Below are 144179 nucleotides of genomic sequence, written 5' to 3' on the forward strand. Positions count from 1 at the left end.
TTAATATTTTTTTCCTCATGGGTTGCAAACTTGCTTTAGACCAGTGATCCCTTAATTCCTTTCATTATCTCCCTTTTGGAATAGGAATGTCTATCTTGTGCCTGTTCCATCACTTATTTTGGCAAAAGATAACTTGTTTCCTAGTTTCAGAGGCCTGTGCATAAAGAGCAATTTTGCCCAAGGATGGACAATACCCAGAGTCTCATGCATATCTCATTTAGATGATGAGACTGGGAAATTTTTGAGTGGATATTTAAATAAAATTTTGGACCTAGAGTTTGTAGTGGAGAATGGGTTAAGATTTTGGGGGATATTGGATAGTGTGAATATACTTTGCACATGGGAAAGACATGAATTTTGAGGAGCCAGAGGGTGGACAGTTGTGGGAAGAATTGTGTTCCCCCTACCCCCAAAACTATGTTCTAATACTAGCGTCCAGTACCTGTGAATGTGACCATATTTGGAAATAGGATTTTGAATAAGAAATCAAGTTGAAATTCGATTTGGAGTTGTCCCTAATCACATGTCTGCTGTCCTTAAAAGAAGAAGAAATGTACACACAGAGAAATATACAGGAATGATAATGTGAAGGACACAGGGAAAACACCACGTAATAACAGAGGTAGAGGTTGGAGTGATACATCTATAAACTAAGGAACCCCAAAGATTGCCAGCAACCAACAGAAGCTAGGAGAAGGGAATAGAACATTTCCTCCCTCAGAGACTCCACAAGGACTAACCTTGCCCATGACTTGATTTCAGACTTCTAGCCTCACAAATGGTGAAAAATAAATTTCTCTTGTTTTAAAATACTTGGTTTGTAGTATTTTGTTATGATACATCTGGGAAAGTAATGCAAATGTCAAATTATACTGCTTACAGAAAGATCAAGAAAGTTAAGGAGGGGAAGTGACTATCTGGTTTAGCATGCAGGTAATTGATAGGAGAGTACATTAACTGAAGAGTATAACATTTAATACCTAAAAATTTCATTTTGAGTAAAGGAAAGAAAATATTTAATTTACATGTGTCGTTAAAGTAGCTCATCTAGGAAAGTAATAGGAGGTAAAAGTGGTAATTATAAGGGAATGTGGTCAAGAAAGGCTCTTTCAATGTAGATTCTTAGATATGTTTCATTACTAAAGAAAAAGGGAAAAAAGAATGAGATGTTGAAGAGTGGGAAAAAGAGGAATGACTGAAAGAAAAAGTAGCACAAATCAAAGAACGGGTTTTAGGATGGGAAAACCCACTGTAATTGAGACAAAAACAATGAAAAGATGGCTAAAATGCACAGAAATGTCAAAATTCTTGGCTGATGATTTTTAATTTTGCAGATACATTGGAGACAACATCACTTGCTGAGTATGAGAAGGAAGGTGTAGAAGAAAGAGATTTGAAGACATGATGGGAATATTGGAAATAAGAAGTGATTTCAACTCCACATGGAAAGAGTGTCTGGTGAAGTATAAGAATTTTTAAGGAGGACCTGTCAGCATAATTAAGTGGAGATACATTGATTGATTGATTGCCAGCAATGCTCAGTAGCTTGATTGTAGGACCTCAAAACTCAAAGGGTGAATTGACTGAATAAAATTGCAAAACTAAACTGATGAAATAACAAAGGAAAGAAGTATAATACAAGGGTCAAAGGGCTAGACTATGATGATCTGAAATCGGCAAGGAAGAAAAAAGTATCTCAACATTGTAGGAAACAATGAACATACTAACACTAAAACTGTGAGAGAACTGTCAAGTAGAAGATTGCTGTCAGAGACAGAAATCTGGAATTTTGACAAGCTCTTCTTCCCCAAAATAACTCCTCCACTGGCCGGCAACACAACCTGAAATTTTACCCTATTATGCTTATCTTTGGGAGGCCTGTTATAATACAAATTCAAGTATGAAATATACCACACTAAGTGCCCTGGAAAGAGAAAAAAATAATCAACACATGGCAAGTATCCATTCTCTTTATAATAGTTAACAAATAACTAAGGCATATTGCCAGTAGGTATTCTAAGCAAAATATGGGGAGTAAATAAGGTTTAGAAGAAATATAATTTTCTAAATATAATACTTCATAATGAAATAGACAAACTTATTGGTCATTAGGAATAAATAGCAAGCAATAGTTAGCATTAAGGATAAATAGTAAGCATACAAATGATCATAATTTGTATTATACTTATGTAGTTATCTAAAACCTGTTAACATCTTCTATCAAGTTGTATATCGTGCTTGACTCCTACATCCTCATACATTTGCATAAGTGCATGCTCATACCCAATGCCAAGTTTTAAATGCCAGAATGTAGGATACTACTCTAACAGTCATTTTCTGATGTTCTACCATTTCTTTTGCCCTCTCTGCTCCTTCCCTCAGTACTCTAAGGCTAAGATTTTGGATATCTTATAGTAAGAGAAAAAGCGTGAAGAATAATCAGGAAATCAACTGAATAGGTTCAGATAAGAGCAGGATTCAGAACCTAGGCTACAACAAGCAGATATTCCACCAAATTATCTTAGTCAGAAAATCTCATCTTCAGGTATGATCTCCTCAACCTTCTCATTCTCTAAGGCGTACACTTTTGCTAAGTCTTTCTTTTTGAAATCTCATTCCATTTTCACACACAATTTTTTTTAATTGGATACTGGGGATGACTATACTTTTACTTTTTATTTATTTAAAATATTTTCAAAATTTTATTTTTTATTAACAAATAATAATTTTACATATTCATGGGGTACATATTTTGCTATGTACCTATTTTGATACGTACAATGTATAGTGATCAGATAAGGGTAATTAGCATGTCCATCTCAAACATTTACAAGAGAAGTTGGCACAATCCAGAATCCATTGGGCACCACATTCTCTTACACAGTTAAACACTCCCATTTTTCTCTGTACCTTCCTATTTCTGTTTCTGTACCTACCTTAATGTGAAAAAATACTGCTAGACTCTAGGCTTCATGAGAATAGAATTCATATATAACTGCTTCATTGCTATGCTCCCAGTACCTGGCATAGCACCTGGAAAGAAGTATACTAATACATAGCTAAGAAATGATAGACAATGAATTATCACTGATCCCTCTTGGGGTCAAGGAAGATTCTCCATAGGTAAGGCAGACTGAGAAGGAAAGCCATGCCCTGAATCCCTCCCTTCCTCTGAAAGGAATAAATTTTTAAACTTCTTTCATTAAATCTATTTCTAATTCCATCATTATCCTTTTTTTTCTTGTAATATCCCCTTTACTTTGTACAAACCCAATGAAGGCAAAACTGAAAAATTAAAATCTTAGTTGTAAGTATTATAAGGAAAGCAACAGTAAAATGAGTGTATTTCTACACAACTAAGTAATTTTTCAACTTTAAAAATCTGATCAAAACATGCTTAATTACCAAATCACCACATAACCTATTTTGTAATCTTGAGTAAGCAGGTGTGTCATAGAGATATATTTTTTAATGTGTTTTTAATTGCATTGGGAAAGGAAGAGGCTTTCATTTGTAACTCAAGTAATTTCTAGATGATGAATTAGAACAATGAAGTAATCTTTCAAAAGAAAATGGTTAAACAACTGGAATTAGTAAGCAGAAAGTGCTAATCTTATTGACTTTGCCTGTGATTTATCACATATTTTCACAGGCCTCTCAGAAGAAAAGGGAAATAACATTTGATAATTATCACAGTCAGCATGCATTTATTTTGAAGCAGGATTGTGTCGAGGCTGTGATAATAACTATCAGGTTGCTTAAAATTATTTTTATACACTAGACACTTAGTCATAATAACTGTAAGAAGGAAAACCCTATTCATCACTAGGCACCTTAAGTCCAGTTGTCCAATCATCACAGCAGGTTCTTTGAAGAGTATATTTTAAACTAGAAAACTAAAGAATGCAGAAAGGCCAGGTACAGTGGCTCATGCCTGTAATCCCAGCATTTTTGGAGGTCCAGCCCTTTGGGAGGCTGAGCTGGGAAGATTCCTTAAGGCCAGGAGTTGGAGACCAGGCTAAGCAATATAGCGAGACCATGTCACAACAACAACAACAAAAAATTTAAATTAGCTGGGTGTGGTGGCACTGGTGGCACATGCCTGTAGTCCTAGATACCTAGCTACTCAGGAAGCTGAGGAGGGGAAGGATCGCTTGAGCCAGGAGTTGAAGGCTGCAGTGAGCCTTGAATACACCACTGCATTCCAGCCTGGGTGACAGAACTAGGAAAAAAAAAAAAAGAAAAGAAAAGAAAAGAAAAAAGCAGAAAATGTACAAATCACAAGTTACCTTCTCTTGTTAAACTTGTTGATCAAATCCCTTTCACCTAAACATGTTTAGATGTAATACACAATGAAAACTAGAGGGAAGGGGGTTTCCTCTGGCCTGCTGTTGTTGAGGGAAGCCTGTAGAAACTATCCTGTAATTATACTGTAAGTGAGATTTCTTTAAAAACTCATTTTTAAATGACAAGAGAGAGGTTCAAACAGTTTAAGTATATTCAGTAGGTTGCTAAATGTATGTTTAACCCTAAATTTATACACAAGCACCCAGGATGCTAAAAAAGGAGTTTCGACTCTGCAACCTCTTGATAAATTTCCTGAGATTGGTCAAAGGACAGACTATGTCCTTCCAGCTTGCACTCTACCGAGCACTTTAGCTACTTATTCTCAAGCAAAGTTCAGAAATCAGGTCCTGCCCGTCTTCTGGGAAAACCCAGGTATTTATTCAGTTACGGTATTCTCATCAGTGTATCCTCATGGTCAAGCCCTGAAAACTAAGGCACCATATGTTCAGAATCCTGTAACCAAGAGCGTGTATTCACAGTGCTTATTGGATACGTTCAACCCAGGGAAATGTAGAGATCTGTCTCGTTGTCGTGTTTCAAGAAAATGTACTCCTTGGGATTGGCGATTTACCCTCAGTGTGCTATGACATTCCAACCTGAGCAGAATCCTCCAGGAGAATCCGGAGTCTCCAACTGCCTGCTGGGAACGGGGTCAAAGGGACGGATTTCTAGTGATAGAGATACAGGAAGAGGGAAAATGGGTGGATATGGAAAGTGGGAGCGAGATGAAAAGGGATCTGAGATGAGAGAATATGAACACCAGAGCAGAAAGTTGAATGAAATTCAAAACTCAGGGACACCTAAAAACGTTTGCGGCTGACTGTGCCCACAGCCTGCAGCAGTCTACACTCATGCACACTCTCCGAAAAATCAGCAGGATCTTGCCCTTGCCTCATGGGTGAATGGTTAATTTGTGCAGGAAGGAACAGCCCTCAATATGTGTTTGAGAACAGGGACCTCAGCAAAATATCCTGAAGTTAAAAGAAGGCAAAACAATCTTGGAAAGATTTTGATTACAGCTGAGGGAGTGCAGCCCTCCCCTGCGCGGGTCAGCTTGCCAAGCTCCAGCTGCTTGTAGCGAATGAATGAAATGCAAAGGGCGGGATGGAGGGAGGGAGTGCAATCACAGCCAGCGAAGGGGATAGTCAGCTCCGCGGACCCCACAACGTCACCGAAGCGTGGGACTCCATGAGAGTATAAAGCGCGCCTGCAGCTCAGGATGCTCAGTTCTCCCGTCTGTGCCGGGCAGCTGGCGCCCTCGCTAGTTGTGGTGTGACGCGATAACCCTTAATCTCGGGAGGATCTCATCCTTTCTGCCTGCCAGAGCCGCAAGTTCCTTTGAGAAAGTGCGACTCTTGCCCCCTAGCACCTACTGCATCCTCTAACCAGCAGGGATTGCAGTATCTTTCAGCTTCCAGTCTTATCTGAACATCCCGGCACCAAAGTGACCAGGAGGCAGAGAAGAACTTCAGAGGAGTCTTGTCTTGAGCTGCTCGTGGGTGAGTGGGAAGGTCCGTGACTGCAGATCCGTGGCGATGGCCACTCTCCCAGCAGCAGAAACCTGGATAGACGGGGGTGGAGGCGTGGGTGCAGACGCGGTGAACCTGACTGCCTCGCTAGCTGCCGGGGCTGCCACGGGGACAGTTGAGACTGGGTGGCTGCAACTGCTGGACCAAACTGGCAACCTCTCCTCCTCCCCCTCCGCGCTGGGACTGCCTGTGGCTTCCCCCGCGCCCTCCCAGCCCCGGGCCAACCTCACCAACCAGTTCGTGCAGCCGTCCTGGCGCATCGCGCTCTGGTCCCTGGCGTATGGTGTGGTGGTGGCAGTGGCAGTTTTTGGAAATCTCATCGTCATCTGGATCATCCTGGCCCACAAGCGCATGAGGACTGTCACCAACTACTTCCTTGTGAACCTGGCTTTCTCCGACGCCTCCATGGCCGCCTTCAACACGTTGGTCAATTTCATCTACGCGCTTCATAGCGAGTGGTACTTTGGCGCCAACTACTGCCGCTTCCAGAACTTCTTTCCTATCACAGCTGTCTTCGCCAGCATCTACTCCATGACCGCCATTGCGGTGGACAGGTGAGGAGAGGACAGACAGAGAGGAAAGAGGGAGAAGGGAAAGAAAAGAGTTGGGTGGTGGGATAAGATTACAAAGGAAATGGTAACGTAACGGGGTCTACAAAAGTAAAGAGACTAAGAATTTTTGCTGAAAGGAGGTCACTAACCCATTTGTAGCCCTCGAGTGACTGAACAAGTTTCTGCTTCCGTGGCTTCCGACACTCAAGCCCTAAATCATTGAGCCTTACTAAGGATATCTAGAGGGACTGAAGAAGGTGAATGAGGGAGAGGTTAAAATGCCATTCCAAGTAGAGCAAACTTAGCCCGAAAACTTTAAGTACCAGCAAACTTTCTCAAATGACTTTTGAACAAAATTTATGTCATCTGTAAAGTGCACTTTTTGGCCTTCCTTCTCTCTGTCAGTCACTATTCTGGGCAGAGAAATGGTAAATGAGTCGCCTCTCCATCCTTCCTACTTCTGTCTGTTCCTCATCCTCATCCTTCCCTTTTCCCTAGTCTTGCCCCAAGGCCAGCACTGGTTTGGTCTCCCAATCACCGAGAACTAGCAAAGGCCACACACACTCCCCAAAATCTACTGTAAACTAGCATTTTCCACCACATCTCAGATTAGATTTGATTTCCAGTAATCTGCACAGGCTATGAACTGAGTAAACCCTGTGTCTGCAAGTGTGTAACCAAATTTTTAAAAACTGTGTGCACTTGCCTTCTCATATTGAACATTATGAAGTATAGGTATTTGTGGAAACACAATGGTGAATCCCTACCTGTTACTGAAGGCTAGCTGCACATTAATTCAACTATGTGGTGAAAATGAACCACAGCAGTTGATTTCAGTCTCAGCTTTGTGAAAGGCAATTGCATGGAGGATACATGAGGGTGATCTCACTTTAACTTGAAGTCTCAATGCTCTTATTCATGCAAAGATTATTTTCAAACATTAACAAACCTATATCAAAATAAAATGGAGATAGATATTAATTCTTATGACATTTCAGCTGCCATTATAATTTAAAAAATAAGAAAAAAAAACAGGTTATCTCCATAAGTTCATCTAAGTTCATCCTCTGTGTTTACTATTTTGAAATACTGAGGACTGAGGTATTAGTAACATATATCTCTAGAAAATATTTTCTTGTGCCAGGCCCAAAGGATTAAATTGAAGGAGTAGAGGTTAGTAGCCACTAACTAGAATAAACACAAAATCACACGTTTTAAAAAGCCTCTAAAATTGTCAATCTTCCCTTTCTCGTTTATCTCTGATTATCCACACATATGCACCCCTTCATTTCTAGTATGTATAGGAGTGCAAAGAATGAAAAAAAATCAGACTCCAGTTGGGAAATAAGTGAAATTGCCTCTAATCTTATTACACCAAAATAGAAATAAGTGTTCCTTTTGTTTGAGCAGCTTCCTTGCTTGTTTTGCTTTGTTTGTTTGTTTGTTTTCTTTTTATTTCTTATAGTATTTTTTGATGTTTTGATTGGGGGAGAGGTATTAGCATATAATGTTATAAAATTCTTACAATCTTCTTGGAAGGTTAATGATGCAATATAAACTTTGAAGAAAATGTAAGTGCATGTGAAATCTGTATTTCAATTGTGAAGGGGAAAAAAAAGGTTATATTTTTCTCTTTCCAATTTCTTCCTGCCAACATTTATGGGATGGTCTTGGAGTTATTTTAAATAATCATTTAGTGCTATCTTATTACAGTCATTGGTTTGAATTAATGAATACTGTTAATCTTTACTATTTCTTTATGTAAAACATTAATCATTAAAACTTAAATTTAGAGTATACAATATGCTATAAAATCTGAAGCATACTCAGTTCTTGTACTGAAAATCTCTTTTAAAACTATTATTTAAAAGAACATTCTTATTTGAGCAGTTGACAAAAAATACAGAAATAGAGAAAAGCTGGTTTAAAATAGTTTTTAAAATCAAAAAGTATACAAAATATAACAATTATTAAAACTCTCAATAGTTTGCCAGTCCAATAGTTTACCAATCTTTCTGTATTGGTGTCTTATCAAACATGAACTGTAAAAACTGACCCTGTGCTGTTCTCAGTCATTTTATAGGTTAAAGAAAACCCTTCTGAGGTTGACACCTGAATGACGTGATATTTTCAATCATTTTATAGGATATATTTTATAAGTTAAAGAAAACCTTTCTGAGGTTGACACTGAATCATGCTGCCTTCTTCATGGACTTACTGCCTCATTTAGCTTAGAATATACTGAACAATATATATTTCCCAATTTAGACTACAATTGAAGTGTGAAAACTTCAATTAATTAATTTTGAGTGTTTTCTATCCCCACTTAATATAAACTGAATTATATCAACCTACCCTAAATGGAAAATATATTCAGTTCACTTTGTTCCTCTGCCTAAAATCAAAAGACCCATGATCCTGAAAATAATTGCAACTTTGACTTGGGCACTTATGGCTTTTGTTCAGCTGTAGCAAAATGGTTGCAGCCTCTTATTGCTCTGAGAGATATTAGACCTGAAAAGAATGACAGATATTCCCTCAGTGAACACCCGTACCTTACAAATGGAGAACCTTAAGCTAATGGTCACACAATTGTTATAATAAAAGGCATTGAGTTTTCCTTGAAGCGTTCAGCACTCATTTTGTACTGGAAAAATTACTTACTTTCTGTTTTCACGATTTAAATAATATTAGTAAGTTTACTAGATTTGAGTGTGAGATCACCAGTTCTGGTCTTATTCTGAAGCACATTAACTTCTGATTTGCTACAAAGTCCTGCAAAACTGTTTCCTAATTAGCCAGCAATTCATCTTCCAGTTATACACATTTCCTTCTTTCCTGGAAGTCTACTTTACCACTACCAGTATCTGTCTCCTCACCCCTATACCTCCAACACACACACACACACACACACACACACACACACACATACACTTACAAGATGAAATTATTTGTCAGTGAAGAGTTGATTTTCTCTCCACCATCCTTCCCCAATTTGCCATTTTGAAAAATAACATTAAAATATAACACTTGCCTCAAAGATGATAAGCTTGTCCAAGATTATGCGGTAGAGCCAAGATTCAAATCACTGCACTTTGCTCCAGGGCCAGTGATTCTCTTCACCTCTACACTATTATGACACCTAACAAGTTGTGATGACTGCAGGGTTTGATTAGACAAAGTCATTATCGTTAATCAAATCAGAATTTAGTACTTGTTTAAACTGTATACCTTACCTGTATATATAACATAACTTACAAATATATATATATATATATCCTATGTTTTACTTGAGAAAGTAGAAGCTAGAAAATCATTAATAGAACAGTTATTACAATACAAATATTGTGATTTCTATTCATTTATGGCATATAGTACTTGATGTATGGTCATATTAGAAAATAGTTACATACTTTCTTTCATTTTCTAAGCACATGCTTTGAGATTAGATTAGAAGTTATAGGAAGTTTTATTATAACATATAGAAATGAAAATTTCAACACATATGATCCAGTATTTTTCTGAGTATTTAATTAAGTATTTTTTTTTTAAATCACATACACTGTTTCTTGTAAACCTTAAGGGAATATGTTAGTCTGTTCTCACGTTGCTATAAAGATATACCTGAGACTGGGTAATTTATAAAGAAAAGAGGTTTAATTGGCCGACAGCTATACAGGAAGCATAGTGGCTTCTGCTTCTGGGGAGGCCTCAGGAAACTTACAATCATGGCAGAAGACAAAGCAGGAGCAGTAGTCGTACATGGCAGGCAGGAACAGGACCAAGAGTGAGAGGGGGAATGTGCCACACACATTTGTACAACCAGATCCCACAAGAACTCTATCAGGAGACAGCGCCAAGAGGATGGTGCTTTACCATTCATGAAGGATCCAACCCATGATCCAATCACCTCCCTCCAGGCCCCACTTCCAACATTGGGGATTACAACTGGACATGAGATTTGAGTGGGGACACAGATCTAAACCATATCAAGGAGTAATTACTGTTTTATCTAATTGTTCAAAAGCTTTAAGAAAGATAGCAAAAAAGATGTTATTGAAATCCAATGGCATACCTTACATGAATAATTATTAAAAGGAGTGTTCACCGGGAGGCAGAGCTTGCAGCAAGCCGAGATGGCGCCACTGCATTCCAGCCTGGGCGACAGAGCGAGGCTCCGTCTAAAAAACAAACAAACCAAAAAAGGAGTGTTCAAGAAAACTGCGTAAGAATAGTAATGGCCAAGTAGATACAAATTGGCCTTCTATGCTACCCCTTGTTGTTTTTAATTTATTTGGTAATCTTCTATCTCACTTTTTCATAAACCTAATTTATGCAAAGTACTCAAAGATCCCCTAGGAAGAGCTTTTGAAATTTATTCTGAACAAATACAAATATACAGTCATGAGAAGTACTGCGGCCTTAATCTAGTAACAGGTTATCTAAATGTATTGTGGTAAATTTTGCATCATTATCAACATTATTGATATAAACTCTTTGCTAAATCTTTAAAAAATAATTTTTCAGTCTTTAATTTGAGTTCCCAGTGCAATATCCTTCCTCTGCACCCTAGGAAAAGTCACTGTCCATGCAGTTAATACTCTTTATTAGTGTTATAGTTATACTTGACTCACTATCACTAGTTATCTCAAATGATGAACTTTTTAACTTAAGATCAATTGTTACATATTTTTGAATTATTTATAAAATATTAACTATAACTATAGTAAAATTAACTTTCAGGAAACTTATCATAACTGTTTGACTTTTTCTAAAATTTGTAATTCTCATTCAAGAATTTTAAAATATCCCATTTGCATCCACTAAAATTACTGCTCTAGTGAGTTGTCAAAGTTAAGTTAAAATTATAATGCCAAATCTTATAAAATTGTGAGCAAATAGTGAAAGCAATAAATATATATTAATTGAATGGGTAATAAGATTATCACAGAATCATATGTAATCAGAGGTCGTTCTTTTGTAACTAGCTGAACTCCGGCTGATATCAAGGTTACATTAACCACAACAGAAAAGTGTATGTCAAACAAAAATTTACAGCATATTTAACAGGCATAAACATCCTTAATATGTAACATATTCTTATTTATTAAGGTAAAAGTACATCCCCAGAGTAAAAATAACAAAAGACCTAAACAAAATCCACTTAAAAAAAAAAAAGGCTAACAAGCATGAAACTATCATTTGCTTATATCCCATATTTTCATTTCCTTATGTGCTATTTGCTCTTCAAGCCACTCAAATCTCATTACTTTTCCCAACACTATTCAAAGAGCCACTCTGAGAAATCCAGTGGACATTTCAGTCCTTGACTTCTTTGACCCATGAGCAATATTCCTCACAGGTGGCTACTGCATGGAAGTCTCACTCTTGGCTTCCAACTTTTCTGATATCCTTCCTCCTCAGCCTCTCTTCTATGGCTATATTTCTGAATCTCTGCCTGTACATAATGATTAAATGCAGAAGTTCCTTTATGCTAAATTCTGGGCCTGTTTTTCTTCTTCTTTACTTCCTGTTTCCCCAAGCAATCTCATTCAGAATCATTTTATTTTCCACTGTGATTGAAGAGCTCCCATTTTTTTTTCTGTCTAATTGATTTTCTTCTGGATTACAGACACATAAGAATCTATACAATGAACAGACAAATATAAATGAATAAAAAATTAAGATTGGAGAAAAAATACATAAATATAAAATAAGACCAGGTTGTTATATATATGAAGTCATGCCAGAGTAAATTCGTAAAGTAGACATTCTGGTCAAACAGTCTTGATTTCTTATAAAAGTTAAACTTCAGATATGTCTCTGAGTCTCTTGATAATTATACAAAAAAAGGAAATAAAATTTTTAATATGCTTTATATTGTCTGTAAAGACAGTACATATACATTCCTTAAGTGCTAAAGAATTTCTGATACTTGAGTTTCAAGGAATTATTTGTATGAGTGAAAAGAAAACAATATCCTCAAGCACACTGTCATAAATGCAAAAGCAGGTTTCCTGTGGATTTTTATTTAGCATTCCACCGAATTGGCCAAAGGCATGGTACTGAAGCAGAACTCAGTGAATGACATTTTCAGGTACTAAACATGTATCTGAGCAAAGTTTCCAGATGGTCTGGTTTGATACAAGGATAAAACTGCAAGAAAGGATAAAGCATATTTTCTACTGAAGTATTTTTTTTCTCATTTGAAATTTGGATATAGCTTGGGAAGCAGATAACTTAAAGTTGTAATATATGGCAAAAGCTCTTGGAATCAATTTTATCTCAGTCCCCAGTCACTGATCCTGATTCATCCTCCTTCCCAGTCTCATACTTAAACATATTTTTTCTTATTCATTGTAAAAGCCACACATTCACAGTGAAAAAACAAAAATATATAAGTATTAGAAAGTTAAATTTAACTCTTACTCATATTTATCCTACCCCCTAAATATCACCAACTTATGACCGTCACATTCACATTGCAATGCTTACCCCGGCTTTTTATTATATATACTTTCTTTCTCTCTCTATGCACTCATGTATAGTACATTATATATATGCATATATATATATACACATACACATACAGATATATTTTCTGTAATTATTAAAACAATATAACATTATTTTGTCATATAAATTAACACGCTGTTATTAAACATTTATTTGACAAATTATAGATCTTAGATATACTTTGGCATCAGGATGTAGAGATTTGTTTTATTCTATAAAATTTAGTTCCATTTTTTAATAGATAAGTCATGTATTTGGCTTAAAACTCAAAGAAGCAAATAATTCACAAATATAAAATTCCATTGGTAACACTTCTTTGATGTGTGGTCATGTATACTCAATAACCTCCTTGACATTTCTACTTGGATGTCTGAAAGGCCCTTTAAATTCCACAAAACCCATCATCTTACCTCCAGATATTTTCCTCTTTCAGTGTTTCAATAAAAAGGGCAAGCATTCATCCAGTTCAAATAACTCACAAATCTATTACATTTTTTCTGCCTTTACTCCCACTTCCCTACTCCAAGCCATCCTCATATCTTTTCTGGTCTACTAAAATAGCCTAATTGGTCTCCCCACATCCAGGCTTAACCTACCCTAATGTGTTCATATGGCAACACAGAATTAGGTTTTCAAAACATACATGAGAAAATATTTTCCACACGCCTATTTAGAATCCTACAATGTTTCCATTGCACTTATGAGAAAATAATATTCTTAATCCAGTACAATTTCATTAGAAAATTCAACTGGCCTAAATCTCTGTTTCAACCACTCAGATCCTCTTTCAAGTTCGTAAATGTATGATCTTATCTTTTTGCCATAAAAGCTTTGAATACACAGTTTTCCTTCTCCTTCAAATTCTCTTCTTCCAATTCCGCATTAGCTAAACGTACTCCTCTTTTAGATAACTGTTCAAATGTCACTTTTACAGAGACCCCTTCCATGATCCTCCCAATATAAATTAGCTGATTCCTTATAGATTCTCATAGCACATGACAATCATAACATTTTCATATTTATATTTATTTATGAAATATAAATTTTATGTTTCTTTTTAAAACTATTTGATTGATAATTTGCTCCAAGAGACTTGTAAGTACCATAAAGACAGGCCCAATGTTCTTAGTCCCCTTTGCATTCTTATGCCTGTCATACTGGTTTGAACATAGTAAGGATGCACTCTGGATTGGTTAATAAAAGAATTATAAAAGTAAACAAATGAATGAAAAGGCAATGAAATACCACTTTTTATGTAAGCAAAATGATAAGAGATTGGTAAGCATGCAATGAAATGGGCATTTTTACACATATTTTTATGAAATTGCAATTTTAACAGTTTAAAATTATCAATTACTATTTTATATAGTTTATCCTAACATTTGGGTATAAATTGGTAAAAATCCCTTAGGAGGGTAATTGTCAATTCATACATCCTTTGAGTCATTTGTTCTACTCAGGATTTCATTTTTAGGAAATAATAATAGATTTTTAATAAAAACTCATATTTAAAGATAGTTTTCAAACCAAAATGCCAAGAACTGAAAACAACTAAAATTCCCAAGAAAATGATCTAACAAATACAGAGCATCCAAAAATGAAATTTTATGTAGAAATAAAAAATTACATATTTGAATATAACCACAATTCTCCCAAATCTCTGTGCCCTTGTGTATAAATATGGTAACATTAACATGAATATTTAAATTTCTTTGATTCATAACTTTTACTTATAAACCATTTCTTGCTATAGTGTCCTAATTATTTCAGAGTCCCTAGTGAGGATAGTCAGGCAGAGGATAATGATAAGAGTTTATCAGTAGTCTTCTTTAGCACTTGATATGGTTTGGCTCTGTTTCCCCACCCAAATCTCATTTTGAATTGTAACCCCCATAATCCCCATGTGTCAAGAGAGGAACGAGGTATGAGGTGATTGGATTATGGGGCTGGTTTCTCCCATGCTGTTTTTATGATAGTGAGTGAGTTTTCATACGATCTAATGATTTAATAAAACAGTTTTCCCTGCTCTTGCTTGCTCTGTCTCACCTGCAACCATGTAAGATGTGCCTGTTTTCTCTTCCGCTGTGACTAAGTTTCCTGAGGTCTCCCCGGCCATGCAGAACTGTGAGTCAATTAAACCTTCTTTGTTTATAAATTACCCAGTCTCAGGTAGTATCTTTGTAGCCTTGTGTAAACAAACTAGTACAGCACTTTTACAGCAATGTCAACACTTCCATAAAGAGTATGACCATTTCACTGGAATAGGAAACCATCTCCTTTTCCATATTGCTGTTTTTAACACATTGCTTCCAAATCTGCAAGATTCACAGGTTACAAACTTTGCCCTCAGCATGACATTTTTGTGAAGCTTGTTTTATTCCAGATAGAATGTAGAAAAATATCTCATCCCTACATTTTGCTAAATGTATTACCAATTTCCTTTTTTTTTTTTTTTTTTTTTTTGAGACAGAGTCTCGCTGTGTTGCCCAGGCTGGAGTGCAGTGGCGCGATCTCGGCTCACTGCAAGCTCCGCCTCCCGGATCCACGCCCTTCTACTGCCTCAGCCTCCCAAGTAGCTGGGACTACAGGCGCCCGCTACCACACCTGGTTAATTTTTTTTTTTTTTAATTTTGTAGTAGAGACAGGGTTTCACCGTGTTAGCGGGGATGGTCTCGATCTCCTGACCTCATGATCCGCCCGCCTCGGCCTCCCAAAGTGCTGGGATTACAGGCATGAGCCACTACGCCCGGCCATGTATTAGCAATTTCTTAATACCCAAAGTTCCTTCATCTTCTACTTGCAATTCTCTCTTCATAGGGTTCAGTTCTAAATCAAATGTCCAACATGAGAAATTATGCATACACGTTCTTCCCTATGCCTCATCACTCTGAGCATAAATCATTTTTATTAAGGTTTCCTTATTGATATATTAAATAAATACTGTAGAATAGACAACTGGGGTTTGCAGCTCCACCACTTCATTAGACATAGTCAGATTCTTAATCTAATTCTAGACTCAGCAGGATTTTTAACACGTGAGAAATTTTTAGACCATGGATTTAACAGTCCGATATAATTTTATATATGCCATAAGGTGGATATGGATTGAATTTTCTCTGAATGTTGAGACTTTCGGTAACTTTATTTTCTTGTATAGTTTTCTTTTTTTAATCATCTACAACGAAATGCTGTTCTTTTTACACAAAACAAAATAACGTCAAATAATTATTAAAGTTCTGAGATGAGTGGTGGTGTGGTTGTACAATAGTGTAAATGTACTTATTGTCATTGAACTGTACACTTAAAATGGTTAAAATGGCAAACTTTATGTTATATATATTTTACCACAATAAATTTTAAAAACAATATTAATTAAAATGAACACCTTTAAAATATGATGACTCTGAGATACATGCAAAACAATTTGGACTCCAAAATAGGACAAATTGATTAAACTTTGTTTAAATACTTTTGAGGTAAATGTTTTACAGCAACATTTTAAAAACACATTTGATGTCTGACATAAATTGTAAAGACAGTTCTGGCAAGAGAGTCCTGGTAACATCATAATATGTTGCAAGCAGTAAAATAATATTCCCCAAAATTGTATAAGGAGACATCACCTGTTTGGAGTAATAGAAGCCTGCCTGGGAGGCTACGGGGATAAATTAGCACAGTGTTTGTAGTGTTTAGTGTGCTATGTGATGCAGGATTTTAATATTTGCTTAAGTTCACTATTTTGAGCTTGTATTATCATCTATAAGATGTTTTTCCTTCACACCTATCCAAGTATCAAGACTGTTTAAAATTAACTGTTATGCACTCCTATAAGTAAGGGAAAATATGTCTATAATTATATCACTAAGCAACAGTGGGCCCAGTTGTGTTCTAGAGCCTGTTTAAACCAGCTAGAAGGAACCAGTTGTGCACATTTCTTCCCAACTGGAATACAAAGTAGTATTCGATGATACTACTTTGATAGCTTGAAGTCGTGGGAGAAGTATTTACACCACAGAAATCTGGAAACACTACAATCAGGAGTTGTGTTTTTTGTTGTTTATCCAGGAGTACCTGCGGTTAAAAACATTTACAGCATGTGACTCACTGTTTGTGTATTCACTCATTCAACAGATATTTCTCAAGTACCTTGTAAGTACTAGATGTTGTATAGGTATGGGGCACACTGAAATAAACAAAGTAGATATGGCTCATAATTCCATGAAATTGTATATAATACTTAATACCTCTAGTTTAAAACCCTTGTCTGTAATCCAGAATTTTTAATACAACAACCTACTCAACATCTCCATCTGAGTGTCTGAGGGTCATCTCAGATTTACACATCCAAAACAGAGTTCCTGATGTTCCTCTAAAATTTACTCCTACTGCCGTCTTCTGAGGTCAAAATATGAGCCTCAGGTCAAAACTCCAGGAAACATCCTTGGCTCATCTCATCTTTCATACATATCCAATCCATCATCAAATCTAGTCATGTCTACTTTCAAATTATATGTTGAATCTAATCACTTAAGACTCCTACTGCTGCCATCTTAGTCAAAGCCAATATCATTTTTCACCTAAATTACTACAATACTCACCTAACTGGTTTTCTTACCCCTACTCCTGTTCCCCTTTAGTTTGTTCTCAATGCAACAGCCAGAGTGAACCTATTAGCAATGGACTTATAATATATCTCCTCTAAAAATCATTCAATAGCTCCTTAGCTCTCTCAGGGTAGAAACTGAAGTCCTTACACTGACTTACAAGAATTTAGACTAGCCGGTCCTTTGTTACTCTGTAATCTTTTCTATTACTACCACTTCCCCACTGTGCTCCACCATCACCATTCTCCATCATTTTATCAGCATACTAGGCAAGTTTCCACCTCAAGACCTTGCACTCTGTAGGAAATATTCTTCCTCCAAACAGCTATGTTGTTCATTACCTATATTGCTTCTGGACCCTGACTATCATATAAAATTGCTTTATTTTTATAACATGTGTCACCTCCTAAAATGCTATGTAATTGGACTACTGTAATACTTTTGCCTCTCTCCCCTATAGTGTTAGAAGTTCCATGAAAACAAGGCTTGACTTGTGTATCAACTAAATGAATGAATAATAAGTAGAGTGCATTATAACTATGAGAACACACAACAAGGGAGAGTGTATTTATTGTGTTAGAACAGAAAAACAGAGGTTGTAAAAGTGTTTTTGTTTATTTTTAATTTTTAATTTTATGGGTACATAATTATACATATTTATGGGGGTACATGAGATTTTTTATACAGTCATACAATGTGCAATGATCAAGTCAGGGTAATTGGGGTATTCATTACCTCAATTTCTTTGTCATTTATTTGGTTAGGAACATCTCAATTCCAATCTTTTATTTTATTTTAAAATATGCAATAGATTGTTGCTAACTATAGTCACACTGTTATGTTTTTCAGCTTCTAGTAACCATCATTTGACCAGATGAGTTCATTATTAAAAATGTTTAGTTCTCACTTATAAGTAAGAACACATGAAATTTGTCTTTTCTGTGCCTGGCTTATTTCACTTAACATAAAGTCCATCAGTTCCAGAAGTGTTTTTAATGTTCTTTATTTTACAAAAAAAAAAAAGAAAAGAAAGGAAAGAAAATATCCTCTGATACATTGTCAGTGTTGCTAATATTAAATTTTAAAAATCATATAAATACTCTACATAATCTCATGGATAATGATCACCTTCAAATTAAGGTGAACCATCAATGGAGAAAAAGATTTGAGACTTTTCAAATGAGCATAAATAGCAATTTTGAGGAAATCAAACAAAAGATGCTAGGCACTTATGAAATTGAATATTTATAATGTATAAGTACTATTAATCCAAATCCCAGGTGTATAAATGAATTAAATTTTTAAAAGTGTGTATTGACTTTTATACCTTCAAAATAAATGCATATGTAAAAGTTTTTTTTCCAATAGCTAACTACATGATATAAAATACATTCAAATTTCTTTAATTACTAATTGTGATTTCATTAGCTTAAAATGCTTTATTTGTTAAAATTGTAAGTTAAATATATCTTCCACAAAGGTTTACACAATCTAGTTTCATATTGAAGACAGCAGTATTTCAGAATCAAACAATAGTAGTATAATTCAATATTATCTTTTAAAATAACAGAATGTAATATCTTTCCTACATAGGAAGTTACTGGCAATCCCCGTTCACCATTCACAGAGCAATTGCTGATGAAACCTTGAAAGAGCAGGAGTGAAACAGGACTCCTTTGAAACAAAAAGATAACTAGCTTTAAAATTTTAGTTCACAAATAGAATACTTATACTAAAGATAGAATAAATACTTATTTGTATTAAAAGTTATCAAGTTTAAACATATACTTCTCACTGCACACAAATTTGAGCTACCAACGTTTAGTTAAATAACACAAGTGCCGGCCGGGCACAGTGGCTCACACCTATAATCCCAGAACTTTGGGAGGCCGAAGTGGGTGGATCACAAGGTCCAGGAGACCAAGACCATTTTGGCTAACATGGTGAAACCTTGTCTCTACTAAAAATACAAAAGTTAGCCGGGCATGGTGGCAGGCGCCTGTAGTCTCAGCTACTTGGGAGGCTGAGGCAGGAGAATGGCGTGAACCCAGGAGGCGAGCTTGCAGTGAGCTGAGATCGTGCCACTGCACTCCAGTCTGGGTGGCAGAGCAAGACTCCATCTCAAAATAAATAAATAACACAAGTGCCCCCAACAACATAGCTCACATTTCAGTTACCATGTCATATTAACTCACACATTAACTGTGAGTGTTTGCATAAAAGACAAACTTAACTGCTAGCTTTTCAGTCTATGAACCACTCTACAAATAACAGATTAACATCATAATCAGTGAGCAATCACATTCCTTCTTTCAAAATCTGTCACCGATTGGTTACTGATCTGTTCATTCAGTTCATGCACAAACAGAAAAGCACATAGTTGTATTGCCCAAGTGCTTTCCAGTGATAAACTCACATGCCATTTTTAAAAATGACTCATCAAGGCCCGGAGCAGTGGCTCACTGCTGTAATCCCAGTGCTTTAGGAGGCAGAAATGGGAGGATCACTTGAGACCAGGGGTGTAAGGTTACAGTGAACTATGACTGCACCACTGCATGCCAGTCTGGGTGACCGAGCAAGAACCTGTCTCAATAATAATAATCATCATAGCTAAAGAAAGAGGGACTGGTCAGCAAGATGAAAGTAGAGTGAAGAAATTAAAAGAATTGACAAGTGATAATGCTGAAAGTAAAATTTGAATCCAATGTAAATGCAGTTATGGAAGAATAACTGATGGAGGGAATGTTGATACTTTCACCCTTCAGATTCTAGATTTGCAGACTGAGGGAATTATGCAAGGTGAACTTATCAACCTAAAAGAAGAAACTGGTAGTAACAAACGGGTGAAGCTGTCATAGAGGAAGTGGCATCAGCAAAAATCTTCACATAAAAAAAAAAAAACTCTTCAAGATAGTTCACCACTTTGAAAGTGCAAAGGATAAAATGTTGGAAGATAATTCAAATTTAGAAAAAAGGAGAATGCTTTGCCAAAGCATAGAAATGATGCTTGCTCTGCATAATTTTATATGGCAAGAAGGCGGCAAATTCTGTTCAAACTATTTGTGATACATTTTTTTTACAGAGAAATGAAACATTTTCTCATTTTTTCTAATGTTTTAAAATTATATTCTACAAAAATGTTTTTCTGTTTTTCATTTCTCTGTGTATTTATAACTAAGAGTAAGGGAGTTTTTGATATTTTAACAAAAATTTTAAAGATTACAGGAAAATTATATTTTTTCCCAGTAATTATTTAGATCACTTTGCACGGTCTCAGTTTATATGATCATTTTTATTTCCAAGTACCATTTTGCAAAGCAAAGACTACCTATAGGTAAAAAAAAATCACAGCCTAATTGCCTAAGTTTGGTAATCAATAGATACTCTTTTCTCAGACTTCCACACCATTTAGCTCATTGATATAGATCATTCTATTTACCAAACATTGTAACTTACTGAAAATACCTCTGTCAGAGATATAATTATATAGGTTTCTAAATAGAGTAAAAAAGAAAACAAGGGAGAAAGAAAACAGCTACTAGAAAAGGTAACCTAGAGAGTGTGGATGGCTAAATAATGAAAACTATTAACACAAAATTTCAAAAAATAAGCATGGGATCATCTAAGTGGATTCTGAAATAATTTGTGATAACTCAATACCCATTCCTGACAGAATTCTTGGCGAACTACAATATACGGTATTTCTTAAGATAATAAACAATATTTATCTCCAGATATAATATGTGAGAACTATATGAAGTATAGTTCTCTCTCACAGAGAGAGAGAGAGAGAGACAGACATATCTATATCCTGTGGACTTTGAGCAATGCAGGATTTAGGGGCATTGAGCCCTGCACAGTAAAATAAATTGTATATAATTTTGAGCCCCATGACACTTTACCATTTACTTCACTGGAAGCCTTACCAATAATATAAACAGTCAACACATATTGTATTCTTATGATAAAGCAAGCTAGAGAAAAGAACATATTATTAAGAAAATCATAAGGAAGAGAAAATACATGATTCATTAAGTGAAAGTGGGTCATCATACAGGTCTTTATTTTCATCATCTTGTTGAAAAGGCTAAGGAGGAGGAAGAAAGGGGATTGATCTTGCTGTCTGAGAGGTAGCAAAGGGAGAAGTGGAGGAGGTGGAAGGAGAGGCAGGAGAGACAGACATACTCAGTGTAATTTTACTGAAAACAATCCATGTATAAGTGGACCTGTGCAGTTCAAACTCATGTTGTTCAAAGGTCAAACATACTAGAAAATAGAAAACACATACTGAAAAGATTAAATGGTAAAAGTATACCAGTTATTTTTAGTTTCACTGTAATTCCAGTAAAACCATAGTAGAAGTTTCATAGAACTTAAATTATTGTCTAAAAGTTTTCTGATTATAAGCTACTGAGATTAACCAAGAAATGTTTACTACTAATAAAAAATAATAATGAAGAAAATTGTCCAATGAGATAGGAAAATACTATAAAATTATAATAAATGAAAACATTTGGAATTTGAAAAAGAATCCACAGTCAGATTGATTGTTGATATCAATAATTATATGTAAATATGTAAGAAGTTCAAATCTAGGATTATGTCTTCCTGTGAATTGATCCCTTTCATCATTATCAAATGTCCCTGTCTATGTTTAATAATACATGCCTTAAAGTCTAATTTTTATGGTATTTATATAGCAAATCTTTTCTTCTGGTTAGTGTTTACATGTTAAACACCTTTTTACATAAACATCTTAATACCAAGTTCATTACACATGAACTTCTTTGATATATTATAATCAAAAGCAAGGTTGGCTGCTTGCTATGTATAAAGCTGGTAAACAAGGGTGAAGTGCAGCAGAAGGAAAGTGACCTTAATCTAGAGTCATCCATAGGGAAATGTCCAGGGCTAGTGCCTTAAAGAAATCATTTCAAACTTTAGGTTGGGGAGAGGGGCTGAAAAAGGGAACTTGGAATGGGAAGCATGTGGGAGTTGTGCTGGGTACAAAGTCTGTGTGTCTTATTCCGGTGGCTATCTTGAATTGCAGTCCACCTGGAACACAGGCTGGCATTATCTCAACAATGGCTGGGTTATTGACTAACTATCATGAAGTAATCTTCAGAATTTTGCAACTGGGTCTCCATGCTTGGTGTGTCTCAAGATTAGCCCCTGGAACTCCCAAGTAAGCACACAGATAAGTGTGCATGGTGTAAGCTTCACAAGCATACAGTTAGATAAATGTGCATGATATAAGCTTCCCAAGCATACAGTTAGATAAGTGTGCATGGTGTAAGCTTCCCAAGCATACAGTTAAATAAATGTGCATGGTGTAAGGAAGTGTATGGTGGGAAAGGGAGGGACGTAGAGTTTTAAAAAGTACACTTCAAGGCTATATTTTAAGACTAAGGAGGGAAAAATAGGTTTCTGAAATTTGCCTCAAGTCTTGAGACTAGGAGGAAAGGAAAAAAAAAATTTAATGTGTTTTGAACCTAAACTGCTTGGTTACAGTATGAGATAATTACAAAGAAAGTACCACAAACAAACAAGAAAAGTATAATTTCCCAAAATATGAGATTTGGAATTTAGCTAATTATTGGAAATAAAGTTAGAATCCTACTTTTAACTGAGCACTAATATAAATATCTCATAGAATAAACTGTAGTGATAAAAATCATAAAAAACAAAAATATTATCATTAAACTCTTCATTTTACCTAGGAAAAAAATCTCTAAACATAAGAGCATCAGAATTCAGGGAAAAACATTGATTAATCAGACTATTTAAACTATATAACCAAAGCATTATATTAAGCATAATTAGATGATAAAGCAAATCTTTAAGTATTTATGATTAAATGAAATACGCAATTAATATTTTAACTTATAATTAGTTCTCATGAATCAATATGAAAATATCAATAGAAATATGCAAAAGATGACAATTTTAGAAAAATAAAATGGTCACATAGACAAAACATTTTTACAATAATTAAAGAAATGCACATTTACCTAAAAATAGGCAACCATATTTTATGGTAATGCAACGATGACGAAAGTCAGAGAAGTGAGTATTCTAATTCTCTGCTGGAGGAAATAGAAATCAGAACAACCATTTGAGAAATTATTTGGCAATTAGTTCACTGAAATTACTCATTCTTTTTGACACAGCAGCTTCACCTCTGTGTCAAATAAAATAAAAATAAAGATGTTTGCCCATAAAAAATAAAGATGCAAAGAAATATTTTATTGTTTGCAAATTTTTAACAATACAGTTTCAAAATACACTTCTATGTACATGTTTTAGAATATATACATTAATCAGTGATATAAAATAATGTTTTCAGGATGTTGATATGCAAAAAGACATACAGTAAAATGTTAACTTAAAAAGTTGTAGAGATTACAGATAAAAAATATAGTGATATAATGATATGCATAATATTTGCATATGCAAAAGAAAATAGTGGAAGGAAATGAAAAATGAACCAGGATGTTTAGCAATGCTGTCCTTTAGTGGCAGTATTATGGAGAACTTGTGTTTTCTTATGTATATTTTTCTGTATTTCAAAAGTATACATTTAATAATGAGAAGGAAAATGTAACTTGTTTGTAAAGCAGGATGAGAGTAATCCACTGTTGCATTTTGTACAATGACCTGAATGTTCACATGATTTCTTATTAATATGTTATTCTATTGGTGATTTGCTCATAGAAGCCTGGTCAATAGCTCTCCCTTAGCAGTAACCTGGCCCCTCAGAACTCACACTGAGGCTCACTACATGTATTCATTTCTGTTAGTCACTGGAGTTATATAATATACCATATCTAATGACACAGTATTTTCTATTTATTTGCTATCTGGATATGGCTCTACTAATTGGATTTGTTAATGTTTAAGGAAAAACACTTTGGCAACACATGTACACATAACATTTCAAAATAAATAGAATTGTTGCCATTATCTGATGGTGATGAAACTCTCCTCTTAATTACAGCAAGTTGGTTAATCATGTTGTTCAAATCTTCTTTATCTTTACTAAGTTTCATTATTATTGTTATTTTTCTTTCCTGTTTTACTGGCTACTGAGAGTGGTATGTTATAGTGCAACTATGATTGTGGATTACTTCTCATCTTAATTCTGTCAAGTTTGCACTGTACATCTTGAAGCAACGTTAATTAAAATCTAGCATTGTTATGTCTTCCTGTGAATTGATCCCTTTTATCATTATCAAATGTCCTTCTTTATATTTAATAATACATGCCTTGAAGTCTAATCTTTATGATATTTATATAGCAAATCTTCTCTTCTGATTAGCGTTTATGTGGTAAACCTTTTTACATAAACATTTTAATATCAAGAACGTCTAATATAAGAAATCACAAATTTGATTTCATGGTAATGAATCATGTAAATTCCAATCACGTAATTTTATTTTTACATTCATACACAGTAAAATTTATTTTGATTGATGTACAGATTTAAGATTTTTTATTATTATTATATACTTTAAGCTCTAGGGTACATGTGCACAACTTACAGGTTTGTTACATACATATACATGTGCCATGTTGGTGTGCTGCACCCATTAACTCATCATTTACATTAGGTATATCTCCTAATGCTATCCCTCCCTCCTCCCCGCTCCCCACAATAGGCCCCGATGTGTGATGCTCCCCTTCCTGTGTCCAAGTGATCTTATTGTTCAATTCTCACCTATGAGTGAGAACATGCAGTGTTTGGTTTTCTGTTCTTGTGATAATTTGCTGAGAATGATGGTTTCCAGCTGAATCCATGTTGCTACAAAGGACACGAACTCATCCTTTTTTATGGCTGCATAGTATTCCATGGTGTATATGTGCCACATTTTCTTAATCCAGTCTGTCACTGATGGACATTTGGGTTGATTCCAAGTCTTTGCTATTGTGAATAGTGCTGCAATAAACATATGTGTGCATGTGTCTTTATAGCAGCATGATTTATAATCCTTTGGTTATATACCCAGTAATGGGATGGCTGGGTCAAATGGTATTTCTAGTTCTAGATCCTTGAGGAATTGCCACACTGTTTTCCACAATGGTTGAACTAGTTTACAGTCCCACCAACAGTGCAAAAGTCTTCCTATTTCTCCACATCCTCTCCAGCACCTGTTGTTTCCTGATTTTTTAATGATTGCCATTCTAACTGGTGTGAGATGGTATCTTATTCTGGTTTTGATTTGCATTTCTCTGATGGCGAGTGATGATGAACATTTTTTCATGTGTCTGTTGGCTGTATGAATGTCTTCTTTTGAGAAATGTCTGTTCATATCCTTTATCCACTTTTTGATGGGGTTGTTTGTTTTTTCTTGTAAATTTGTTTGAGTTCTTTGTAGGTTCTGGATATTAGCCCTTTGTCAGATGAGTAGACTGCAAAAGTTTTCTCCCATTCTGTAGGTTGTCTGTTCACTCTGATGGTAGTTTCTTTTGCTGTGCAGAAGCTCTTTAGTTTAATTAGACCCCATTGGTCAATTTTGGCTTTTGTTACCATTGCTTTTGGTGTTTTAGACATGAAGTCCTTGCCCATGCCTATGTCCTGAATGGTATTGCCTAGGTTTTCTTCTAGGGTTTTTATGGTTTTAAGTCTAACATTTAAGACTCTAATGCATCTTGAATTAATTTTTGTATAAGGTGTAAGGAAGGGATCCAGTTTCAGCTTTCTACTTATGGCTAGCCAGTTTTCCCAGCACCATTTGTTAAATAGGGAATCCTTTCCCCATTTCTTGTTTTTGTAAGGTTTGTCAAAGATCAGATGGCTGTAGATGTGTGGCATTATTTCTGAGGGCTCTGTTCTGTTCCATTGGTCTATATCTCTGTTTTGGTACCAGTACCATGCTGTTTTGGTTACTGTAGCCTTGTAGTATAGTTTGAAGTCAGGTAGCGCGATGCCTCCAGCTTTGTTCTTTTGGCTTAGGATTGTCTTGGCAATGCAGGGTCTTTTTTGGTTCCATATGAACTTAAAGTAGTTTTTTCTAATTATGTGAAGAAAGTCATTGGTAGCTTAATGGGGATGGCGTTGAATCTATAAATTACCTTGGGCAGTATGGCCATTTTCACAATATTGATTCTTCCTATCCATGAGAATGGTATGTTCTTCCATTTGTTTGTGTCCTCTTTTTTTCACTGAGCAGTGGTTTGTAGTTCTCCTTGAAGAAGTCCTTTACATCCCTTGTAAGTTGGATTCCTAGGTATTTTATTCTCTTTGAAGCTATTGTGAATGGGAGTTCATTCATGATTTGGCTCTCTGTTTGTCTGTTATTGGTGTATAAGAATGCTTGTGATTTTTGCACATTGATTTTGTATCCTGAGACTTTGCTGAAGTTGCTTATCAGCTTAAGGAGATTTTGGGCTGAGACAATGGGGTTTTCTTTTTTTTTTTTTTTTTTTTTTGACAATGGGGTTTTCTAAATACACAATCATGTCATCTGCAAACAGGGACAATTTGACTTCTTCTTTTCCTAACTGAATACCCTTGATTTCTTTCTCCTGCCTGATTGCCCTAGCCAGAACTTCCAACACTATGTTGAATAGGAGTGGTGAGAGAGGGCATCCCTGTCTTGTGCCAGTTTTCAAAGGGAATGCTTCCAGTTTTTGCCCATTCAGTATAATATTGCCTGTGGGTTTGTTATAAATATCTCTTATTATTTTGAGGTACATTCCATCAATACCGAATTTATTGAGAGTTTTTAGCATGAAGGGCTGTTGAATTTTGTCAAAGGCCTTTTCTGCATCTATTGAGATAATCATGTGGTTTTTGTCTTTGTTTCTGTTTATATGCTGGATTACGTTTATTGATTTGCATATGTTGAACCAGCCTTGCATCCCAGGGATGAAGCCCACTTGATCATGGTGGATAACTTTTTGATGTGCTACTGGATTTGGTTTGCCAGTATTTTATTGAGGATTTTTGCATCGATGTTCATCAGGGATATTGGTCTAAAATTCTCTTTTTTTATTGTATCTCTGCCAGGCTTTGGTATCAGGATGATGTTGGCCTCGTAAAATGAGTTAGGGAGGATTCCCTCTTTTTCTATTGATTGGAATAATTTCAGAAGGAATGGTACCAGCTCCTCCTTGTACCTCTGGTAGAATTCGGCTGTGAATCCATCTAGTCCTGGACTTTTTTTGGTTGGTAGGCTATTAATTATTGCCTCAATTTCAGAGCCTGCTGTTAGTCTATTCAGGGATTCAACTTCTTCCTGGTTTAGTCTTGGGAGAGTGTAAGTGTCCAGGAAGATTTAAGATTTTTAATGCATGGGTAGTTCATATAACAACCATCACAGCCAGGACACAGAACAATTTCGTCACAAAAAAGGAAAGCCTTTATGCTCTTCTTTGTATTCACAGCTTCATTCTGACCTAAAACCTGGGAATTACTGATCTATCTGCTATCACTGCAGGCTGATCTTTTTGGGAAAGTGTTATATTAATATAATTATTCAACATGTAACCTTTGTGACTGGCTACTTTCACTGACCACAACATCTCTCAGATTATCCAAGTTAATTCATGTATCAAGAGTTTGTTTCTTTCTATCCCTGAGGGTATTCCATTGTATGGCTGCCCCACAGTTTGTTTACAAATGACATTTGGGTTGTTTCTAGTTTTGTGCAATGAATAGAGTTGCTGTATGTGTTCATGTATGGGTTTTTTGTGTGAACAGAAGTTTTCATTTCTCTAGGGTAAGAATATAGGAGTGAGATTGCTGGATTGTATAGAAAACATATATTTAACTTTATAAGAAATTATACTACCATTTTGTATTCATACCAGCAGTGTGTGAGAGTTGCGCTTGTTCCAAATTCTAACCGTCAATTGATACTGTCAAAGTTTCTAATTTATTTACTTTTTAGTTGACGTTATAAAATTGTATCTACCTATCGTGTGCGACATAATTTTTTAGTTGACATTATAAAATTGTATGTACCTATCGTGTGCGACATAATTCTATATACCCTGTGGAATGGTTAAATATAGCTGTAGAATGGTTAAATATAGCTAATAGACAAATGCATTACCTCACATAGTTGTTATTTTTGTAGTTTCTCTTCAGAATAAATACATCTTTGATTGTTTAAAACGTTGAGACTTATTTTATAGGCTAGAGATGCCTATCCTGGAGAATGTTGTATATTCCCTTGATTAGAATATGTATTTTGGTGCTATTAGGTTGAGTGTTCTATAAATTACAGGGCTAATAAGTGAATAATGTTCACATCTCCTACACTCTTGCTGATTTTCTAATTGTTCTATTATTAAAAGTGGCTTATTGACGTGTATAACTATTCTTGTTGAATTGTCTATTTCCCTTTTGTTCTAGTTTTGCTTCATGCATAGTGATGTATATTGAAGGTCTCTTGTTAGAGGCATATATGTTTGTGTCTGTATATCTTTCTAATGAGTTCCTAGTTTGTCTCTAGTAACTTTTTGTCTTAAAGTCTATTTTGTCTGATATTAACATAGCCACTTCATTTCTTGTATTTTTACTCATTTACTCTCATTTAATGTTTGCATGGTGTGTTTTACATTCAACATACTTGTGTATTTGGAGTTTAATTTATGTCTTCATATGGATTTGAGAAACCATTTGATGTTGCTTTCTTTCTGCCTGAAGAACATCCTTTTTAGTGTGTAGTACAGACAGGTTTAATCATAACAAATTTTCTCATTTATTTGTCTTGGAATTCTTTATTTCAACTTGTTATCGAAAGACATTTTGACAATTTTCTCTTTTATACTTTTAATATTCCATCTCATTGCCTTTTTCTTTTGGCTTTCATTGTTTTCAATGAAAAGCCATCTGTTAATTTCATTATGGCTCCCTTGCAAGCAATTAATTACTTTTCTCTTGTCAGTTGCAAGGATGTTTTGTTTTGTGTTGTTTACTTTTTGTTTCACTTTCAACACTGCAATTGTGATGTGTCTAGGAGTGAATCTTTGCATTTATAATAATTTGAATTTGTTGAGCTTTTGAAATTTGTGGATTATTGTTCTTCATCAAATATAGGGAGTTTTCAGTAATTATTTTCTAAAAATATTTTTGTTCCTTTCTTTTTCCTCTTCTTCTGGGACTCCCATCATGCATATGCTTGTGTATTTAATAGAGTCTCACAAGTCTCTTAGGCTTTGTTCAATTTTCTTTAAATTTTCCTTGGTAAATTTTTTTCCTGTTTTCAGATTGAAAAATCTCTATTGATCTACCTTTAAATTCCTTGATATTTTCTTCTGCTAAATCAAAAATATTTAGAGGTTTTGTTGTTGTTATTGCTATACTTTTCAACTGCAGAATTTCCTTGTAATTCTTTTTGTAATTTCTATATCTTTAATAGTCTCTATTTGATGAATCATTGCATTATTGCTCTATTATTAATTTTTAAAAAGCTTTTCTTTAGTTCTCTAAACATATTAATGATAACTGCATTGGAGTATCTGTCTGCTAAGTCCAACTTCTAGGCCCTCTCAAAAATAATTTCTAATGACTGCATTTATCTCTGCATATGGGTCATATTTTTTGTCTCTTTCATGTGCCATAATTTTCTATCAAAAACTATACATTTTATATAATATAATGTAACAACTATGAATTCTATTTTTCCCACTCCACCTTGGGGTTTACTGTTGTTATTTTTTGTTTGTTGTTTATTTATTTAGTGACTTGTGTGTACTAATTTTATGGAGTGTTTCTTTGACAGTTTGTGGTCCATGGTACCACTACTCAGATTTTTTCTTGTGTTTATATTTAAGTCTGGTTTCTAAAGGTTTACCTCTGAGTCAGCTTAGTTAGTGGTTGTTCAACCAGTCGATGACTAGTCAGAGATTGTGATTACATATCTTGAACTAGTAAGACTCTACTATTTGCCATTGGATCTGTGTCATGGGAATGCTTATAAAATTCAGAAAGTTTACAAGTCTGCCTCACATTCGTCCAGGGTCTAGTACCTCTGAAGACTTTTTCTGTCTTTCCTAAGTGGCACAGCCCTGTGCATGCATCAACCTTCCAGATCAGCAGGGAGTCTAACAAAGCCTTACTTGACTGTCTCTTCCCCTGAATTATCCTGTTAAATTTATAAGTAGACTGCAGATTTGTTGCTTTCTCCAACTAACAGTGTTATATTTTAACCACTGATTGTTTTAACAACTGAGATGAGATCTCTATTATTTTCAACAAAAACTCTAAGTAAGAGTTTTTCCATTCTTTTCACTAAACAAAGTCAGCCCCCTCCAGCAGGGCAGCAGAGCCAGTATTTCTCACAGATGTCCCCACCCACACAGGGCAGAACTTTCACACTGTGGACCTGGGGAAGGAGAGGTAGACATGGAATCTACTTGCTCTTACAGAGATTCATTAGCTTTAATGAATGCTTGTTAACTTATATGGCCTTTGTTTAATTTTCAGAGACTTTCAATAGTTAATTTTGATCATTTTGTCTTTTTTGGTTTTGGGGGAGAAGATATTTGGAGGTCCTCACACCATCATTCTGAGAGTATACTTTATTGTGAAGTGTTTAGAGTTATTTATATATTCTGCATATGAGTACGTGATTTGTCAGGTATGTGATTTGCAAATATCTCCCAGACTGTGGCTTATTTTTCCACTCTTTTCACAAGGTATTGTGCAGAGCAAAAGTTTTTTAATTTTGATAAAGATTAATTTATCAATATTTTTGCTCATATGAACTGTGTTTTTGTTGTCATGTCCAAGAACTATTTGCCTATGTCCAGGTTACAAAGATTTCCTCCTAGGTTTTCTTCTAAATATTTTGTTGTGTTAATGCTTTACTTTTAGATGTATGATACATTTTGAGTTAATTTTTGTAAGTCTTAGCTTGAGCTCAATGTAAAATATTTTTAGCATACACATATCCAATTGTTTTAAAATATTTGTTGAAAAGACTATCAATTATTCATTTAACTGCCTTTATACCTTTGACAAAAGTCAGTGGGCTATATTTGCATACATCTGTTTCTAGACTCTAGATCCTGTTTCATTGTTCTATGTCTTTACCAAATCCATACTGTATTGTTACTGCTGCACAGAAGCTCTCAAATGTGATAGAGTGATTCCCCCAACTTCAATCTTCTTTTGTAAAGTTACTTTTTCTGTTCCACTTTTAACTTGTTTAATATGCATTTTATTTTATTATTGATTTATTTTTTTAAAGTTTTTTTAAAGTTTTTTATTTTTTTGAGATGAAGCCTTGCTCTGTCACCCAGGCTGGAGTACAGCGGCCCAGTCTCAGCTCACTGCAGCCTCTGCCTCCCAGGTTCAAGTAATTCTCCTGGGACTGCAGTGTTCACCACCACACTAGGCTACTTTTTTATATTTTCATAGAAACAGGTTTTTTGCTATGTTGGCCAGGCTGCTCTTGAGCTCCTGGCCTCAAGTGACTCTCCCACCTCGGCCTCCCAAAGTGCTGGGATTACAGAGGCATGAGCCACCACATCCAGCTTTAATATATATTTTACAATGAGCTTTTATATATCTATAAAAATATCTTGCTAGAGTTTTTAATGTAATTGCATTAAATATGTAGATCAGTTTTGAGATTATCAACATCTTTACTAGGCTGAATCCTTCAAACTGTGAACATAGGATGCCTTTTTATCACCTATTTAGGTCTTTATTTTTTTTAATCAGCATTCTGCAGTGTTCATTATGTAGATTCTGCATGTTTTGAGAGCTACATGCCTATTTTATTTTTGACCTAGTATTAGTGGTAGCTTTTTAAATTTTAGTTTCAAATTGTTCATTGTTGATAAATAAAACTGCCATTGATTTTGTCAGTTAAACTTGTATTCTGCATCCTTGTCAAACTCATTTACTAGTTCCACGTGAGGATTTTTGGAGATTTATTGGGATCATCTACATAGACAATCTTCTATTGTATGAATAGAGACATTATTAAATTTCTTTTGAATCTGTATGCCTATCCATTCTTTTTGATGACTTCCTGTACTTTTAGCACAATGTTAAATAGAAGTAGTAAGAGTGGACATCCTTGATTACTCTGATCACAGGAAAAAAGTACATAGTTTTTCATCTTTCAACAGAATGTTAGTTTTAGGTTATTTGTAGATTCTCTGTATCAGATTTAGGACATTCTCTTCTATTTGAATGTGCTGAGAGTTTATAATAAATTGATGTTGAACTTTACCAAATGTTTTTTCTGTTATCAATTAATATGTTTAAATTAGTTTTGGGGTTAAATTGATTGAATTTTTAATATTAAAACCCATCTGAAATTATGTAAACAAATACCATTTTGGACAATGTATTTCTCTCTGTCTCTCCTTTCTCTCTCTCTCTCTCTCTCCTCATTTCTCTGTCTCTCCTTTTCTCCTTCTCTCTCTTTCCCATCTCTCTCCTCCCCCACTTCCTGTCATGAATTATAAAGTGTTCTCTACTTTTCAATTATGTAGCATTTTGTAGCACTGGTGTTATTTTTCTTTAAATATGTGACATAATTCACCTGTGAAACCATCAGGTAATAGAGATTCATATTTTGGAAATTTAGTAGATATATAATGCATTTTGGGTAGAGTTTTGTAGTTTGCACATATTAAGAAACTGGTTCATTTTATCTATTTATATATGTGTGTAGTATTATCTTATACTTTTTTTGAATGCTTGTTTCTCTGTAGCAGTATCACTTATTTTTTAAAGATATTGCTGATTTTTGTCTTCTCTCTCTCTCTTTTTTTTTTTTTTTTTTTTTGATCAGTCTTCCTAGTGCATTATCAGTTTTAGCAAGCTTTCCAAAAAGTCATCTTTTGGATTCATTGATTTTCTTTCTAGTGTCACTCCACTATGACTTATATTGATTTCCTCTCTTATTTAATTTCCTTTCTTTTTCTTGCATTGGGTGCATTTTGTTCTTATTTTTTCTAGTTTTCACAGATGGAAACTTAGATTACTTATTTGAGGACTTTTAAATATTTTATGTAAGCATTTAATTCCGTAAATTTACATCTAAATACTGTTTTAGTTGAATCTCACAGGTTTTTTAATTTTGTATTTACATTTTCATTCTGTCCAAAATATTTTCTAGATTTTCATAGACTTTTTATTTGATCCATTGTGTGGTAGACAAATTTTATGATGATCCTTGGGATCTCTGCCTCCTCATCTTCATTACCTTTATATTAGCCTTCCATTGAGCCTTCCAAAGACTGGACCTATGATTTGCATCTAACCAATAAAATGTGGCATATGTGATCAGATGTCACCTTGGTGATTGAATTATGTTATCCAAAGTTCTATCTCACTATTATATAGCTCTAGATTTTCTCTTTCTTCATTGCTGGCTTTAAAAACTCAAGTTAACATGAATTCTACAGCCACACACACAACAGACTCCGATAATCTTAGAGAGATGGAAGTGGATCCTTCTCCAGTCCAGCCTCCAGATGAGAAAACAGCCCAGCCAACATCTTGGCAGCACCTTATGAGATCCTAAGTAGAGGACCCAGCTAAGTTGTCCTCATTTCTGACTCAGAAACTGTCAGATAATAACTGTTGTTGCAGGATGTGATAGCTCACACCTGTAGTCCCAGTGATACAGTCTGGCTCTGTGTCCCCACCCAAATCTCACCTCAAATTGTAATCCCCATAATCCCTATGTGTTGAGGGAGGGACCAGGTGGGAGGTGATTGAATCATGGGGGTGGCTTCCTCCATGCCGTTCTCATAATAGTGAGTTCTCACGAGATCTGATGGTTTTATGAGGCAGTTTTCCCCACTCTTGCTCAGTCTCTCTTGCCTGCTGCCATGTAAGATGTGCCTGCTTCTCTTCCACCATGACTGTAAGTTTCCTGAGTCCTCCCCAGCCATGTGGAACTGTGAGTCAATTAAACCTCCTTTGTTTTTGAATTACCCAGTCTTGGGTAGTTTCTTTATAGCAGTGTGAGAACAGACTAATACACCCAGCTACGTGGGAGGCTAAGGTGGAAGGATCACTTGAACCTAGGAGTTTGAGGTGGCAATGAGCCATGATTACACCATGCGCTACCGCCTGGCCAAGAGAAAGATTCCATCTCCAAAAATAATAATGACAAGAATTTAAAAGGTGTTGTTTTACAGACGAGAATCAGAGTGGGTGAATAATAATAATAAATTTTAAAAGTATTAAGCTACTAAGTTGATGACAAGTTATTACACAGCAAATAAGACTAATAAACATGAATTATTTAAGAGTGCTTTGTGTAATTTCCAAGTTTGGAAATTTTTCTCTTTCCTGTTATTGATTTCTAGTTTAATTCCATTATTATCTAATAATATATATACAAATATATATATATATTTGTTTTAATTTTTTACACTTTTAAAGTTTTGTTTTCTATTCTAGGATATGGGTAATCTTGGTAAATGTCTAATTTGTACTTAAAAAGTATATATTCTGGGCCAGGCATGGTGGCTCACACCTGTAATCCTAGCACTTTGGGAGGCCAAAGTGGGTGGATCATGAGGTCAGGAGATCAAGACCATCCTGGCTAACACGGTGAAATCCTGTCTCTACTAAAAATACAAAAAATTAGCCGGGCGTGGTGGTGGGCGCCTGTAGTCCCAGGTACTTGGGAGGCTGAGGCAGGATAATGGTGTGAACCCGGGAGGTGGAGCTTGCAGTGAGCGGAGATCAAGCCACTGCACTCCAGCCTGGGCAACAGAGTGAGACTCCATCTCAAAAAAAAAAAAAAAAAAAAAAAAAAAAACAACTTTCGTGGCATACAGCAAAAGCAGGACTAAGAGGGAAGTTTATAACAATAAAACCTATATCAAAAGATCAACACAACAAAAAGTTGCTTTTTGGAAAAGACAGTCAGAATTGACAAACCTTTAGCCAGACTAAGAAGAAAGGAAAGATAATACAAATAAATAAAATCAGAATTGAAAAATGAGATATTACAATTGATAGTTCAAAAATGTAAAGAATCATCAGAGACTACTATTGTGCAACTACAAGCCAATAAATTGGAAAACCTAGAAGAAAAGGATAAATTCTTGAATACATACAACCTCCTAATATTGAACCATAAAGGAATAGAAAACCTAAATAGGCCAATATTATGTAATGTATAGAGCCAGTAATAAAAAGTATCCCATCAAAGAAGAGTCCAGGACTTGATGGTTTCAATGCTTAATTCTACCAAACATTTAAAGAAAAGATAACACCAATCCTACTCATTCTATTCTGAAAATATTGGGAAGAGGGAATGCTTTCAAACTCATTCTCTAGGGCCAGCATTACCCTGATACCAAAACCATACAGAGACACAACAACGACAAAAAATTAAAAACTGCAGACCTAAATTGTTTAATATAGATGAAAATAATCCTCAACAAATACTAGCAAACAAAATTCAACAACACATTAAAAAGATCATTCATCATGATCAGGTGGGATTCATATCAAATCAATAAACGTGACACATTACATCAACAGAATGAAGGACAAAAAATAGATGAGTATTTCAACAGATGCTAAAAAAGCATTTGGTAAAACTTAATGTCATTTCATGATTAAAAACTGTCATCAAACTCAATATAAAAGAAATATACCTCAGTACAATAAAGGCCATATATAAGAAACCTACAGTATCATACTGAATGGGAAAAACTGACAGCCTTTTCTGTAAGACCTGAAAGAAGACAAGGATGACCATTTTCACCATTTTTATTCAATATAGTACTGGAAGTCATAGCCAGAGTAGTCAGACCACAGAAAGAAATAAAGCATATCCAAATTAGAAAGAAAGAAGTCAAATTACTCATTTGCAAATGATATGATCTTATATTTAGAAAACATAAAGACTCCACCAAAAACAAAAAACTGTTAAAACTGATAAACAAGTTCAATAAAGTTGGACAATACAAAATCAACTTACAAAAATCAGTAGCATTCCTATATGCCAACAATAAACATCTGAAAATGAAATCAAGAGAGCAATCCCATTTATAATAGCAACAAATAAAATAAAATACTCAGGAATAAACTAAAGAAGCAAAAGAGCTCTATATTGATGAAAGAAATTGAAGAGGACACCAAAAATGGGAAGATACTTCATGTTCATGGCCTAGAAGAATTAACATTGTTAAAATGTCTATTCCACCCCAAGCAATCTACAGATTCCATGCAATTCCCATCAAAATACTAATGATATTCTTCATAGAAAATTTAAGTCCTAAAAGTTGTATGGAATTATAGAAGATCCCAAATAGCCAAAATAATTCCGAGCAAAAAGAACAAAACTTGAGGAATTACATTATCTGACTTCAAGTTATACTGCAAATTTATAGTTACCAAAAAGTATTGTGCTGGCATGAAAACAGACACATAGACCAATGGAACGGAATAGAGAAGCAATAAATAAATCCACACATTTGCAACCAATTCATTTTCAACCAAGGTGCCAGGAACATACATTGGGGAAATGACAAGTTTGACAAGAAATTACCATTTAACAAATGGTTCTGGGGAAACTGGATATCCATTATGCAGAAGAATGAAACTAGACCTCTATCTCTCACCATATACAAAAATCAAATACAAATTAATTAAAGACTTATATGTAAGACCTAAATTATGAAACTACCACTAGAAAACATTGTGGAAAAACTTAAGGACTTTTGTCTCATCAAAGATTTCTGGAATAAGGCTACAAAAGCATAGGCAATCAAAGAAAAAAATCCGTAAATGGGATCACACCAGTGAAAAAAAAACTCCTGCACAGCAAAGGCAAAAATAGGAGGAAATGTTTTCAAAGTATTCAACTGAGAAGAAATTAGGAACCAGAATATATAAGAAACTCAAACACCTCAATAGAAAAACAAATAATACCATTTTTTTAATGGTCAAAAGACCTGAACAGACATTTCTCAATGGTAAACATACAAATCATCAACAAGTATACTTTTAAAAATGCTCAGCATCACTAATCATCAAAGAAATGTAAATTAAAGCCACAATGAGATATCATGTCACCTCAGTTAAAATAGCTTTTATCAAAAAGACAAAAAGTAATAGATGCTAACGAGGATGCAGACAAAGGGGAACGCTCATGAACTGCTGGAATGTAAATTAGTACAGCTACTATAGAAAACAGTGTGAAGGTTCCTCAAAAAGCTAAAATAGAAATATCGAATCATCCAGCAAGCCCAATGCTAGGTATATATTTTTTAAAAAGGAAACTGTATATTGAAGGAATATCTACAATCCCATGTTTATTGTAGCACTATTCACAACAGCCATGATATGGAATCAACTTTACTGTTCATCAATGGATGAATGGGTAGAGAAAATGTGGTATATTAGATTGGTGCAAAAGTAATTGTGGTTTTTGCCATTACTTTTAATAATAGATACACAATGGAATACTATTCAGCCATGAAAAAATGAAATCCTGTCATTTGCAACAATATGAATAAAACTGAAGGAAATTATGTTAAGTGAAATAAGCCAAGCACAGAAAGACAGATATTGTATATTCTCACTCATACTTGGAGCTAAAAAACTATATTGTGCATTCCAAAATAACTAGAGGAGTGGATTTGGAATGTTCCCAACACAAATGATAAATCCTTGAGCTGATGGATATCCTAATTATTTTGATCAGATCATTACACATCGTATGATTGTATCAAAATATCACATATACTTCATAAATACATATGACTTTTTTTGAGTCTCGCTCTGTCACCTAGGTTGGAACGCAATGGTACAATCTCAGCTCGCTACACCCTCCGCTTCCCAAGTTCAAGCAATTCTCCTGCCTCAGCCTCCCGAGTAGCTGGGATTACAGGTGCATGCCACCATGACTAATTTTTTGTATTTTTAGTAGAGACGGGGTTTCACCATGTAGGCCAGGTAGGTCTTGAATTCATGACCTCAGGTGATCTGCCCGCCTCGGCCTCCCAAAGTGCTGGGATTACAGGTGTGAGCCACCACACCTGGCTGAAACAACTGTTAAATACTCAAAAAAATTAAAGATTAAAATAAAATTAAAAATGTAAGCATTCCGGCTGGACGCAGTGGCTCAAACCTGTAATCCCAGCACTTTGGGAGGCCGAGACGGGCGGATCATAAGGTCAGGAGATGAGACCATCCTGGCTAACATGATGAAACCCCGTCTCTACTAAAAAATACAAAAAACCAGCCAGGCGAGGTGGCGGGCGCCTGTAGTCCCAGCTACTCGGGAGGCTGAGGCAGGAGAATGGCGTGAACCCGGGAGGCGGAGCTTGCAGTGAGTTGAGATCCGGCCACTGCACTCCAGCCTGGGCGACAGAGCCAGACTCCGTCTCAAAAAAAAAAAAAAAGTAAGCATTCTTACATACTAACAAAAATTGCAAAAGCCACCTCAACTTTCAGCAACCACCACCCTAATCAGTCAGCAGCTACCGACATTGAGGCAAGAATCTCCACCAGCAAATGATTATAACTTGCTGAAGGATCAGATGATCATTAGCATTTTTTATCAGTAAGTAATTTTTAATTAAGTTATGTACATTTTTTAGATATAATGCTATTGCACACCTGATAGACTACAGTACAGTGGAAACATAAACTTTAAATGTGCTGGGAAACCTAGAATTTCTGTGACTTGCTTTACTGCAATGTTCACTTTATTGTAGTGGTCTGGAACCAGACCTACAACATATCCAAGGTACTCCTGTATGTCAGTGAAGGAATTGCTTTCAAAAAAATAATCTTCTGGCCAGGTGTGTTGGTTCACCAATTTGGGAAACTGAGGCAGGCTCATCGTTTGAGCTCAGGAGTTCAGAGGCCAGCCTGGACAACATGGTGAAATCCCACTATCTCTACTAAAAATATAAAAAATAGCCGGGGGTGTTGGTGCACACCTGTGGTCCCAGCTACTCAGGAGACTGAGGTGGGAGATCACTTGAGCCCAGGAGGCAGAGGTTGCAGTGAGCCAAGATCACACCACTGCACTCCAGTCTGGGTGACAGAGACCCCATCTCAAAAGAAACAATGATAATCTGCTAAGAGTTCAAAAGTGTTTTCATAAGGAATTAAACCCTCAATAAAGTTGTTTTAATAAAATTTGTTTTAATCTTTATTTCTTTCAAATATTGTACAACTTTGAGGGGGTTTAAGTGCAGATTTCTTACATTCATGTAAGGTAAGTGGTAAAGTGTGGTCTTTTAGTGTACCAGTATTTTTACCTTATTATAAATACATAATAGGTGTACGTATTTATGGGTCACATGTAATATTTTGATAAAAGCATATAATGTGTAATAATCAAATCAGTTATTGGAGTATCCATTACCTCAAGCAGTTAGCATTCTTTTGTGTTAGAAACATTCTAATTCTAGTCTTTTAGTTATTCAGTTATTTAGAAATATAGCTGCCCTATTGTGATACTGAACACTAGATCTTATTTCTTCTATCTAATCGTATTTTTGTACTTATTAACTGTACTTTCTTTACCCTATCTTCTTTAGTACCCGTATGTGGGAGCTAAAAATATTTGAGCTCAAAGTTTTTTGGTTTTTGTTTTGTTTGTTTGAGACAAAGTCTCACTCTATGTCCAAGCTGGAGTGCAATGGCGCAATCTTGACTCACTGCAACCTCCGCCTCCTGGGTTCAAGTGATTCTCCTGCCTCAGCCTCCCAAGTAGCTGGGATTACAGGCATGCGCCATCACGCCTGGCTAATTTTTGTATTTTTAGTAGAGAAGGGGTTTCAACATGTTGACCAGGCTGATCTTGAACTTCTGACCTCAGGTGATCTACCCACCTCAACCTCCTGAAGTGCTGGGATTACAGGCATGAGCCACTATGCCGGGGCCTGAACTCAAAGTTTTTAATATGTAATTGATAACACTGAAGTGACTTTATGAAGCAGGTCTTTTGAAGTTATTTATGGAAGTGGTTTTTGAGACAATATAGAAGTGACACAAAATGTCAGTAAACTGGACTTCAAAAGAGTGATTTAGAATTTTATATCTCATAGGTGAAATAAATATGTTCTGATCTTAAAACTACTTATTACAGAGTAGTATAAGTAGCAAAAAATTTAGCAAGTTTTATATTGCCACTACAGAGTACTACTTCTAAATCTGTATCTGAAATTTTGAGTAGACATTGTTTCATGTAATATTCTTTACTGTTGCAGCATTTTGATATAAATCATTTTGTAATTACTATTTATATAAAAAATTAAAATTTTAGTATTAAATCAGTTATATATTAAGTTCTTAGAAGAGTGCATGGTACCTAAGCATTCACGCGTTAGCAATTATTACTTTTAATGTTAAAATAGAAAATTTATATTTATAATCAATATATTAATGAGGTCATGTTTTTTGTTTGTTTGTTTGCTTTTTAACTTTCACTGGTGGCAATTTAAATTTTTTTTTATTATTATACTTTAAGTTCTAGGGTACATGTGCATAACGTGCAGGTTTGTTACATATGTATACTTGTGCCATGTTGGCGTGCTGCACCCATCAACTCGTCAGCACCCATTAACTCATCATTTACATCAGGTATAACTCCCAGTGCAATCCCTCCCCCCCCCCCCCGCAATAGGCCCCGGTGTATGATGTTCCCCTTCCCAAGTCCAAGTGATCTCATTGTTCAGTTCCCACCTATGAGTGAGAACATGTGGTGTTTGGTTTTCTGTTCTTGCGATAGGTCATGTTTAATACCTACATCTCTAGCTTCATTCAGCACCACCTGTTTTTTCCCTGTCCTGTATGCTGTAGAGCTGGCCTTCCATAGTTCCCCAAATGCACTCTGCTTTCTCCTACCTCAGGACTTTGCTGTTCAACTTTCTTCTCTCATCCCCACCTTCATCCTAAATAAGCCCCTACTTATTTTTCTAATCTTAATGTTGCTTTCTTGTGGAAGTTATACCTAATGTCTTTACCACTGTGTCATCTTTAACCAAGACGAGGTCAAATTCCCTATTTTATGCTTCATAATTACTTGTACGTATCTTTATAATATCACACTCTAAACAATGAGGAAATTTTTATTCACCAGCATTTCCAAAAGGTTGAGCTAGGCCTACCGGTTTAACGAGGCAGTGAGGGACTGGGTTAAACTTCACAAGAGGTTGTAAATGAAGAGTCACCCATGATGTGTGTAGGGTTTTAGATAATTGGGTGAACATTACAAAGAGAACAAACTCAATGACAAACATCAGGACAAAGGATGGCAGTGTATTCTCCTCTCTCATAGACCTCTAAGTTCAATATAATTTTGAAATCTGAAATGTTTTATATAATTAAATTTCTTTTGGAAATCATATGTATATTTTATGCAGATTAAGAATAATGACAGAGGGAAGTTTAAAAGTCAGACTATTAACTTTAAAACTCATGGGGTACGATACTGAGCACACAGGCCATTACATGAAAGCCCCAAGGGACATTTAACCAAATATCCAGGAGGCAACGTCACTTCAAGGGACATTTGTGTGATAATTTCTAACGTATTTTGTGACTACTTGAGTAATATGTTTCTTCTGCATTAGACTGTGAACTCCACAAGGGCAGGAGCTACTTCTATTTTGTTCACCAATATTGCCAAAGAAGATAACAAAATCCCAGAAGATAGTTGGTATTCAAGAAGTTGTTTAAAATAAATACATAAATGAGTAGATAAACCTAATTCTAAATTTAAATTGAAAACCTATAACATGGAAACAAATACTTTCACTATTCTGAAGCTGTTTTAAATATAAATTTCCCTCAAATATCGGTATATACATTTTATAAAAATCAAAGAATTTGAGTAGATGAACAAGTGATTTTTTTCTTGACAGATAATATCCTATTATATGTATATATTCATATATACCTATATGAATAGTCATATTCATATATGAGTGATATATGAGTCAGCAAATATAGATTATTTTAATAAAAGCTCACTCACTTTGAAATTTATTAAGACAACATTTATAATCACCTGATTGATTCATTTACTCTTAAGTTTGTCTAAGATAGTTATGGGCCAGGTTTGGTGGTTCATGCCTGTAATCCCAGCACTTTGGGAGGCCAAGGTGGACAGAACGCTTGAACTCAAGAATTCAAGACCAGCCTGGGCAACATGGCGAATCCTCATCTCTACAAGAAATACAGAAAAAAAAAAAAAAAAAAAAAAAAAAAACTAGCCAGGCAATCACCTGTAGTCTCAGCTACTCAGAGGGCTGAGGCAGAAAGATCGCTTGAGCCAAAAGTTGGAGGTTGCAGTGAGCTGTGATCACACCTCTACACACCAGCCTTGGCAACAGAGCAAGAGGCCCATCAAACAAACAAACAAACAAAAGAATAGAAAAGACAGTTATGAAAAAAATCACAAAATGAAATGTATCTAAAAAATGCAATTTTGACAAAGGTCATGTATCTCTCAAATGATTTGTCAAAGTGGAAAATACTCTAGCACTGAAGGCCAGAAGTTGAAACTTTATGGGTCATGAGCAGCTGTTGCAACTAATCTTTATTTTGCACAGAGAGTGCCAGACCGCATTTTGTGTTTGGGACTTAACAGACTAGAACATATTCTACTATGACCAGGCGCAAATTGATTGGAAGGCAGTAAAATTCATATCATTTTAGGCAAATTATTTTTTGCATAGTTTCTACAATCAAATAAATATCTGAAGGCTGCACTCTGTCTTTACTGCAAAACTTGAAAAAATATGTAAAAGCACATGGAAATCCAGAAACAACTTAATAAAAATGCCAACAAAAGGAAGAATTATAATAGATACAAATAACAGTTACAAAATTGAAAAGGCTTTCTTATTGACAGCAGGCAAACAAAAGTTACATCCAAAATAATCTGCTTTTCAAAGGACAACAAGTAAACATAAAAGACCACCTCAATTATATCAGAAAAATAGTAAGTGGTAAAGCAAAGTGGTCTGGTATTAGAGTGGAAAGGAAAACTGTTAAGAGGTGGCTTTAAAACTATTAACTTTCAATAGATGCTTCTGAGAATTTCAGATTCTATAAAAGGTAATAAAAAGTGACTTTAAAACATGTTTAGGTGATATGCTAGTATGAAGAGTAAAGAATCAGCTCTTAGCTGTTACTTATGAAATAATCCTACTAAGGCGATTCTAATGTCTTTAAGAATCTGGTGAAGGAAGAATGGTGATGAGCAACTCAGCAAAAACCCTTGGAAAAGCTGATGTGATCACATAAAATATTTTTTAAAGGAATAAAGTACTGACAATTATTTGGGTGAAATTATATCTCAGATCTGACTATTTCTTCTCAAGGTCCAGAAAATGTTTGTTCAGGTGAGCCTAAGTATCCATTCTCTCCATGCAAATTATTTTTGCTGAAGAAAGTTACGGCATAGAAAATATTGGTGCCCAAATGCATTCCAAATCAACAATTTCACATAAGTTTTCACCAGAGCCTGGCAATTCTCCCTATTTCTTTGGCCAACGAAGTGTCCCTTTCTACAACAGTATTTTGGTATTTCTTTACTTCCCTCAAACCATTCATTTAATTCAGCCTCCAGTGTAACGCCCTCTTCTAACCAGCAATTGTCTCTGACCCAAATCAGAACATAAGTTAGATAACTTACTTCCCTGCTTCCATTCTTTTTATATATATATTTTTTTTATTTTTTATGAGACAGAGTCTTGCTCTGTCACTCAGGCTGAAGGGCAGTGATGTGATCTCTGCTCACTGCAGCCTCCACCTCCCAGGCTCAAGTGATGCTCATACCTGAACATCTTGAGTAGCTGGGATTACAGACATGTGCCACCACACCAGGTTACTTTTTGTATTTCTAGTAGAGATGAGGTCTCTCCATGTTGGCCAGGCTGGTCTCAAACTCCTGGCCTCAAGTTATGCGCCCACCTTGGGCTGCCAAAGTGCTGGGGTTACAGGTGTGAGCCACCATGCCCAATCTTTGCTTCCATTCTTTTCCTCTTCCAGTCTCCAGATTGAAGCTCGAAGCTCTTTCCTGGAGGAAATCTGATTATTCTACTTCTCTGATAAAATTGCTTCAATTACATCCCACAGGAAAAAAAAAAAATCTACCACTTGTACTATAACTTCATCTTAAACCACCTTCCCTCTTTACTTTCTGTGTATCAATTGCAGTATCCTGTAATTACTGAAGAATATGATTCTTCTCCCACCTGTACCCACTATCTTAGTTTGTTAGGGCTGCTATAACAATGTACCACACATTTGGGTGCCTTTAAATAACAGTAATTTATAGTCTTATTGTTCTGGAAGCTGGAAGTTTGAAATCAGTGCTCCATGATACATGCTCCCTCAAGAACCTGTATGGGACTCTTTCCTTGTCTTAACCTAGCTTCTGGTGATTTGCTGGTCATCTTTGCTGTTTCTTGGCTTGTTGATGCCTCATTTCAATCTTCTGTCTTCACATAACATTCTCCCTATGTATCTGTTTCCAAATTTTCCCTTTAAACAAGGACACTAGTCATATTGGGTTAGAGACCACCCTAATGACCTGATTTAAGCCCAATTACCTACGTAATGATTCTGTTTCCAAATGAGGTCTGTGATACTGGGTGTTGGGTCCTCAATATATCTTTTTTGGAGGGTCACAATTCAAACCATAAAAACCCACCATCAGCCTGGGGCTGTGGCTCACGCCTGTAATCCCAGAACTTTGGGAGGCTGAGGCAGGCGGATCACTTGAGGTCAGGAATTTGAGACCAGCCTGACAAATATGGTGAAACCCCATCTCTACTAAAAATACAAAAATAAGCCGGGCATGGTGGCGGGCACTTGTAGTCCCAGCTACTCAGGAGGTGAGACAATAGAATTGCTTGAACCTGGGAGGCGGAGGTTGCAGTGAGTCAAGATTGTGCCACTGCAATTACAGCCTGTGTGACAGAGAGAGACTCAGTCTCAAAAAAATAAAATAACATAAAATAAAATAAAATAATTTTAAAAACCACCATCAACACAGGAGTTTTTCACTTGCTGTTCATTCTCCCAGAAGTATTTGCAACCTTCACTCTTCTGCCACCTTGCCTGGTTATCCTTCCAAGTTTCAACCTAGAATGACTTTTCTTAGGGAAAATTGAAGTACAATCTAAATATATTTTTCTCAGTTCATGTATACTGTTGGCCTTACCTTCGTAACAGTTGTCACATCTGTAATTTACATTTACTGGTGAGATTATTTGATTAATATTTTCCTGCCTCACAAATGGTACAGACTTCACAATTTGGGAAGTATTTTTCTACTTCACAGAAAACCGTTTTTGCCCGGTGTTGGATCACTAGCATTTGGAATACCATACTAGGCATTCAATAAATGTTTTATTGAATAAATGAATCATGGATCAGATCAGCTATGACAAAAAGGTATGCTAGAAGTTTCAGTATCTCTACTATCACTAACATGTTCGTGAGAACATAAATTGATTATTTCCATATAATTCAAATGACACAATATTAATTTCTAACAGGTACAAATTATTTCAGAAAATAATTTCTCTAGCATTAGACTAATTAGACTAGCCAGAAGAATCAATGTGCTTTGCAGTTTACTTTGAATTATCTGTGCTACAGGAGTTGGACAAGGCTTTAAGCCTGCTTGTGTTATTCCACTTCTCCTTTTAGTCACAAAAACTCAACTATTAAATATCTAAATCGCAATCGTTAGATGCCAGAGCAAGCAACAAAGCAAAAGATTATAATGAGGTTTGAGGGATATTCAGTTCAATACAACAAATTTATTGACAAGTGCTTGGCTTTGAAACACCAATACAAAAATAATTCCTATATTGAGATAAATGCTATGTAAGTTATAATCAACATGAGCAGGAACATAAATGCCCACATACAATTTCTTTATATATTTTACTTTTGTTTTAATGTTACACATAAAGGCTTTGAGATTCAAAAATGCAAAATGGCAAAATTCTACTTCTGATTCTTTGATAGGTATCTCTAACACACACACATATACAATATATAAGTATCTAACACATATATATTGTGGAGGAGAAATATATATATTTCTCTTCTAAAATAAATGGTCATATTTATTTCTCTACTAAAATAAATAGTTATATTCAAAAGCTATAATCTGTATCTATATTGTCTCTGAAGACTGGCATAATTAGCTTAAAATTCTAGCTCTTTCTCTTATTATCTGGATCATTATGAGCAATTCCCATAATCTTTTAAGTCAGTTTTCTTTTCTGTAAAATAGAGGTAATAGTATTATTCTAGTGGTTGGATTATTATGGCTATTAAGTATATATGATGTATGTAACCCTATTACATACATTATGTACCCTAGTTACAGTTAATAATCAATAATTTTTTTATTATTATCTTCACCAACATAAGCATGAGAGATGAATTTTAAAGTCTCCTATTTGAAACATATGCATTTTTTTCTTTGTAGAATTCACATTGTTTTCCTAAACTTAGGTACTTTTTTATCATTACTTTTTCTTTTCTCTTTCTGTAAGCTTTACTGAGGTATACTTGATATACAAAAAATGCACATATTTAATGTATACATTTTGATGAGTTTGGACAAACGTGATATCACCACAATCAAGGCACTAAACATATCAATCACCTCGAAAAATGTCCTTGTATTCTTTGGTGTGTGTATTTGTTGTGTGTGTGTGTGTTAAGAACACTTAACATGAGATCTATCCTTTTAACATAATCAAGTTCATGATACTTTATTGTTAACTATAGATACTATGTTATACAGCAGACATCTAGAACTTCTTTATCTTGCATTATTAAAACTTTATACCCATTGAGCCCCCAGCAATCATCATCTGTTCTATACTTTCATAAGTTTCACTCTTTTAGATACTACATATATTTGGAATCATGCAGTGAATTAAGCCAGTCACAAAAGGACAAATGTGATTATTTTTAAATCTAAGTTTCATGTTTACCTAATAGCTGTTATACATAATGAATTAAGACTATTTTCTTTACGTAAATAATGACTATAGTTAGTATTAAGAATATTATATAGATAATTTTCACAAAATCTTCTGAAGATTTAATTCTGCCCAGTAGTTATAACAGCAAAGAGTTACAAACATATTGATGAAATATCCTTATTTTAAAATATTTATTCTTAAGGTTAACATTTTTTGGCCTATGCGATATTCATTCTCTGATGAAAGTATTACCTGTGAAAATTTTCCTTTTTTTTTTTATTATTATACTTTAAGTTCTAGGGTACATGTGCATAACGTGCAGGTTTGTTATATATGTATACTTGTGCCATGTTGGTGTGCTGCATCCATCAACTCGTCAGTACCCATCAACTCGTCATTTACATCAGGTATAACTCCTAATGCAATCCCTCCCCCCTCCCCCCACCCCAATGATAGGCCCTGGTGTGTGATGTTCCCCTTCCCGAGTCCAAGTGATCTCATTGTTCAGTTCCCACCTATGAGTGAGAACATGCGGTGTTTGGTTTTCTGTTCTTGTGATAGTTTGCTAAGAATGATAGTTTCCAGCTGCATCCATGTCCCTACAAAGGACACAAACTCATCCTTTTTGATGGCTGCATAGTATTCCATGGTGTATATGTGCCACATTTTCTTAATCCAGTCTGTCACTGATGGACATTTGGGTTAATTCCAAGTCTTTGCTATTGTGAATAGTGCCGCAATAAACATACGTGTGCATGTGTCTTTATAGCAGCATGATTTATAATCCTTTGGGTATATACCCAGTAATGGGATGGCTGGGTCAAATGGTACATCTAGTTCTAGATCCTTGAGGAATCGCCATACTGTTTTCCATAATGGTTGAACTAGTTTACAATCCCACCAACAGTGTAAAAGTGTTCCTATTTCTCCACATCCTCTCCAGCACCTGTTGTTTCCTGACTTTTTAAGGATCGCCATTCTAACTGGTGTGAGATGGTATCTCATTGTGGTTTTGTTTTGCATTTCTCTGATGGCCAGTGATGATGAGCATTTTTTCATGTGTCTGTTGGCTGTATGAATGTCTTCTTTTGAGAAATGTCTGTTCATATCCTTTGCCCACTTTTTGATGGGGCTGTTTGTTTTTTTCTTGTAAATTTGTTTGAGTTCTTTGTCATAAATCAAAATATATTTTATAAACATAAAATGACCAAAAGTAGAATTGAAACGATATAAAGATTGTGTTTTATTAAAATACAGAAATCTAATTGTTTGGTACATATTATTTTTGCCTCTGAACGTTAGCTAGAATTTGGCAATTAGCCATGCTATCTCCAGTTCAAAATTGGAAGTTGCTTCTTTCAGCTATATTGTTACTACCTGTACTAAGTTAATAAAGCATGACTTTACTTACCATATTTACAGAATTCCTAACTTCTCCAAGAAGCTGCCCTCCAAAAGTCATATTTAAGTGTGCTTTAAGTATACTTTTTAGAAGCTCAAATATATTTTTCCGTTGCAACAGTATTATATGTAGTTACACAGATAGGCACCATGAAGACGTTCATGATGCAGTATGAATTCATTATGAGGTATAACAGGAAGGCATAACCTCAATCAAACTTGATTTGTTAATCATGGAAATTCTGAACTTGTCTCTTGCTGCTCTTAAATGGGTTTGTGGACCATATCTTTTATAGGAGTTTCTCATCTTTGTCAAGTATGTGGTATAATCCATATTATTTCTCCAGAATTATATTTTTTAAAGTTAAACATACAGAGGAGACATGAAGGTTTTGAGCTGTGAAACCAGTATTTGTAAGCACTTGTTAAGTGCCTTTCCAATTCCATTCAACAGACATTTATGGATTCTAATGTGTTAGGCACAACACCAAATCATTAATATCTTTCACTTACATCAGAGGTCCCCAGTTCCCCGGGTCAGGGACCAGTACCAGTTTCTGGCCTGTTAGGAACCAGGCTGCACAGCAGGAGGTGAGTGGTGGCTGGTGAGCTAGGGAGCTTCATCTATATTTACTGCCATTCCCCAGGGTTCGCCTTACTGCCTGAGCTCTGCCTCCTGTCAGGTCAGCGGCACTAGATTCTCATAGAGAGCAAACCCTATTATGAACTGTACGTGCAAAGGATCTAAGTTGAGTGTTCCTTATGAGAACTTAATGTCTGATGACCTGTCACTGTCTCCCATCAACCCCAGATGGGACCGTCTAGTTGCAGGAAAACAAGCTCAGGGCTTCCACTGATTCTACATTATGGTGAATTGTATAATTATTTTATTATATATTACAATGGAATCACAACAGAAATAAAGTGTGCAATAAATGTAATGCCCTTGAATCATCCCCAAACTATCGTTCTTCACCCACTGCCAGTTCATGGAAAAAACTATGTTCCATAAAACCGATCCTTGGTACCAAAAAGGCTGGGCACCACTGACTTATATCTGTTGATCCTCACTTTACCTCAAGAGATGGGTGTTCTTATTTCGATTTTAAAAATAATAAAGCTGAGGTTCAAAAAGTTCAAACAAATGTCAGAATAGAATTTGAACCTAGATCTGCCTGATTCCTAGACTACGCCATGCTTACCATTCTATGCTGCCTCTACTCAAGCAGTCCTTATCAACTGGTTTCCCAAAAGAGCAATGACTGTAACTATTGAAACACCTTTGAAATACCTTTGAAACTCCATTTCAAACTGTTATAAAGAAAACCAACAAAATGGTTTTGTTTGTTTTTTATATAGGTATATGGCTATTATTGATCCCCTGAAACCCAGACTGTCTGCCACAGCAACCAAGATTGTCATTGGAAGTATTTGGATTCTAGCATTTCTACTTGCCTTCCCTCAATGTCTTTATTCCAAAACCAAAGTCATGCCCGGCCGTACTCTCTGCTTTGTGCAATGGCCAGAAGGTCCCAAACAACATTTCACGTAAGTTAATTCTCTATTATGATTTTCAATTCAGTTTATCAAACACTTAGGAAACTACAGATTAGGAGCAACAATTAAACAAATAAGACAGACATTTCCCCCAGGGTTCATACATTATTTGGAAAAGGAAATATATAAAAAATACTGTAATATAGTATTATTTGTATGTGGACAATAAGTTTGTGTAAGTTACTAAGGTTTTTCATTGGAAATATGAGAATGTCTGTGTGGGATGGTACTGGAGAGTTTCCTGATGGAAGTGATAAAAGATAAAAGCAATGTGCAAAGAGGAGCATTGTGTTATTGATTGAGAAATGAGTGAGAAGAAAGAAATCAAAGCCCAAATGTGTTGATTGCTCTTTTAGGGAGCTTAGCTGAACAGAAGGAGCACTCTAGTAAGTTATCTAATTTTATTTTGGTTTGATTTGGTTTATGTTCTTTTGCTTACAAGCAAAAAGCATTAAAAACCCTCAACACTAGATTGAAAAGGAAATATTAATATTATAATATATGGTAAAATTTGGTTCATATTTTATACCCACCTCAAATCAAGCAAAAAGGAATAATAATGTAATTGTGTAATTGTTTGCATTTTATTTTTAAATTATAGTCATTTAAATTTTATTTCAATAAAATGCTTATTTTTCTATTTTACTCATCAATTTGTCCCTTTAAAAATAGCAAATAGTGCAAATAATGGTTATCTTTTAAAGCAGTCATTTTATCTACCTTTGCTCTACCCAAAGTTCAGATTTTTGAACAAAAATATTAGGAAGCACTTATTTAAGGAAAATCAGGCAGCGCATATTCAACAGAGTACTATGTGCTACTCATTATTATCAATACATCTTAATTGTATGATAATGTTATCATCTTCAAATTATTTGTTGACTGAATTACTTCCTCATTGACTTTAAATCAATACTTAGTAATCTACTGAGAAACGGAAAGGCAAGGATATTTAAGATTCACTTTACAAAGAAAAACCACTGGTATGGAGAAGACTATTATAACAAACTTCTAAATTACTTTAAAGCTTTCCAAGACAGTGAAATCCACACAAAAGATTGTAAAATTCTATTTGGGCTATTGTACTATGGTTTACTCTCCTTTTCCTCTCTAATTGAATTCTTATAATTTTGATTGAAAGCTACTAAATACCAGAATTTAATTTGATAATTTACAGCAGCATACTTCTGGTTTGACTACTATGTCAACATGTTTTGTTTTGTTTTGTTTTGTTTTGTTTTTACCAAGTTAATAATGCAATCAAATGGACCGTGGCTCTGGAAAATTGCATGTAAATGTCTTTACCTGATTTTTAAAAATTGTAGTAACTTGTGGATTCATTATGGCTCAGACTATCTACTTACTTTTTTCCTCCCATTTGAATGAAAAACAATTTACGTATGTCTGATGTTGCAGCAATATAGAAGATAGTCCTATATAGGAGAAAATATATGCCAGTTGATTTGTTTATTCTATCCCTTCCCTTTTCCTCCAATGACACATTTAATTAGTTTAGCTAAACAATTACCAAGCAGAATACAAAGCAGTGGAAAGTCGTTCATCCTCAACCTCTAGGCAAGGAGAACATGTGTTTAACTGAGCCCTTCAACCCAACTATAGTTTTCATATACCAAGTAAAGATTGACAAACGTCAACTGGCAGCATTTGAAACATAAATATAAGTGACAATAGCATGATATTTTGATGGAATTTTGAGATGAATGTATAGAAATAATGTAGAAATAACTCTTGGTGGTTTTAATTATGATTTAAAACTAAGCAAACGCAGTCCCCACTATTTCATTCCAATATGGTTTCAGCATGTGTGTTTCTTATTTTTTGTAGTTACCACATTATCGTCATTATACTGGTGTACTGTTTCCCATTGCTCATCATGGGCATCACATACACCATTGTTGGAATTACTCTCTGGGGAGGAGAAATCCCAGGAGATACCTGTGACAAGTATCATGAGCAGCTAAAGGCCAAAAGAAAGGTACTGGTCCATGTTGTTTACCTAGCATTTGTATAGGTTATGGTACATCAGAAAGAAAAACAATCTAGTCATGGCATGTTAATACAATATGATCTGATGCTCTACTTCTATTTTTAATGTCTTTGTTTTAATTTTTTTCTTTTCTTTTTTCCTTTTGGTTTTGTATAAGTCACTGTCTACATACTACATCAGTTTGCTATATAATAGTTACTTCATTACAGAAATACTTCTTAAAAAGTATCTTTTGTAAAGTATTCTTACTCTGCTGAAATTGCTAAAATTTTACCAAATTTCACTATTCCAGTTGATTATATTTTTGCAACTCTGTCTTTCTTTGTCATTTATTGAAAAGAATGCCTCTGATGTATTCTATAATCTACTCAAAGCTTCTTTTATTCCAGGAATGACATCTCTTCTAGAAAGTCCAATAATTTTCTAATAGATATCTAACTTTCCTCCATCCCCTCTTGTCTCTCTTTATTTCTCTCGCTTTCTCTGTGTGTTCTTTCTCCTGATAAGACATTTTATATATATGCATGATTAAAGGATAAGGATTGTATTAATACTATTCTACAATTTATTGAGTGACATGAAAAAGGCTGTTTCTAATTTACATGAAACAAAAACATCTCTAAAAATATTATGTCTATATTTTACTATGATTATTTTTGTAAAGATTTTTTCTACTACCATTATGCGACTAAATAAGTTAGATTTTTCATAAATATGTGGAGTTAAAAGGAAATACATTCCATCCTTTTCTCCACAGTTGGTATGTACCTAATGCGTCTTGGAAAGGTTTTATCAAAGATAAATGAGTCCTATTGATTATGCCAATGATTATTATTTGTTCCATTTATGACTAATTTATTTACATAGTACTACTAGCAACACATGAACATTTCCTTTAAAAAACACTCAACAGTCTTAAAAACACTTAGCTACAAAAACTCACTTAACAATGATCAATCAGGTTTTAAAAATGAAATTTACAAAATGGATTGCATTTTAATAGTGTGTTTTCTCTGATATTGACAAATAATACTAGACCATATTTATGTTTGGTTAACATTTATAATGATTTCTAGTATTTGAAAACAAAAAGTAAGAATGAGCTTTTCCAGATCAATTTACTCATTTCAGGTTGTACAAAAATGTATCTACTATGTATGTCATTCAATTTTATTTTTCTTTCAAAAAGCTTTTCTTAAAAATAATGTGCATGAACAACCAAATGGCCTCTGGCACCTACAAATGAATCCTAAAGTGAGGAGAGTTTCAAAAACATGGCCCTCTTACATGAACAGTATCTCTTTCCCCTTTGTAATTTCAACCTGCCTTATATAACACCTCGCTCATGTTGAAAGATACTCTCTTCTTGGGATAATTTCTTTTTTTTTTTTTTTCTCTTCTTACAAACAGAGGTTTTATTGTGTTTGGTCCACAATCGTATTTCACATTATCTCATGGAGCAGGGTCCCCGGGTGGGGGTCCCTGTGCAGTACTTGGTGGGGCGTGTGGCCGGGGGAAGATGGAGCAGTATAGCTTGTTGAGACCAGAAAGGAGGAGGGTTGGGGGCTCCTTAAAACCTACTGAGGGGCCGGGCATGGTGACTCACACCTATAATCTCAGCACTTGGGGAGGCCGAGGCGGGTGGATCACATCTGAGGCCAGGAGTTCGAGACCAGCCTGGCCAACATAGAGAAACCCCGTCTCTACTAAAAATACAAAAATTAGCCGGGCGTGGTGGAGCACCTGCAGTCCCAGCTACTCGGGAGGCTGAGGCTGGAGAATCGCTTGAGCCCGGGAGGTGGAGGTGCAGTGAGCCGAGATTGCGCTACTGCACTCTAGCCTGGGTGACAGCCACAACTAAAACAAAACCTACTGAGGCCAGAGTGGGTTGGGGGGCGGGTAGCATGGAGAGGGGGTCAGGCTTAGCCCAACAACTCAGAATTTCACTTCCTCGTACAGCCTTCACTTTCCCCACCTGGCCCTGGGGCAGGTCTGAGGGTCTGAGGTCTGTTGGTCCTGGAGAAATCCAGTCACTCGGGAGCTGGAGATATTTAGCATCATGGCCTGGCCCCCTTTCCCAGGTGACTGATTTCCCAGCACCTTCTCCACTGTCCCTGCCCCATTCCTCAGGAATAAAAAGCAAAATGTATTTTTCTTTTGTGAATACTTCCTGAAACTTGCAGAGAAACCACAAACTGCTCAGCTGACAAAAGGGGGAAGAGGCAAGGCAACCAGAAACCTTTGGGAACCAGTTAGTCTCTTCTCCCCAGCACAGCCTGAACGTGCCAGCAGGGACCCTCGCCCTACACGCCCTACACGTATCGGGATATGGCCTTGAGCTCCCTCCCCGACAGCCCGGTGGCTCAGCCCTGCGAAGGCCCAAGGCAAAGGGGAAAAAAGCTCTGCTGCCTGATCCCACACTGCCACTCACAGACCCTCGGTTGATTGGCAGCACTGAATCGGCTAAGAAAAAAAACAAAGATGAAAACACAGAAAAACCCAAAAACCCAGACGGGGAGATGATGTGGGAAGAGAGCGTGCTGGGAGCCTCAGTAGCCGGCCTCCTCCTGGTAGTAAGGGGGATATTCAGGGACCTCCCCTGGGTCCGGGCAGTCGCCGGCGCCTGAGGGAGCCCCATCGGCCACTGTGCCTTGTGGGCAATACTTGGGGTCATATATCTGTCGGCCCAGGCCGAAGACCTGGCCGCTCTGGTTGGCGCCCTGCGTGTAGCCCATCTGCAGGGACATGGAGGAGTTGTCACACTTGTCGGTTCCCAGCTTGGTGTCATAGATGTGCCGCCGCGTCCCGGGAGCCGTCATGCCCACCTGGCTCTCACACTTGTTTGTGCCCACCTGGAGGCTAATGGTCGAGTGGTCCATGGTGGGCAGGATATGGTTCTTGGGGTCATAGAGATGCCTCCTCGTGCCGTACGCGGTCATGCCCGACTGGCTGGCGCATTTGTTGGTGCCCATCTGCAGCCCGATGACACACTGGCCGGCCTTCATGGTGGCGTCATCGAAATTCCGCTCCTGCTTCTCCGAGTACTTGACGCCGATGTCCACCCCGCTCTGCAGCCCCTTAGTCTTGGCCTTCCCCGCCAGGGCCAGAAGAGACACCTGCACCTGTGTCATGTTCCCACTCTCAAACAGGTCGTTGGCCTCGAACAGGTCCACGGGGTTCATGCCGTAGCTGACCATGACCTTGATGAAGTTGGACAGGTTTTCTAGCTGGTGCCAGTTCTGCATGGAGCGGTTGATCTTGGCGACGGAGCCCGGCTGTAGCTTGTTCATGAGTGTGCATAAGATAGTTCCGTCCTTCAGGCCTTTCTGGAAGTCGGGGCCGATGGAGGGGCTGGTGAGTCCCTCGATCCAGGTGCGGAGCTCTGCCTCCTTCTGGGGGTCCTATTTGGACAGGAGCCGGTTCTTGACCTCGGCCGACAGCCCGTACGAGGGGCCCTTGTTGAACTGCGTGGAGCTCATGGCTGGCTGGCGGGCGGCGGGACGGGGCCGGACGGGACGGGACCTTGGGATAATTTCTTAGCGCTATATCTTAGGTATCATCACAGTAAATAACTGGTGTTATGTTCTGTGTATTTCAGAATAATTTCTCTATAGTACCTGCTTAGTTTCTGTCTTTTATTTCTTTCATATTAGTTCAGATTTTTTTTAAACATTTCACTATGCACTCCTAAACAAATTAAAATAAACCCAGTAATTGTAGATTATAGTTTCTCTTCATATGCATGTAATGTTTTTCTAGAAAGAGATAAAAATTTAATCTGAGAGTTTCTTTTATTTTTGAATTCAGTGTCCCAGAGGGAACACAAAGGAAGAGGGATTTTTTTTTTAATTTTGTCTCTATATAAATGGTGAGAGTAAGGCAAAACATTTCCTTTTGATTTCATTACTCCACAATTTCAAAGTAGAAATACTAATTCAGACTGGGAGTGTAACCCTTCTAGAATACTTCAAAAAAGTAAGACATTTTAAAATTCCAGTATGTATGTCTTCCTCTTGGTTTGTATTCTAGGCTAAAATAATACGAAATGGCCCTTTATGTCATGGACTTCTCAAATAAATCTCTTTGTCCTTGGATTTCTTTTTACAGTCAGTTATTGGTATGACCGTTGATATCTAGGCACTAATACGCATATTGCTGAAAATAATAAAATTTTAAAATATAGCTGGCTCTTAATTTTTTTCTTTTTATCTAAAATCAAAATATTGGTCTGGAATTGTTTACAATACAGCTATTACTAGTAATCATGTTATTTTGGATTTTTTCATATGATTACTTAAAACACAGAAGTTTTACCCTGGATGGACCGTTTATTCATATGTTGTCTCCTAGAGAATACACCTTTGATATTGCAGATTGGACATGAGACATTAAAAAAAAGGCTCATGGCTACATGAGTGCAAACTAACCATGACTATTGGGAAAAACCATTCTATACACTACTCTGAGCCAGACTCTTAATTATAAAAGACTACACGGGGTGGAGCAGGATGGTCAAATAGAAGCCTCCACTGATCATCACTCCAGAAGGACACCAATGTAACAACTATCTACACACAAAAAATAATCATTTCATAAGAACCAAAAATCACGAGAGCTCTCACAGTATCTGATTTTAACGTCATATAGCTGAAAGAGACACTGAAGAGTGTAGTAAAGACAGTCTTGAATTGCCAGTGACACCCCCATCCCATCCCCGGCAGCAGCCATGTGGCATGGAGAGAGGATCTGTGCCCTTGGGAGAGAGAGCACACAACAATTGTTAGACATTGCTTGGAATTCAGTGCTACCCTGTCACAGGAGAAAGCAAAATTGACCTGAATCTAGCTGATGCCTGTGCATAGAGGGAATATTTAATCCAGCCCTAGCCAGACGGGAGTCACCCATCCCATGGGTCAGAAGTTGAGTTCCTCTACGCCTCACCACAGTGGGCTAAAGTCCCCTGGGGCTCTAAATAAACTTTAAATGCAGTATAGGCCACAAAGACTGCAACTCCTACTTGAGTCATAGTGCTGTGCCGGACTCACAACAAGTGAACTTGAGTGGTGCACAACCTACTGAGACATCAGTGGGGCTGACTAAGGGAGTGCACGTACCACCTCCCCACAATCCCAGGCAGCAGGACTCATGGGTTCAAAAGGGACTGGCTCCTTCCACTTGGGAAAGGAGAGGAAAGAGTAAAGAAGACTTTGTTTTGCATCTTGGATACTAGCTCAGCCACAATAAGATAGGGCACCAGTCAGAGTTATGAGGCTCCCTTTCCAGATTCTAGGTCCAGCATGACATTTCTAGACACAACCTGGACTAGAAGGGAACTCACTGCCTTCAAGGGAAGGACTCAGTGACAGCAAGACCCATCGCTGGCTGACTAAAAAGCCTTTGAGAGCTTGAATAACCAGTGGCAATACCCAGGTAGTACACCATGGGCCTTGGGTGAGCCTGAGACTTGCTAGCTTCAAGTGAGACTCAGCACATTCCTAGCTGTGGTGGCTACAGGGAAAAACACCCTCTGCTTGAGAAAAGCTAAGGGAAAAGTAAAGGGGACTTTGTCTTCCATGTTAAGTAACAGCTCAGCCACAAGGAGGTAGAGCACAAAGTGGGCTCTTAGGGTCTCCGATTACAGACCTTGACACTTGGACAACATTTTTGGACCTACCTGGTCCAGATGGCAGCCCACTGCCCTGAAGGGTGAATCCCAGGCCAGGCAGCATTCACCACAAGCTGACTTAAAACACCTGGGCCTTAAGTGAACATAGGTGGTCTGGCAGTACTCCTTTGGGCCTGTGGCAGTGGTGGCCACAGGAAGGGTCCTCTGCCTTTGAAATGAAGAGGGAAGAAGGGAAACAACTGATTCTTGTGGTTTGAGTGTCAGTTCATCCACAGTACGATAGAACACAAAATAAACTTCTCAGATTTTTTACTCTAGTCCCTGACTCCCAGACAGCACCTCTGGACCCACCTAGAAGGAACTCTGGACCCACCAGAACACCTCTGGATCTACCTCTGGAGCTTACCACCCTGAAGGGAAGGACATAAGCCTGGCTGGCTTCGACACCTGCTCATTGTAATAGGCCAGCCTGTAAGCATAGATGGTAGCCAGGTGGTGATTAAAACAGGCTTTGGGTGAACCCCAGTGCTGTGTTTGCTTAATGTGTGACCCAGTGCAGTTCCAGTGGTGGTGACCACAGGCTGCTTGTGTCACCTCAACCAGCTCCAGGTGGCTCAGAACCGGAAAGGGGACTATATTTGGAAGAAAGTGAAGGAAGAGAACAAGAGTCTCTGTCTAGAAATCCAGAGAATTCCTCTGGATCTTATCCAAGACCAACAAGGCAGTATCTCTGTGAGTCTGCAAGAACCCCAGCCCTACTAGGTATGTGGTACACCCTAATGCAGATATGACCTAGATCACAACACCCAAGTCCTTTTGAATATCTAGAAATCCTTCCCAAGAAAGATGGGTCCAAATGGGGCTAGACTGCAAAGACTACAATAAATTACAAACTCTTCAATGCCCAGACACAGACAAACATCCGTGACCATCAAGACCATCCAGGAAAACATGACCTCATGCAATGGACTAAACAAGGCACCAACGACCAATTCTGGAGAAACAAAGATATATGACCTTTCAGACAGAGAATTCTAAACTGCAGTTTTAAGGAAACTCAAAGAAATTCAAGAGGGCACAAAGAAGGAATTCAGAATTCTATCAAATAAATTTAACAAAGAGATTGAAATAATTAAAAAGAATCAAGAAAAGCTGCTGGAGTTGAAAAATAGAATTTATATACTAAGGAATGCATTAGTCTTTTAATAGCAGAATTGATCAAAGAGAAGAAAGAATTAGTGAGCTTGAAGGCAGGCTATTTGAAAATGTACAGTAAGAGAAAACAAAAGAAAAACAAGGCCAGGCACAGTGGCTCAAGCCTGTAATCCCAGAACTTTGGTAGGCCAAGGTGGGCAGATCAGGAGGTCAGGAGATCGAGACCATCCTGGCTAACATGGTGAAACCCCATCTCTACTAAAAATACAAAAAATTAGCTGGGAGTGGTGGTGGGCGCCTGTAGTCCCAGCTACTCAGGAGGCTGAGGCAGGAGAATGGCATGAACCCAGGAGGCAGAGCTAGCAGTAAGCCAAGATGGCCCCACTGCACTCTAGCCTGAGTGACAGAGCAAGACTCTGTCTCAAAAGAAAAAAAAGAAAGAAAGAAAGAAAGAAAAACAAATAAAAAACAATGAAGCATACCTACAGCATATAGAAAATAGCCTCAAAGGGGCTATGTAATTTATACAAAAATCAAATCTAAACTATGCAACTACTACACAAAAACACTGGGTAAATGATCCAGGACATTGAACTAGGCAAAGAGTTCTTGAGTAATACCCCACAAGCACAGGCAACCAAAACCAAAATAGACAAAAGGAGATCACATCAAGTTAAAAAGCTTCTGTGCAGTAAAGGAAGCAATCAGCAAAGTGAAGAGATAACCCACAGAATGGGAGAAAATATTTGCAATCTCTCCATCTGACAAGGAGTTAATAACCAGAATATATCAGTAACTCAAACAACTCTGTAGGAAAAAAATTCTAATATTCCAATTAAAAATGGGCAAAGGATCTGAATAGACATTTCTCAAAAGAAGACATACAAATGGCAAACAAGCATAGAAAAGATGCTCAACATCATGATCATCAAAGAAATGCAATTCCAAACTACAATAAGATATCATTTTACCCCAACTAAAATGGCTTTATTCAAAAGTCAGGCAATCACAAATCCTGGCAAGGATGTGGAGAAAAGGGAACTCTCATACAGTTGATGAGAATGTAAATTAACACAAACACTATGGATAACAGTTTGGAGGTTTCTCAAATAAAAATAAAAATAGCACTATCATATGATCCAGCAATCCCACTCCTAGGTACATAACCAAAAGGAAGGAAATCAGCATGTCAAAGAGACATATCCATTCCCATGTTTATTGCAACATTATTCACAATAGCCAAGACTTGGAAGCAACCTAAATGTCCATCAACAGACAAATGGATAAAGAAAATGTGGTACATATACACAATGGAGTACTTTTCAGCCATAAAAGAATGAGATTCTTTCACTTGCAACAACGTGGATGGAACTGGAGGTCATTATGTTAAGTGAAATAAACCAGGCACAGAAAGATGAAGCTTGTATGGTCTCACCTATGTGTGGGAGCTAGAAATGAAAATAATTGAGCTCATGGAGATAGAGAGTAGAAGGAAGGTTCCAGAGGTTGGAAGTGTAGTGGGAAAGTGGGAGTGAAGTGAGGAGTCTTATTGGGTACAAAAATATTGTTCAAAGAATGAATAAGTTCCCATATTATATAGCACAACGGAATGACTACAGTCATCAATAATTTAATCGTATATTTAAAATTACTAAAAGAGTATCATTAGATTGTAATACAAAGAATAAATGCTTGAAGTGATGGATACCCCATCCTGATATGATTATTATACATTGCATGCCTGTATCAAAATGTCTCATGTAACTCATAAATGCATACATCTACTATGTACCCACACAAATAAATAATAATGAAAGACTAGCAGATGCTGATTGAACTCCCAATTACTCGTGTACAAGAATACATAAGAGTTGGAAAAATTTTAGGCTAGTCACCAGCAGACCTTTGTAAATATTGAAGAGCATTGCTTCCATTTCTCTTTCTCCCACTATTTTTAGAAATTGTGGTCAATTTCAAGCCTTGTGAATTATATTCTTTGAAATATAGCCAGTAGAAATATCTCACATTTTTATGTTATATAGAACCTAGCATATTTAAACTTTGAAGTAATATGAAACCTTTAGATAATTTTGGATTAACTACTCCCACTCAATTTTTATTATGCCCTGCCTAAGTAGCAATAGTTTAAAAATAACGACACTGGTTTTAACTAGCACTAGGTAAAAAGACTAAATATTGCCCTTGAGAAATACGTTAATACTTTTAAAAATATTTCCTCACCATTAAAATTAGAGTGTTGAACCTCTTAAATGTAGCTGAGTATTTAACTTAAGAATCCCTATACTTTAAAGAAAAGTATATTCAACTAATTTCAAAATATAGAATATTTTGAAAGCCTAGGCTAAGTTTAGTTCAATTTTTTCAATGATAATTGGTTACTAATCTTGTCAAAGCTCTCCTTCAAGAAATGTGTACTAGGGGGCGGAGCAAGATGGCCGAATAGGAACAGCTCCAGTCTCCAACTCCCAGCGCGAGCGACACAGAAGACCCGTGATTTCTGCATTTTCAACTGAGGTACTGGGTTCATCTCACTGGGGAGTGCCGGACGATCGGTGCTGGTCAGCTGCTGCAGCCCAACCAGCGAGAGCTGAAGCAGGGCCAGGCATTGCCTCACCTGGGAAGCGCAAGGGGGAAGGGAATCCCTTTTCCTAGCCAGGGGAACTGAGACACACAACACCTGGAAAATCGGGTAACTTCCACCCCAATACTGCACCTTAAGCAAACAGGCACACCAGGAGATCATATCCCACTCCTGGCCGGGAGGGTCCCACACCCACGGAGCCTCCCTCATTGCTAGCACAGCAGTCTGTGATCTACCGGCAAGGCAGCAATGAGGCTGGGGGAGGGGCGCCCGCCATTGCTGAGGCTTAAGTAGGTAAACAAAGCCGCTGGGAAGCTCGAACTGGGTGGAGCTCACAGCAGCTCAAGGAAACCTGCCAGTCTCTGTAGACTCCACCTCTGGGGACAGGGCACAGTAAACTGTAACAAACGCAGCAGAAAACTCTGCAGACGCAAACGACTCTGTCTGACAGCTTTGAAGAGAGCAGTGGATCTCCCAACACGGAGGCTGAGATCTGAGAAGGGACAGACTCCCTGCTCAAGTGGGTCCCTGACCCCTGAGCAGCCTAACTGGGAGACATCCCCCACTAGGGGCAGTCTGACATCCCACATCTCACAGGGTGGAGTACCCCCCTGAGAGGAAGCTTCCAAAGCAAGAATCAGACAGGTACACTTGCTGTTCAGAAATATTCTATCTTCTGCAGCCTCTGCTGCTGACACCCAGGCAAACAGGGTCTGGAGTGGACCTCAAGCAATCTCCAACAGACCTACAGCTGAGGGTCCTGACTGTTAGAAGGAAAACTATCAAACAGGAAGGACACCTACACCAAAACCCCATCAGTACATCACCATCATCAAAGACCAGAGGCAGATAAAACCACAAAGATGGGGAAAAAGCAGGGCAGAAAAGCTGGAAATTCAAAAAATAAGAGCGCATCTCCCCCGGCAAAGGAGCGCAGCCCATCGCCAGCAACGGATCAAAGCTGGACGGAGAATGACTTTGACGAGATGAGAGAAGAAGGCTTCAGTCCATCAAGTTTCTCAGAGCTAAAGGAGGAATTACGTACCCAGCGCAAAGAAACTAAAAATCTTGAAAAAAAAAGTGGAAGAATTGATGGCTAGAGTAATTAATGCAGAGAAGGTCATAAACGAAATGAAAGAGATGAAAACCATGACACGAGAAATACGTGACAAATGCACAAGCTTCAGTAACCAACTCGATCAACTGGAAGAAAGAGTATCAGCGATTGAGGATCAAATGAATGAAATGAAGCGAGAAGAGAAACCAAAAGAAAAAAGAAGAAAAAGAAATGAACAAAGCCTGCAAGAAGTATGGGATTATGTAAAAAGACCAAATCTACGTCTGATTGGGGTGCCTGAAAGTGAGGGGGAAAATGGAACCAAGTTGGAAAACACTCTTCAGGATATCATCCAGGAGAACTTCCCCAACCTAGTAGGGCAGGCCAACATTCAAATCCAGGAAATACAGAGAACGCCACAAAGATACTCCTCGAGAAGAGCAACTCCAAGACACATAATTGCCAGATTCACCAAAGTTGAAATGAAGGAAAAAATCTTAAGGGCAGCCAGAAAGGTCGGGTTACCCACAAAGGGAAGCCCATCAGACTAACAGCAGATCTCTTGGCAGAAACTCTCCAAGCCAGAAGAGAGTGGGGGCCAATATTCAACATTCTTAAAGAAAAGAATTTTCAACCCAGAATTTCATATCCAGCCAAACTAAGTTTCATAAGTGAAGGAGAAATAAAATCCTTTACAGATAAGCAAATGCTTAGAGATTTTGCCACCACTAGGCCTGCCTTACAAAAGATCCTGAAGGAAGCACTAAACATGGAAAGGAACAACCGGTTCCAGCCATTGCAAAAACATGCCAAAATGTAAAGACCATCGAGGCAAGGAAGAAACTGCATCAACTAACGAGCAAAATAACCAGTTAATATCATAATGGCAGGATCAAGTTCACACATAACAATCTTAACCTTAAATGTAAATAGACTAAATGCTCCAATTAAAAGACACAGACTGGCAAACTGGATAAAGAGTCAAGACCCATCAGTCTGCTGTATTCAGGAGACCCATCTCACATGCAGAGACATACATAGGCTCAAAATAAAGGGATGGAGGAAGATTTACCAAGCAAATGGAGAACAAAAAAAAGCGGGGGTTGCAATACTAGTCTCTGATAAAACAGACTTTAAACCATCAAAGATCAAAAGAGACAAAGAAGGCCATTACATAATGGTAAAGGGATCAATTCAACAGGAAGAGCTAACTATCCTAAATATATATGCACCCAATACAGGAGCACCCAGATTCATCAAGCAAGTGCTTAGAGACTTACAAAGAGACTTAGACTCCCATACAATAATAATGGGAGACTTCAACACTCCACTGTCAACATTAGACAGATCAACGAGACAGAAAGTTAACAAGGATATCCAGGAATTGAACTCATCTCTGCAGCAAGCAGACCTAATAGACATCTATAGAACTCTCCACCCCAAATCAACAGAATATACATTCTTCTCAGCACCACATCATACTTACTCCAAAATTGACCACGTAATTGGAAGTAAAGCACTCCTCAGCAAATGTACAAGAACAGAAATGATAACAAACTGTCTCTCAGACCACAGTGCAATCAAACTAGAACTCAGGACTAAGAAACTCAATCAAAACCGCTCAACTACATGGAAACTGAACAACCTGCTCCTAAATGACTACTGGGTACATAACGAAATGAAGGCAGAAATAAAGATGTTCTTTGAAACCAATGACAACAAAGATACAACATACCAGAATCTCTGGGACACATTTAAAGCAGTGTGTAGAGGGAAATTTATAGCACTAAATGCCCACAAAAGAAAGCAGGAAAGATCTAAAATTGACAGTCTAACATCGCAATTAAAAGAACTAGAGAAGCAAGAGCAAACACATTCGAAAGCTAGGAGAAGGCAAGAAATAACTAAGATCAGAGCAGAACTGAAGGCGATAAAAACACAAAAAACCCTCCAAAAAATGAATGAATCCAGGAGTTGGTTTTTTGAAAAGATCAACAAAATTGACAGACCACTAGCAAGACTAATAAAGAAGAAAAGAGAGAAGAATCAAATCGACGCAATTAAAAATGATAAAGGGGATATCACCACCGACCCCACAGAAATACAAACTACCATCAGAGAATACTATAAACACCTCTACGCAAATAAACTGGAAAATCTAGAAGAAATGGATAATTTCCTGGACACTTACACTCTTCCAAGACTAAACCAGGAAGAAGTTGAATCCCTGAATAGACCAATAGCAGGCTCTGAAATTGAGGCAATAATTAATAGCCTACCAACCAAAAAAAGTCCAGAACCAGATGAATTCACAGCTGAATTCTACCAGAGGTACAAGGAGGAGTTGGTACCATTCCTTCTGAAACTATACCAATCAATAGAAAAAGAGGGAATCCTTCCTAACTCATTTTATGAGGCCAACATCATCCTGATACCAAAGACTGACAGACACAACAAAAAAAGAGAATTTTAGACCAATATCCCTGATGAACATCGATGCAAAAATCCTCAATAAAGTACTGGCAAACCGGATTCAGCAACACATCAAAAAGCTTATCCACCATGATCAAGTGGGATTCATCCCTGGGATGCAAGGCTGGTTCAACATTCACAAATCAATAAACATAATCCAGCATATAAACAGAACCAAAGACAAGAACCACATGATTATCTCAATAGATGCAGAAAAGGCTTTGGACAAAATTCAACAGCCCTTCATGCTAAAAACGCTCAATAAATTCGGTATTGATGGAACGTACCTCAAAATAATAAGAGCTATCTATGACAAACCTACAGCCAATATCATACTGAATGGGCAAAAACTGGAAAAATTTCCTTTGAAAACTGGCACAAGACAGGGATGCCCTCTCTCACCACTCCTATTCAACATAGTGTTGGAAGTTCTGGCTAGGGCAATTAGGCAAGAGAAAGAAATCAAGGGTATTCAGTTAGGAAAAGAAGAAGTCAAATTGTCCCTGTTTGCAGATGACATGATTGTATATTTAGAAAACCCCATTGTCTCAGCCCAAAATCTCCTTAAGCTGATAAGCAACTTCAGCAAAGTCTCAGGATACAAAATTAATGTGCAAAAATCACAAGCATTCTTATACACCAGTAACAGACAAACAGAGAGCCAAATCAGGAATGAACTTCCATTCACAATTGCTTCAAAGAGAATCAAATACCTAGGAATCCAACTTACAAGGGATGTAAAGGACCTCTTCAAGGAGAACTACAAACCACTGCTCAGTGAAATCAAAGAGGACACAAACAAATGGAAGAACATACCATGCTCATGGATAGGAAGAATCAATATCGTGAAAATGGCCATACTGCCCAAGGTAATTTATAGATTCAATGCCATCCCCATCAAGCTACCAACAAGTTTCTTCACAGAATTGGAAAAAACTGCTTTAAAGTTCATATGGAACCAAAAAAGAGCCCGCATCTCCAAGACAATCCTAAGTCAAAAGAACAAAGCTGGAGGCATCACGCTACCTGACTTCAAACTATACTACAAGGCTACAGTAACCAAAACAGCATGGTACTGGTACCAAAACAGAGATATAGACCAATGGAACAGAACAGAGTCCTCAGAAATAATACCACACATCTACAGCCATCTGATCTTTGACAAACCTGAGAGAAACAAGAAATGGGGAAAGGATTCCCTATTTAATAAATGGTGCTGGGAAAATTGGCTAGCCATAAGTAGAAAGCTGAAACTGGATCCTTTCCTTACTCCTTATACGAAAATTAATTCAAGATGGATTAGAGACTTAAATGTTAGACCTAATACCACAAAAACCCTAGAGGAAAACGTAGGTAGTACCATTCAGGATATAGGCATGGGCAAAGACTTCATGTCTAAAACACCAAAAGCAACAGCAGCAAAAGCCAAAATTGACAAATGGGATCTCATTAAACTAAAGAGCTTCTGCACAGCAAAAGAAACTACCATCAGAGTGAACAGGCAACCTACAGAATGGGAGAAAATTTTTGCAATCTACTCATCTGACAAAGGGCTAATATCCAGAACCTACAAAGAACTCAAACAAATTTACAAGAAAAAACAAACAACCCCATCAAAAAGTGGGCAAAGGATATGAACAGACATTTCTCAAAAGAAGACATTCATACAGCCAACAGACACATGAAAAAATGCTCATCATCACTGGCCATCAGAGAAATGCAAATCAAAACCACAATGAGATACCATCTCACACTAGTTAGAACGGCGATCATTAAAAAGTCAGGAAACAACAGGTGCTGGAGAGGATGTGGAGAAATAGGAACACTTTTACACTGTTGGTGGGATTGTAAACTAGTTCAACCATTATGGAAAACAGTATGGCGATTCCTCAAGGATCTAGAACTAGATGTACCATATGACCCAGCCATCCCATTACTGGGTATATACCCAAAGGATTATAAATCATGCTGCTATAAAGACACATGCACACGTATGTTTATTGCGGCACTATTCACAATAGCAAAGACTTGGAATCAACCCAAATGTCCATCAGTGACAGACTGGATTAAGAAAATGTGGCACATATACACCATGGAATACTATGCAGCCATCAAAAAGGATGAGTTTGTGTCCTTTGTAGGGACATGGATGCAGCTGGAAACCATCATTCTTAGCAAACTATCACAAGAACAGAAAACCAAACACCGCATGTTCTCACTCATAGGTGGGAACTGAACAATGAGATCACTTGGACTCAGGAAGGGGAACATCACACACCGGGGCCTATCATGGGGAGGGGGGAGGGGGGAGGGGGGAGGGATTGCATTGGGAGTTATACCTGATGTAAATGACGAGTTGATGGGTGCAGCACACCAACAAGGCACAAGTATACATATGTAACAAACCTGCACGTTATGCACATGTACCCTACAACTTAAAGTATAATAATAATAAATAAATTAAAAAAAAAGAAATGTGTACTAGTCAATACATTACTATGATATTCAAGTTGGAAATTGAAATTACAATACTTCTATAAATTTTAAGAGAGAATGCTTTCTTAACATTATCCTGTTTGCTGAGAAAGTTATATTAATGCTTACATTCCAATTTGAGAATAATTTAATATCTAGAAAAGGAAACTGAACCTTGTCAACTTTATTCTACTTATTAGTAGATAGTCAAAGATTTTGGCTACCTTTTAAAACGTTGGCTAAAATGCCACGTATGAAAATCATTATTGAAACTATCTGTTTAAAATTATAACAATTATACAACAAAATTTGAAACTTTATGTCTTTACTTAATACACCATACATTGGCATATGAAAAGTTGAATTTTAAATATCTAGTGTTCAACTCACAAACTGACTTAAAACACACTTACAGCTTTAAAAAGCTATTCTAGATTGATAGATCTGATAGGAATCTAAAATTTAATGAATCCTTTGCCTTGCTCTTATTCTGTACTAAGATCAAAGACTGTGTAAGGAGGAAATGAGTAGAAGGGCTAACAGATTTCATATTTAGGATATTTGGTAAAAGAAATTAAATAGACTATTTAATTGCCTTAGTCTTGCCAATATCATACTGTTTCCTAAGTAAGAAAACTATAGATATCTTCTCAAAGTCATTTGTAATGCTTCTTAGAGTTAGCATCTTATTTATAGCTCACTAAATCCATATGACTACAATTTGAACTCATTCACTTTGGAAACAGAAAATATGTGCTATCCATCTCTTCTACATAGTATTTTCATAAATAAAGACTACTTACATCTTTCCATCTCAGGTTGGAAGAAAATGTAGTCACATTCTCCTATAAATAATTTTAAAATCCTTGGCAATGACAAAATACATCCCAAAATACATGTGTGAGGGAAACAAATGAATCCCTACTGGCATCTTTGAGTAACTATGTGTAACATAGGCCTTATACAACATAAATGCTACAAGACCAATGATTAATTAGCAAGATGGAAAGAGAATAAATTATACTAATCAAGAGTTATATGAATTGGACATAAAACATAATATTTAAATGATTACAATTATAAAATGCATCAATAAGAAAAAAGAAGTGGTGTCTATATAGGGAATGGAAACAATGTGAATAGTTATACTATATCAGATCCACCTTCATTCATCAAAGATAATTTATTACAAATTCCTACTGTGGAAATGGAATAGAGAAAGTTCATCTGAATTCAGGAAAGATGTTTTCTAGTCTTCTGTTAGCACTGTGAATCAGATAAAGAAAAATGAACTGGTTTCAAGTTGCATTAGTATTGGTTCAATGCCAAACCTCCGCATGTGTTGATAAAGAGAATTATCTCCACCTGAAGGAAAGGTTCTAAGAACATGCTGCAAAGCTTTGCCCTCGGTACTAATATGTTCAAATTTGATCAATAACAAAAATATCAATTCTTGGTCATGAAAGTAATTCTGTAGATACAGACAGACTATTAAATGACTGAATTAGGAACTAGCAAAGCCAAGAGCTCTGTGCCATGTGCATGACAGGTTGTGCATGCAATGCCTTGGCCCCACAGCTAACTAAAAAGAACAGGGTCTTGGATGTGAAAGATCCTTGTATTCCTGTTCTTGCCCTGTCTAGGAGTAATCTTGGTCACACATATTTAACTTTATTATGCCCTGTTTGCTGAAAATTGTGGAGGTTTAAATAAGGTTGTGTGTAGGGAACTTTTGGAATTAAAATTGTGGTTCTAGTGCCTAGCACTGTATCTTTCACACAAGAGGCATTTAGTTCATGTGGATATTTGCCTTTTCTCCTGTCACTGCATATCTTTTCCAATATAAAGAATCTCAAATTGGATGCAGAACTCATTTCCAGACATTAATGTCTGATTCTTCTTTTTTTCTTTTAATTAAGAATTTGTTCAGATGGCTGTAGATTTTGTCAAGATTTATAGTCAAGATAATTACATTAAAGATAAAATCAGTTTCTAAGTGTCCTAAGGTTTTCTCTGGTTTTCTGTGCATTAATTGTAACAAGAAATATAAATGTCAAATTTCCTGTGGCTATATTCACCACAGTGACAACAGCAGCAACAGCCACAGAGGAAATGGAGTCATTTTCCATTTTTCTTTCTCAGATTAGGCCTGTAAACTAAATCTCTTACTCTTGGAGAATATCCATTATAGCAAGTTGAACCAAGAATTTGATAGCACATTTCTTTCTCTGTGTTTTAGTATTTACATCATATTTTATGCTATTAATCTGAACTTCTGCTTAACAGTTGTCTTCCTTAACTACCCCGCTTAGTGATCAATATAACACAATGTGTACACATTTTCACATTTTTCTAAGAGACAACTGGCTGTGCAGTATCAGCAGTAAATGTTCAAGGTAATTGAAAAACTGCTAAAATGCTGGCTTTGTGAAAAGACTGGAACTTTTGTCTGACTCTTTTTCCATACCAATTTATTTATATTTATGTACTTTGTTGTAACAAAAAAAAACCTTGAAATTACCCATATGACTTAGACTTCCAATGTTAATACATCATGGAGGTGTTCAAGCTCATATATAATATAGTTGTGATTTACCTATTTTTATGTCCCTCTCTCATTTCTACATTTTCAAGTCACATTTCCACTTATTTCCATGCGTCATTCCTTAATAATTTGTCATAATAATTATTGTTATTCATATTATTATTAATCATAAAACCATAATATCTCCTTTTAAAAACTAATGTATTCTTTCTTTTAAAAAGGCATGTTATCATCTTGGTATAAAACTAACGTTTTAATAGTAAGTTTTCTAGGGAAATAAAAGTCAAGAACTAGAAAAAAATTTTAAATTTCTGTTATGTATTATGAAATATCTTCCCAAAAGAGAAAAATATTGTAAGAATTGTATATAGAAATCCATGATTATTTACCAATTATTTTTCATTCAGATATTTTGAGAAAAGTTTTTATTTTGACTAATGAATCAATGAATATCATTAGAATATATCTCTCTCATATCATTCTGAAATAATATAAATATTTTAACCCAGCAGCGCATGAAGAAAATGTATGCAATTGGTTCTTTAAAAGCTTTTGCTTAAAAGAAAAATAGCTAAAAACAAAACAAAGTCAGAAAACATCTAAAACTTCTGATGGGTTTGTATAATATTACCATATATACAATTCAACTAGTGTTTCTAACTGAAACAATGAAGCTTAAAGAAAACTAATAGCTCTTTGCTAATTCTAGTAACTTTACCCCATCTCACGGTACAACTTGCAGTCAGGAGAGCCTTCTACATCTGAGTTGTATATTGATTGCCAATACCACATGCTTTAAACCCTTTGATTAAATATTCCTCCTGCTCTCTATATGTGGCAGTAAATGTGAAACATTTTGAAAAGCCTAGAAAAGTTTTTAAATTTTTTTTTTGTGGTTTTCCAGTAGTACTGAAGAAGTGGAAATGATTATTCCACTTCTTAAACCCTTTGATTAAATATTCCTCCTGCTCTCTATGTGTGGCAGTAAATGTGAAACATTTTGAAAAGCCTAGAAAAGTTTTTAAATTTTTTTTTGTAGTTTTCCAGTAGTACTGAAGAAGTGGAAATGATTATTCCTTTTTAAAAAGATAAGAAAATATAAACATTTAGGATGAAATAGCTAAAGCATTTCAGTGCTTGGCAATCATTTGAAAAAGTTTCTCTATGGATTATCTGTTAATACTACTCATTCTGCAAGTACAAGTTCGGGAGAGATGGAATCAGGTTCAAGCATCATGAATTTCTAGCAGGAAAATGAAACTCAGCATATGAAATCTGTAACAATTGCCATCATTATCAATACTTTATGAAACATACACACAGGCACACACACAATTGAGACTTATGTCAATTATTACAGATTTTATACAACCATTATATAGAGCTTTGACACATATTGTTGTACTCATCCTCACAAAAATCCTAGAAGTGAGGCCTGGTAGACATTGTTATCCCTCATTTAACAAATCAAGAAACTGAAGTTCTGGGAAGTGAATGTTGCCCAAACTGACAGGTAGTGCAAGTAGAGTTCCTTCCTACAGAATGCAAAACAACTGTTATCTCTACTACTTTGAATTGCAAAGAATTGGTAGCTACCCTTAGGCAATCTCTCTCTCTCTCTCTCTCTCTCTCTCTCTCTCATAATGTCTCACTCTGTCGCCAGACTGGCAATCTCTCCTCTACTGAAATTTCCTGTTTATCATTCCATTCTACATCCTGATGTACTCTAGAAAAATGCTGTCCAATAAAAAGTTTTTCAGTGATAGAAATGTTCCATATCTGAACTATCCAACACAGTAGCTGCTAGCCGCATGTAGCTATTCAACACTTGAAGTATGGCTACCACAAAGGACTAAGTTTATTTTATTTAACTTTATTTTATTCCAGTTATGTGAGGTTAAATTTAAATAGCCACATGTAGAAGTGGCTATCATATTGGTCAGCACTGCTCTAAAAAGGCATAAAAACAATAAAACAAATCCAGTAGTTATTACAAAACCAGTGTTTACTCTCATTTATTGTGATAATGTAGTACAACATGAATACAATCAGAAAGTGCCATTAATTTTAACAAACATAGAAATTCACTTGCCTTTTTGAAATTTTGTGTTGATACATAATTATTGTATATATTTTTGGGGTACATGTGATATTCTGATACATGAACACAATGCATGGTAATCTAATCAGTTAGTATATCCATCAGCTCAAAAATTATTATACCTTTGTGTTGGGAGCATTCCAGATCTTTCTTACAGCTATTCTAAAATGTGCAAGAAATTACTGTTGCATATTTTACCCTAGTCACCCTACTGTTATTAAACACTGGAATTTATTCCTTATATCTACCTGTATGTATGCATCCATTAATCAACCTCTCCTTAACCCCCCTCCACCCTACCCTTCCCAGCCTCTGGTAATCACCATTCTACTCTGTACTTCCATGAGATCAGTTTTCACATAGCTCCCACATATGGGTGAGTACATGCAATATTTGTCTTTCTGTGCCTGGCTTATTTCTCTTAGCATAATGTCCTCCAGTTCCATCCATGTTGCTGCAAATGGCAGGATTTCATTCTTTTTTATGGCTGAACAATATTATCTTGTAGATATACCACGTTTTATTTAGTATTTGATGTTTCCTTTTTATAACTGACAAATAATAATAATTTGTTTAAAAAGCAACACTTTTTCTATTTTTATTCATTTTTAATTGACAATAATTGTATTCTCTATTCCTTTTTAAAATTGACAAAGAATAATTTTATACACTTATGAGGTACAATGTGATTATATATGTATTTACGTATATAAATATGTATATCCATATTTTAGGATGATTGAATCAAGCTAATTAACATATCCATCACCTCACATATTTATCATTTTTTGTTGTGAGAACATTTGAAATTTATTCTCTTAGCAATTTCAAAATACATAATATAGTCATCATGCTGTTCAGTAGACCTTGAAAACTTATTGTATCACCTATCTAACTGAAATTTTGTACCCTTCAATCATCATCTCCCATTCCCTCCCAGAATCACCTCTGGTAACCACCATTCTACTCTCTGCTTCTACTAGTTTGACATTTTTAGATTACACATGTAAGTGAGATTATGAAGTATTTGTCCTTCTGTGCCTGGCTTATGTAACTTAGCATAATGTCCTTCAGTTTTATTCATGTTATTGCAAATGGTAGAATTTCCTTCTTTTTAAAGGCTGAATAGTATTTCATTATGTATATATGCTACGTTTTTTACCCATTCATCCACTGATGTATACATGGGTTGACTACATACTTTGGCTATTGTGAATAATGTTGCAATAAACTGGGAATTGCAGATGTCTTTTGATATACTGATCTCAATTCCTTCGGGTATGTATACAGAGGTGAGATTGCTGAATCATATAACACTTGTTTAATTTTTAGCTTTCTGAGTAACCTTCATACTGCTTTACACAATGGCTGTACTAATTTACATTCCCAACAACAGTGTACAAGCAAGGGTTCCCTTTTCTCCACATTCTCCCCAGTACTTATCTTCCATTTTTTAAATAGGCATTCTAACAGGTTTGAGGTAATATATCATTGAGGTTTTAATTTGAATTTCCCTCATGATTAGTAATGTTGAACATTTTTTCGTACATCAAAAGAATAATCTAAAGGCATCACACTATCTTATTTTAAAATATATTACAAAACTATAGTAATCAAAATGGCATGGTACTGGAATAAAAAAAAAATACACATAGGCCAATGAAACAGAACAGTGATCCCAGGAATGAACTCACACATTTACAATCAATTGATTTTAACAAAGTTACCAAGAACACGTAATTGAAAAAGAACAGTTTCTTCAATAAATGGTATGGGGAACCTTGGATATACACATGCAGGAGAATAAAATTGGACCCTTATCTCATAGTATATAAAAATCAACTCAAAATGGATTAAAGACTTAAATGTAAGCCTTGAAACTATAAAACTACTAGAAGAAAAAATAGGGGAAAAGCTTTATGACATTTGTCTGAGTAATGATTTTTTGGGGGTTTAGCCTCAAAGCACTGGCAACAAAAGCAAAAACAGACAAACAAGATTTCATCAGACTAAAAAGCTTCTGCACAGCAAAGAAAACAATCAATAGAGCAGGGGTGTCCGATCTTTTGGATTCCTTGTGCCACATTAGAAAAAAAAGAATTGTCTTGGGCCACACATAAAATATACCAACACTAATGATAGCTGATGAGCTAAAAGAAAAAAATAATTGCAAAAAAAAAAATCTCATAACATTTTACAAAAATTTATGAATTTGTGTTGGGCCACATTCAAAGCCATCTTGGGCAACATGGCGGCCTGTGGGCCACGGATTGGACAAGCTTGCAATAGAGTAAAGATACAACCAGTGGATTAGGAGAAAAAAATTGTAAACCATACATCTTATAAGAGGTTAGTATCCAAAATACATAAGGAAGTCAAACAACTAAAGAGCAAGAAAACAAGTAACTTGATTTTAAAATGGGCAAAAGAACAGACATTTCTCAAAAGAAAGTATGCAAATGGCCAATAAATATGTGAAAAAAAACCTCTCTACATCACTAATCATTAGGGAAGTGCATATTTTTCTCTATTCTTATTACAAGGTTAAGAGTATTTCAACTGAATTTTGCCACAAGTAAGATTTCCTTTGCCAAAAAGAGCCTTTTAAAATTTCTTGCATTTCTGACATTGTACATAACACAGCATATATACATACATATCTTTGCAATATTTTATAATGGGGAAAAACATAAACCACAGGGTCAGACAGCATAGTTTGATTCTTGCATTGTCAGTTACTGGTTTACTACATCTTAATATCTCACCCTCCATTTTCTTATTTATAAAATACTAAAATAATATTTTTCTTGCAATGTTTTGATGAGGGTTAATCTAGATAATATATATATCAAAGTGTCTGGTTCCTAATGTCCATAAATATGCAAATCCAATCTGCACTTACTATGCCATATTCATGAAACAAATATAAACCTAATTATGATTATTAATAAAAAATAATGCTTATGATAGGTCTAGAAACACAGCTAGCATTGATTGGTACTTATTATGTGCCATACAACTTATTTAGGTTTATATAGATTAGACATTGAATCCTTACAACTGCATAAGGAAGAAATCACTGTTATTTTCATTTTACAGATAAAGAAATAGTTAGAACAGTTGAGTAACTTACCTGTTTTATTTAACAATAGAGTCAGGATTTGAACCCAGAAAGTCTGATTCTAGAGAATGTGTTCTTTATCTCCGTATTACACTGATTATTTCTGTACTTTACTCAAGAAGGAAACAAAAAATAAGATAAAGCATTTCTTTATGTATTTAATTACCAGTACCATTGAATTATATTATTGTATTATTTACATATTCTGAGAAAAAGTTTTTTGTGTGGTAAACTAACCAAAATGTATAACATCATTTCTAAAGAGAAAATATTTTCCAATATCAGCAATCAAAATTCATCTAAGTACTAGCGTCAACTTAAAACTTAATTCTCAGAAATAAACTCATGAGTAACCTGGGTCTGCACATACCTACCAAAGTGAGATGCACTAAGGTAAAATCTGTGTTTTGATTGATTAAAAATTGTAAATCAGCTCAATACATAGTATTTTGTGGTTTTTAGTTGAGATGGGTTTGTTTTCTAACATTCAACAGGTCTTTTGCTACATACTAAATTAAAACAGTACATAAACCCCCTTAGCAAATTCTCCTCAGTTAATTAACCTAAATCATACTGAGAGTAATTAATGGTTGTATTGCAATGAAAACAACTCTACAGTAAATACATTGTTGTTGTTAAATCTTAGTAAACACACATAAATTTAACTGTTTATTTTTTGAGAAAATCTGGATTCTTAAGCCAAATGAGCACAAAGTTTTATGTGTGCATATGAGAGAGGAAGAAGGATGAGGGAGGGGGAGAAAGAGAGAGAGATTGTGTTAGGAAGGAGAGTGATGATACAAAGCAAAAGAAAGGAAAAGTTTATAGTATAATGGAAAGAGAATTGAAATTCAGGACTGCTGGGTGCTAGACTGGTACTGATTCAGTAATATGTTGGTAGGGTCATCATTTTTCTCTAGGCTCATTAACTTATTTGTAAAATAATAAGACAGAACTACCTCTAAGTTCTCTTCCAATTATAGACATCAATGATTGAGATTCATCAAATATTTACTCAACATCGAATGTGTACCAGGCATTGTGCACAAGTGATTTTATTTAAATCTTATAAAAGGGTTTATATTTCAAGTCATAAATATTAGTTGGCTAAGCTCACAAAAAATTCTTAGTGGGTTCCGTGCACTTGATTTTGGTTAGAGCCGAAGTTTTCTGTCACATCATTGACGTTAAGCAAGTCACCAAAGCCACCCACTTTATATTAAGCATGGGAAGGCTTAGAAGAATCCTTCACGATCAGGCTCTGAGTTGTCGGCAAGTTATGTTTTGCGCAGGGGTAGGAGTGGGAAGATACACACCTAAGTTCAGTTTAGCATGGAGACTTCTCCCCTCAAAAATGGAAGTTCTTCTTTCAGTTGATAAGACTCCAGTCCCTATACTTCTTTCTCTTCAGTCTCAGTCATTGCTCCACCTCATTCCTTCCTCTTCCACCCTTAGCCCTATCTAGTTGCCAGAAAGAAAATATATATGTGCTTTGATCTACATTTAGCCAAGTCTTTTAGTGGGAGATAAATCATTGATACTGAGAGTATTAAATCATACTTATAGTACAATGTTATGCTTATATGTAGTAGTTTTGTCTCCATTACTCATATAAATATGCATATATATGTGCATATATAATGTATGTAATATATTTGTATGCGCAGACCCAGCAGTCAAATGGTGAAGCAAGCAAGTCACAATGGAGAATGAAACTAGCTCAGAATCTTCGATTTAAAAAATTCCCAACTCTAAAACCTTTTGTAGCACAGACTACATATTATATTATTTTACACTCCCAACAATGCTCTGGATTAGATAAAAAAGGTGTTATCTTACTTGAGGAATGCATAAGCAAATAAGGAAGATGAAGCTGGAGAAACTAAAGGTGAAATGGAAAGGGATAAATGTGAAAACCTTTTAAAATAATCACCAGAGTTGGGTTACTATTAGCTATGGATATTGAGAGACTGGAAGTGAAAAAGTTCTGTTTTAAGATGAATTGCTAAGAAAATGAGGACACTATTGACAGAAAATAGAAAGCAATTTCTGTGCAAAAATCCAGCAATTGTTGAAGAAGGTGAATTCACTTTAGGAAAATCCAACAAGGTGAGATAGCTTATGTGCAGCAAGAGGTACTTTACAGTTTATGCTGCTGAAGATGACAACTGATGGCCATTTATGAACAGAGATTCATATTAATGCATTCTGTACTGATTATAAATGTTCATGAAGAGAACAGCATTCTATTACACTCTTTAAATGGCAAAATAATAGCTAGCATAGCTGCACTACCTCTGGGTATTGTGAGCACACATTTTTTCTTCTCAATGTTTATGTTTCTTCCTCCCAATCTCATTCCCCCAACCTCCTGGAGGCCAAGTCAGAGGAGCAGAGAAAAATCATTTTGTCAGAACTATTGGCTTCTATTTACATTTACCTCATTTGAAAATTTTATTTCTAATTCAGTAAAAGAAAGATTTTTGAGCAATGCAGAAAATTCCATTGATATCATTGTTCCTCTTCATTAGAGGTTACTAGTTAATAACAGATTAATAAAATAACCTTTGGGAAAAAAACAAATTAATGACTAATAATTTACGCAGTGGCTTTTGTGCTCTCAAAAGTAAAAGGGTAAATGCCACCTGCCTTCTAGTCCTATTTAGTTTTGCATTATATGTATAACCAGCTTGTATTTATAACTATGTGTAATCTCTTAGCTTCTGACCTTTCGTGAGCAGAAGATGAATTTCTAGGTGCTTATTTCACATGGTGATAGATCGATTGGTTCTGACTCATATTTACGTACTTTCTTCAGCTTCTATTTTGAAAGACTTGCTTTTTTTAAAGAAAAGAACTAACTAAAGTTGGGAATATTTGTGGTCATAAAACAGAACAAATGCAACAAACCTATGGAGGAATTAAACCCCAAGACAATGGGCTCAGGAAAACACCCAGCTATTTTTTAAACGATTCAACTGAAATTAGAAATCAGCTCATTTAAATTGCAATGACCTGGATAAGGTTAGAGACTATCATTCTAAGTGAAATAATTCATGAATGGAAAACCAAACATTGTATGTTCTAACTGGCATGAGATGGTATCTCATTGTGGTTGTGATTTGCGTTTCTCTGATGACCAGTGATGATGAGCATTTTTTCTTGTGTCTGTTGGCTGCATAAATGTCTTCTTTTGAGAAGTGTCTGTTCATATCCTTTGCCCCCTTTTTGAAGGGGTTGTTTTTTTTTTTTTCCTTGTAAATTTGAGTTCTTTGTAGATTCTGGATAATAGCCCTTTGTTAGATGGGTAGAGTGCAAAAATGTTTTCCCACTCTGTAGGTTGCCTGTTCACTCTGATGGTAGTTTCTTCTGCTGTGCAGAAGTTCTTTAGTTTAAGTAGATCCCATTTGTCTATTTTGGCTTTTGTTGCCATTGCTTTTGGTGTTTTAGTCATGAAGTCCTTTCCCATGCCTATGACCTGAATGGTGTTGCCTAGGTTTTCTTCTAGGGATTTTATGGTTTTAGGTCTAACATTTAAGTCCTTAATCCATCTGAATTAATTTTTGTATAAGGTGTAAGGAAGGGATCCAGTTTCAGTTTTCTACGTATGGCTAGCCAGTTTTCCCAGCATCATTTATTAAATAGGGAATCCTTTCTCCATTTCTTGTTTTTGCCAGGTTTGTCAAAGATCAAATGGTTGTAGATGTGTGGTATTATTTCTGAGGGCTCTGTTCTGTTCCATTGGTCTATATCTCTGTTTTGGTACCAGTACCATGCTGTTTTGGTTACTGTAGCCTTGTAGTATAGTTTGAAGTCGGGTAGCATGATGCCTCCAGCTTCGTTCTTTTTGTTTAGGGTTGTCTTGGCAATGCAGGCTCTTTTTTGGTTCCATATGAACTTTAAAGTACTTTTTTCCAATTCTGTGAAGAAAGTCATTGGTAGCTTGATGGGGATGGCATTGATTCTATAAATTACCTTGGGCAGTATGGCCATTTTCATGATATTGATTCTTCCTATCCATGAGCATGGAATGTTCTTCCATTTGTTTGTGTCCTCTTTTATTTTGTTGAGCAGTGGTTTGTAGTTCTCCTTGAAGAGGTCCTTCACATCTCTTGTAAGTTGGATTCCTAGGTATTTTATTCTCTTTGTAGCAATAGTGAATGGAAGTTCACTTACAATTTGTCTCTCTGTCTGTTATTGGTGTATAGGAATGCTTGTGATTTTTGCACATTGATTTTGTATCCTGAGACTTTGCTGAAGTTGTTTATTAGCTTAAGGAGATTTGAGGCTGAGACGATGGGGTTTTCTGAATATACAATCATGTCATCTGCAAACAGGGACAATCTGACTTCCTCTTTTCCTAATTGAATACCCTTTGTTTCTTTCTCCTGCCTGAGTGCCCTGGCCAGAACTTCTAACACTATGTTGAATAGGAGTGGTGAGAGAGGGCATCCTTGTCTTGTGCTGGTTTTAAAAGGGAATGCTTCCAGTTTTTGCCCATTCAGTATGATATTGGCTGTGGGTTTGTCATAAATAGCTCTTATTATTTTGAGATACATTCCATCAATACCTAGTTTATTGAGAGTTTTTAGCCTGAAGGGCTGTTGAATTTTGTCAAAGGTCTTTTCTGCATCTATTAAGATAATCATGTGATTTTTGTCATTGGTTCTGTGTATGTGATGGATTACATTTATTGATTTGTGTATGTTGAACCAGCCTTGCATCCCAGGGATGAAGCCGACTTGATTGTGGTGGATATGCTTTTTGATGTGCTGCTGGATTCGGTTTGCCAGTATTTTATTGAGGATTTTCACATCGATGTTCATCAAGGATATTGGCCTAAAATTCTCTTTTTTTGTTGTGTCTCTGCCAGGCTTTGGTATCAAGATGACGCTGGCTTCATAAAATGAGTTAAGGAGGATTCTCTCTTTTTCTATTCATTGGAATAGTTTTGGAAGGAATGGTACCAGTTCCTCTTTGTACCTCTGGTAGAATTTGGCTGTGAATCCATCTGGTCCTGGACTTCTTTTGGTTGGTAGGCTATTAACTATTGCCTCAATTTCAGAGCCTGTTATTGGTCTATTCAGAGATTCAGCTTCTTCCTGGTTTAGTCTTGGGAGGGTGTATGTGTCCAGGAATTTATCCATTTCTTCTAGATTTTCTAATTTATTTGCATACAGGTGTTTATAGTATCTCTAATGGTAGTTTGTATTTCTGTGGGATTGGTGGTGATATCCCCTTTATCATTTTTTATTGCATCTATTTGATTCTTCTCTCTTTTCTTCTTTAACAGTCTTGCTAGCAGTCTGTCAATTTTGTTGATCTTTTCAAAAAACCAGCTCCTGGATTCCTTGATTTTCTGAAGGGGTTTTTGTGTCTCTATCTCCTTCATTTCTGCTCTGATCTTAGTTATTTCTTGCCTTCTGCTAGCTTTTGAATGTGTTTGCTCTTGCTTCTCTAGTTCTTTTAATTGTGATGTTACGGTGTCGATTTTAGATCTTTCCTGCTTTCTCTTGTGGGCATTTAGTGCTATAAACTTCCCTTTACACACTGCTTCAAACGTGTCCCAGAGATTCCGGTATCTTGTGTCTTTGTTCTCATTGGTTTCAAAGACATCTTTCTTTCTGCCTTCATTTCATTATTTAACCAGTAGTCATTCAGGAACAAGTTGTTCAGTTTCCATGTAGTTGTGTGGTTTTGAGTGATTTTCCTAATCTTGAGTTCTAGTTTGATTGCACCGTGGTCTGAGAAACAGTTCATTGTGATTTCTGTTCTTTTACATTTGCTGAGGAGTGCTTTACTTCCAATTATGTGGTTCAATTTTAGAATAAGTGCGATGTGGTGCTGGGAAGAATATATATTCTGTTGATCTGGGGTGGAGAGTTCTGTAGATGTCTATTAGGTTGCTTGGTACAGAGCTGAGTTCAAGTCCTGGATATCCTTGTTAACCTTCTGTCTCATTGATCCATCTAATATTGACAGTGGGGTGTTAAAGTCTCCCATTATTATTGTGTGGGAGTCTAAGTCTCTTTGTAGGTCTTTAAAGACTTGCTTTATGAATCTGGTTGCTTCTGTATTGGGTGCATATGTATTTAGTATAGTTAGCTCTTCTTGGTGAATTTATCCCTTTACCAAAACTTTTTTTTAAATTAATTAATTAATTTATTTATTTATTTATTAGACCGAGTCTCGCTCTATCGCTCAGGCTGGAGTGCTGTGGCATGATCTCGGCTCACTACAACCTCCATCACCCAGGTTCAAGTGATTCTCATGCCTCAGCCTGCTGCGTAGCTACAATTACAGGCGTGCACCACCACACCCAGCTAATTCTGTTGTTGTTGGGATTTTTGTTGTTTTTTTGTTTTTGTTTTGTATTTTTAGTGGAGACAGGGTTTTGCCATGTTGGCCAGACTGGTCTCGAACTCCTGACTTCAGGTGATCAACAACCTTGGTCTCTCACAGTGCTGGGATTACATGTGTGAAGCACCAAGGAAGGATTAGCACAACTGAAATACCTAGACGGTGTGTTATTGTTGTTGTTTTTGCTTTTGTTTTGTTTTGGCTTTTTTGAGATGGCATCTCACACTGTCACTCGAGCTGGAGTGCAATGGCGTGATCTCGGCTGACTGCAACCTCTGCCTCCTGGGTTCAAGTGATTCTCCTGCCTCAGCCTCCCAAGGAGCTAGGACTACAGTCGCCCGCCACCACGCCCAGCTAATTTTATTTATTTCTCTTTTTTTTTTTGGATTTTTAGTAGAGATGGGGTTTTGCTATGTTGGCCAGGCTGGTTTCGAACTCTTGACCTCGTGATCTGCCCACCTCAGTCTCCCAAAGTGCTGGGATAACAGGCATGAGCTACCGCGCCCAGCCCCGCCACAAGTAAAATAATACATAGAAACCTTTGGAAACTTTTTATTATATAGATTATTGATGTAGTATGAAGTAAACTAAAAATTCTACTCAGTAAAAAGAAATTATACCATGCATTTATTACTCATTATAAAGTTACAAATTCCCTTAACCTTAGACTATACTGAAAACAGCAACAAACACAATGCCTGCTTTCTTTCATACTGGAGAAAACTACTTCAATGTTTTGTAGTACTATATTTATCAACATCAGATATAAATTACCTGGCCATGTAAAATAATTACTAAAGAGGTACAGTTAACAGAATGATGAATAGCAAGGGGTATACGCAGGTTTAAGTGTTGCATATCTCCATGGCATATTTGCTAGCCTACACATATTCCCACAAGCCTCCCATTCTGCTCCAGGCCCTTAGCTGGTTACACCAGCTATGCGTCTTTTTCCTAAACACAAAAATTCTTTTTAAAAAAATAATAAAAGCCCACATAAAGAACAGGCTTTTTTTTGTCTTAGTGTCCTTTTGGTTGACAGCTAAGATCCAGCGGTAACATATGACAAGGCTCTCTCTGATGGAGGTAATTGGTAAAAGATAGCAGATTAAGTTAGTCCTTTCAGCCACAGAAGCACCTATGTAAAGTACACATGTATATGACTCAACATGGATCTACCTAGGTTGAATAGCAATCCAAATGTCAGTTCATATCTGTCCCATATGATTTAGAGGGTAATGAGGTGATAGGGAGGGAAAGGTAAAAAGGAGAGTTTGTTAGAGCTGCCATAACAAAGTATCACAGACTGGGTGGCTTAAACTATAGAAATTTATTTTTCCACTGTCTTGGAGGCTAGAAGTCCAAGATCAAAGTGTAGACTAGGTTGATTTTTCCCGAGGCCTCTCTCCTTGGCTTGTAAAAGGCTCTATCCCTCTGGGATCTTCATGTGGCCTTCCCTTCGGGTCTGTGTCCTAATCTCTTCTGATAAAAGCACAGTTATTTTTGGATTAGAGCCCAAGTATGTGATCTCATTTTACCTGAATTGCATCTTTAAAGGCCGTATCTTCAAATTCAGTCACAGTGTAAGGTACTGGGAGTTAGGACTTCAAAAAAAAATTTTTAGGAGGATGCAGTTCAGCAGGTAAGACAGAGGTTTTTTAAAGTCTTTAGATATTGATATCTTTGATCTAAGTCACCTCATAGATTCTGGCAGCTTCCTGGCACCAAGGAGGAATTCTGCTCTGATATGAAGATACAGGTTTCATGGCAAGTGAGAGTGCTTCTAAATGAAGGTAGAATTACAACCCGTCCCCCCAACTCCCACATCATTCTAACAGGTTTATTCTTTAGCTGAAAGAAAATTGAGGAAAGTATTTTTCTGCTGGCCTGACTTCAATATTTTACTCCTTTTGTTCATCCCTACTTGGCAGTTTGTTTTCCACTTTCCCTTGCATTTCTATTTCTCTTTGTCTATCCTTGCCTTAGAGGAAACAGTTCATTACCAAATTATTTCACTTTTTCATTTGTACATAATCTTTGTAACAAGGGACCCAGTTTTTAATGTGCCTAGCACGACACCTACCTCCCACCAAGGGAGCACTCTGTAAATGTTTCATAGTCCTTACACGTTTTATACCATTCAATTCCCAGTAATATTCTGTTTTCATTTATCATTATCTATGTAAACCAGATTTTAGCAGCCTCCATGTATATAACTTTTTAAATTTTTTCATATTTCCTTAATGAAAAATGTAAATTTACTGAGGATTTTGTAGATTAGTCCAAAAGGAGAATTTGTCTCTTGCAGCATAAAATTCCTTTCAACATTTCTTCTGAAGTCAGTTCTGAGGCAATTGCGTGTTTCTCTCTTTTTAAATATCCTTCTCTCTTTTCTTCTCCCTCTCTACCTTTCCCTGTCTTGCTGCTCCCCCTTGATCCATTTCTCTGATCCAGAAAGATCATTCACCCACAATTTTTAAAGACAAATTTATAATTTTTCTGACAATTCAAACTGTAGCCTTGTTCCTATAACTCAAACAATTCCAAACTTCCAAATACCTACCCACATCCGTTACCCTACTCAGAAAACAAAATATCCTCCATGTACCCACATTTCACTCTCCTTCAAGTCAAAAGGGAATTACAAGTAGAAAAATAATGTTTTGTCTTACAAATCGTGTTATACAAATGCTTTACTTCTGTAATTCCAATTACATGCTGTAAATCTTTTCAGATTTCTTTCTAATACTATTTTCATTTTTATTTCATTTCAAGAAAGATTTCAGGGAGACTTTCTTCTACTACTTTGCTTAAGTTGCAAGTTCCAAAGTACTATGATTCTCTATATACCTATATACGTTACTCTGTATATTTCCAAATTCATGGCTTTGTCGAAATCATTTGTATGCCTCTAAAACCTGTGTTTGATCTTTTCTTTTATTTGAAAACACTTAGAACTAGTGAAATAATGCATTGTGATTACTTTATCCCTTTTGATTCTCAGGTATTATCTTCAGATTATTTCTGCCTCATTATTTCATCATTCTCCAGAAAGATGTGGGAGCCTTATATAAATCTCTAAAATAGGAATTTCTAAAGCCTCTTGCTGTACCGTTAAGCCCAGACGAGGAAAATCATCTTTGCTAACACCCTAAAGGAACATACATGCTTTATATACTAAATCTGCCAAGAAAAACAGCATCATAAATGAGAACAACATAGAAAACAGTAATTGCATACCTAAAGGGAATAGGAACTCAAACATTAATTAGAATAAGCAACGGGTCCTTCAAATGTTACCCATGCGGATTAAAAGGCAGAAGATCAAGTATGAAATAATTCTCTTCATATAAAGTTTCTCATTAGAAATTAAAAACTGATGAGTGATGGTCACGAGTTGATATGTCACAGTTAACCTAGCTTGAAGAACGTAGTGTGTTTTATTTTAAAACAAGAAATCCTGGAGAACTAGAAGTCACTGTTTTATTTACATTATTCAGAATATAAGCCAGGTCTCCACCATCCCAACACAAGTCTATCTTCTAGCTGTGAGATTTCATGGAGCACCTCCTAGGAAATTTCATTGCCAAGCAAGAAATTTTTGCAAGAAAGACTATGCATAGAGACCTCTGAATCCAGTAGTATGAGGCAATAAATAAATCAACTTATATTTATTTAGGCATCACCTGTAATACATTAAATGGGAAATGCTATGCCTTAAAATTCAGTTTCTATTGCTCTCCGGTCTTCCTATAAGACTGCCTAGGATTTAGGCAGTCTTGGGCAAGTGATGCAAAAATAAAGGATTTAACCCACACCCTCCTTAAGTCCCATAACCTAAAATGGGTCACATAGTTCAGATGCATTTTGCTATAGTCATCTTATCAAATTTTTATAAGGCACAAGCATGGCTGTTATAGTCTATGATTACAAGCCAAAATAAATTTTGCCATAAAATAAGAAGAAAACTATTTTCCAGCATATGAATTTGTTAATTAAAAAAAAATTAGAGGAAAATCCCAGGGTATCTGTCTTTGCATAATTTAACAGCATAAATCTGATTCTCATCTTTCTGAAATGTATAGCTTTGCAAATATATTTGATCCGACTAAAGTACCAGACTACAATAATTGAGTGGAAAAAAAGTTTATAGTTTCATTTGTATAAATTTTAAACATAAGTATAAAGGATTTATGTATTTATTTTAAATCTTCTTCACAGGAGGATTTAAGATAAATACATTATTTTAAATATTGTATTATTTAAGCCCTCCTGGGAGGAGGAGGACTTAAAATCAATACATATTTTAAATATTTTATTATTTAAATTGATACATTATTTTAAATACATTAGGTAGGTATACTCCAGTTGGAGGACAGGTAGATCCAGGAAATTACCTCGTGGCATTTTCATCTTTTAAATTTTGCCCTCTGATTCATTTTGAGTAGAACTTTAACATGCATTTCATTTTATTTTTGGAAGTGTAGTTTCTTAAAATTGGGTGAATGCCCTTCTCCAACTACCTTGACATTGGTCTCCTCTGGGTCTGATAGCTGCTTGTTACTGAGCTCCATAACTCCACAGCAATGCAGTTCTTCTCTGGTACCTGAATAATTCCTAGTATTGAATTTTGGATTATTTTTTATGTGGGGGGTGGAGGTTCAACTGGCCACATATTTTTGACTAGACTCACTTTGAACCCCTCATCAAGCCTCTGCCATCTTTCGCTGGTTTCTATCTTTTCACGTCCTTCATCCATTCATTACCAATATTCTGTATCCTTGGCACTTCCTTCTCAAGAGTAGTCGTCCATCAATGAAACCATCTACCTTCTGAACCATGACCTGTTTCACTTCACTATGTTCTCTCTCAAAGTGTAAATATGCTCACATCCCTTTGCTGCTTCTCTTATCAATCTTTTACTCCTCTGATTAATTCTCTGTGACTTGCAACACACCATTCCACTGAAACCACCCTTGCCAAAGTTACTTTTGACTTCTTTGTTCCTAAATTCATTGGATGTATTCAGTCCTTGGCTAGATTGAAGGAACAGACACCCTTTGGTCACTTCCCGTTTGAGAAGTCTCCCCGTCCATGGCATTGGTGTCTTTTCTCTCTGCAGACCATTCTTCAGTCAACGTTTTTGGCTTTTCTTCTTCTAACAACAACTTAACTGCTACTCTTTACCCAAAGTCCCATTCTTTATATTTTTATACTTTCATTTAAGATCTCATTTGGATAATCTCATCTCCCAGGATATCAACACCCTTAAAAACTACTTTCTAATCTACATTTGTATTACGCCCATATCTAGATTTCTCTAGGTTTAGGCCCTGAGCTTGAGATTAAAATTTTATTAACCACCTCTCACTCCAAATCTATGTGTAGTAGACACTTCAAAATAAGCTGATAAAAACTAAATAATAATTTTTGCTCTGAAATGCTTGTTTCCATTTTATGGAATATTCTTAATATCCATACAGTGGTCCAGACAAATAATCTGGAAATAATCTATTACTTCTCCCTTTCCTTAATCAATGTTCAATCAATGACAAGGACCTTCAAATTAACTCTAAATGTTCTCAAATAGTTATTTTCTTCTTTCCTAAGCCTTTTCTCCATTCTTGTTTAGAACTACATAATTCTTTGTCTGGATTTCTAAAAAGTCTTCTGCCTCTCTTATATTCTACTCAAATGACGTCCATTCTAAACTGTCTTCAAAGTATCTCTCTAAAATCTGAATTTATTAACACCCTTATTAAAATTCTTTAGTGGTTTCTCTGACCTGTAAACACATGTTGGCCCTCTCTATTCTCACCTCAATCTGTACCTTCCAGCTTCTTCATCAGCATACCTTGTAGTACATGGTACATCCCACTCCGTGAAACTATTCGTAGTACTAGAAGGAGGCATGAGTTTTGGTTACCTTATTTTCTGTGATCAGGAGACTCGTCCCTGCTTTCCCCCATCGCTTTTCAATTGCTCTCCTCACAGACAGCTATTCCTCTAGAAGGACTCTTCAATACCTCCACTTCCTCAGTGTTTCACATTGAGCTTCCACAATACCAAATGGAAAACTCTAGCATGTGGTGTACAACATTTTATACGTAATGTTCATTTGCTTAGCTATCTGTTCCAAGAAACTTTACCAAACTGAAGAGCAGGGTCTATGCCTTAGCATTAGATATTCAACAGCTCACAAGGTACCTAACATAATTCAGGAATGGTATAAATGCTTATAAGATTAATGAATGAATCTGTTTCCTTGGAATATTTTTTTTAAGCTTAACTTTTATTTTAGAGACAGGAGTACATGTGTAGATTTCTTGTATGGGAATATTGTGTGATGTTGAGGTTTGGAGTATGAGTCCCCATTCCCCAGGTGTGAGCATAGTACTCAATGGGTAGCTTTTAAAAATCCATCCCCCACCCTCCAGTAGACCACAGTGTGTCTTGTTCCCATATTTACATCCATGTGTGCTCAATGTTTAGCTCCTACTTATACTCAAGAACACATGGTATTTGGTTTTCTGTTCCTGCATTTAGTTTGTTTAGGATAACGACCTCCAGGATCATCCACGTCCTTGCAAAGGACATGATTTCCCTCTTTTTTATGGCTGCATGATATTTCGAGGTGTATATGGGCATTTTTTAAATTACTCTATCATTGATGAATACTTGGGTTGATTACATGTCTTTGCTATTGTGAATAGTGCAGTGATGAACGTATGTGTCTTTAGGTAGAATGATTTATTTTCTTTGGTGTATATACCCACTAGTGGGAATGCTGGGTTGAATGGCAGCTCTATTTTAAGTTCTTTGAGAAATCTCCGGACTGACTCCCACAGTGGTCACACAAATTTATGTTCCCACCAATAGTGTTTAAGCCCACCAACAGTGTTCCCTTTTCTCCACAACCTCATCAGCATCTGCTGTTTTTTGACTGTTTAATAAAAGTTATTCTGACTGGTTTAAGATGATATCTCATTGTGGCTTTGATTGGCATTTCTCTGACAACTAGTGATACTACTCAGTATTTTTTATATGTTTTTTGGCCACTTCTATGTCTTGTTTTGAAAAATGTCTATTCATGTCCTTTGCCCATTTTTTAAATAAGGTTTTTTTTTTTTTTGCTTGTTGATTTAAGTTCCCTATAGATTCTAGATATCAGACATTTGTGAATATTCTCCATTCTGTAGGTTGTCTGTTTGCTCTGTTGATAGGTTTTGTTTTTGTTTGCTGTGCAGAAACTCTTTATTTTAATTAGGTCCCACTTGTCAACTTTTGTTTTTGTTACTTTTGGAAACATTCCTGGAATATAAAGCTGTTTCAATATCTGCACGTTGATAAATGTGATTCACCACACAATCAGAATCAATAGCACAAATCATATGGTCATGTCAATAAATGCAGAAAAAGCTTTTCATAAAAATCCAAAATTTCTTCGTGATAAAAACCCTCAACATACTAGGCACCAAAGGAATACACCTCAAAATAATAAGAGCCATCTATAACAGACCCACAATCAACATCACACTGAATGGGAAAAAACTCAAGCCATTCCCCTTGAGAACTGAAACAAGACAAGGATGCCCACTCTCATCACTCCTATTCAATATAGTACCGGAAGTCTCAGCCAGAGCAGTCAAGCAAAAGAAGGAAATAAAAGGCATTTAAATAGTGGCCAGGTGTGGTGGCTCATACCTGTAATCCCAGCAATTTGGGAGGCCAAGGTGGGCAGATCACTTGAGGTCAGGAGTTCAAGACCAGCCTGGCCACCATGGTGAAACCCTGTCTCTACTAAAAATACAAAAATTAGCCAGGCGTGGTGGCAGGTGCCTGCAATCCCAGCTACTCGGGAGGCTGGGGCAGGAGAATTGCTTGAACCCTGGAGGTGGAGCTTGCAGTGAGTCGAGATCGCGCCACTGAACTCCAGCCTGGGCGACAGAGTGAGACTCTGGGGAAAAAAAAAAAAAAAAGGCACCTAAATAGGAAGAGAGGAAGTCATGCTATCTCTCTTCACAGATGAAATGATTGTATACCTGGAAAACCCTAGAGTTTCTGCTCAGTCTCCTAAAATTGATAAACACTTTCAGCAACTTTCAGAGAAAGAAATGAAAAGCATCCAAATAGGAAAAGAAGTCAAACATCTCTCTGCAGATGATATTATTCTATACACGAAATATACTAAAGACTCTGCCAAAAGACTCCTAGAATTGATAAACAACTTTAGTTAAAATTCCAGGATACAAAATCAATGTACAAAAATCAATAGTATTTCTATATGCCAGCAACACCCAGGCTGAGAGAGAAATCAAAAGCACCATCTCGCTTACAATAGCCACACAAAAAAATAAAATGCTTACAAATACAACTGACCAAGGAGGTAAAAGATCTCTACAAGGAGAACTATGAAACACTGCTGAAAGAAATCAGAGAGGACACAAATAAAAAGCATCTCATGCTCATGGATTGGAGGAGTCAATATCATAAAGATGGCCAGATTTCCCAAAGTAATTTACAGACTCAGTGGTATTCCTATCAAACTACCCATGTCATTCTTCACAGAACTAGAAAAACTACTCTAAAATTCATATGGAACCAAAAAATAAATAAATAAAATAAAATAAAATTTAAAAAGCCCAAGTCACCAAAGCAATCCTAAGCAAAAAGAAAAAATCCAGACTACCCTACTTCAAACTATTCTATAAAGCCACAGTAACCAAAACAGCTTGGTACTGGTACAAAAGCAGACACCTAGACCAATGGAACAGAATAGAAAACTCAGAAATAAAGCCACACACCTACAACCAACCATCTGAACTTTGTCAAGACTGACAAAAACAAGCCATGGAGAAAGGATTCCCTGTTCAACAAATGGTACTGGAATAACTAGCCAGCCATATGCAGAAGACTGAACCCCTACCTTTCACCATATACAAAAATTAACTCAAAATGGATTAAAGCTTTCAATGTAGGACCTCAAATTATAAACATCGTGGAAGACAATCTAGGAAATACTCTTCTCAACAACGAACTTGGCAAAGAATTTATGGCTAAGTTCCCAAAAGCAATTGCAACAAAAACAAAAATAGAATTATTTTTTCTGATGGCAAATGCCCTCAAAGGATGAGTAAAAGACAGTGAAAAATTATTTTTCCTAAACTCATAGACACTGACTTTTTAGGATATTTTATGATTTTTCTCCCATCAATTTTATTTTCTCTGTCTACAAGCATCATGGCGTCTGGGGATATTTTTCTCTCTCCTAATTACCTTCCCCTGGGTGCCTGATAAACACATATTCTTTCAAAAGGATATTAGTTAAGTTCATTCCTCTATTTGAGTCATTATTTAAAAAATAATTATCATATATGAAAGTTTACATTTAATATGGAGGGTAGAATATTTCAAAATAAATCAGTTTGCTATACATGTTCTTGCTTGTTTTTCTTAAACCATGACCCAAATGAATTATGGTCTTCTAATATTCATGACTCAAATAAACAATAAATATATTTATTTTTTATATATATATAAAAAATGATATACCAAGTCTGGTTTTCACTTCTGATAAGGCAGCATACACCAATTCTCATGTTTATGAGTTGCTAAAAAGAATAGACTCTGACCAGAAACAGCAGCAATTAATGGGAACTTAACACTTGAATGATTTTGCTAAGAAGTCCCCCAAAATTAATTTTTCTTCTAGTAATGATGAAAACAAAAGAAACGTTTTATTCTAGAGCTATAGTCTTGGAAAAAGATTTGAGATAGTAACAAAATGAATCAAGTATTATCAAGTACTTTTTATCAAGTACTTTTTATCAAGTATTTACATAATCAGTATTAAAATGAAATATTTTGTATTGATTTAAGATATTATTCAAAGATTTCCATTTGCTTCTCTTTCTTTAAATACTTTTTATATCTCTCCTAAAATTCTCTATTTTTTAACTCGTTATAACGAACTTTTTCTATAGATACCTTAATATGTTTATCATACTTATTTAAAGGTCTTCCCTGCTAATTGTGAAATATATTTGCTCATTTCGTTTCTTGACTATGGATTACATTTTTCTATTTATTCACATGTCTCATAATTTTTTGTTGCTTAGTGGACATTGTGAAGTAGCACGTTAAGAGTCTGGATAATATTATCTTCATCTGAAAAATTCTATGCTTTCTCCTGTAAGTCAGTTAAAAGTACTGGTGGGTCATCTCAGATTTGTGGAGGTTTGGGTTTTTTAATTCTTTTTAATTTAATATTATCTTGAAATAAGGTCTTGCTCTGTTTACCAGGCGGGAGTAAAGTGGCCCGATCATGGCTCACTGCAACCTGGACCTCCTGGGCTTAATCAACATGCCCAACTCAGCCTCCCGAGTAGCTGGGACTACAAGCATATGCCACCATGCTTGGCTAATTTTTGTATTTTTTGATAGAGACAGGGTTGTACCATGTGGCCAGGCTGGTCTCAAACTCCTAGCTCAAGCGATCTATCTGCCTTGACCTCCAGAAGGTCTGGGATTACAGGCATGAACCGCTGAGCCCTGCTGAGATTTGGTTTTATATTTTGTTAGGGAAATCTATCTTAGTTTTGCCCTTGGTTTTAGGATTAATCTTTTAATCTTAGGCATAGCATTTAAGCATACACCTGGGAAAATCAGGGTTTTTACTGAAAACTGAGTTTTTACTGAGGATTTTTCTGTAGTTTGGTGGGACTCAAATGTATACATACAAGTACATACATATATATACACAAGTATAATGTATATGTGTGTGTCTACAGAGAGATAAATACACAAGCTACTCTTTACATATGTACTATACCATATATACTATATACTCCATATATTATATATGTATATGCTCTATATATACATATGTAGATACACACACACATGCACACACACACACACACACACACACACACACACACACACACACGCGCGCGTACTCTGCCATTATTGGAAGCCAGAATCCCTAAAAGTCTTATATTGGAAACATCTTTGTAACATGTCCTGTCTTTTTTTTTTTCTTTGGTTGTCTCTTTTGTGCTGTGTAGTAACCCACAAACTTGTATTAATGTTTCACTTATAACTTTGCATTCTTCACTCTCCTGTCTAGGATATCCTCTCTCTCTCTCTCTTTCTCTCTCTCTCTCTCTCTCTCTCTCTCTCTGTCCTCTAGCACAGGTCATCAATTTCTGACATTACTGACCTGTATGAATCCATAACATTTAATTTTCCACAACACCTGCAGTTTTTCTGACATATTATGGGAAACACTTGAATGCAGTTTTAAAATGTATTTCTGGAATTGTCAAAGCAGAGGATATTATTCTTTCTCAGAAAATATTTGTGATCTAAAGGAGTACACATAGAGACAAGTTGTTTTCCTTTATCTCAGATGAAATTTATGAGCCAGTACAAATTGAAATCTTAAATACAAATAGAAAAATATACTGAGATTTCATGCCTTGGTTAATTTTGTGCTCTACATATTATAGTTAAGAATTAAATTGCCATTAGAGTCTGTGTACTTTTTTACTGTTTAAGAACATGTATTGTCTTTTCATTGTGAAACATATTTTATTGTTTTACTTTTCTAATTTTCCAGTACAACTGAGACAAATATCAAGAACAAGACATTTAGTTTTTTTCTTTCTCTGGTAATCATCATAATAGTTTGTTAATAGGAAAGCTATTCAAGGAATATCTATCATCTTGTTATTTTGTGGAAATGTGCTATATTGGGGAAGTAATAAAGCCATTATAACTATCCAACAACTAGGCTTGCTATTTCTTAAGTTGCAATGAGAAACATGAATTTGATGCCACTTTCCAAAACCAACCCAACCTTTCCCTCTCTCTCTACCTTCTTTCCCTTTCTCTTTTCCTTTCTCTCTCTCTCTCTCTCTCTCTCACACACACACACACACACACACACAAACACACACACACGATAGCAGGAAATATGATAAAAGGAAGAGTTGCTTTAACTGCTTTAACTCCTACTAACTGCATACTTGCTATTACGAAATTTGACAGAAGTATTTGGCTCTCCAGTTCTCAGTCTTCATGTTACCCATGGTCCCTCAGCTCACCGTCATGGTCTTCTCTTGCCTTTATAAATACATTCATAATCAATTTATGTTACAGTGCTAATAATTTAAAATATGCTTATAAATTAGCAAGATCATGAAAATGAAGTAAAAATGAATATCTTACTGAATATTGAATATTGAATGAATATCAAGCCCTGAGTATGTTATGAGTTTGGCATTCACATTTTCATTTAATCTTCATAATCCCCTGAGTGATGGGTGTTCTCATCTCTTCTTCGCTAATAAGACTGTTGTGTCCTTGGACAAATTACTTAATCTTTCTGAACATCAATATTCTTACTATATCCAATATACTAACAGAGTCTAGATTTAAATCAAATTTTGTAACTTTAATGCTCTTAGCACTGCAGTACACTACTGTGCAATGAAGATGGCAAGGTTTGACAGTAACCGTTCCATGAAGAGCATGAGCTTAAACATATACCACTGCTCAACCATTTAATGATTCGTTTAAAGCCTTTGCTTCAACACTAAATGGAACCAAGTTAATAAAACTTAGACCTTAGAATATCAAGGAAAAAAATTCTGTCAGCACCACCTTAAATAAGTTGTATATTTTGTCTTTCTCCCAATATCCCAGGCCAAAGATTGGATTGTGGTGTTTTAACATATATATTAAAACTAATATTGAAAGAAAAATTTTACTTTCTGGTAAACATCAATAGATAATTATTAACTCAAAGGGCAAGTCTAGAAAGTAATAGAACTAAACACATTCATAAATGAACATTTGAGAATATATCTTATATTTATTTTTGCTAAAGACTAAATTGTACATCACCAAAATTCATATGTTAAAGCCATAACACCCAATATAACTGTGTGTGTAAATGAGGTCTATAAGAAAGTAATTAAAGTTAAATAAGGACATAAAAATGGGATCCTTATACAATAGAATGAGTATCCTTGTAAGAGGAGATGCCAGAGTGCTCACTCATTCATTCTCTCTGTCTCTCTCTCTCTCTCTCTCTCTGTCTCACTCTCTTTCTCTCTGTCTTTTTCTCTTTCTCCTTCCCCTTCTCCCCTCCCTCTCCTCCTGTACCAAAAAAAAAAAAAAAAAAAAAAAGAGGTAACGTGAGCACATAGTGTAGCCACCTACCAGCCAAGAAGAAAGCCTTCACCAGAACGTGACCATGCTGGCACCCTGATCTTAGACTTTAGACTCGCAGCCTAAAGAACTGTGAGAAAATAAATGTCTGTTGTTTAAGCCACCCAATCTATATTTTGTTAGACAGTCTAAGCTAAGACAATTTTCATTTTATTACCAGTTATTAAAATACAATATTAGTCTTGCACAGTGGCTCACACCTATAATCTCAGCACTTTCGGAGGCCAAGGCAGACGATCACGAGGTCAGGAGTTCAAAACCAACCTGGCCAATATAGCGAAACCCCGTTTCTACCAATAATACAAAAAAAAAAAAAAAATTAGCCAGGCATGGTAACACTCGCCTGTAATCCCAGCTACTTGGGAGGCTGAGGCAGGAGAATCACTTGAACCTGGGAGGCAGAGGTTGCAGTGAGCCGAGATGGCAGTTTTCCCTAAGTGATACTTAAAAGCATTATCTTAAATAATTTTCACACAACCTTATGAGGTTAGTCTCATTTTATATGTATGTGAGAAAGCTGAGGCTTTATCACACAGATATTTACTAGCAAGGTTGGGACTAGAATTCTTATCACCTGGCTCTTAGTACTTCTTTTTAATCACAACACCTATGTTATTATACAAAAAAGTAAGCACTTTGCCTATATGAAGACTCATTTTCACCAGCACTATCTATCACTGCCAAAATATAACTAGTATATTGACCATTTCTGCACAATGCAAAACTATCCATGTATTATTAATTAGATTTGCAATATAGAAAGAGACTCTAAAGGGAAACTTTATAACACTCTCTCAGAAGCCCATGTGATGTTAAAGCTGTTTTTTATCTAGTGCATCACAACTCCAAACCATATATGAGAAATCCAGTCTTTCACTTTGGACCATTCATGTATTTATATATTCATTTATTCAAAAGAGGGTTATCATGTGCTCTGAGTATTCTTCTAAGCACTAGAGAGAGAGAGAGATGCAAAACACAACTTCCAGGCCGGGCTCTGTGGCTCATGCCTGTAATCCTAGCACTTTGGGAGGCCAAGGTGGGCGGATCACCTGAGGTCAGGAGTTTGAGACAAACCTGGCCAACATGGCGAGATCCCAATCTCTACTAAAAAACACAAAAATTAGCTGGTGTGGTGGGACACACCTGTAGTCCTAGGTACTCAGAAGGCTGAGGCACGGGAATCACTTGAATCAGGAGGAGGTTGCAGTGAGTAAAGAGCGAGCCACTGTACTCCACCCTGGGTGACAGAGTGAGACTGTCTCAAAAAACAGCAGCAAGAAAAAAAAAAAAAAGAACTTCATGGGATTTGCATTTAAGCAGGGCAAAGATACTCCCTAAATAAACAAGAGAATAACAAAGTATACTGGAAAAGCTGAAGAAAATAAGCCATGAAAGAGAATAACTGCAATCAGAGTTGTCTTCAACTAGGGTGGTAGGAAATGACTGTTGGAGTGATATTCTAGCTGAGTTCTTATCAATGAGAACAAATAAAGCACACAAAGAATTAGGAGAAGAGCACTCCAGGCAAGAAAAACAACATAAGCAATGCCTGAAGTAGGAAAATGATTGATGTTTTAAAGGATCAGAAAAAAGTCAGGATGCTGGGTCATAAAGAACCAATGGGAGTATGTAATGGGTAAGACTGGAGAACACGGCAGCAAAATATAACAGAAGCTTTGAATGTTCCGTTTTTTTCAGATACAACAAGAAAATTACTTTAAGTAGAGGGTAATCTATTTTATGTTTTCTAAAAAGTTACTTTATCTGCTATTTGGAGGCAAAGACCAATTAGATGATTATTGCATTTGTTTAGGAGAGGGACAACAATGCTTTCTCAGAGGCTATAGTAGGAGAGATGACAAGATACTAAAAGACATAAGACTTATTTTGACGTCTTGGTCAATAGGATTTGCCAAGTGATTGAATGGGGCAGTGAAAATAAGGAAAAGCAAAGAAACAACCATGACTTGTAAGTGTCTGTCTCTGGCAGTCAGATAGATGATGATGCCACTTACTGAGGTGTGGATGTTCACAAGAAGAATGTAGCTTTTAGAGGGGTGAAAAAATAAACTTTTTTATTAGCCTTTTGCTCCAGTATCATTCTCTACTTCTTGATGACACATTCATGTTCAAAAAGGAAATGCTTATCTACTAGACAGTTTAACCGTAATTGGAACATAATCAGCTGGCACCTCCAATATGTACAGATTGCATTAGGTTCAAAAGAGGTAATGCATGTGGCACAGAGCCTTGCACATGAAAGGTCTCTGACAAATTTTACTCCCCCTCTGCCTTAGGAGGCAACTGTGTGTACCTTACTTTTGCTCTTTAAGGTGTTATTTAGTTATCAATTATCACCAACAGCAAACTCTCTAAAAAAGAAATTAAGAAATCATCCCACTTACAATAGCTACAAAAAAATAAAGTAACTAGGACTAAACTTAACCAAGGAGATGGACGATCTCTACAATAAAAACTATGAAATATTAATAAAAGCGATTAAAGAGGACACTAGTAAGTGGAAAAATATCCCATGTTCTTGGATTGGAAGAATTAATATTTAAAATATCCCTACTACTCAAAACAATTTACAAATTCAATTCAATCCCTATCAAAATACCAATGAAAATTGTCACAGAAATAGGAAAAACAATCCTAAAATTTTCATGAAACTATAAAAGAACCTGACTAGCTAAAGCAAGCTTGAACAAAAAGAACAAAGCTGGAGGCATTACACTACCCGACCTTAAAATATACTAAAAACAAAAGTAGTGAAATCGCATGATACTAGCATAAAAACAGACACATATACCGATGGAACAGATTAGAGAACCCAGAAATAAATCCACACTTTACACCCGACTGATTTTTAACAAATGCACCAAGAACGCACACTGGGGAAAGGACAATCTCATTAATAAATGGTGCTAGGAAAACTGGTTATGCATATGAAGACAAATGAAACTAGACCTCTGTTTTACAACACTTACAAAAATCAACTCAAAATGGACTAAAGATACGAATGTAAGACCCAAAACTACAAAACTGCTAGAAAAATATATGGGAAAATGCTTTATGACATTGATCTGGGCGAGGATATTTTGAATAAGACCTCAAAAGCAAGAGAAATAAAAGCAAAAACAGGCAAATAAGATGATGTCAAACTAAAAAACTTTTGTCCAGCAAAGGAAATAATCAACAGAGTGAAGGGACAATCTACAGAATCGGAGAAAATATTTGCAAACTATGCCTCTGACAAGTAGTTAATATCCAGAGTATAAAGGAACTCAAACAACTCAATAGCAAAAATAATACTAATAATAAAATTTTAAAATGGGTAAAGGATCTGAATAGACATTTCTCAAAAGAAGACATACAAAGGGCCAACAGGTATATGAAAAAAAAAATGCTCAACATCACTAATTATTCGAGAAACACAAATTAGAATCACAATGAGATATAATCTCATCCCAGTTAGAATGGCCATTATCAAAAAGACAAAAAATAACAAATGCTGGCAAAGATGCACAGGAAAAAGAATTCTGGTACACTATTGGTGGGACAGACTGTAAACTAGTACAGCCTTTATGGATAATAATATGGAAGTCCCTCAAAAAACTAAAAACAGAACTACCACATGATCCAGCAATTCCATTACAAGGTACATACTCAAAAGCAATGAAATTAGCATGTTGAAGAGATACCTGCACTCCTATATTCATTGCAGCACTAATCACAATAGCCAAGAAGTGGAATCAATCTAAGTGTCCACCAAGAGATGAATGGTTAAAGAAAATATGGTTATATACATAATACAATGCTAGTTAAAAATATTTTTTATGATTTATAACAGTATGTGTGAACCTAGAGGACATTATATTAAGCCAACCACAGAGGAACAAATACCACAAGATTTCAGTCATAAAAAGTGGAATCTATAAAGTTTACCTTATAGAAGTAGTGAGTGGTTACTTCTCACTAATCACTAGTAGAATAGTGGTTAACAGGGGCTGGGGAGAGTGGCAGGAGAGGGGATGGGAAGGGGCTGGTCACCAGGTCCAAATTTACAGTTTGATAGGAAGAATAAGTTGTCATATGCTATTGCACAGTAGGTTGTCTATAGTCAACAATAATGTATCGTACACTTCAAAATAGCTAAAAGAAAAGATTTTGAATGTTGTCGCTACAAAGAAATGACAAATGTTTGAGATAAATATTCTGATTACCTGATTTGATCATTTCATTATATATGTATTGAAACACACTACCCCACAAATATGTACAACCATTATCTGTTAATTATAAACAAAATAAAACACAAAAATAAAAGACCAAATGTACTTTTATGTTGCTCCTTTTTGAGTTATTTCTTACAACAAAAAGCAATTTCTTTTTTTTTTTTTTTTTGCATTGCTGATGTTGAGGGAAGACAGCACGAGCTTCTAGAATATATATTTTGAATTATATTTGCTTTAGGGTGTATATAAATCTACACTGATGCAATATTACATCCTATAAAAACATTTGTGTATGGAAATAATTTTATGGCCACTGTTGAAATAGAATGCAGTGAATAAGGCCAACAAATATCTATATTTTTCTATTAGTAGCTTATCACTAATAATTCCACAGCATAATGAAGCCTGTGCTATGATATTCATTGTACTGTGCAGTTCCCTATTATACACTTCATATTTTTGGTTACCCTAGAAGCAGCCCAATTTCTGAGCACTTTCAATTTTATATAAAATATATATGATTTAGGGAGGAATACATTATTTTCTGATCAAATTAATTCCTCATCTATTTAGCTAATGACATTGCCTCAGGCTCTATTAATTTATTGATTTTACAAATATTTATTCAGCATGTTTTATGTGCTATCTTGTTTGTAGGCACACTGAGCACTAGTTATTAAGAAACTAGGAGACAATAGATGAAATTAGATTTCTGACCAGGTAACTTACAAATCCATTTGATATACTCTCTACAATCATATCTTTTTATTACAATGAGGAAATGTCCACCTCCCCAAAGTTTGCAGAATCCATTTGCTCATACTCTGTTAAAAAGCATAAGCCTTCAGTTGTACTTGATGACCTATAGGCTTATTCCAATAGCATTCAAACACCTTTCAGCATGTTTAATTTTAGAAAATTATCTTTTGATCCTCCACCCAGCTTCCAATCTCTGTCCCTCCATTACAATCAACAAAAACATCCTTATTTCTTTTCTTATTTCAACTTTTATTTTAGATTCATGGGGTACCTGTGCAAATTTGTTCCAGGGGTATCTTGTGTGATGTTGAGATTTGGGGTCTGGATTCTATCACCCAGGTAGTGAGCACAGGACCCAACAGGTAGTTTTCCCACCTATGCTCCCCTTTCTCCTGCCTCTAGTAGTCTGCAGTATCTATTGTTCCTATTTTTACGTCCATGTGTGCTCAATGTTTAGCTTCCACTTATAAGTGAGAACGAGTGGTATCTGGTTTTCTATTTCGGTTTTAATTCATTTAGGATTGTGGCCTCCAGCTGCATCCATGCTGCTGCAAAGGACATGATTTTATTCTTTTATGGCTATGTAGTTTCCCATGGTATACATGAACCACATTTTCTTGATCCAATCTATCATTAATGGGCACCTAGGTTAATCCCATGCCTTTGCTATTGTGAATAGCATGGTGGTAATGAAGATATGAGTGCATGTGTCATTTTGATAGAATGATTTATTCTCTTTTAGGTATGCATCCAATAATATTTCATTCACACTTTAAACCTTTCCATTTAGATTTTGACTCCACAATTCCACCAGAGGTGCTCTGGTTCAGTTCAACACTAGCCTCCATGGAAACCGTCATTTCTTATCTTACTAAAACTTTGAGCAACATTCTACAGGACTGGCAATCCTCCCTCCTAAAGGAGAGGAAAACCCTTTAGTGATGTTTTTGACCACGTTATAGAAGTTTTCTTGCCAAATCTTTAACTGCGTGTTCCTCATATCCTTTCCAGCTCTTTGTCTCTATCTGACTTCAAAATGTCTGAGTTATTTGGGGCTTAATCTAGACTACTTCTCACTCTTTATTCTCTGAGTAATTTCATTCATTCCCGTGGCATTAAATATCATTCAAAATGTATGTTTCAAGCCAATATTCTCTATATGTACAATCTAAGTATACAATACATTAAGTAAACAAGAACAATTGTATTTCTTTCTTAAGCCTTTATTATCACATGGCTCAAATAGCTATTGTTTCCAAACATCCATCCTGCTAGAGACATAAACTAAGAGGAATAAAGATTATTTTAATTTAAATGTAAAATATTTTAAAGTATTTTTGTTTTATTTGTTTTAAATAGTATTTTTGAATTTTTATTATGAGCATAATAACACGAAACACTGGTAAGATAAAAATAAATACATAATGCTCCCTGCAATTAAAATGTTCATAAACTGGGTCTGAAAATCAGATACCTTCAAAAGTCAAAAGATACCTTCAAAATTCAAATATCAAGACCTATGCTAATTTCTGGGGGCACAAAGATAAATAATGCATAGGCCATGATATGGACTAAAGGAAACAGAAACATGCTTTAAAATACCACATATCTGTGTTACAAAAGATAGATATGACTTGCTAAGTCTAATTAAGAATTATTATCTCTCTAATGACCAGTGGTGATGAGCTTTTTTTCATACGTTTGTTGGCCACATAAATGTCTCTTTTGAGAAGTGTCTGTTCACATCATTTGCCCACTTACTGATGGGGTTGTCTTTTTCTTGTAAATTTGTTTAAATTCTTTGTACATTCTAGATATTAGCCCTTTGTCAGATGGATAGATTGCAAAAAAATTCTCCCGTTCTGTAAGTTGCCTGTTCACTCTGATAATAGTTTCTTTTGCTGTGCAGAAGCTCTTTAGTTTAATTAGATCCCATTTGCCATTTTGGCTTTTGTTGCCGTTGCTTTTGGTGTTTTAATCATGAAGTCTTTGCCCATGTCTACGTCCTGAATGGTGTTGCCTAGGTTTTCTTCTGGGGTTTTTATGGTTTTAGGTCTTACGTTTAATTATTTAATCCATCTTGAATTAATTTTTGTATAAGGTGTAAAGAAGGGATCCAGTTTCAGTTTTCTGCATATGGCTACCCAGTTTTCCCAACACCATTTATTAAATAGGGAATCATTTCCCCATTGCTTGTTTTGTCAGGTTTGTCAAAGATCAAACAGTTATAGATGTGTGGTGTTATTTCTGAGGCCTCTGTTCTGTTGCATTGGTTTATATATCTGTTTTGGTACCAGTACCATGGTGTTTTGGTTAATATAGCCTTGTAGTATAGTTTAAAGTCAGGTAGCCTGACACCTCCGGCTTTGTTCTTTTTCCTTAGGATTGTCTTGGAGATATGGGCTCCTTTTTGGTTCCATACGAAATTTAAAGTAGTTTTTCCAATTCTGTGAAGAAAGTCAATGGTAGTTTAATGGGGATAGCATTTAATCTATAAATTACTTTGGGCAGTATGGCCATTTTCAAGATATTGATTTTTCCTATCCATGAGCATGGAATGTTTTTCTGTTTGTGTCCTCCCTTATTTCCTTAAGCAGTGGTTTGTAATTTGATGATCATTAAAAAGTCAGGAAACAACAGATGCTGGAGAAGATGTGGAGAAATAGGAACACTTTTACACTGTTGGTGGGAGTGTAAATTAGTCCAACCATTGTGGAAGACAATGTGGCAATTCCTCAAAGAAATTCCATTTGACCCAGCAATCCCATTACTGGGTATATACCCAAAGGATTATAAATCATTCTACTATAAAGACATGCACACATATGTTTATTGCACCACTGTTCACAATAGCGAAGTATTGGAACCAATCCAAATGCCCAACAACGATAGACTGGATAAAGAAAATGTGGCACATATACACCATGGAATGCTATGCAGCCATATAAAGGGATGAGTTCACGATGTTTGCAGGGAGACTGATGAAGCTGGAAACCATCATTCTCAGCAAACTAACAAAGGAGCAGAAAACCAAACACCACGTGTTCTCACTCATAAGTGGGAGTTGAACAATGAGAACTCACGGACAAAGGAAGGGGAACATCACACACCGGGGCCTGTCAGTGGGTGGGGGGCTAGGGGAGGACTAGATGATGGGTTGATGTGTGCAGCAAACCACCATGGCACGTGTATAACTATGTAACACCTGCACATTCTGCACATGTATCCCAGAACTTAGAGTATATATAATTAAAAGAATTATTATCTAACACTTCCTGTCTGAAGAAATGAAGGGAAGTGCCAGTTGTGATGTCAGAGCCCCGGCAACAGAAACTAGTTGGCTCCCAGGTAATAAGAAGAATTTACCAACTGTCTAGGTTAGAAAAGGAAAGTTTTATTAAATGGAAAATAATGCTGCAGCGGAGTGCAGAGGGGCACTTCAGCAAGAAAGGACTGAGCACACAGCGGTAGATTTTCCTTACGGGTATTAATGAACCTAAAAGAGAGAACTTACGGGTCATTTGGACCACAATAGTCACATAGCTCATGGTAAATAATTACATTTGCAGATATGTTGGTGCCTTGATGTCAGTAAGGGTTGTATAATGAGTTTCAACATACATGCATTCTGGAGACGTATGGAAATTCTAGCTACTTAAAAATTGTGGGGAATGAACCCTTGCACCAGATGCCAGTTTTAGATAATAAGGAATTCCTCAGATGGAGTTTTGCCTCCACATAGTCTGCTTGATGGCCGGTCACCAGGTGATCTTTGCTCTCCTCAGGAAGTTATTTAGAGAGGTGAACCTGAGTTGACCTCCCAAAGAAGGGATAGAGTATTTTGTAAGAAAAAAAAAAAAAAAAAAAAAAAAAAAAAACCTGGTATCAGGACATTCCAGGCAAAGGGATAAGTATATTCAAATCATATAGATTTACTTCATTGTAACTACAAATGAGGACATTGTTTATACATCATGCTGTCTTAGTTTTCTAGATATTGTAGAGAATATATCTATGCTTAGTGATTTATCTAATTTGCTACTAGGTAAGTACAGAAAAGTATAATTTCAGATATTCTAGATTTATGCTATTTCAAAGAGCAAATAAAGTATTTACGCGTTTAAGGTTTCTTTTTAAAAAATGCAAAGGAATCTTAAGACACCGGCAGATTCAACATTTCATACTACAGTACATAAATACCACCGAATTTTTAAAAGGATGAGTTGGCTGGTTCGGTGGCTCATGCCTGTAATCCTAGCACTTTGGGAGGCCAAGGTGGGCAGATCACCTGAGGTCAGGAGTTCAAGACCAGCCTGATCAACATGGTGAAACCCCATCTCTACTAAAAATACAAAATTAGCCAGGTGTGGTAGTGCATGCCTGTAATCCCAGCTACTCAGCAGGCTGAGGCAGGAGAATCGCTTGAACCTGGGAGGCGGAGGTTGCAGTGAGCAGGATTGCTCCATTGCACTCCAGCCTAAGCAACAAGAGCGAAACTCCATCTCAAAAAGTAAATAAATAAATACACAGTTATGAGTTATAAAAATATGAGTTATGTCAACATATATTAAACATATCTGTTGGTCTGACAAAGGGTGTCAGCCTGGCCTTTTCTACCAGGCCATACTTTCAAAATACAAGATCTCTCCCTGCAACTCCTGGGTGGAGAGGAATAAGAGGGATGAGGTGACCCTATGCCATGTTGCCAGCAGGCTGGCAGTAGTTTGCAACTGTTTTCTCATTTGTACCCTCTTCTCCAGAAAAGATAATTGAGGCAGAAGTCCTCTTGACTTTCTCCCTTTCCATGGATGTCAAAGGATCTTAAATTAATTAGCTACTGAGTTAGGACTAACATAGTCCTTTCAGCAGACCTGCTTCATTCCGGGTGGCTTTGTTTGACTGTTCTTTATTACTGCATGCAGGGAGATCAGTTTTATTAAGATTGTAAGGCTTGGAGGAGTGACACCATTACCTACGTACTGGAAAAAAAAGTTGTTTTCTTCTTGCAGGGGGTGTTTGTGGTTAATTTTCTCCCTCCTGCCTCCTCCCCTTCCTCCCCTCTTTTCATGTCCTCTGGTGTAGTCTAGTATAATCTAATGAATATGTGAGGTTGTCAATGATTTATACTAATTATCCATTTGTCTTTAAATGTATTTCACATAAGTGAAGAATGTGGAAGTTGGTTGTACCATATGGACACATAAAATATTAAAAGTGTCATGTCCCTATTTCACAGTTTTCAGTTCAGATAAATCTCTCGATATTCATGTAGAGTTAGATAAGTGACTCTTCAACCTTAAGCTGCCATGCTCACTCCACCATTTCAACTTCTTGTCTTACTCTTTCACCTTTCTGCTGTAGGAAAGCCTCTCTTCTCACATAAACCTTAAATGAGCTGTTCTTTAGAGAAATAAGATTCTGTGACTGCCCTTTCACTTAAACATCCCTTAAGTATAAAATGAAGAAAGAAGAAGGGACTACTTCTAAGAGTCTTTAGAAGCACAGTGGACACAAAATGAGTTTTAGCTAATCAGAAATTAAGAAACCTGCTCATCCTAGCACTGAACTTGCCTTCGGGATCTTGAGAAATCACTGCACCTCCTTGGTGTTAAGTTCCTCATCTGTAAAATGGAGAAAGTATTAATATATTAATATAGTCTAAAGTTTGTTTTAAAGATTAAATAAGCTCATGTATTTTAAAGTTTTTAAAAGAATATAAAAATATCACAAGACTTTTACTGAAAGCAATGATAGACATGACTCCACTGACTCATCTATCAGTGCTTACCCTCAAATATGCCTTTGACTTTACCTCTCTCAAAGAATAATGTAACTATCCACGTGATTTTCTTTTGATGATTCTCAAAATGGATATTAGAACCACCTGGCCAATGCATACAGCGTAGAACTCCAAAGTGCTGAACATTGTATTCTGTAAGATAGAATCAGTATCAACAGAAATTGGTGACAGGAAGGTAGTAAAGAAAAAGATATAGAAATTGATGTTTGAAAAGTTGGTTGAGAAAAATTTTTAAATAATGTACAGGAGGGAAAATTTGAAAACATTGTTATTATACCTTGTAGAATTTATAAGACAGAAACTTAAAATACAGAGGCTAGAGCATTGACAACAATGTCTCTATTGTTGCCAAGTTACAGTGTAACAACCCAGGCCACCTCCATGTGTAAGAGCAGAAGACATTGAATAAAAAATTTCAGACTCATCCCTTCTCAACCTTTTGGCTAAGATCAAGGGTACAATATTCCAAATTCCATTCCTGTTAAAAGACTACGTTACTACTTTCTTGTAGTTCATTATGAATTAGTCCTCTTACATATTTGTCTCTACATTATGAATAGTACACTTTTATTACATTTTTGTGTTAATTTGCTAGATGTATACCTTTAAGGTAAACCACATTTAATTTCTTTAAAAAAATTCTTTTTGAAATTGGTCTTGATTATTTGGATGCCTGAAATACTGGCAAATAAATCTTTTTGTAACCGATATTTCGGGTATCCAAATAATCTATTATTTTTCCAAAGCATGGAAGTTATTTTCTGGCTATTTTCTGTTTTAGTTCTCTTCTATAAACAAGTATAATCAGCTCTGCTCCTTTAGAGGTGAATACCTAAGTGTGATAACTGAGAAGGCTTTGGTTTTAATCAAAGGGACTACTCTTCATTGTAAGTCCAAGTGACAGATTCAATTGGATTATTGAGCTGTATAAAACCAAGACAAATCTATCACTTCACTCAGCAAGCACACTTTCTGTGAGCTTGTCATTTTTTTCTGCTGCAAAGGAATTAGCATGAAAAACAGTGCTTGTGAGGAAGACAATATATAATGTAAGAAAGGCTCAAATAAAGGAAATACTAATATTGATCTATCCCTTACATTACTGAAAGCAATTCCAGGCAATCCAAACCATTCTGGAAATCTTCATTTTTACTGGGACTCTGTACAGTATTATGTTTCCTACTTTGCTGGAATGAAGCCCCGTTGTGTACTGCCCTCGGCATCTCAAACATTGTATTTGAGATGTCTGTTCAGGTTGCCATAACAAAATACCATAGACTAAGTGGCTTAAACAACAAAAACATATTCACAATTCCAAAGCCTAGAAGTGTGAGCTCAAGGTGTCAACAGAACTGGCCTGTTCTGAGACCTCTTTCCTTGTTTTGCAGATGTCTGCAACCTCATGTCTTCCCTTGCTCTTCCTTCTGTGTGTCTGTACTAATCACTTCTTTTAAACATACCTGTCATATTGGTTTAGTGCCCACCATAATAACCTCATCTTAAGTACCTCTTCAAAGATCCTGTGTCAAAATATAGTCACATTCTCAGTTACTGGGAATTGGGACATCAACATAAGAATTTGGGGAGGCTGCAATGCAACCTACAACATTCTGTCCACTCACCCCCTAACATTTCTGTCCTTCTCATGTGCAAAATATATTCACCTCATCCCAAAAGCCCCAAAAGTCTTCACCCATTCCAATATCAAAGCTAAATTCAAGTCTTATTTATATTATCATCTAATTGAGATATGGGTGAGACTCAAGGTATGATTCATCCTGAAGCAAAGTTTATCTCCAGCTGTGAACCTGTGAAACCAGAAAAGTTACTTGCTTCCAAAATGGAAAAGTGGGAAAGTCATAGAATAGACTTTCCTATTACAAAAGAGAAAAACCAGAAAGAGGAAAAGGGTGATGGATTCCAACCAAATCTGAAATCTGGCAGGACAAATTCCATTATATTTTAATGCTAAAGAATAATCTTTGCTGGCTCAATGTTATGTCCTCCAGGACCATGAGAACAATAGCTTACTCTCTTGGTCCTGGGCAGCACTCCAGCCACTCTGGACCTGAAAGAGGAGACACCCCTACCTCACAGCCTGTGTGCTCTGGACCCGTGGTGGCAGCAGCAGCCCTGCCAACCTCTGATTCACCTTTAGGGTCATTGTCCTTTTTTCTTGAAGGATAATACATGTTTGTAGCTGGGTAGCTCTACTGACCTGTCCGATAGAATCGCAGAAGTCTGGCTGCCTTCCTTAATTTCACCCTGTATCTGTCCCCTTCAGTCAAAATCTGGCAGCATTTCTACTAGTATAACCCCGTAATTTTTCCTGTCTTCTGCAGAGATACCTGATTAGATCCATAGGTCATATTCCTATAATCTCTTTATCAAATGCTTTTCCACCCATACCTTTAGTGTTTGCTCCAGAACATGCTTTCTCATTTTTTACAATGTGGATCGGCTGAAAATTTTCCAGATCTTTAAGTTCTGGTTCCTTTTTGCTTACAAATGTCTTTTCAACTTATTTCTTTCCTCTAACAATTTGCTACAAGTAGAAACCAGGACATACCTCCAACACTTTGCTTAGGAAAGTTCTCAGCTAAATATCCAAGTTCATCACTTAAAAATTCTACTTTCTGCAAAATATTAAAGCACAATTTGGCCAAGTTCTTTGTTGCTTTATAACAATAACTGCCTTTTTTTTCAGGGTCCAATAACATATTTCTCATTTCCATCTGAGATTTCACAAGAAGCACCTTTAATGTTCATATTTCTGTCAACATTCTATTCATGATGATATCTGTATATCTCTGAGACTATAAAAATCTTTCTCTATTGCTGTCGTCTTTTTCTTCTGAAACTTCATTAGAATTGCCTTTAGTGTTCATCTTTCTACCAGCATTCTCTTCAAAGCAATCTAGGCTTTTTCTTACATCTCAGAATTTTTCCAGCCTGTACCAGTTACCCAGTCTCAGAGCCTCTTTCCCATGTTTAGGCATTTGTTACAGCAGCACCTCGCCTCTCATTACCAAATTATGTATTAGTTTTCCAGGACTTCCATAAGAAAATACCACAAACTGGATGGCTTTAAGAACAGAAGTTTACTTTCTCACAATTCTAGAAGGTACAAGTCCAAGATCAAAGTGACAGTGGGGTTTGTTTCTTCAAAGACATCTCTCCTTAGCATACAGATGCCTGTCTTTCTCCCTGTCCTTACATGATCTTCCGTTTCTGTGTCTATTTCCTGACCTCTTCTTCTTAGAAGGACACCAGTCATATCAAATTAGGGTTCACCTTAATGACCTAATTTTAACTGAATTCCTTTTTTAAAGACACTATCTCTAAGTATAGACACACTCCGAGGTACCAAGAATTAGAACATTGACTTATGTATTTTGTGGGGGCCACAATTCAGGCCATTAAAAGCCTCTATAAGTTTTTATCTCTAACCATGATGCCATAAAATCCATCTTTATTTTTTCTAATTTAATGTACTTACTTTTCTAATGCCATCAATCTTGTCTTCCTTTTTGTGGTTGCATCTTTTCCTTTGGTTTCATACCACTATAGGCCTGAAATCTTATAGTGCTCGCAAAGATCAAGTTTACATTGAAAACATAAAATTACTTTAAAAAGGAAACATGACCAATGAAATGTAAAGAAATAGATTGCAAGCACAACACAACACACACACACGTGCGCACACACACACACACATATATTTTCCATAATTGCATATACATGCACACAGGTTTTTTCATTTGCTTGGGCTTGACATAATTTCTTATAGGCATTGCTCTAGGCTAATGTTAACTGAATGTGCATGTTAGTTGGATTTGGCAACAGTGCCCAATTTCTTAGATGACACTCACAGAAAATGCCTATATTCTCACCCAGTCCTGAAATTACTGGCCAAATTTATCTTCCGAGCCATCCTGCACTCTGCAAAATATCATGTGATACTGAAATTCTTTTTTCTTTGAAAGTGAAGCACCAAAAGCCAAACCTAAATAGCCTATGAAGTAATACTTTCAATTTTGATGCTTTTTATTAATTTTTAAAACATCTTACCCTTTAGTATATTATTTTATCTTCCAATTTGTGATTAGAAAAAAAAATGGCTTGAAATTTTTACTTAAAGGAAAATAATGATTCATTTGAGAACACTTGTGCAGAGGACAGATATGAACAAGTGGTAGGGTGTGGTCCATGGGATGATTCTTCAAAACATATGCTCTAAGGAGATTCTAACCAAAACAAGAAGTTTTGTTTTGTTTTGTTTTTTGTCACACCAAGCTGACCATTTTTATTCTAAGCATTTAGAAAGAATCAATCCTGTACCAAAGAATATGACCCCTAGAGTTTTCTAAATAGTTGTCAGCATTTTAGTTAATTTCCTAAACTAATTTTTGCTTTTAAAACCCAAACCTCAAAATCATCCATCCTACACTAATTTAATGTGATAGATAAGAACAGCTGTAGGCATTTCAGTCTAATCTGTACGGTATACAAAAATCTAAGCTCTTTCCCCTTCGATACATGAAGGAGAGGTATCCAAAGTTTATTCTCACTAATATATGAGGACATGCAATTCCATCCTGCCTATGTAGTTAGATTCTTAACTGCTAAAAATAGGCACTATAACTTTGTAAGGGCTACATTACATGTCCCCACTTTCCTCCTTCATCCTGCTTGCAAGTTTCCAAGGATAATGGGTGGCTACCCACTTAATAACATTATTAAGACATGATGAGAGATTTGAACTTTCTCTGTCCCAGATTGTCATCTTGATCTTGCCTAAAAATCTCAAGATTCTGAAAGTTCACCACCTGATTCTTTTTTCTCTTTAACAGTTCATAGCCTGTCTGCCCTGTTACCATTGTTCAGCCATGCAATAGAGTGGTAATTGCTCATAGTACCTGCACATCTATCATTGCTCAAGCTTCATGCTTCAAAGAGTTCTTTTCTTTGGCATTTTATCAGGAGGGTGATTTCAATTTTGTGATTTCAGCATTTCACAAAGCAGACAATTTCTCCCACCCAAGAGCCTACGTTTGCATTCACATCAAAACTAGGGTCCAGAGAGTTCATCGTCTGAAATAACACTACAAGATTTTGTAAGCAGAGAGCCAAGGTAACAGTATTACATGGAAATAAGTACAGAAAATATATTATAGCTGCTGTTTCACTTTTAAAAAATGCTGTAGGGTATTTTAAACTTTTCTTAAAATTTTTAAAATATGTTTATAAATCTTTCACAACAAGTCCTAAAGGCCCTCTGTATGTGAGTTAGAAGCTATCTGAAGTCTCTGTTCCATTTTCCACATGCATTTTAATTTTTGCATGTTTTTCTGAACTTTTGGCACTTTGAAAATGGAAATTTATCTAAAAGGACTCTGATAGCCTTAGCAGGTTTTCAGCAATTGTCAGAAAACAATTTTGTGCATAGGGAGTTTGTAGTCAGTCTATATAAAATGATTCAAATACAATTTATGTTAACATTCTCAAAGATATTTTACTTGCTCTTAACATTTGCTTAGAGTGAAATCTAATGCTTTCATGTGCCCCATAAAAATAATTATATTAGGCCGGGTGTGGTGGCTCACACCTGTAATCCCAGAACTTTGGGAGGCCGAGGTGGGTGGATCACAAGGTCAGGAGTTTGAGACCAGCCTGGCCACTATGGTGACACCCCTTCTCTACTAAAAATACAAAAATTAGCCAGGCGTGGTGGCGCACTCCTGTAATCCCAGCTACTAGGGAGGCTGAGGCAGAAGAATTACTTGACCCCAGAAGGCGGAGGTTGCAGTGAGCCAAGATTGCGCCACTGCACTCCATCCTAGGTGACAGAGTAACTCCATCTCAAAAAAAAAAAAAAAAAAGAAAAAGAAAAAGTTATATCATTTTTGGACTCATTCTCTTTTTAAATTTGTTTGCCTTGAAAGCAAAAATAGCAGTAAATTCCATGCTCATTTTACATACACATGGTCATCTTAAATGAAAAACAAATGATACTAGTAATTGATGACTGAGTAAAATCTTAGACATTACTTAACTGTCTGTGTCTTTCAGTTTCTTTTGTTTTATAGTCACTTTCACTTGTTCATTTAAAACATTTCTGAGTACCCTTTATGTATGAAGTCCAGTCTAGGTGCCAGAAATACAAATGAACAAAACAAACAGAAAATCCTTGCTCTTTTACAGTCCAGCATCAGGAGACACAAAATAAAGAAAAAACATAACAAACTGAAGAGAAAGAGCAAGCTAAGAGGTTCTGGAAGGGCTGAAAGGGCAGATTGCGATTTTAAATCAGTTGGTCAGAATAGCACTCAAAAAAAAATGACAATTGTGCAATGACTTGAAGGAGGCGAGGTACTTAAACCCTGGGAATCATGGTTAAAAGAGTGTTCTAGGTAGAGAGAGGAGCCAAGGAAAATTATGGCTGGAGCTTAACTACCCTGTTCAAGGAATAGTAGAATGCTCACAAATTCAACAATGAAAACATCAATAGACCCATTTCATTTAGTCTAATATCCTTTGAACCTACAGTTAGTAGGCATGTATTGAGTCAGTCTTTGTTAAAATAAGCTAGTAGATTCTCATAAATACTATTTTAAATTTTATCTGCACATGTTCATACTCAACATTTCAATGCATGCATTTTTATTAAAATTGTACATTTTCTTTTTTTTTCATTATATTGTAAACTTCTGGATAAGGAATTGGTCCACTATTTTTCTCAATGTTATTTTCTAGACTCAAGGTATTTGACAGATATTTTTATCTGTAAACAGAGGGTAAAAAGAAAAGAAAGATCTTTCTTAGTTACACAAATCACAGTGGTCAGAGCTTTGGGTTTTTGCCTCAATTTGCTAATGTGCAATTGAAAGACAATTAATTAATTAAATATGTAAAATATTGCATAAATGTAAATTAAATTACATCACTTGTTTTTCACAAATATATGAATTATGAATAGGAAATCTGAGAAATAAAATGCAGAAATGCAAAAGTAGTTCCTCAGAAGAAAGCAATGTAATTTGAAGAACACTGGGAAAATCAAAAGATGTTATATGTTGTGGCCAGTGATGACATTTCGTGAGCTGTTGACCTGGATTTTCATCTCTGATCGCCAGTTTCCATCTGCTCAGTGCTGGTCACCTGGATGGTACAGTAGTTTGGCCCTTAGGAAAGAGTTACCTTCCACATTGATCCATTTCATGCTTTATCTGTTTCTAAAATCATGTCTCTCGTGACTAAACCTTGCCAACCTTCATCTGAATCCCTAATTTGCAGTCAAATGACAAGTCCATTTTATAAATACTGTATCTTACTAGTTCTGAGGTGCCTCATAGGCCCTTTACATCAGAGCTTTCCCTGATTTGTTTTAATCTGACTGCAGGTAAGCTTCAAAATTATTTAGCTTAAAGTATCTTATTTTAAACTTTTTACTATTTCCAGATTCCCAAAAGAGACATGAACGTATTTAGCAGATAGATTGATTCTGAGAAATATCAAACGAGATACTCAGAGAATATTATTTTAAATGAAAAGCCAAGCTGCTCAGTGTTTAATACCTCTGATTCTACCTTTCTTATAAACACAGACAATGGAATAGATTTTATTTTATTTAGAGACACACAAAACATCCTTCATTTCAACCTCCTGCTACAAACTGTACATTGCTATTTATTATTCATTCGTTCTATATCTATTTATCTCAGCTATATACCAAGGACTGTGGTAGATGCTGGGAGTAAAAAGACAGTTAAGACTATTCTGTCTTCAGGAATTTTAGGCCTAGTGGAAGAGAAGTAATAGCTGACATTCTACTTTGATTAGAGCTGTCCAGGATATTATCATTCACAAGTATACAATCAAAGGAAATGGCCTATGCTTACCAAAGTCATAAAAGCTAATGCATAAAACAGTTGCATAAACCAATAACCTATTTGCAAATCTGAAGTTAGTATTTTCCTCACACTAATGTGAATATTTACATATAATCACTATTTGGGGAAATCTTCCCCAATATCAGATTATAAGAGAAACCAAATTAATATTCATAAGGTTGCATAGTGAGCAGTCTATTAAAGAAATCTGAATAGTCTTAAGCTATAGTCAGGCTATAAAAGAGTACTAACTTGAACAAGCCCAGCCCTAGCAGCCTAGTAAACCTCCATAGTGACTTACTTGATTTCCTGGAGATAATGTCTCCACTATTGTACAATGCAGGCTACACAGCCACATCCTAGTTCCTATCTCTCTCTGTTCCAGGCTTTCTGGGTTTTTGTAAACACTTATTTTCTTCAAGCCAATCAAAATATATTTGTCTGTGTTTGAGTTAGCACTACCCATTCACTTAGATAGGTAGAAATGAATAGTGACATAGCATACTTTCTTGAGACTTACCTTAGGCAACTGTCCCTATATTGCTTCACCATTTTTTAATATATTGACTGTTCCCTAGGCATGATGTGTATTATCAGAAAAGCATGATTTGCAATAAGCTGTTGGAACTATTATATTCAATGAGTATTATGTTTGTAAAAAATGACTTTTTTTCTTTATAGGTTGTCAAAATGATGATTATTGTTGTCGTGACATTTGCTATCTGCTGGCTGCCCTATCATATTTACTTCATTCTCACTGCAATCTATCAACAACTAAATAGATGGAAATACATCCAGCAGGTCTACCTGGCTAGCTTTTGGCTGGCAATGAGCTCAACCATGTACAATCCCATCATCTACTGCTGTCTGAATAAAAGGTAATAACAAAACGAAATGCAAGTTGCTTGTCACACCCGCCTTCGCTGGAAACATACAATGTTCCATTTTCTTGGTGCAAATTCAAAGTGCAGAAGGAAGGGAAAATTTAAGAATTCTCTGAAAGAGGCACAGGCTTTATCTTTTAAGACCCCCATACACACTTTATAAAGCACCCCACATTAATAATTAGATGCCCCAAACAATGTTCTTGGGGTTCTAACTGGATGATTCTTCTATGGGCCAACTTCTTCCTCCAAAAGCTCAGAATTTTACCTGCCAAAGAAAAAGAAGTACCCTCATGATTGAAGGAGAACTGAAAATATACTCAAATCTTCAAAGAAATGAAGATACTTCCTAGAAATTCTTGAATAATTTCTGTAAGATGGAGAGATGATGGCATATGTGAGCAGACTTTATTAAAAAGGATACGTTGTAAATAAATAAACTTTGAAGTAGAAGGTTTTGTAAAAACAAGGGGAGCTCCAATCCTCCTTCCTGCATGGTGAGGTGGGGTAAGTAAGAGAGCAGGCAGCCTCCATGGAGATGGCTTGTGAAGAAATCATGGTGGTCAAGGGAAAGATGTTTATAAAGTTAAAAAATGAAAAGTGAGAATATTTATAGTCAAATGTAAAACTAGAAAAAAATGATAAAATCTGCTTTCCAGATAAAATCACGTTGGTTTTATTGGTCAGCACATGAAGGGGTAGGGTTAAATTTCATAGGGTTGGTAAGTCCTGCAATAAGTCAATGTGGTTTTTTTGCAAGTAGAATTGGGACTTTATGTAAGTAACTGCATGAATTAAATCCTAAGCTCTCTCTTCCCAGTTGGGGCTCTACCACACTGTGCCTTAAGTTTGTTAAATATTTAATTAATTCTTGCCTTTTTTTTTCACTAATTGCATAAGCCATATCTCAATTCCCGCCACCCCACAAGCATTACATCCACTTTTAATCAACTTCATTTAAAGGTTTACAAAGATAAGGATTTTGTACTTTCATACATGATTAGATAAAAACCATCAAGATTAGCAATTAATTCTAACATTAAATGAGACTTTATAAATGTGTAATCATTTCTGAAAGGAGCTATTTTGAAATATATCATTTTTAAGTGCCTTAATTAGCCAGCCTAATTCAATTATATTTATGTAAATGTATAAAATTATTTTAGAAAAATATGCTGTTTCTTTACTAAATTGGTTACCTGATGCTATGTGTTTGCTATTGATGACTTCTCACTGGTGGGAATGAGATGCTTTTCATTGCTGGGAATCAATGCTTCTCATTAATGGGAAATTAATTTCCATTCAATTCAATTCAAACAAGAACTAAAAGACTAACAACAATACTGTGACACCAATTCTAAGTTTGGCTAAAAACCAAACTCAAAAACTGAGTTGTTATAAACTACCTTAAGTAGAATTTTCTGTGGCAGCTGAAAGACATATCTGCTTGAAAAAAACAACTTTTTCTTTCCGTGGCCTGCTTTTCCTCAGATTTCGAGCTGGCTTCAAGAGAGCATTTCGCTGGTGTCCTTTCATCAAAGTTTCCAGCTATGATGAGCTAGAGCTCAAGACCACCAGGTTTCATCCAACCCGGCAAAGCAGTATGTACACCGTGACCAGGATGGAGTCCATGACAGTGATGTTTGACCCCAGCGATGCAGATACCGCCAGGTCCAGTCGGAAGAAAAGAGCAACGCCAAGAGACCCAAGTTTCAATGGCTGCTCCCGCAGGAATTCCAAATCTGCCTCCACCACTTCAAGTTTCATAAGCTCACCCTATACCTCTGTGGATGAATAGCCTTAATTTCATTTACTGAGGTAAAAGATTAGTATGAGTCTATCATGGTGCCAATCTAGGCCCCCATTCTCTTATTTATCGGTCCTGTCCTATATACTCTCTAGAAACAGAAAGCAATTTTTAGGCAGATATGGTCAAATTGAGAAAGGTAGCATATAAATGTGACAAAAACACTAATAAAATGTTAGCCTCCACCCAAAATAAAATGGGCTTTAAATTTATTCTTTGAAAACTCTAAATTATTATATGCAACAAACAAAAATATGTCAGAAAAAAACTATCTCATTTACAAATTGCAATATACATTTGTGACATTAAAATGACATATAGTTTTTCCAAGAGATTAAAGAATCTTTAAAACATAATATCATAAGTGAAGGGAAACAAAATCTACATAAAATGGACTTTTTTTGCCTAGAGAAATAAAATGGGAAAAAAAGTTAAATGATTCATTTTCCCACTAGAGTAACAGAAAATTAACCTCAAGAAATAGGAACTGAAAATCTTTGCTCAAGAAAACTCATTTTGTAGAATGTAAAGGTTTAAAGATTTAAAGATTTCTTCCATGGCATTTAACTGAAAAGGAAATCTAGTTAAATCATTAGGCAAATGTATATTTCATTCTCTTGATTTTTTTTTTTTGTGTGAGAGTGAAATTTTTAAAAATTATATACTTTTTGACCATTACTTATTTTTAAATGCCAAGCTAAAAAGTAGTCAAAGTTAGGACCTTAAAAAATATAAAGAAAATTCCTATCATTCTTTTTATTTTTCACAGATTTTTTAAATGCTAGATTATAAAACAGTAAAGGTATATTCCAATAAATAGGGGAAGAATACTATTCGTGTTCTCTTCCTCTCCCCTCACTGGATATAGAATAAGGACTAGGAGAAATTATCAGAAAATATCTTCAAAGGCGACTCCTTAGGGAAAAAAAGTCCTAAGTGTGACAAAAGAAAATATGGTTGAAAAATACCAATATATGGTACATATGAGCAAACCAGGCAAAGTGTGGAAAGGTGAGTTACCTCTTGGAAAACAAACCTGCACAATAGTTCGGATATGTGTGAACTGAGCAAGAGGGTGAGTCTAACACACCTCCTTCCACAGCTGAGCAAGAGGGTGAGTCTAACACACCTCCTTCCACACAGAGACCTTTCCTTTAATTTCCTTAGATTATTCAGAAGTCTTACCAGAAAGAAATGAGATAATAGTCCTAAGAAAGCATCAATTTTACTACAAGAAGATATATACTATCACATTTCTAAGACTCATAACATAACAATAAATACTTTTAAGTAAAAAGTAACATCCAGACCTCAGTGCTTATAGATCATCTTTCCTTGAATTAGGGATACGGTCAGTCCTGCTCAAGAAAGCAGAAACTTTTTGAGAATGTGAATGTGTAGTACAAACTTCTCCTTTAAACTATTCAGTTTGATTTTTACAGATATTTGTCTAAAATAATATTCTCTAACACTTTGTTGTTGTGCCTCCACCAATATTAAAACAAAATATTTTTGAAGAACAGAAAAAAAGCAAATATTCAATGGCAAATCATGGTCTATTTCTCAAACCTCTTCCCTATTTTGGAGCCAAAACCAGAAATGTCCAATTGTTACAAAGTGTTCAAAGTCTAACCAAGCTAAACATATGTGTTCCAGCTGAATTTCTTCTGATGATACCAATAAACAAAGAGACACACACACATACAAATGTGCCTACACATTCAATCATTTAATGAATGCAACAACTTCAAAGAATTAAAATCGAATACTGAAATAATAAGTGGTCATTACAGCATTCCCATATGCTCAATAAATTCTGTGAAGCTTGTGTGCATGTTTTAAATAAGCAAATTGATTATTATGTAGTATCTAATTGTTTGACTATAATGTTTTTGAATGTTCATTCTTAAAACATATGAATGTTTACCATACAATGTAAAAGTGTCAAGAAAAAGCCTAATATGTAAAAACAGTTATCATTTTCTTAAATTTGTAAATGACATGGTACTAACATTAATTAGTGTTTTAGACATATGGAACCATATTCAGCTGTAAAATAAGAATGTAAAGTTTAGCCCTCAAATTTAAGGTCATCAGCCACTACCCAAGTATCATACATTTGAAAAATGTAACTCCTGGCCCTCACATATTAGAGAAATTCAGTAGAATTTTCTAAGACATTTATTTCTAAGGAAAAATATTGGCCTCGTCAGTTGGATTGTTGGTTTGGTTCGGCTTCTGTGAACATACTGATTGCTGTGTTGCTTACCGAGCACCTCGATTCTAGTGTGACAGAAATACTCAAGGTTCGGACAGTATTTTTTCAATGCTCTCCAGAAAAAAAGCTGGCATCATTCACTTACTGCTCATGGCCCTTAAACTGAGTCCTATAGGCAGAATTTTTTAAGTTCAAAAATTTAAACAGTAATAATAAAACAAGAGTGAAATACAAAAGAGAAGATTTTCACCTTTCTGTCTGAATGTTGACGGTAAGAATTACAGAATAATGCACAAAATCAAATTCAGTGGGATTCATTTTTATTTTATTTTATTTATTTATTTATTATTATTATTTTTTTTGAGACGGAGTCTCGCTCTGTCGCCCAGGCTGGAGTGCAGTGGCCGGATCTCAGCTCACTGCAAGCTCCGCCTGCCGGGTTCAGGCCATTCTCCTGTCTCAGCCTCCTGAGTAGCTGGGACTACAGGCGCCCGCCACCTCGCCCGGCTAGTTTTTTTTTTTTTTTTTTTGTATTTTTTAGTAGAGACGGGGTTTCACCGTGTTAGCCAGGATGGTCTCGATCTCCTGACCTAGTGATCCGCCCGTCTCGGCCTCCCAAAGTGCTGGGATTACAGGCTTGAGCCACCGCGCCCGGCCCAGGGATTCATTTTTAAATAAAATCATGCCAGTGTTTTCATATTTGCTAAGCTTTGAAAGAATCTGCCTTCAAAATTTACTCTACCCTCTGTTTCTAAAGTTCAGTGTGAATCTTTCCATTGTTTGGAGGCAAACACTAGCTCAGACTACTAGGCAGATGGTTAAAACAGCCCAGGTTTTTTTATTTAGATCAGTATCAGAAAACTTCAAAATATTTTTTAAAGAAATATGAAAGAATCAAAAAGGTTTACATCATTGCAAGGATTCTCTTTTAAACAAAACACATTAAATCAAAAATAAACATTGCTTACTATTTTGCATCTGGACAAAGTACAAGATATTGAAATTACCTGTATGGGAAAAGATTAAAGCAGACATAATTATTACAGAAGCCACTCTCACACTTCTTTATTTTTTACCAAGTATAGTATACTGTTGCATTATTCAGGCTTCTAACTTTATGATGGTGACATTTCTGACCCAACAGCCGAATTCATGTCCTTTTCCAGATCATGCCAATGTCTTAGAAACAGCGAACTGAGCAATTTCAAAGTGAATCCCACCCTTACAAAGCACATAAAGAATACCTAGAAGCTTGGTATCAAGCCTATGAAATACAAAATGAATGTGAAAAATAAATGCTGGCCAACTCAACATATGAATTTAGTTTTTGTATATGCAAAAGTTTCCTCTAAAATTTTCTGATTAGTACCTGGTAAACTATTTCATCAAATAGAAAAGCAGGAGAATTACAAACATTTCTCACACTTCTAACAGTAACAATTTCCTACTTGTCATTGATAATGTGTCAAAAGCTAAGGAAATCCAGAATGACAGGGACCATGTAGAATAATAAGGTTGGAATAATTTCCCTTAAGGCCAAGCAGGAATAAAGAATAAAGTTCAGTAGGGCTGCACAAGGTCATTAGTTTTGTGTTTTAATACATATATAGAGAGGTGAAAAATCTGTTTATATAAGAAGTCAATGTATATACAGTTTGTAGTGAATAAAGTATTTTCAAGTTGTGGTAATTATACTGAATATGTTTAACATATTTACACCCTTTGCATATGTGATAATGTGACAGATTTAATTTCTATTTTTTCTTTAAAACCATTAAAACTAATATTAAAACTAAAAGAAGTCTTACTATTTTCCTATTGGCTAGTAAAATATATGTTATGGAGGGTCCTCTCTTTTCTAAACATACTCACCCAACCATTCCTCAAAAACTACATTGTGCTTCCTTGTTGATTTTTCCTCATAGAAATGTCTAATTTTCCTAAGTTATTGATTCAGAAAAAAAATTATGGGGACACAATTCTCAAAATACAAAAAGAAATTCTGCTTAGAGAGCCAGTGAATTGGAAGGGAGGGCCAAAACTGCATGTAGCTGGGTAATGAAGCATAGAATTTTAGAGTTGTGACAACCAGGATAGTCCAATCAACAGACATGGGTTACATCCGATCTTCACTAACAGTTTACTAGAGGACTTCAAGCAAGGGGTTCTCTGCTCTGAGCTTCACTTAATTCATCAGCAAAGAAGGGAAAAATAATAATTTCTTCAAAGTACTGATGTGAGAATTAAATGAGCTAATGCATAAATAGGGCAAAGCCAAACAAAAAAACAAATGTTCAAAAAAATTATTACAATAGTCTCCACCCCATTTCCTTTATACAGTTGATTCTCAATAAAGTAACCAGAAAGATTATTTAAAAACAGCATCACATCATCTTGTCCCTCTACTCAAAACCCTCTACTGCCTTCCCATTTAACTCAAAGGAAAAGCCAAAATTTTTACAATGGCCTAGAAGCACTTTTATGATGTGGCCTTTTCTACCCTTCCTCCATATTCACCTGTTCTTTCCTGTGCTTATTAGGATTCTAGGATCCATCTACACTGGCTTCCTTATTGTTCTGTAACTTTGCCAACCATGCTACAACCTCAGGACCCATACTGACTATTCCTTCTCTATAGAATGCTGGCCACCAAGATAATAGCATGACAAACTTCTTCATTTCATCAAATCTTTTCCCAATAAGGCCAATCCTGATTACCTTATTTAAAATTGCATATCTCCTCCCCCTCAACAACACACACAATTTTTCCCTATCCTCCATCCTGAGGTTTATTGTTTCATAGCATTTATCATCTTCCAGAATACTACATAATTTACTAATTCATTATATTTATTGTATATCTCCTTAATTAAAATGTAAGCTCTATCGGGGTCTGGATTCATTAATAGTTATTGAATGAATGAATTTAAAAATAATAATAATAATAATCTGAAAATAAATTTTAAAATAATTGATTTCTTATCAGAAATTATGAAGGCCAGAAGGCAATGTGATGACATACTTAAGGTGCTGGAAAAAAAATTCTAATCCATCATAACTACCCTTCAAAAAATGAGGAAGAAATTAAGATGTTCTCAAATAAACAAAAACCAAGAGAGTCCCTTATCAATAGGCCTGCCCTACACAAAATGCTAAAGGATGTTTTTAAGGTTGATATTGAAGCACACTAGGCAGTAACTCAATGTCATTGAAGACATAAAGCTCTCTGGTGACTACATGTGCAAATATAAAATCCAATGTTATTGTATTGTTGTTGCATTTTTGATTCATAATTTCACTTTCCATTTACAACACAATTTGAAAGACAAATGCATAAAAATAATTATGATCTGTTGTTAAGAACATGATGTATAAATATATAATTGATGATAACAACATAGAAGTGGGAACAGAATTGTCCTAGAGCAGAGAATTTTCTATGCTATCGAAGCTAAATTGATATCAATTAAAACTAGATTGTCATAAACTTAAGACGTTAAAGTATTTCCATGCAACTGCAAATAAAATATCCTTAAGAAGTAACACAAAAAAGGAAATGAAAGGGCACACAAAATGGTTTAAATACAAAAAATAAATTGAATACAAAAAGAGTCAATAAAAGAGGAAATTAAAAACAAAAATGGCCTAAGGCATACAGAAAACAATTGCAAAGTGATTGAAATGACCCCTTCTTCTCAGTAACTGCTTTAAATGTAAACAGATTTAAACTATCCAACCAAAAGGCAAAAACTGGCATAATGAATAGAAAAACAAAATGTGATCCAACTACACGCTTTCTGCAAGAAACTCACTTTAGATCTAGAGCTACAAATAGGATAAAATATATTTCATGTAATACAGTAACTAAACAAGAACTGAGTTAGCTATACCAACAGACAAAATACACCTCAAGTGAAGAACTATTTTAAGGGACAAAGAAGGATATTACATATCTCTAAAAGGCTCAACTCATCAAGAAGATATAATAATTGTAAATGCATAAGCACCTAACAACAGAGCTCCAAAATGTATAAAACATATATTGACAGAAATAAAGAGAACAGTTCTACAGTAATATAATACTTGAAGACTCCAATACCCTCTCCTTTCAATAATCGACAGAACATTTAGAGAGATAGTTAATAAGAAAATAGAGAACATACACAATACTATGAACCAACTAGTCATAACATACACATATAGAAACCATGGAAAGTGAAACCACAAATAAAGAGGGACTACTGTACACCACTGTCTTTTCTGGTTCCCCAGCTTGTGGATAGCAGATCATGAGACTCTTCAGCCTCCATAATTGTTTGAGCAATTAGGGAACTGGAAATCAAAACCACAATGAAGTACCACTTCACACCTACTAGGATAACCATAATCAAAAAGACAGACAATAACATACTGTGGCAAGAATGTGGAGAAACTGAATGCATTGAATGTGGATACATTGAAATGGAAATGAGTGTAAAACGGTGCAGCCACCATGGCAAACACTTCATTAGTTTCTCAATATGTTAAACACAGAGTTACCACTGGACCCCAGATATTCTACTTCTAGGTATCTACCCAAGAGAAATGAAAGCATAAATTCACACACAGCTTATACATAGATGTTCATAGCAACAGTATTTATAAAGCAAAAAAAGTGAAAGCAACCTAACTACCTATCAACTGATGAATGGATAAATAAAACATAGAATTTCAATAAAATGAAATTTTATTTGGCAATCCATAATAAGAAATTAAATACTGATTTGTATATTTGTATTATGACATAGACTAATCTCAAAACCATTATGCTAAGCGAAAGAAGCCAGCTACAAAAGACAGTATACTGTACAATTCCAATTCTATGAAATAAACAGAATAGGTAAATCTAACGAGAAAAAAATTAGTTCTGTAGTTGCCTGGTTGCCTAGTGCTGAAGGGGAAAGGAAGGAGTATAAAAGGATAATGATTGTGAAGAGGCACACAATTTCTTTTTGGAATGATGAGAATGTTTTAAAATTAGATTATTGGTTGGCTGCACAACTCTGTAAATATACTGAAAACTACTGGATTGAACATTTAAACATGTGTAAATTATATATCAATAAACCTATTTTAAAAATAGGAGTTTTATTAAGCAAAAGTCAATGACCTATGTCTTTTAAAGGAAACCTAAGGAAAAAAATTAACAAATCACCAAGCAAAACAGTTGAAGAAATCTTAAAAAATAACTTACAAAATAGTAAAAGAGTCAGTTTCTGTCTTTGCAAATGGAACTGGCATTTTTCATTAATATTTCCTTTAATTATGAACATAACTCTGAAACCATACAAAAAAATTTCCTTCAGAAAATTCCAGTCCATAAGTAGAATTTACCCCAGACTAAGAAACATGGTAAAATAGGATTTCAACCACACGATAAAAAATAATCCACTGATTCGGTATTTTTAGTTGTGAGCAGTATAAACTAACTCAGATAATCTTTGTAAAAATAAATTTTAATTAATTTATTTGTTTGTTCATTTACAAGAGGGTTCACTCTCTCGCCCAGGCTTGAGTGTAGTGATGTGATCATAGCTCACTGCAGCCTCAAACTCCTGGGCTTGAGTGATCCTCCCACCTCAGCCTCCCAAATAGCTGGGACTATAAGCATACGCCAGTACACCTGGCTTTTTTTTATTTTTATTTTTTTGTAGAGACAGGGTCTTGTTATGTTTCCCAGGCTAGTCTCAAACTCCTAGCCTCAAGTGATCTTCCTGCCTCAGCCTCCCAGAGTTCTAAGATTATAGGCATGATGACTATATTAGGAAACTTGCAAACTTTGAGAGCTAGAAGAACAAGTGTGGGCCTGGCAGTCACTGGCAACACACAAATCATACCTCAGAACCATTAAAGTAGCTACACTGCCACAAGAACTGCTGGGCATAGTCACTGTCACTCAAAAATGTTTTATCACCAAAACCATGTAAATGATGCTGACGCTGAAACTGTTGCTTCTTCTCCCTCTGAAAATAGGATATTGGTGCTACTGCCTCTCCACCCCATGAGAATACATTCTCCTGTGTCTCTGAGCTTTGCCTCAGGAATTCTCAATTCAAAGCTCAGAGTGTACATATCAAATTGGGATAGCCGAAGTTAATGTGCTTGCACTTAGCTATAAGACCAACTGAACATAAGCCTTGGGTTTTCTGCTTCTAAAATGGGAAGTAAGATCTGCTTCATAAGCTGGAAATTCCCCACACACACATGCTAAGAATTCAACAAGAATGGCAAATATCTGTTATAGATGCCTTGAGAAAAGAAAATATACCTAAATGTTATGTAGATGTCTTTGTTTAGTAAAATTACAGTTTACAATTTTCCTTTCATTTTTGTGTTAACCATATTTTCCTTAATACGCATGTACTGCATAATAAAAATTTTAAAAAGCATTATTCTGAGGAAAAAGTGAGCATTCTATTTTAACTGAATTCACAGGAAATGTCTCTTTTTTTCCAACGTTATTGTTACTTTGAGTTTCGAGCATGAAAAATAATTGCTACATGTTTTAAAGTTTAGAATAGGTGGCTATTGATAGGCAGATAATATCACAATTAGGGAAATTAACATAACTATTGTCTAGATATAATGTCACACTCACAAAGGTTTTGTATGAGTTAAAAAGGAACTGACAAGTCACATAGGCAATTATGAACAGCCCAATCTTTCCCTAACTGACTTGAGCCTCCACTTTGTCTGAGTTTTCAGGAGGACAAAGTGAAGACCTCTTTTGATTACCTATGTCTTTTATTTTCATTGATTTGCTCTTCTCAGTTTGCAGCAAGAAGCCCACAGTTTATTCTAAAATGTATTGGAAAGGCTATAGAAAAGGATACCAGTGCATGAATGCAAAGTCACTAGAATATTGTTACACGTTCTAAATCATAAATCCTCTCTGTACTAGAAATATCCATTGTTGAGTGCCCTCTTCCTCCTATTTTCAAATAGCCTGAGAGTGGATGTATGTGGGCAACCCTAAGTGGCCTGAGAGGACAAGTGCATTTTAATGAATTCATCTCTGAGCACATGTTTACACACGAAGCTATGGAAATCACTAAAATGTTTAAAGCTTCAGTTTTGTGCTCTTAAAAGGCAGTGACCCCCAAACATAATCCTTTATTTAGCAGAGCACTATGAATTCTTGGATATGCAAGTGTAGTGAGAGGAGAGAATTGGAAGGATGTATGACTGAATTCATTGATTTCAGCATATGCAATCATGGTAACAGCAAATTCTGAGCTCCCAAGAAGAAACTGAGAACCTGAACTAGGGAAGGAGAACAGCCCAGTGGTGGTTAAGTGGGGACACTGGATCAGTGAAGAGTAGTATGTAGGCTTTAGGCAAGAAAAACTAACTCAAAATGTTGGGTACTAGTGGCAGAACTCAGGCATCTCAAAGAAAATTTTGCATACTTAAAAGTTGTTTACAAATGGAAAGAAGGGGTGCTAGAATGCAAATCTTGACTAATATGGCTCGTTATTAAAGAATAAAGGGATTTGGCTAAAATTAAACTCTCTCTGCCTATACAATAAAGACAAGAGAGAAAACAAAGAATGTAAATTCCCTAGCCAACACTTCAGCCTTTTAATCCAAAGCCAGGCCAGAATAACATTGTTTCTTTTTTTTTTTTTTTGATGAGACGGAGTCTCCCTCTGTTGCCTAGGCTGGAGTGCAATGGCACAATCTCGGCTCACTGCAAGCTCCACCTCCTGGGTTCACACCATTCTCCTGCCTCAGCCTCCTGAGTAGCTGGGACTACAGGGGCCCTCCACCACGCCTGGCTAATTTTTTTTGTATTTTTAGTAGAGACAAGGTTTCACCATGTTAGCCAGGATGGTCTCAATCTCCTGACCTCATGATTCGCCTGTCTTGGCCTCTCAACATTGTTTATTTACTTAAGAATAGTCATCCAGGCTAATGTGGTCCAAAAATTTGTGATACTTTTGAGTTACTACTACACAGTTATTCCATGTCACCTTACCTCATTACTCTGTGTTGCATCTAATCCATCCCATCCTATCCATCCCACGCCCCCCCTTGTCAAGTGAGTGCTCTGCTTTTACCCTACCTTTACACTATCCCAGGGTTGCGCCTGCAATATTAATAGTAAGAACAGCAAGAGATAGTTGTCTGCAAGCTCATTAAAAGCTTTAAAAAGAACACGAGGGACAAATAATTTCTTAGTCCTCTGCAATTTAAAGATCAAGGTGAGAGCACAGAAAACACAGATCTGTGAGGAAACTACTAAAGTTGACAGTTTAAGTACCTCAATAAAAAATGAAAAATAATTTTAAAAATCAAATGTGCCATCTATTTAAAGACAAAAACTGCAGTGCCACTTCAAAGCCACCAAAAAATGAAAGTTAATTTTAAGAAATTGACTTTTAAATGTCAAACATATTTTTCAATAGTTATAGTAATAATCATTTAAATGTATGATACTAAAAATGTGTAACACCTTAAATGGTTTATTTTTCACACTAAACTTCAAAATAAGATTTTTGCTTTTGGAGGATGTTGTTCTCCTCCAAGCTATGAGTCAATGAATTGAACTCTATCCCTCCTGTGGTTTTGGTACTGCCAAAATCCAACAGTCAAAGTGTTTTCTTGCATCAAGGCATGAGAAAAAAAAAAAGTCTTCGAAAAGATACATCTAATTCCTAACTGCATTCCACTGACAATACTGGATATATGATACCACCTAATTGCAAGGGATCCAGAGAAATATGGACCCTGACTAGGCAGCTACTTGCCAGCAACAACTTAGCACTATGGGGGAGACAGCATAACTGGTGAAAATGTAGCCTTATGCTACAGATTACCTACCTGGCTACCACGTATCTATGAGCACCATTAGTGCCCAAGACAGAACATACTCTGATGCATCCCGCTGTTGACATTCCCAAATAGCTTCCAGTTACTTCATCCTATTCAAAGTTCAGATATCCAGCTGGTGTGCGGTCTTCTCCATCTGACCTTAATGGGGCTACTCATAGTTCTACAATCTATTATCTAAAATGCCAAGGCATCTGTCCTGCTCTACATCCAATATACAATAGAGGAGAAAGGATAACATAATTACAAACTCAAATTCAGAAAAGGGAACAATGGAAAACACACAGCAGGCACTGGTCTATAGCAATGACAAAGTTCTAGGGGTTAAGTATTGTGTGCACTTCCTCTCCTGTATTTCAATATCTGATTTTAAATGGCTGTCATATCTGTAAACACATGCATCGCAAAGATATATGAAGATGCAAAAATGTATATCATTAGCTTCCCTTACTGATAATGGATATTTAAACATAAAATAAGTAAAAACATTCCTTATATGGACATAAGCAGAAAAATGATGTCAAATCCTAATTATTTTTCACTATGCAAAATTTTTCTTAATCTTCTGGTCTGTAATGTTCATAATTCAACATTCAATCACTTATACTTAAATGCTGAAAGCTGCTCTATTATCTTAGGTGTACGAATATTTTAACATGCCTTATATAAACTTGGAAAATGAAACTCTTTAAAATAGAATGTTTAAATATTTCTGAAAAAAAGTCTGTGTTTAGGTTTTGTAAATATGCACACAAGAAATTAAAATTTTAGAGAAAGTTTCCTCTTTTTTCTATGAATTATGAGAAACCTTCTTTTAGGCTTAGAGCTCCAAATTCATAGTGAAATATAATCAGACTGGGTGCAGTGGCTCACCCCTGTAATCCCAGCACTTTGGGAAGCCGAGGTCGGGGGATCACCGGAGGTCAGGAGTGCAAGACCAGCCTCACCAACATGAAGAAATGCCGTCTATAGTAAAAGCACAAAATTAGCTGGGCGTGGTGGTGCATACCTGTAATCCCAGCTACTTGGGAGGCTGAGGCAGGAGAATCACTTGAACCCAGGAGGCGGAGGTTGTCATGAGCCGAGATCATGCCACTGCACCCCAGCCTGGGCAACAAGAGTGAAACTCTGTCTCAAAATAAATAAATAAATACAATCAAGCAACTACTTTGAAAGTTCTTTTGACCCTGAGTATGACAACTAAAGAACACATGTTAGCTGTTCTCAGGCTGAAAGACCTGTCATCCCATCTTAAGTTCAAAAAGATAGCTGCCTCCTCTCGATGGCTTAACATTTCTTAGATTTCACCTCCTGATTTCTCTCAGGAATTGAATGAACTTCCACAAACACAAATCAGCCATTTCTATTTTATGCCTGTCAAAATCCATGGAATTCATGGTCCAATACACAATGTAGTTCATCTATCTTGTATGATAGTAACCTACCTCACATAATCTTGTGAACTATGGTTATTAAGGACAATCCCTTATAGATAAGAGTGAACGCAACTAAAAATAAGCACTATATAATTGCATTGCAAATTCTCTTAAATTATCACATGAAATTGCATTGCTAAGAATGGGGTTGAGATCATTGTGATATTTCAATCCACCATTATGATCATTCTCAGAAAACAAGAGTATATTAGAATACAAAGTCCATAAAACATTCACAGTGGTCCATAATATTATACCAAGAACAAAAGAGTTTCCTTTCCATGCAGTCTTAGAGATCGTTCAATTTATGCATTTTATCTATTTTTTGTAGTTCAATTTTATTTTAATAAAATCAGAATATTCACAGCACATGCATTGTTAGCATCTGAACTAACACAATAAGCAATTACTAAAGCTATAGTGACTTGAGGTGCAATCTTTATATCAGCAAGTTTAAAACCTTATGTGATTTTGAAATCTTATTAACTGAAAATATTGCCTGCTGATAAAACTTGCTCAAACGCTATCACTGAATGTACAGGTCACTGATTATGCCAACTAAATTGCCAACTAAAGATAACCACAGGTTTGAGGATTGCAATGTGCCAGACATCCACTGAAAAAAAAATACACAAAACTAAACAAAACTCACACAACAAACATCTGAGAATCTGGACACTTTATATCAGTGTTGTGAAGCGTTTCATTAATATCTTTAGACAAGTGTATCAAAACCTTGGCATGATTTAATTTCAAGTCGCCAATTCTGTTTTTACTAACATCAGAAAGTTATAGCTATCGTACCATGCCAGGTCTGCTTAATTTGACTTAAGAGTTTAATATGACTTAACATTAAAAGCTCACACTACCCCAAAATAAATAATTTCATGAATATGGTGACATTCAACATTCAAGTGCCATCGTGTTTGTACTGTCTTTAGTCAAGTTTCTTTAAACTTTCAAAGAATCACTTTTAGGCTTACAAATAAATATTTGTCAAAATGTTCAATAAATATTACATAAAACTAACAGCAAAAAGTATCTAGAAATCTGTCGTGTGCAAATACTTTTCTTCCCAATGGTCCCAGATAAATTTTAGAATCTATTTCCATCCCCTTCCCAGACAAACTGTGTTCAACAATCTCCAAGAGACAAAATAAAGTTGGAAGTTTAAGGACATGCACACAAGACAAGACATATATACATATGTTTGTGTGTATATATATGTGTGTGTGTGTATATATGTGTGTTTGTGTGTGTATATATATATCTGAATGTGCAATAAAGTAAGTACTTTGTACAAATTATGGGCAATATATACAAGAGCCTAAACTTAGACTAACTGAAGTAACAACATGACAAATGACCTCAATCCTGTCAAGTGTACCTACTTAATAAAAGTTTTAGAACAAGGCACAATACACTTGAAAATCTATTGCACTTCAGGAAATTTTTGCCATCTTCCTATGCCACTGTAAAAAGATTGAGCACTTTAATCACCGCATTCTGGCCACAAAATTAGAACAGAATTCAAAGTGGCAGAGGCATTTTAGTGGTGAACAGTGCTCATCTTTGGCCAGATTTAACTTAAACAGACTATAAATACAATGGAAACCTATGCAACTAAAACTGCGCTGTAGAGCAGAATTGACACCTTGTGCAGTTATGTACATATTTCCAACCTGTGTGATCTTAAAGATTTCAGTTAGTTACTCTTCTGGAGCCATTTTTACAAAGTCTATAGTAAGCCAGTTGAGCATTTCAACTCAGCTTGAACAGTCATGTGAATCAGCATTTAAAGTAAAGCCTGCTGTGTAATTCTTCCTGTTCCTACCCTCTTGACCAAAAAACATCAAAACTAGCATCTGTTACTAGACCAAAAATCATCCAGGACCTTAATGAGGGTTGATCATCGCTGTGGTCCCCATCTACCATTTCAATTTCATTTATGGCAGGCATTTAAAAAGTCTAAGTAGATGAGTTCTCCTAAAACCTTATTTCAAGTTGCCAGACCTTTAAGCATTCCCTGTAATAGTATGCCCACATTTGGCTAGCTCATAATTAATAATCTGCCTAAACACTGAAAGAGGAGTTGCTGTATTTACTTGTATTAACTTTGAAGACAGTGTTTGAATGCATGTACGTATTCATACGTCACCTCATCATGACTGGAATGGCTTGTTTAAAGGCTGTGAGGTTACAAATACCTATCCAGGATAGAGTGAGCAAATCAGAACTTTAACTTACTACAGTTTGCCACACTGGAAACTAATTTCATCAATATGCCCTACAACATTTGTTGTTTGTTTTCCTCCAATTTTCAAGTACCAAAAAGTCCTAATGCAGGCTACCAAATAGGTTTATCCTTAAAGTATTTTTGTATGAATCGATGGTTCCGGTTAAGTTGTATCACACCTGTGTCCCAAGGTTTGACTTTAGCCCAAGTTCAGTAATTTTGTCAAAACAATTGATATATTGAACCAACAGGACATCAAAATAAAAAATTATCTAAAGTTAACATTAACAAACAAATAATCCTCAGTCACAAAATTATAATTGCAATTTGGGATGGAGGTAAGCAGGAGGGGAATTAATCCAAACAATGGCAATTAAGTCTTCAAACCACCTTCCGAACAAGGTTGTTAATTGTTCTTTTCATTTCTTCTTGTAGAACCTTGAGCTCCCTTAAAAAAAATAGTGGAGAATCACAGCTGGTAATATAGTGTGAGTTCTTCAAGCTATACAAGGTATCATCTGGCTAAGTTACATATGGTTTCCATATTAACTTGTTTGGCAGGGTGACCTACTACAAAGCAGGCTCAGTTACCCACCAGTCAATCCCCTGGGAGTTATAATTTCCTCCATATCTATTAGTGTTGCAAAAGCCTCCATAGCCACCTCCACCAAATCTTCTGCTGCTTGTGTGGCTGCTGCTGAAGCTGGAACTGCTGGCACCACTATTTTGTCAGTAGTGTCTGGCACCAAATTCTCCATTAAATCTGCTACTCTTAGAACGTCCACAATTACTACCCTGGTAGTGGTGTTCATAAACCATGTTTTCTAACCAAGATGGCACTTCTTGTTTAGTTTCAACAAGAAGAAGATGCAACAAATCCTTCGTGATATTTATGTTCCTCTCATTAAAGAAAGAGGTGGCCAGGCCAAGGTTTCCTACACGTCTTGTATGGCCAATGCCATATACATATTCTTCAATATCATTTGGCAAATCAAAATTGATAACATGTTTCATATTTGAAATGTCCAGTCCTCTTGCTGCTACTGCTGTAGCCACTAGCATTGGGCTTTTTCCTGAGGGTAACTGGTGAAGAGCCTCTTCCCTATCCCTCTGAGAATGGTGTCCATAGATACTGGTACATGACTATCCTTCATGGTATAAGATATTCTCTAAAGAATAAAAACCCTTTTTGGTCTTCACAAACACTAAGGTTAGTGCGTACTTGCCTAGGATCAAGTGGATGTCTTAGGAGGTCAAGCAGAAACAACTGCTTGTCTGATTCTTCCACCCAAACTACTTTCTTTGTGATGTTCTCAGAGGTACAGCCAACTCCTGTATAGAGCCAAGAAGATACTAATATATTCATCAAAGAAGTCATGAGCCAGCATCTGTATTTCCTTAGGTAAAGTAGCACTAAACATCATAGTGTGGTGGACACCCTTTGGAGGCATAGTATCTTGTTCAACTTTTCTATGTATCTGAGGCTCAAACCCCATATCCAACATCTGATCAGCTTCTTCTAACACGAAGTATTCGCAAAAGTTTAATCCAATCTTTCCTCTTTCCATCATATCCACTAGATATCCTGGAGTGGCTACTAACAAGTGCCATCCAACTTCTAAGACTCAAATCTGCTGAACAATATCGGCACCACTATAAATCATGCAAGGAGGAACTCCAGATCAGTATGAAAATTTTTCTGCTTTCTCATTGATCTGTATTGCCAATTCTCTTCTTGGTGCTAATACCAAGAAGATTGGGTATTGTTTGCTGCATCCCCACCTTTAATTTTCCTTCATGGCCCCCAAAGCCTCCTTTGGACCATCTGAATACATCTGACTCAAGATGGGCAAGAGAAATGCTGCAGTTTTCCAGACTCTGTTTGGGCACAAGCCGTCAAGTCTCTTTTCTTTTTTATAATAGTAAGAGCATGCTTTTGCACTGGAGTCAGGCGAGTATAATGAGTAACCTCCATGTTTCCCATGATAGTTTCTCCCATCTCAACATCACTGAAACTTTCAACATGTGGAGGACAATTGCTGCCTGTTGCCTCAACTAGAATGTCACCATATTTCTCAAAATTAATCCCAGTGTTGCCTCCAGAAAAGAGTTCCTGTTCCAAACGTTCACTTGGGGGGAGTGGTTTTGACCAATCCTCTTCATCTTATTTGTCACACCAGTGACTGTTCCCACCATGTTATAAATTGCCAAAACCACTTCTGTCACCATGGCTGTCAGTGCCATCATAATCACTCCATCCATGATTATCAAACCTTCCCCTCGATCCGCGTCCATGATCACTGAAGAAGCTAGAATTAGCACTTGAATCATTAGGAGATTCAAAACTGCTCTATGCATCCTTATCTTTGCTAGAACACCACCCTAAACTGTCTTTATGGTAGAATCCTTTAGTAGCTGCTCTATTCCTTAACAAAGAGGGATATAGTGGCCTTTGCTGGCTGTACTTCCCCCATTCTGATTATCTGAAGAGGCCAGGTCTAGGCCAGAAAACTGCTGCTCCAGCCAAAGCACATTTTCCATCACCACATGACTCATCCCTGAAGAGTATCCAGGAGTCTTCCACTGCTGAGCTAATATGTTTGTTTACCACGAAGGCCCTCTCACGAAAGAACTGTGGCTCTATTTTATCTATCTTTAACAGAAAATATGTGCAAGAAAACAAAAAATCTATGTTCAGTTCAGTAAGAGTTGTTAAAAGTTAACATTTATTTTGTCAAATATAATTTATTATCTTTAATCAGCCTCACACCTCATGTTACCAACTTAAGCATTTAGTCAGTATTTTGAAAGTCATATATGGCTTATTAAACACAACTTAATGAATTAGAGTATTATCTCAATCTTATAAATGAAGAAATTAGAGCAGAAATTTTAAGCATCTTGCCCAAACTACAGTTTGCTACTCATGAAACTAAGCTTTGCATCCAGGTAGTTTGACTCTAGAGCCTACCCATGGCTTTAACTAGTAGTTTCTGAGATCCAGCCACATGAACTTGAAGTAAATGCTATGTTTATCCATCTATGACTGTCATAACAACCCTAGGAAACAAACAATTGTTTCGTGTTCTGATGTTTTACTCTTTAAAGCGTAGATGTTATGCATTTTGTGTAGTAGTTTTGAAGTAGATGAACTACTACCTATAAGTGTTTTGTTTTGTTTTGTTTTGTTTTGTTTTGTTTTGTTTTGTTTGAGATGGAGTCTCGCTCTGTCGCCCAGGCTGGAGTACAGTGGCACAATCTCGGCTCATTGCAAGCTCTGCCTCCCAGGTTCATGCCATTCTCCTGCCTCAGCCTCCTGAGTAGCTGGGACTACAGGTACCCGCCACCATGCCTGGCTAATTTTTTTGTATTTTTAGTAGAGACGCGGTTTCACCATGTTAACCAGGATAGTCTTGATCTCCTGACCTCGTGATCCACCTGCCTTGGCCTCCCAAAATGCTGGGATTACAAGCGTGAGCCACCACCTGGCCCACCTCTAAGTATTTTAAAGCACATAGTGTTTTCAGAGAAGAGGCTTATCAGATGAATGCTTAGACATTGTATGAAGCCTGGTTACCATGATGAATTAACCCCAGTTCTGGTTCTTATTCTAAGCCTTAGGGTGTCCCAGTATTGATTCCAAATTAAGATAGTTAAGTAATATTACAAAGTTCCCAAGAAACTGGAGAAAATATCAGAATACTGATTAACTAGTATATTGTCTTCCTACATGGAAAGACAAATTTGAGAACATATGAAAGAATAAGTATTATTATATAGTCATTTTCTTTTTATATATATATATTGTTCCTTGGATAAAAATTCTAATCTATGCCTGAGAGACTTGATTAATATTGCATCTATCCTTGATGATCTATCTTGTTGAACCATCAAAATGCAAATTAACCTCCAGTTACATTTGTGAACAAATAATTTCACTACAATATAATAAATTATCAAAGAATATATATATGTGTGTGTGCATATATACATATATATATGTGTGTGTGTATGTGTGTATATATAGTGCCATGAGAGCAGGTTGGGGAGAAGACTTCTGCCTATCTCAAAGAATTGGGAGGAAAGAAGAGATAAACGGGGAATAATTTTCACAAAGAGATGCTTGAGCTGAATCCTAAAGAATAAATACAAATTCTCAGAAGAGGAGAAAAAAGGCAAGCACAGAGAACAGAGTATGCAGGAACCAGGAAGCCTAAGCAATACACAATTTTTTTCCACTAACTGATAAATTACTTTCAAAGTTAAGAAAGCTAATGGCATATCATTAGGCACCAATAAAATTATCTTGAGATTTGACAATGCCAACGGATAAATTTCTTCTGCAAGGCAGAGCCAGTTACCTTTTATAATATCAATTTAGATTTGCACAAATGAAGACATTCTCATGTCTTCCTTGCATTCTTCTCAGGTTCTCTCAGTCAACCATCAAAGTCATGTGACTGAACACTAACCTGATTACAAATGATCAAAGCCTTTCCTAACTGTAACACATCAGATCAAACTTGGTGTGCAGTGTATTTCCTGAACCATTATTAGCAACGAAAAAAAATTTTTTTTAATTTCCACTATGTACACAAGTTATTGGAGCTATTGGGTACATAACATTTTGACCCAGCAATACTAATGCAGTCATTATTATTTCAGGAAGGCTTTTGATGAAATATTCAGCTTTGTTTTATTACCACAATTTTTAAAGCAATGTGCTCACTGCATGCCTGAGACTTACCACTTCAGTTCAGAGAGGGAAATGTGGGAAATAATAAGGGTCAAGTATGAGTGGAGAGATAAAGGGCTTGAGGTACAGGGAGTGAAGATATAAAGATCAAGAACTGAGTGACACCAAGTTCAGAGTGAGCTGCGCAGTTGAAATGAAGATTGTATATGGAGTATAGACAATCCCCTATCTCAGAACATTGTCTAGGGCTGGTAAGTAATTACTGATACTCAAGACCACGGAATGACAAAAAGAACTTTGAAGCATTATTCCATTAACAAAATATCTTCCCATGTTTGTTAGTCATTAATATTTTTAAAGTATATGCAGTGCAAAAGTAACAAAAGTAGATAAAATTTTGCTATGAAACTGTATATAAACTGGTGTAACTTTCCTGAAATAAAATATTTTTATGTAGCTATTATAGTTTGATGTTCGATGAGGTTTTTTAAACAGTGAATTTGAGCACAGAAGCAAGTGAGTTAAGCAATACTAATACTTTAAACAGAATAATTTCCATTTCAATAATCTTATCCTATATAGTGTAATTTTTTTAATTGAAATGGATTTTGTCCTTATCCCTACCTTTGAATGAATCCCTTCCATTTCCACTTGTGACTAAGAAGAGAAAATCAAAGGAAAAATAGAATAGAACAATAGTAAACATTCTAAAGTAAATTTTTTCATCTGTAACAAAAATAAAAATAAAAAAGAATTAATAAATTATCTGCCACCTCCCTCAAAAAAAAACCATCTGGTATTTATTATTATTTTATTTTTACTATTTATTGTTCACTCCCTTTACACTAAGGCTTGTGCCAAGCACCGGAAATACCATGAAGAATAAAATATACTGAGAAGAGGACTTCATAGAATTTATAGTCGAGTAAAGGAGACAGTACTCAGATAATTACATGAACATGGAATGAAGATGCATTGAAGAGTTGTAAAGGGAAAAATCAGAGTATGAGTGCATTGCAGAGAAGCATAAGCCAATTTATGAGACCAGGAGACTTTCCTGAGAAAGTGACATTTAAGAAGAAACCTAAGGTGATCCTAAGGTTGAGATTATCCAGAAGGAAAGAGATTATGTTTTTAGACGGGGAGAAAAGTATGTGCCAGTGTTCTAAGGTGGAAGCTTGTCTTGTTTGTGAAACTAAAAGGTTAGCAAGGCCCCAGGGTGACCAATCATGGAGTGTGCCATGACAGAAAGGCAGGCCACGGGGTGCCTGTTATACTTCTGCCTACAACCGTAAACAATTGCACTATTGGATAGAAAACAGCTCACAAAATCTTACATTGCCCTGTAAAAGGGAGATGAGGCCAATTTTCTACGGAATTCCATGCTTATCAGTTTGCCTTTGATTACATAGGAGACTATTTTTTACATAGTGCGATTAACAAAACAGTAACTAGAGGCTACAGACCAGCAGACACCACTAGTTTCAACTAACTATAAATAAGTACCTACCAAGAACCTCCGATTTCCCACAACTCTACAGAGACTCTCTTGTCAAGGTTATCATGTTGTAAGTCTGATGATTACTTATCTTCTATGACAACTCAGCAGCATTTGTCAGAGATAATCACTTCCTTCTTGAAATGCTTCTCTCGGCTCATAACACTTTGCCTTCCTGGTTTTCTTCCTACCTCAATAGCTCCTCTTCCAAGTCTCCTTGATGCTCCCTTTCCTCTGCTCCAACTCTCAATGTTGAAATGCATCTAAAGCTCAACCCTTTTCTCTTCTCTATCTACACATTCTTCCACTCAGTCCCATATGTTAAATGTCCTTATCTCCTAAATCTTTACCTCTAGTTCTGACCTCTCACAGTTTCAGACTTATATATACAACATGATGTCTCCACTTGGATGCAGTCTTTACACAGTCATCTCAAATGTAACATGGCCAAAGCGACCTTAATTTCCCCGATGTAGGGTAAGACCTAAAATTTCAAGTGCTACCTTGACATTTTTTTTTTTTTTTTTTTTTTTGAGACGGAGTCTCGCTCTGTAGCCCAGGCTGGAGTGCAGTGGCCGGATCTCAGCTCACTGCAAGCTCCGCCTCCCGGGTTCACGCCATTCTCCGGCCTCAGCCTCCCGAGTAGCTGGGACTACAGGCGCCCGCCACCTCGCCCGGCTAGTTTTTTGTATTTCTTAATAGAGACGGGGTTTCACCGTGTTAGCCAGGATGGTCTCGATCTCCTGACCTCGTGATCTGCCCATCTCGGCCTCCCAAAGTGCTGGGATTACAGGCTTGAGCCACCGCGCCCGGCCACCTTGACATTTTTTAACTTCACAGGGCCTGAAAGACCTATCTGTGAGTTCTCTTGCTGTTGCCAGATACACCCTTACTCAGTAAGAAAGGTTCTCTGCCCAGCTAGTTCTTTTGTCAGCTGTTGCATTCTACCCTGTCCTCAACCTAACAGGTTTCATCTCCCTGCCAACCCATACGATTACTCAAGCAAGGCAATCCAATCCTTCTGCAGGAACCAGGGAACATCTGACCCTCCCGTTACTAACAAAGCCTGCCTCCCACAGCCTGGTTCACTCAGCTCCCGAGTGCAACACCAGTGTGGCCCTTCACAGCATGCAGTGTGTTGTGACTGGATGATCTCATCTGTCCAGTGTCAGGTGTTGTATGTTTCAACATCTCCTACAAATTCAGGCACAAAATTCTTCCTTCACCAATTGGATGAATAGGAAGTGGTCATAACACCCCCAAAACTAACTTTTCCTCAGATCTTCATCTTAATACATGGTGCTATCATTCAATAAGCTGTTTAAGCAGATAAATTCTCTTTGATTCTTATCTTTCTTTCTTACCCACATCTAATCAATCTGAAAGCCTTGTCAACTCTGCTTCAAAAACATAATCCCAAACTATCTGCTTCTCTCCATCTGCATTACCTTCTATATTTACCTAATGTTATCTCTCATCAGTATCACTACAAGGACACCCTTGCTGAACTCTCAGCCTTTACTTTTACCAAGAACAATTCACTGTTTACATAAAAGACATTTTTAAAAACTCTAGCAGTTTTCCATTACACTTAAGAGAAGAATTATTTCCCTGGCTTATAAAGTCTTAAATGATTTAATTCTGCCTGCCTCCTTAACTTATCTTGCCTTGTGCTTCACATCACCCACTCATTTCAAGCATATTCAACTTCTCATTTCCCTAGAACAGGATAAACTGATTCTCATCTTTGGCTTTTTACACTAGCTGTGTTTTCTGCCTGAAAAGAGCCTTCTTCTTATCTTGTTATGGCTAGTTAATTATTATCATTCAGATCTCAGTTAAAATGAGAGCTCCTCTTAGCTATATGTCCTTATCTATATCATATCACCTTTTAATCTTCTTCATACATTTATTGCCATCTGTTTTCTGTTTATTTACTTACTCATTTACTTGATATTTGTGTCCACTACCAGGCTAGAAACTGGGGAGAGTCAGTGCCTTGACTGGCTTATTCACCACTGCAATCTCAGTATCTACAGCCATGCTAGACACATAATGGGAAATTAATATATAATGGTTAAAAGAAAAAATGAATGAATTAAACAAAGTAATGCAATTATTAAAACATAAATTTATGATTTATACAGGCCGTTATTCAAATCCCATTAGCTATGTGATCTCTCTGAATCTTAATTTTCTTTTGTCTAATGGGAATAATAACTATTTCATGGAGATATTAGGAATTAAACTAGATATAATGAGTTTTACATTTCTAAACCTCTCCTAGAACATACTACCTACATAATAATATAAACTACTATCAAACAATTCAGTTGGCTTCTCAAAAAAATCAGGAGACAACACAGAAGAGAAAAGCAAAATTAGAATCATAAACTCCAATTCACTCAGATCACTTAATTTCTAGATAGTTTTTTTAAAATCAAAGATTGAACAGAAATTGTATAACTTCCTTTTCAGCTTCTAGTCATCTATTTGCTAAATAATAGCAAAAAAAATCTATAAATAAGAAGCATGTAAGAGATAAAGTCTTCACAATTTATTTGACTAAGTTGTAATCTTACTGGCTTTTTAAAAGTGTATCTCTCAAACTAGGCTTAAGGCTCACTACAAGTGTGTAGAATATACAAAAGTCATAGTACCATTTCTCATGTCAAGGTGCTTAGAATTGCAGTGAAGCAACTTAATAAGCAATTTTAAAAAGCTGCAACAGAATTTAACTTGCCTTACACTTTTGAGCTGTTATACAAATGCTATCCATTTTACATTATTGGAAAATAATAGTCTCTGATTGTTAGTTGTATTTCTGTGGGGTCAGTGATAACATCCCCTTTGTCATTTCTAATTGTTTTTATTTGGATTTTATCTCTTTTCTTCTTTATCAGTCTAGCTAGTGGCCTATTTTATTATTTTTTTCAAAAAACCAACTCCTGAATTTATTGATCTTTTGAATGGTTTTTCGTGTCTCAATCTCCTTCAGTTCAGCTCTGATTTTGGTTATTTCTTGTCTCCTGCTAGCTTTGAGATTGGTTTACTCTTGGTTCTCTAGTTCTTTTATTTGTGATGTAAAGTTGTTAAATTGAGATCTTTCTAACTTTTAGGTGTGGGCATTTAGTGCTATAAATTTCCCTCTTACCACTGTTTTAGCTGTGTCCCAGAGATTCTGGTACATTTTATCTTTGTTCTCATTAGTTTCAAGGAACTTCTTGATTTCTGCCTTAATTTCATTATTTATCCAAAAGTCATTCAGGAGCAGGTTTTTAATTTCCATGTAGTTGTATGGTTTTGAGCAGTTTTCTTAGTCTTGATTTCTATTATTGCACTGTGGTCCAAAAGAATGGTTGGTATGATAGTAGTTCTTTTTTATTTGCTGAGGATTGTTCTGTGTCTGGTTGTGTGGTCAGTTTTAGAGTATGTGCCATGTGGTGATGAATGTATATTGATGGATTAAGAATGTATGTTCTGTTGTTTTGGAGTGGAGAGTTCTATAGGTGTCTATCAGGTCCATTTGATCCAGTGCTGAGTTAAGGTCCTGAATGTCTTTGTTAATTTTCTGCCTTGACGATCTGTCTAGTCAGTGGAGTGTTGTAGTCTCTCACTAGTATTGCGTGGGAGTCTGAGTCTCTTTGAAGGTCTCTAAGAATTTGCTTTAAGAATCTGGATGCTCCTATGTTGGGTGCACATATATTTAGGATAGTTAGATCTTTTTGTTCAGTTGAACCCGTTACCATTATGTAATGCCCTTTTTTATCCTTTTTGATCTCCGTTGGCTTAAACCCTGTTTTTTCTGAAATTAGGATTGTGACTCCTGTTTTTTTCTGTTTTCCATTTGTTTGGCGATTTTCCTTCATCTCTTTATTTTAAGCCTAGGGGTGTCATTGCATGTGAGATGGATCTTTTGAAGACAGCATACAATTGGGTATTGGTTCTTTATCCAGCTTGCTACTCTGTGCCTTTTAATTGTGGCATTTAGCCCATTTACATTCAGTAACATGTATCTAATAAACTTTTGTTAACAAGAAGATTAACTTTATTATGAAACATGATATTCTCCATGGACTTGTGTATAACACTTAAACAAAACATTTATCAAAAATAGGTAATGAGCATTTTCTCCAAAGTTATTCCCCTTTACACTATCCCCAATGTATAACATACAATATATGACAATAGAAAGTGCTCAATGATTTTAGGTTATAAGAGTATGTCAAGTCCAACAACTTATCATCAAAAATAAAATTCAACACTGGATTCAAGACTTTAAGTAACATTTAAAAGTAACTGCTTTGAACTTCCTTTTCTGTGTGAGATTTGAAATTTTTTATGTTAGTTTAATGCTATATAATACTCCACTATGTGTATATGCCATACTTTTATCTATGGTTGATGGGAATTGAGGTGTTTTTAATGTGGGCTAACCAGCAGTGATGCCACGAAATGGTCTTATACTAGGTTTTAGATGCATAGGTCATAGAGTTATAGGAAATATGCATGTTCAGCTTTAGTAGGTATTGCCAGTTTTCAAAAGTGGTTGCAGTAATTTACACTTCCACTAATACCATATGAAATTCCAGTGGCTCCACATCTTCAATTACTTTTGTATTTGAAAAATACTGTAATTTTCCATGTTAGCCATCTTATCAGGTATGTAAAAATTTATATATTTGTTTAAATTTGTATTTTACTGATGACCAAAGCTGAGCACCTTGTAGAGATGCTCACCTTTTAAAACAAGTATTGTACCTTAATGTTGATCACCTTTTAAAACACTTATTATACAAGGTTACTCACTTTTAAAACACTTATTACACCTATTGCATTTGATGATCAAAGTTGAGCACCTTTTAAATATTTATTAGCCATTTGGAGCTATTATTTTATGAGCACTTAGGATTTTTGCTCATTTTTTAAATTGGATTATTTGTTTCTTCTAATTGATATGTAGAATATTTTCTATATATTTTAAGTATGAATGCTTTATCAGTTAAATTTAAGTATAGTTTCCTACTATGTCACCTGAATTTTCTGACATTGAGTGATATCTTTTGATGAACAATAGTTCTCAATTTTAATGTACTACAATTTACCAGTCTTTTCCTTTATGGTTAGTACTGTGTCCTCTAAATAAACAATTGCCTACCCAAAACCCATGAAGATATTCTCCTTGGATTTCTTTTAGAATATTCATTGTTTTACTTTTGACATGTAGATCTACATTCTGTACAAAATAATCTCTGTGTATAATGCGAGATAGGTATCAAGATTCACTTTTTGCACATATTTAATTGCTTGAACATCATTTATTTAAAAGACCAGCTTTTCTCCCACTGAATTGAAGTGGCATTTTTGTTTTAAATCAGGTGGCAGTATGAAGATGTGCAGGTGTTTTTCCGGATGCTGTTTTAATACATTGGTCTGTTTGTCTGTGTTTCATTATCACAATGTCTTGATTACTGTAATTGTATAGTAAAGTACTAATGTGTTAGTGAAACTCTTCCAACTATTTTATTTTCCCTCGTAAAGACTGTCTTGACTATTCTAAGTTCTACAAAGTTTTGAATTAGCTTTGCATTTGCAACAAGAAAATCTAATCAACTTTGAACGAGATTGCATTGAATGTAAAAATAAATTTGCGCAAAGTTGACATCTGAACAATATTGAGTTTTTAATTCACAAACACTATATATGTGTCCATTTACTTAGGTTTTCTCCTATTTTCCACAATAATGACTGATAAGTTTTCTGTGTAGAAGTAATTAAATTATTCATAATACTCCATTTCAGATGCTATATTGATGATATGAATTTTAAATTTTATCCTATCTCCTTTGGTATATAGAAACACAATTGATATGTGTATGCTGATCTTGAATCTGGATGACTTGCTTCTTCATGCATATGTTCTGAAAATATGTCCATAGATTCTTTAGGGTATTCCACAAACAGCATCAGTCATCTGCAAATTGTGACCATTTCATTTCTTTCTTTCCAATTCTGTAACATTTCATTTTTCTCTAGCTTTTTTTCTTTCTCCATGTCTCATTTATTTATCTTAAAATATCCAATTGACAAATAAAGATTGTATATATTGAAGTAGTACAACATGAATTCATACACATATATATTATGCATTGTCCCAATAAAATTAATGCATCCACCAGTACTCATGTTGTACAAGAGATCCCTCAAACTTAATTATCTTATAATGAAAAGCTTGTACCTTTGATAAACTTCTCCCCCTTTTCCCCACTTGCCAGCCCCAGACAACTACCATGCCACTCTTTGTTTCTACAAGTTAGAATTTCATAGATTCCACGTATAAGTGAAATCATTCAAAATTTGCCTTTCTGTACCTGGCTAATTTCACTTAACACAATGTCTTGCAGGTTCATCTATGTTGTCACAAATAGCAGAATTTTCTTCCTTTTTAAGGCTGAATAATATCCCATGGTATATACCACATTTACTTTATCCATACATTCAATGATGAACACTCTGGTTGTTTCCATATATCAGCTATTGTACATAAGGCTGTAATAAACATGAGGGTGTAGATATATCTTCAAGATACTGATTTAATTTATTTTCAATATAAACTCAGAAGTGGGATTTCTAAATCGTATAGTAGTTCTATT

General features: G+C 35.9%; 1 protein-coding gene and 2 pseudogenes across 1 annotated transcript; 1 reads left to right on the plus strand and 2 right to left on the minus strand.

Moving 5' to 3' along the window:
• The first annotated feature begins 5849 nt into the window (after positions 1 to 5849).
• LOC105486322 (tachykinin receptor 3) lies at positions 5850 to 119327 on the plus strand. Its single transcript, XM_011749149.3, has 5 exons — positions 5850 to 6430; positions 50233 to 50421; positions 52276 to 52426; positions 114562 to 114758; positions 116256 to 119327. The coding sequence occupies exons 1-5, from the start codon at positions 5883 to 5885 to the stop codon at positions 116560 to 116562; spliced, it is 1392 nt and encodes a 463-aa protein (XP_011747451.2). The 5' UTR covers positions 5850 to 5882; the 3' UTR covers positions 116563 to 119327.
• On the minus strand, positions 53424 to 55924 carry LOC105486321 (calponin-2 pseudogene; annotated as a pseudogene).
• Positions 119328 to 131713: 12386 nt separating the features above from the next.
• LOC105486437 (ATP-dependent RNA helicase DDX3X pseudogene) lies at positions 131714 to 133888 on the minus strand (annotated as a pseudogene).
• Between the last annotated feature and the right edge of the window lie 10291 nt (positions 133889 to 144179).

This window comes from Macaca nemestrina, chromosome 3 (genome assembly GCF_043159975.1).
Source record: "Macaca nemestrina isolate mMacNem1 chromosome 3, mMacNem.hap1, whole genome shotgun sequence".
In the NCBI taxonomy this organism is placed as follows: Eukaryota; Metazoa; Chordata; class Mammalia; order Primates; family Cercopithecidae; genus Macaca; species Macaca nemestrina.

Excerpts from the sequence above, each read along its gene's own strand:
- LOC105486322 (XM_011749149.3), top strand. The coding sequence starts at position 5,883 with ATGGCCACTCTCCCAGCAGCAGAAACCTGGATAGACGGGGGTGGAGGC. Across the intron at positions 50,422-52,275 it reads GGTCCCAAACAACATTTCAC|TTACCACATTATCGTCATTA; the intron begins GTAAGTTAATTC and ends TATTTTTTGTAG. Across the intron at positions 114,759-116,255 it reads TACTGCTGTCTGAATAAAAG|ATTTCGAGCTGGCTTCAAGA; the intron begins GTAATAACAAAA and ends GCTTTTCCTCAG.